The sequence below is a fragment of the Entelurus aequoreus genome, linkage group LG01 (genome assembly GCF_033978785.1).
Source record: "Entelurus aequoreus isolate RoL-2023_Sb linkage group LG01, RoL_Eaeq_v1.1, whole genome shotgun sequence".
Lineage (NCBI taxonomy): Eukaryota > Metazoa > Chordata > Actinopteri > Syngnathiformes > Syngnathidae > Entelurus > Entelurus aequoreus.
Genome location: NC_084731.1, coordinates 52,647,922 through 52,792,100, shown reverse-complemented (window position 1 = coordinate 52,792,100; position 144,179 = coordinate 52,647,922).

Here is a 144,179-nt window from a genome sequence, read left to right as displayed (position 1 = left end):
GAAAGTAATGATCTTAGAATCCTGAGATAATGCGAAAAAAGCAATACAAATGTATTTAAACATAACTCCTAAAAAACCCAGGCAAAATGGGTAATAATGCCTGGAGACATGTATCTTTGTTAGTTTTACTAGGAAATGTATATTTTGTAAAGTTTGCAAAGACACAAGCTAGTTGTTTTTATTCAATAAGACAGTATAACAGTCATACTAAATATGAAAGTTATATAAACATAACTCCAGAACCAAACGTGTGTCATGTCTAAAATTGCCTATAATAATGTATTTATGTGAGTTTGTAAGGTTTGCAAAAACAAAAAGTAGTTTTTTCCTCAATATGAAAGTAATGATCTTAGAATCCTGAGATAATGCGAAAAAAGCAATAAAAATGTATTTAAACATATTTCCTAAACACCCTATGCAAAATGGGTAATAATGCCTGGAGACATGTATCTTTGTTAGTTTTACTAGAAAAATGATCTTTTGTAAAGTTTGCAAAGACATAAGCTAGTTTTTTTTATTCAATATGACAGTATAACAGTCATACTAAATATAAAAGTTATATAAACATAACTCCAAAACCAAACATGTGTCATGTCTAAAAATGTCTGTAATAATGTATTTATGTGAGTTTGTAAGGTTTAAAAAAAAAAAAAAGTAGTTTTTTCCTCAATATGAAAGTAATGATCTTAGAATCCTGAGATAATGCGAAAAAAGCAATAAAAATGTATTTAAACATAATTCCTAAACAACCCATGCAAAATGGGTAATAATGCCTGGAGACATGTATCTTTGTTAGTTTTACTAGAAAAATGATCTTTTGTAAAGTTTGCAAAGACACAAGTTAGTTTTTTTTATTCAATATGACAGTATAACAGTCATACTAAATATAAAAGTTATATAAACATAACTCCAAAACCAAACATGTGTCATGTCTAAAAATGTCTGTAATAATGTATTTATGTGAGTTTGTAAGGTTTAAAAAAAAAAAAAGTAGTTTTTTCCTCAATATGAAAGTAATGATCTTAGAATCCTGAGATAATGCTAAAAAAGCAATAAAAATGTATTTAAACATAATTCCTAAACAACCCATGCAAAATGGGTAATAATGCCTGGAGACATGTATCTTTGTTAGTTTTACTAGAAAAATGATCTTTTGTAAAGTTTGCAAAGACATAAGCTAGTTTTTTTTATTCAATATGACAGTATAACAGTCATACTAAATATAAAAGTTATATAAACATAACTCCAAAACCAAACATGTGTCATGTCTAAAAATGTCTGTAATAATGTATTTATGTGAGTTTGTAAGGTTTGCAAAAACAAAAAGTAGTTTTTTCCTCAATATGAAAGTAAGGATTTTAGAATCCTGAGATAATGCTAAAAAAACAATAAAAATGTATTTAAACATATTTCCTAAACAACCCTTGCAAAATGGGTAATATTGCCTGGAGACATGTATCTTTGTTAGTTTTACTAGAAAAATGATCTTTTGTAAAGTTTGCAAAGACATAAGCTAGTTTTTTTTATTCAATATGACAGTATAACAGTCATACTAAATATAAAAGTTATATAAACATAACTCCAAAACCAAACATGTGTCATGTCTAAAAATGTCTGTAATAATGTATTTATGTGAGTTTGTAAGGTTTGCAAAAACAAAAAGTAGTTTTTTCCTCAATATGATCTTAGAATCCTGAGATAATGCGAAAAAAGCAATAAAAATGTATTTAAACATACTTCCTAAACACCCCATGCAAAATGGGTAATAATGCCTGGAGACATGTATCTTTGTTAGTTTTACTAGAAAAATGATCTTTTGTAAAGTTTGCAAAGACACAAGTTAGTTTTTTTTATTCAATATGACAGTATAACAGTCATACCAAATATAAAAGTTATATAAACATAACTCCAAAACCAAACATGTGTCATGTCTAAAAATGTCTGTAATAATGTATTTATGTGAGTTTGTAAGGTTTAAAAAAAAAAAAAGTAGTTTTTTCCTCAATATGAAAGTAATGATCTTAGAATCCTGAGATAATGCGAAAAAAGCAATAAAAATGTATTTAAACATAATTCCTAAACAACCCATGCAAAATGGGTAATAATGCCTGGAGACATGTATCTTTGTTAGTTTTACTAGAAAAATGATCTTTTGTAAAGTTTGCAAAGACATAAGCTAGTTTTTTTTATTCAATATGACAGTATAACAGTCATACTAAATATAAAAGTTATATAAACATAACTCCAAAACCAAACATGTGTCATGTCTAAAAATGTCTGTAATAATGTATTTATGTGAGTTTGTAAGGTTTGCAAAAACAAAAAGTAGTTTTTTCCTCAATATGAAAGTAAGGATTTTAGAATCCTGAGATAATGCGAAAAAAGCAATAAAAATGTATTTAAACATAATTCCTAAACAACCCATGCAAAATGGGTAATAATGCCTGGAGACATGTATCTTTGTTAGTTTTACTAGAAAAATGATCTTTTGTAAAGTTTGCAAAGACACAAGCTAGTTTTTTTTATTCAATATGACAGTATAACAGTCATACTAAATATAAAAGTTATATAAACATAACTCCAAAACCAAACATGTGTCATGTCTAAAAATGTCTGTAATAATGTATTTATGTGAGTTTGTAAGGTTTGCAAAAACAAAAAGTAGTTTTTTCCTCAATATGATCTTAGAATCCTGAGATAATGCGAAAAAAGCAATACAAATGTATTTAAACATATTTCCTAAACACCCCATGCAAAATGGGTAATAATGCCTGGAGACATGTATCTTTGTTAGTTTTACTAGAAAAATGATCTTTTGTAAAGTTTGCAAAGACACAAGTTAGTTTTTTTTATTCAATATGACAGTATAACAGTCATACTAAATATAAAAGTTATATAAACATAACTCCAAAACCAAACATGTGTCATGTCTAAAAATGTCTGTAATAATGTATTTATGTGAGTTTGTAAGGTTTAAAAAAAAAAAAAAGTAGTTTTTTCCTCAATATGAAAGTAATGATCTTAGAATCCTGAGATAATGCGAAAAAAGCAATAAAAATGTATTTAAACATAATTCCTAAACAACCCATGCAAAATGGGTAATAATGCCTGGAGACATGTATCTTTGTTAGTTTTACTAGAAAAATGATCTTTTGTAAAGTTTGCAAAGACATAAGCTAGTTTTTTTTATTCAATATGACAGTATAACAGTCATACTAAATATAAAAGTTATATAAACATAACTCCAAAACCAAACATGTGTCATGTCTAAAAATGTCTGTAATAATGTATTTATGTGAGTTTGTAAGGTTTGCAAAAACAAAAAGTAGTTTTTTCCTCAATATGAAAGTAAGGATTTTAGAATCCTGAGATAATGCTAAAAAAGCAATAAAAATGTATTTAAACATATTTCCTAAACAACCCTTGCAAAATGGGTAATATTGCCTGGAGACATGTATCTTTGTTAGTTTTACTAGAAAAATGATCTTTTGTAAAGTTTGCAAAGACATAAGCTAGTTTTTTTTATTCAATATGACAGTATAACAGTCATACTAAATATAAAAGTTATATAAACATAACTCCAAAACCAAACATGTGTCATGTCTAAAAATGTCTGTAATAATGTATTTATGTGAGTTTGTAAGGTTTGCAAAAACAAAAAGTAGTTTTTTCCTCAATATGATCTTAGAATCCTGAGATAATGCGAAAAAAGCAATAATAATGTATTTAAACATACTTCCTAAACACCCCATGCAAAATGGGTAATAATGCCTGGAGACATGTATCTTTGTTAGTTTTACTAGAAAAATGATCTTTTGTAAAGTTTGCAAAGACACAAGTTAGTTTTTTTTATTCAATATGACAGTATAACAGTCATACCAAATATAAAAGTTATATAAACATAACTCCAAAACCAAACATGTGTCATGTCTAAAAATGTCTGTAATAATGTATTTATGTGAGTTTGTAAGGTTTAAAAAAAAAAAAAAAGTAGTTTTTTCCTCAATATGAAAGTAATGATCTTAGAATCCTGAGATAATGCGAAAAAAGCAATAAAAATGTATTTAAACATAATTCCTAAACAACCCATGCAAAATGGGTAATAATGCCTGGAGACATGTATCTTTGTTAGTTTTACTAGAAAAATGATCTTTTGTAAAGTTTGCAAAGACATAAGCTAGTTTTTTTTATTCAATATGACAGTATAACAGTCATACTAAATATAAAAGTTATATAAACATAACTCCAAAACCAAACATGTGTCATGTCTAAAAATGTCTGTAATAATGTATTTATGTGAGTTTGTAAGGTTTGCAAAAACAAAAAGTAGTTTTTTCCTCAATATGAAAGTAAGGATTTTAGAATCCTGAGATAATGCGAAAAAAGCAATAAAAATGTATTTAAACATAATTCCTAAACAACCCATGCAAAATGGGTAATAATGCCTGGAGACATGTATCTTTGTTAGTTTTACTAGAAAAATGATCTTTTGTAAAGTTTGCAAAGACACAAGCTAGTTTTTTTTTATTCAATATGACAGTATAACAGTCATACTAAATATAAAAGTTATATAAACATAACTCCAAAACCAAACATGTGTCATGTCTAAAAATGTCTGTAATAATGTATTTATGTGAGTTTGTAAGGTTTGCAAAAACAAAAAGTAGTTTTTTCCTCAATATGATCTTAGAATCCTGAGATAATGCGAAAAAAGCAATACAAATGTATTTAAACATATTTCCTAAACACCCCATGCAAAATGGGTAATAATGCCTGGAGACATGTATCTTTGTTAGTTTTACTAGAAAAATGATCTTTTGTAAAGTTTGCAAAGACACAAGTTAGTTTTTTTTATTCAATATGACAGTATAACAGTCATACTAAATATAAAAGTTATATAAACATAACTCCAAAACCAAACATGTGTCATGTCTAAAAATGTCTGTAATAATGTATTTATGTGAGTTTGTAAGGTTTAAAAAAAAAAAAAAGTAGTTTTTTCCTCAATATGAAAGTAATGATCTTAGAATCCTGAGATAATGCGAAAAAAGCAATAAAAATGTATTTAAACATAATTCCTAAACAACCCATGCAAAATGGGTAATAATGCCTGGAGACATGTATCTTTGTTAGTTTTACTAGAAAAATGATCTTTTGTAAAGTTTGCAAAGACATAAGCTAGTTTTTTTTATTCAATATGACAGTATAACAGTCATACTAAATATAAAAGTTATATAAACATAACTCCAAAACCAAACATGTGTCATGTCTAAAAATGTCTGTAATAATGTATTTATGTGAGTTTGTAAGGTTTGCAAAAACAAAAAGTAGTTTTTTCCTCAATATGAAAGTAAGGATTTTAGAATCCTGAGATAATGCTAAAAAAGCAATAAAAATGTATTTAAACATATTTCCTAAACAACCCTTGCAAAATGGGTAATATTGCCTGGAGACATGTATCTTTGTTAGTTTTACTAGAAAAATGATCTTTTGTAAAGTTTGCAAAGACATAAGCTAGTTTTTTTTATTCAATATGACAGTATAACAGTCATACTAAATATAAAAGTTATATAAACATAACTCCAAAACCAAACATGTGTCATGTCTAAAAATGTCTGTAATAATGTATTTATGTGAGTTTGTAAGGTTTGCAAAAACAAAAAGTAGTTTTTTCCTCAATATGATCTTAGAATCCTGAGATAATGCGAAAAAAGCAATAATAATGTATTTAAACATACTTCCTAAACACCCCATGCAAAATGGGTAATAATGCCTGGAGACATGTATCTTTGTTAGTTTTACTAGAAAAATGATCTTTTGTAAAGTTTGCAAAGACACAAGTTAGTTTTTTTTATTCAATATGACAGTATAACAGTCATACCAAATATAAAAGTTATATAAACATAACTCCAAAACCAAACATGTGTCATGTCTAAAAATGTCTGTAATAATGTATTTATGTGAGTTTGTAAGGTTTAAAAAAAAAAAAAAAGTAGTTTTTTCCTCAATATGAAAGTAATGATCTTAGAATCCTGAGATAATGCGAAAAAAGCAATAAAAATGTATTTAAACATAATTCCTAAACAACCCATGCAAAATGGGTAATAATGCCTGGAGACATGTATCTTTGTTAGTTTTACTAGAAAAATGATCTTTTGTAAAGTTTGCAAAGACATAAGCTAGTTTTTTTTATTCAATATGACAGTATAACAGTCATACTAAATATAAAAGTTATATAAACATAACTCCAAAACCAAACATGTGTCATGTCTAAAAATGTCTGTAATAATGTATTTATGTGAGTTTGTAAGGTTTGCAAAAACAAAAAGTAGTTTTTTCCTCAATATGAAAGTAAGGATTTTAGAATCCTGAGATAATGCGAAAAAAGCAATAAAAATGTATTTAAACATAATTCCTAAACAACCCATGCAAAATGGGTAATAATGCCTGGAGACATGTATCTTTGTTAGTTTTACTAGAAAAATGATCTTTTGTAAAGTTTGCAAAGACACAAGCTAGTTTTTTTTATTCAATATGACAGTATAACAGTCATACTAAATATAAAAGTTATATAAACATAACTCCAAAACCAAACATGTGTCATGTCTAAAAATGTCTGTAATAATGTATTTATGTGAGTTTGTAAGGTTTGCAAAAACAAAAAGTAGTTTTTTCCTCAATATGATCTTAGAATCCTGAGATAATGCGAAAAAAGCAATACAAATGTATTTAAACATATTTCCTAAACACCCCATGCAAAATGGGTAATAATGCCTGGAGACATGTATCTTTGTTAGTTTTACTAGAAAAATGATCTTTTGTAAAGTTTGCAAAGACACAAGTTAGTTTTTTTTATTCAATATGACAGTATAACAGTCATACTAAATATAAAAGTTATATAAACATAACTCCAAAACCAAACATGTGTCATGTCTAAAAATGTCTGTAATAATGTATTTATGTGAGTTTGTAAGGTTTAAAAAAAAAAAAAAGTAGTTTTTTCCTCAATATGAAAGTAATGATCTTAGAATCCTGAGATAATGCGAAAAAAGCAATAAAAATGTATTTAAACATAATTCCTAAACAACCCATGCAAAATGGGTAATAATGCCTGGAGACATGTATCTTTGTTAGTTTTACTAGAAAAATGATCTTTTGTAAAGTTTGCAAAGACATAAGCTAGTTTTTTTTATTCAATATGACAGTATAACAGTCATACTAAATATAAAAGTTATATAAACATAACTCCAAAACCAAACATGTGTCATGTCTAAAAATGTCTGTAATAATGTATTTATGTGAGTTTGTAAGGTTTGCAAAAACAAAAAGTAGTTTTTTCCTCAATATGAAAGTAAGGATTTTAGAATCCTGAGATAATGCGAAAAAAGCAATAAAAATGTATTTAAACATATTTCCTAAACAACCCTTGCAAAATGGGTAATATTGCCTGGAGACATGTATCTTTGTTAGTTTTACTAGAAAAATGATCTTTTGTAAAGTTTGCAAAGACATAAGCTAGTTTTTTTTATTCAATATGACAGTATAACAGTCATACTAAATATAAAAGTTATATAAACATAACTCCAAAACCAAACATGTGTCATGTCTAAAAATGTCTGTAATAATGTATTTATGTGAGTTTGTAAGGTTTGCAAAAACAAAAAGTAGTTTTTTCCTCAATATGATCTTAGAATCCTGAGATAATGCGAAAAAAGCAATAATAATGTATTTAAACATACTTCCTAAACACCCCATGCAAAATGGGTAATAATGCCTGGAGACATGTATCTTTGTTAGTTTTACTAGAAAAATGATCTTTTGTAAAGTTTGCAAAGACACAAGTTAGTTTTTTTTATTCAATATGACAGTATAACAGTCATACCAAATATAAAAGTTATATAAACATAACTCCAAAACCAAACATGTGTCATGTCTAAAAATGTCTGTAATAATGTATTTATGTGAGTTTGTAAGGTTTAAAAAAAAAAAAAAGTAGTTTTTTCCTCAATATGAAAGTAATGATCTTAGAATCCTGAGATAATGCGAAAAAAGCAATAAAAATGTATTTAAACATAATTCCTAAACAACCCATGCAAAATGGGTAATAATGCCTGGAGACATGTATCTTTGTTAGTTTTACTAGAAAAATGATCTTTTGTAAAGTTTGCAAAGACATAAGCTAGTTTTTTTTATTCAATATGACAGTATAACAGTCATACTAAATATAAAAGTTATATAAACATAACTCCAAAACCAAACATGTGTCATGTCTAAAAATGTCTGTAATAATGTATTTATGTGAGTTTGTAAGGTTTGCAAAAACAAAAAGTAGTTTTTTCCTCAATATGAAAGTAAGGATTTTAGAATCCTGAGATAATGCGAAAAAAGCAATAAAAATGTATTTAAACATAATTCCTAAACAACCCATGCAAAATGGGTAATAATGCCTGGAGACATGTATCTTTGTTAGTTTTACTAGAAAAATGATCTTTTGTAAAGTTTGCAAAGACACAAACTAGTTTTTTTTATTCAATATGACAGTATAACAGTCATACTAAATATAAAAGTTATATAAACATAACTCCAAAACCAAACATGTGTCATGTCTAAAAATGTCTGTAATAATGTATTTATGTGAGTTTGTAAGGTTTGCAAAAACAAAAAGTAGTTTTTTCCTCAATATGATCTTAGAATCCTGAGATAATGCGAAAAAAGCAATACAAATGTATTTAAACATATTTCCTAAACACCCCATGCAAAATGGGTAATAATGCCTGGAGACATGTATCTTTGTTAGTTTTACTAGAAAAATGATCTTTTGTAAAGTTTGCAAAGACACAAGTTAGTTTTTTTTATTCAATATGACAGTATAACAGTCATACTAAATATAAAAGTTATATAAACATAACTCCAAAACCAAACATGTGTCATGTCTAAAAATGTCTGTAATAATGTATTTATGTGAGTTTGTAAGGTTTAAAAAAAAAAAAAGTAGTTTTTTCCTCAATATGAAAGTAATGATCTTAGAATCCTGAGATAATGCGAAAAAAGCAATAAAAATGTATTTAAACATAATTCCTAAACAACCCATGCAAAATGGGTAATAATGCCTGGAGACATGTATCTTTGTTAGTTTTACTAGAAAAATGATCTTTTGTAAAGTTTGCAAAGACATAAGCTAGTTTTTTTTATTCAATATGACAGTATAACAGTCATACTAAATATAAAAGTTATATAAACATAACTCCAAAACCAAACATGTGTCATGTCTAAAAATGTCTGTAATAATGTATTTATGTGAGTTTGTAAGGTTTGCAAAAACAAAAAGTAGTTTTTTCCTCAATATGAAAGTAAGGATTTTAGAATCCTGAGATAATGCGAAAAAAGCAATAAAAATGTATTTAAACATAATTCCTAAACAACCCATGCAAAATGGGTAATAATGCCTGGAGACATGTATCTTTGTTAGTTTTACTAGAAAAATGATCTTTTGTAAAGTTTGCAAAGACACAAGCTAGTTTTTTTTATTCAATATGACAGTATAACAGTCATACTAAATATAAAAGTTATATAAACATAACTCCAAAACCAAACATGTGTCATGTCTAAAAATGTATGTAATAATGTATTTATGTGAGTTTGTAAGGTTTGCAAAAACAAAAAGTAGTTTTTTCCTCAATATGATCTTAGAATCCTGAGATAATGCGAAAAAAGCAATAAAAATGTATTTAAACATATTTCCTAAACACCCCATGCAAAATGGGTAATAATGCCTGGAGACATGTATCTTTGTTAGTTTTACTAGAAAAATGATCTTTTGTAAAGTTTGCAAAGACACAAGTTAGTTTTTTTTATTCAATATGACAGTATAACAGTCATACTAAATATAAAAGTTATATAAACATAACTCCAAAACCAAACATGTGTCATGTCTAAAAATGTCTGTAATAATGTATTTATGTGAGTTTGTAAGGTTTAAAAAAAAAAAAAGTAGTTTTTTCCTCAATATGAAAGTAATGATCTTAGAATCCTGAGATAATGCGAAAAAAGCAATAAAAATGTATTTAAACATAATTCCTAAACAACCCATGCAAAATGGGTAATAATGCCTGGAGACATGTATCTTTGTTAGTTTTACTAGAAAAATGATCTTTTGTAAAGTTTGCAAAGACATAAGCTAGTTTTTTTTATTCAATATGACAGTATAACAGTCATACTAAATATAAAAGTTATATAAACATAACTCCAAAACCAAACATGTGTCATGTCTAAAAATGTCTGTAATAATGTATTTATGTGAGTTTGTAAGGTTTGCAAAAACAAAAATTAGTTTTTTCCTTAATCTGAAAGTAATGATCTTAGAATCCTGAGATAATGCGAAAAAAGCAATAAAAATGTATTTAAACATATTTCCTAAACACCCCATGCAAAATGGGTAATAATGCCTGGAGACATGTATCTTTGTTAGTTTTACTAGAAAAATGATATTTTGTAAAGTTTGCAAAGACACAAGCTATTTTTTTTTATTCAATATGACATTATAACAGTCATACTAAATATAAAAGTTATATAAACATAACTCCAAAACCAAACATGTGTCATGTCTAAAAATGTCTGTAATAATGTATCTATGTAAGTTTGTAAGGTTTGCAAAAACAAAAAGTAGTTTTTTCCTCAATATGAAAGTAATGATCTTAAAACCTGAGATAATGCGAAAAAAGCAATAAAAATGTATTTAAACATAATTCCTAAACAACCCATGCAAAATGGGTAATAATGCCTGGAGACATGTATCTTTGTTAGTTTTACTAGAAAAATGATCTTTTGTAAAGTTTGCAAAGACACAAGCTAGTTTTTTTTTATTCAATATGACAGTATAACAGTCATACTAAATATAAAAGTTATATAAACATAACTCCAAAACCAAACATGTGTCATGTCTAAAAATGTCTGTAATAATGTATTTATGTGAGTTTGTAAGGTTTGCAAAAACAAAAAGTAGTTTTTTCCTCAATATGAAAGTAATGATCTTAGAATCCTGAGATAATGCTAAAAAAGCAATAAAAATGTATTTAAACATATTTCCTAAACAACCCTTGCAAAATGGGTAATATTGCCTGGAGACATGTATCTTTGTTAGTTTTACTAGAAAAATGATCTTTTGTAAAGTTTGCAAAGACACAAGCTAGTTTTTTTTATTCAATATGACAGTATAACAGTCATACTAAATATAAAAGTTATATAAACATAACTCCAAAACCAAACATGTGTCATGTCTAAAAATGTCTGTAATAATGTATTTATGTGAGTTTGTAAGGTTTGCAAAAACAAAAAGTAGTTTTTTCCTCAATATGAAAGTAATGATCTTAGAATCCTGAGATAATGCGAAAAAAGCAATACAAATGTATTCAAACACAACTTTTAAACCAAACATGTAAATTGTCTAAAAATGCCTGTAATATTGAATCTATGTACGTTTTACTAGAATCAATTGTTTTTGTAAGGTTTGCAAATACAAAAATTAGGTTTTACACATAATGACATTATAACTTTAACACTCAATATGAAAGTTATTTAATTATAACTCCTAAATACACATGAAACATGTCTAATAGCGTGAAAAAAATTATCTTTGTGAGTGTTGCTAGAAACATTTTCTTTTGTAAGGTTTGCAAAGACACAAGTTAGTTTTTTTAACTCACTATGACAGTATAACGCCACACTCAATATGACAGTTACATAACTCCTAAACTACACCTGAAAAATGGCTAATAATGCCTGAAATAATGCATCTTTGGGAGTTTTACTGGAAACATATGCTTTTTTTAAGGCTTGCAAACACAAAAATTATTTTTTTACTCAATATGACAGTAATGTTCTAAAAATCCTGAGATAATGTGAAAAAAGCAATACAAATGTATTACAACATAATTCCTAAACCAAACATGCAAAATGTCTGAAAATGCCTGTAATATTGAATCCATGTGAGTTTTATTTGAATCAGTTGTATGGTTTGCTAATACAAAAATTGGGTTTTATGACAAACACAAGTTAGTTTTTTTTACTCAATATAACAGTTTAGCTGTCATATGAAAGTTATATAAACATAACTCCAAAACCAAAACCAAACATGCATTATGTCCAAAACTGCCTGTAATATTGTATATATGTGAGTTTTACCAGAATCAGGGTTGCAAATACAAAAATTGGGTTTTATGACAGTATACTGTCACACTCAATATGACAGTTATTTAAACATAACTCAAACAACACATGCAAAATAGCTAATAATGCCTGGAGCATGTATCTTAGTTAGTTTTACTAGAAAAATGGTATTTTGTAAGGTTTGCAAAGACACAAGTTAGTTGTTTTTTTTATTCAATATGACGGTATAACTGTCATACTAAATATGAAAGTTAGATAAACATTACTCTAAAACCAAACATGCATTGTGTCTAAAAATGCCTGTAATATTGTATCTGTGTGAGTTTAACTAGATTTAGTTGTTTTTGTAAGGTTTGCAAATACAAAATAAGGGTTTTACTCACTATGACAGTTTACTGTCACACTCAATCTGACAGTTATTTATTTAAACATAACTCCTAAACCACACATGCAAAATGGCTAATAATGCCTGGAGATATGTATCTTTGTGAGTTTTACTAGAAACATTATATTGTGTAAGGTTTAGTTAGTTTTTGTACTCAATCTGACAGTATAACTGTCATTCTAAATCGATCCATTTTCTTCCGCTTATCCGAGGTCGGGTTGCGGGGGCAGCAGCCTGAGCAGAAAATCCCAGATTTCCCTCTCCCCAGCCACTTCGTCCAGCTCTTCTCGGGGTATTCCGAGGCGTTCCCAGGCCAGCCGGGGACATAGCCTTTCCAATGTGTCCTAGGTCTTCCCCGTGGCCTCCTGCCACACCTCCCTAGAGGCGTTCGGGTGGCATCCTGAGCAGATGCCCGAACCACCTCATGCCTCCTCTCAATGTGGAGGAGCAGCGGCTTTACTTTGAGTTCCTCCCAGATGACAGAGCTTCTCACCCTGTCTCTAAGGGAGAGACCCACCACCCGGCAGAGGAAACGCATTTCGGCCGCTTGTCCTTTCGGTCATAACCCAAAGCTGGGAACGTAGATCGACGGTAAATTGAGAGCTTTTCCTTCTGGCTCAGCTCCTTCTTCACCACAACGGATCGATATAGCGTCCTCAATACTGAAGACGCCGCACCAATCCGCCTGTGGATCTCTCGATCCACTCTATCCTCACTCGTGAACAAGACTCCTAGGTACTTGAACTCCTCCACTTGGGGCAAGATCTCCTCCCCAACCTGGAGATGGCACTCGACCCTTTCCTGCGCGAGAACCATGGACTTGGACTTGGAGGTGCTGATTCTCATCCCAGTCGCTTCACACTCAAGGACCCTGCCGAGAGTATAGACCTGGTCTACCGTTCCACGACCAGGACGAAAACCACACTGTTCGTCCTGGATCCGAGTTTCCTCCTCTCCAGTACACATGAATAGACCTTACCGGGAAGGCTGAGGAGTGTGTTTCACGATAGTTGGAACACACCCTCCGGTTCCCCTTCTTAAAGAGAGGAACCACCACCCCGGTCTGCCAATCCAGAGGTACCGCCCCCAATGTTCACGCGATGTTGCAGAGTCTTGTCAACCAAGACAGCCCCACAGTATCCAGAGCCTTAAGGAACTCATCCACCACCGGGGCCTTGCCACAGAGGAGCTTTTTAACTACCTAGGCAACCTAAGCCCCAGAAATAGGAGAGTCCACCACAGATTCCCCAGGCACTGCTTGGCCTGTCGCTATGCCCGCTGCCTCTGGAGTCCCATGAGCCAAAAGGACCCGATAGGCTCTTTCTTCAGCTTGACGGCATCCCTCACTGCTGGTGGCCACCAGCGAGTTCTAGGATTACCGCCACGACAGGCACCAAACACCTTGCGGCCACAGCTCCAATCAGCAGCCTCGACAAGAGAGGCACGGAACATGGTCCACTCAGACTCAATGTCCAGCACCTCCCTCGTGACATGTTCAAAGTTCTTCCTTATGTTTGAACATTGTGTTTGTTATGGACAATCCGTGACGAGCACAAAAGTCCAATAACAAAGCACCACTTGGGTTCAGATCCGGGTGGCCATTTTTCCCAATCACGACTCTCCAGGTTTCACTGTCCTTGCCAACATGAGCATTGAAGTCCCCCAACAAGAACAAGGGAATCACCCGAGGGAGCACTCTCCAGTACTCCCTCAAGGGAATCCAAAAAGAGTGGGTACTCTGAGCTGCTGTTTGGTGCGTAAACACAAACAACAGTCAGGACCCGTCACCCAACCCGAAGGCGGAGGGAAGCTACCATCTCGTCTACTGGGTTAAGGTCCAACGTGCAGGCTTTGAGCAACAACAATTGCCACCCCAGCCTCTCATTGCTTGCAACGCCAGAGTGGAAGAGAGTCCAGCCCCTCTTGAGAGAACAGGTTCCAGAGCCCTTGCTGTGCGTCGAAGTGAGTCCAACTATATCTAGCCGGAACTTCTTCACCTGGCGCACCAGCTCAGGCTCTTTCCCTCCCAGCGAGGTGACGTTCCACGTCCCAAGAGCGAGCTTATGTAGCCGATAATCGGACCGCCAAGTGCCCTGCCTTCGGCTGCCGCCCAGTTCACACTGCATCCGACCTCTATGACCTCAATGGGCCCATGAGTGGTGAGCCCATTGGAGGGTTGACCCACGTTGCCTCTTCGAGCTGAGCCCGGCAGGGCCCCATGGAGACAGGCCCGGCCACCAGTCGCTCGCCATCGTGCCCCACCTCTGCGCCTGGCTCCACAGGGGAGCCACGGTGACCTGCGCCTGGGCGAGAAAAAATCTAGGTCCTCGATTTGTACTTTTCATAAAGGTCTTTGAATTGCTCTTTGTCTGATCCCTCACCTAGGACCTTTTCTCAGGGGATCCCGAGGCGTTCCCAGGCCTGCCGGGAGACATAAGTGAAGTGAAGTGAATTATATTTATATAGCGCTTTTCTCTAGTGACTCAAAGCGCTTTACATAGTGAAAACCCAATATCTAAGTTACATTTACACCAGTGTGGGTGGCACTGGGAGCAGGTGGGTAAAGTGTCTTGCCCAAGGACACAACGGCAGTGACTAGGATGGCGGAAGCGGGGATCGAACCTGCAACCCTCAGGTTGATGGCACGGCCGCTCTACCAACCGAGCTATACCGCCCCATAGTGGCGCCAACATAGTGTTCCCAATGTGTCCTGGGTCTTCCCCGTGGCCTCCAGGATGACAGAGCTTCACCTTCACCAGGGGTGTCAAACTCAAATACAGAGTGGGCCAAAGTTTAAAACTGAACAAAGCCGCGGGCCAAGGTTGAACAAATTAACCTTTTAATAGGGACCCAAACAAGTTTTGCATTGAATATTGAACAAGCAAGGCTTATATAACTTTATAGTGACATGCAAAATGGAGTTTCAAATAATAATAATAATAATTAAAAAATATCAATTGCATATCAAATATAATTTAATTAAAAATTGAATGCCTCTTTTCTATTTGCAGCCTTCTGAGGTAAATATCAACATTAACTTTTTCCACAGGCTAATAAATTTGAAAATAAAATAACAATGAATAAAACAACCATTCAGGACTTTAAACTGCTCAGTTTGCAACACACTGATCTAATTTGATGTGCCCAAGCCAGATACCTGGCATCTTTTTTTAGATGCTAGTTATTTAATGTCGGGGCTCAGGCTTTGAGCTGAGGCAACTTTCATTATCGGACAAGGTGTTCAACAGTCATATCTCGTACACCCGATTCTAACATCTTTCAGACCCAGTCACAAGATATGTGCAGCTTCAGCACGCATACACAAATGAATGCAGCGCATACTTCATCAACAGCGATGCAGGTTACACTGAGGGTGCCAGTATAAAAAACTTTAACACTGTTAGAAATATACGCCACACTGTGAACCCACACCAAACAAAAATAAAAAACACTTTTCGGGAGAACATCCGCACCGTAACACAACATAAACACAAAAGAACAAATACCCAGAATCTTTTGCAGCACTAACTCTTTCGGGACGCTACAAAATACACCCCCGCTACCACACACACACACACACACCTTGTAGCGTCTCGGAAGATTTAGTGCTACAAAGGGTTCTGGGTATTTGTTGTGTTGTGTTTATGTTGTGTTACGGTGCGGATGTTCTCCCGAAATGTGTTTGTCATTCTTGTTTGGTGTGGATTCACAGTGTGGCGTATATTTCTAAAAGTGTTAAAGTTTTTTATTTGGCTACCGTCAGTGTAACCTGTATCGCTGTTGATGAAGTATGCGTTGCATTCAACTGTGTGTGGGTGCAGAAGCTGCACTGACATGAAACTGGGCCGGCACTCGTTTGACTAGCTGAAAAAAAAAAAAAAAAAAATCGGGAGGAGTGCTGGAGTCACTCCCGGGAGGGTTGGCAAGTATTAAAAGTAGCGGTGAATGTGGTGTTACCGCGGCACTGCCGCAATGTATAATCGACGGTCCAGCTTTAGTGTTAATTTGATATTGCCTCAAGGGCCAAGTCAAATTACACGTTGGGCCAAATTTGGCCCACGGGCCAGAGTTTGACACCCATGACCTTCACTGTAAAAAATTACTGTAAAAATAAAAAATTAAATTACAGTTATATACTCCATCCATCCATCCACTTTCTACCGCTTATTCCCTTCGGGGTCGCTGGAGCCTATCTCAGCTACAATCGGGCGGAAGGCGGGGTACACCCTGGACTAGTCGCCACCTCATCGCAGGGCCAACACAGATAGACAGACAACATTCACACTCACATTCACACACTAGGGCCAATTTAGTGTTGCCAATCAACCTATCATGTTCTTCTTAAATGCAGTTAAGTACTGTAAATTTTGTTGCATTTTTCAAAAAATATCGACCAGCAGTAAGTTACTGTAAAACCTACAGTGTAATTCAGTATTTTTCAGACTTGTTTCTTGCGTCCGCCCACAATTCGTCCAACCGAGCTTCATTTCACCTGGCCGACCCTGCTAAATCCATCCTACTGCATCGTGTGTTTTTGATAACAAGGTAAGAGTCACTTGTACCTTGATGTGTCATTTTCTGTTTGAATTACTTTATATATATATTTATAAAGTCCGAAATGACATAGCGTCACAGTCAGCATCACAGACACTATCGTTGACCACGCGCATGTACCGCCGCATGCTAGCTAGCTAAGTTTTCTTCTTTTTTGTCATAGTCATCATAAAAGATGATAACTTGCAACATATGTGCTACGACTTGCAGCAATGTATTTGCGTATGTTAGACACATGCGAAGTCATAGTTGTATGCCTAATGCATCGTTTAAGTGTGCTTTCCCTAAATGCACAAGAGTTTTTTCCAACTTCTTAGCCTTCAAAACTCACAGCCGTCGTCATAAATATGGCAAGAGTAGGACTGATATGTATAGCGCAGAAGGTTTACCTTGTAATATTGTCTCATGTAGCGCGAAGTGCGCTGATATACGGGCCTTTCTCCTGCATTTGAAAAGTCATATTACCGAAGGTAGGACAGTTACGTGCCCCTTCAGTCAATGTGAAAAAAGATTTACAGTTAAGTCTACTTTCACATCGCACGTGTCAAGGAAGCACTACGGCTATACTGAACAAAGTTTGACTTGATCAACAGCAAATCCAAGCAGCTCTTGTGTTATTAACACTGATGATGACTATTGTGATATGCAACTTGAGAATTCAGGATATTCCTGTTATGAAGACATGGAGGTCTACTTGCATTAAAAAAATGTTCATAGCACTGAAAAAAGGTTGAGAACCACTGCCTTAGGACAGTGGTTCTCAACCTTTTTTCAGTGATGTACCCCTGTGAACATTTTTTAAATTCAAGTACCCCCTAATCAGAGCAAAGCATTTTTGGTTGAAAAAAAGAGATAAAGAAGTAAAATACAGCACTATGTCATCAGTTTCTGATTTATTGAATTGTATAACAGTGCAAAATATTGCTCATTTGTTGTGGTCTTTCTTGAACTATTTGGAAAAAAAGATATAAAAATAACTAAAAACTTGTTGAAAAATAACCAAGTGATTCAATTATAAATAAACATTTTTACACATAGAAGTAATCAACTTAAAGTGCCCTCTTTGGGGATTGCAATAGCGATCCATCTGGATTCATGAACTTCATTCTCAACATTTCTTCACAAAAAAAGAAATCTTTAACATCAATATTTATGGAACATGTCCACTACGCTTTAACCAAGCCTCCATTGTTTTCTACATGGATAGTTGATTGACAGTTGGTGCCGTGTGGCACCGCCAGGTAGGGTCAAACCATCATGGCATGGGGGAAACTCTGGCTTTATGGTAATGAATGGAATAGCCTACTTGATTAGTTGTTCAGTTTATGAACTTACATTCATATTTTGTCGAAGTATTATTCAATAAATATATTTATGAAGGATTTTTGAATTGTTGCTATTTTTAGAATATTTAAAAAAAATCTCACGTACCCCTTGGCATACCTTCAAGTACCCCCAGGAGTACGCGTACCCCCATTTGAGAACCACTGCCTTAGGAGACTAGATGTAAACAGAGTAAAGAGAGAGCGAGTGAGGTGGCCATTCCAAATACTTTTAAAATGCTACCCATATTGGATACTGTTTAGGAACATAAACTGCATTTCTTGACTGTACCAGTTGCTGGATGATCAGCATGGAAGGTGATGTCATCTGCAAAGGCGTCCAACCTAGCTTAATCTCAGGGCTTGCTGCCCTTCTTGCCACCTACTTTGTGTTCAACTTGGAATACCAAGAGGAAGGTCCTCGGACATTGGAATTTGTTCAAAGGTAAATCCTCTTGATACTGTTAAAATACTGTTAGGATATTTTATTTTATATTTCTCACCTCTGTTCAGGAATTTGACTTGTCATTTCCCCAATTTTGTGCCTTAAATCAATGACTCTTCTGTTCCTTTGTGGACCTTCTTATTAGGGACTGAAGCACCAGTTTGACTCTAGGATACAGAGAAGGTAGGTAATGTGCAGGTAAAGATATGTTGACTGCGTCAAAGAAGGAAGCACCTGTTTGACCCCAGGATGCAGAAAAAGTAGGTAATTTGCAGGTAAAGATATGTTGACTGGATGATGGCAGGAAGCACCAGCTTGACCCGAGAATGCAGAGCAAGTAGGTAATGTGCGGGTGAAGATATGTTGAATGGGTAAAGGCAGGAAGCACCAGTGTGACCCCACTATGCAGGGAAGGTAGGTAATGTGCGGGTGAAGGTATGTTGAATGGGTGAAAGAAGGAAGCGCAGGTGTGGTCGAGGCCATGCAGACAAGGTAGGTATGTGCAGGTGAAGATATGTTGTATGGTGAAAGAAAGAAGCACCAGTGTGACCCAAGGATGCAGGGAAGGTAGGTAATGTGCAGGTAAAGATATGTTGAATGGGTAAAGGCAAGAAGCACCAGTGTGACCCCAGGATGCAGAGAAGATAGGTAATGAGCAGGTAACGATATGTTAAATGGGTGAAAGCAGGAAACATCAGCGTAAATACACGGTCCCGTAGATGGAGAGAAAACATAAATAGAGAGAGGGATTGGGGAGGCTTTAGCATTGTCTTCCTCTCTGAATTTGTCTTAATGGGTTTTAGAGCATTCACTCATCTACAGCTGTGGTTATGGTATAGGCTCACATATATCCTAAAATTGATATTAATATTTGTGCAGTGCATATTCCTAAATAACAATGTGAGGGGGGTTCTGTATCGACTGTAAGTAATCTTCAATCACAACAGAATATCTATTATGCTTTCTCTCTTTTTTAGGCGATTCATTGGCGTTCACCCTGAGAGGGGAACAAAGGCTAGCCAGGGAAAGGTGGTGTCCAAGAAGACCGGGAAGCTGGTCCAGAAAAAGGCAGCAACTGTAAATCCTCACGTAGCCACCCTTATAAAACATCTCACAGACTTTGAGTGGGGCTTTATGTAGCCGACAACTAAACACTGGACTCGTGTTCAGTGTTTTGTCTCCAGTTAGAAATTAAGTGGACATGTTATAAATGTTAAAATGCTTTACTGAAAATAAGAATAATGCACTAAATGTACATTGAATGTATTTGATGCACTTTAAAATAATTGGTTAATAAAAACATAATCTTGCAAAGCCATTTCTCCAGTCATTTTTATGCCAGCAGATTGCAGGGGTTTTGATTTTGAAAAATTAAAAGTTCAACTCATTAACTTCTAGTGGCATTATACTGTAAAGCTCAGTCTATAGTGCTTACAATTATTTTACTGTAATTAACTGTTAATGGATATTACAGTAGATACACTAAAATAACAGTGTAATGCCGCTAAACAGATGACAGTATTATGCTGTGAAGCGTATATTTGATACAGCACAGTACTGTGATACTTTTTAGAGTAATAAACTGTAGTGATAAATCACAGTATGTGTGCTGTAGAAAAACAGTTTTATACTGGAACCATTAGCTGCCAGTAGGTTACTGTAATTAAACGGTGAAAATTCTTACAGTAAGGGAGAGACCCGCCACCCAGGGGAGAAAACTCATTTCGGCCGCTTGTACCCGTGATCTTGTCCTTCCGGTCATAACCCAAAGCTCATGACCATAGGTGAGGATGGGAAAGTAGATTGACCGGTAAATTGAGAGCTTTTCCTTCTGGCGCAGCTCCTTCTTACCACAACGAATCGATATAGCGTCCTCATTACTGAAGACGCCGCACCGATCAGCCTGTGCATCTCACGATCCACTCTTCCCTCACTCATGAACAAGACTCCAGGTACTTGAACTCATCCACTTGGGGCAAGATCTCCTGCCCAACCTCGAGATGGCACTCCACCCTTTCCCGGGCGAGAACCTTGGACTTGGAGGTGCTGATTCTCATCCCAGTCGCTTCACACTCGGCTGCGAACCAATCCAATGAGAGCTGAAGATCCTGGCCAGTTAAAGCCATAAGGACCACATCATCTGCAAAAAGGAGAGACCTAATCCTGCAGCCACCAAACCGGATCCCCTCAACGCCATGACTGCGCCTAGAAATTCTGTCCATAAAATGTATGAACACATTTGGTGACAAAGGGCAGCCAACACGAGGGTTGGACTCCGTTCCAACCCTCACTGGAAAGGGATCCGACTTACTGCTGGCAATGCGGACCAAGCTCTGACACTGATCATACAGGGAGCGACCCGCCACAATCAGACATGCCGATACCCCATACTCTCTGAGCACTCCCCACAGGACTTCCCGGGGTGGCCACGGTCGAATGTCTTCTCCAAGTCCACAAAGCACATGTAGACTGGTTGGACAAACTCCCATGCACACTGAAGGACCCTGCCGAGAGTATAGATCTGGTCTACCGTTCCACGACCAGGACGAAAACCACACTGTTCGTCCTGGATCCGAGGTTCCTCCTCTCCAGTACACATGAATAGACCTTACCGGGAAGGCTGAGGAGTGTCATCTACGATAGTTGGAACACACCCTCCGGTTCCCCTTCTTAAAGAGAGGAACCACCACCCCGGTCTGCCAATCCAGAGGTACCGCCCCTGATGTCCACGCGATGTTGCAGAGTCTTGTCAACTAAAACAGCCCCACAGCATCCAGAGCCTTAAGGAACTCCGGACGGAGCTCATCCACCCCCGGGGCCTTGCCACCGAGGAGCTTTTTAACTACCTTGGCAACCTCAGCCCCAGAAATAGGAGAGCCCACCACAGATTCCCCAAGCACTGCTTGGCCTGTCGGTATGCCCGCTGCCTCTGGAGTCCCATGAGCCAAAAGGACCAGATAAGCTCTTTCTTCAGCTTGACGGCATCCCGCACTGCTGGTGGCCACCAGCGGGTTCTAGGATTACCGCCACGACAGGCACCAAACACCTTGCGGCCACAGCTCCAATCAGCTGGCTTGACAAGAGAGGCACGGAACATGATCCATTCAGACTCAATGTCCAGCACCTCCTTTGTGACATGTTCAAAGTTCCTCCGGAGGTGGAAAAAGAAACTCTCTTTGACAGGAGACTCTGCTAGGCATTCCCAAAAGACTCTCCCACCATCGGAGCCAGCTCACCAGGTGGTGATCGGTAGAAAGCTCGCCCCTCTCTTCACCCGAGTGTCCAAAACATGAGGCCGCAAATCCCATGACACAACTACAAAGTCAATAATGGAACTGCGGCCGAGGGTGTCTTGGTGCCAAGAGCACATATGGACACCCTTATGTTTGAACATTGTGTTTGTTATGGACAATCCGTGACGAGCACAAAAGTCCAATAACAAAGCACCGCTTGGGTTCAGATCCGGCTGGCCATTTTTCCCAATCACGACTCTCCAGGTTTCAAAGTCGTTGCCAACATGAGCGTTGAAGACCCCCAGCAGAACAAGGGAATCACCCGAGGGAGCACTCTCAAGGAAATCCAAAAAGAGTGGGTACTCTGAGCTGCTGTTTGGTGCGTAAACACCAACAACAGTCAGGACCCGTTACCCAACCCGAAAGCGGAGGGAAGCTACCATCTCGTCTTCTGGGTTAAGTCCAACGTGCAGGCTTTCAGCCGGGGGGCAACAAGAATTGCCAACCCAGCCTCTCATTACTTGCAACGCCAGAGTGGAAGAGAGTCCAACCCCTCTTGAGAGAACAGGTTCCAGAGCCCTTGCTGTGCGTCGAAGTGAGTCCAGCTTTATCTAGCCGGGAACTTCTCCACCTCGCGAGGTGACGTTCCACGTCCCAAGAGCGAGCTTATGTAGCCGATAATCGGACCGCCAAGTGCCTTGCCTTCGGCTTCCGCCCAGCTAACACTGCACCCGACCTCTATGACCCAGCCCATGAGTGGTGAGCCTATTGCAGGGGGGACCAACGTTGCCTCTTCGAGCTGGGCCCCATGGGCACCAGTCGCTCGCCATCGTGCCCCACCTCTGGGCCTGGCTCCACAGGGGAGCCACGGTGACCCGCGTCCGGGCGAGAAAATATCTAGGTCCTCGATTTGTACTTTTCATAAAGGTCTTTGAGCTGCTCTTTGTCTGATTCCTCACCTAGGACCTGTTTGTCTTGGGGGACCCTACCAGGGGGCATAGAAGCCCCCGGACAACATAGCTCCTAGGATCAGTGGGACACGCAAACCACAAAGGTGGCGGCTCAGAAAGCAGGTTATATAAACATAACTCCAAAACCAAACATGCAAGATGTCTAAACATGCCTGTAATATTGTATCAATGTGAGTTTTACTAGAATCGGTTGTTTTTTTAAGGCTTGCAAACACAAAACGTTTTTTTTACTCAATATGACAGTAAGTTCTTAAAATGCTGAGATAATGTGAAAAAAACAATACAAATGTATTCCAACATGATTCCTAAACCAAACATGCAAAATGTCTAAAAATGCCTGTAATATTGAATCCATGTGAGTTTTACTAGAATCATTTGTTTTTGTAAGGTTTGCAAATACAAAAATTGAGTTTTATGACGGACACAAGTTAGTTTTTTTTACTCATTATAACAGTATAAATGTCATACTATATATTAAAGTTATATGAACATAACTCCAAAACCAAACGTGAATTATGTCCAAAATTGCCTGTAATATTGTATAGATGTGAGTTTTACTAGAATCAGGTTTGCAAATACAAAAATTGGGTTTTATGACAGTATACTGTCACACTCAATATGACAGTATAACTGTCATACTAAATCCATCCATTTTCTTCCGCTTATCCGAGGTCGGGTTGCGGGGGCAGTAGCCTAAGCAGAGAGCCCAGACTTCCCTCTCCCCAGCCACTTCGTCCAGCTCTTCTCGGGGGATCCCGAGGCGTTCCCAGGCCATAGTCTTTCCAATGTATCCTAGGTCTTCCCCATGGCCTCCTGCCGTTCGGACCTAGGGAGGCGTTCGGGTGGCATCCTGAGCAGATGCCCGAACCACCTCATCTGGCTCCTCTCAATGTGGAGGAGCAGAGGCTTTACACTGAGGTCCTCCCAGATGACAGAGCTTCTCACCCTATCTCTAAGGGAGAGACCCACCACCCGGCGGAGGAAACTCATTTCGGCCGCTTGTACCCGTGACCTTGTCCTTTCGGTCATAACCCAAAGCTCATGACCATAGGTGAGGATGGGAACGTTGATCGACCGGTAAATTGAAAGCTTTTCCTTCTGGCTCAGCTCCTTCTTCACCACAACGGATCGATATAGCGTCCTCATTACTGAAGACGCCGCACCGATCCGCCTGTAGATCTCACAATCCACTCTATCCTCACTCGTGAACAAGACTCCTAGGTACTTGAACTCCTTCACTTGGGGCAAGATCTCTTTCCCAACCTCGAGATGGCACTCCACCCTTTCCCGGGCGAGAACCATGGACTCGGACTTGGAGGTGCTGATTCTCATCCCAGTCGCTTCACTGCGAACCGATCCAATGAAAGCTGAAGATCTTGGCCAGTTGAAGCCATCAGGACCACATCATCTGCAAAAAGCAGAGACCTAATCCTGCAGCCACCAAACCAGGCGCAGTCATGGCGTTGAGGGGATCCTCAAAGCCATGACTGTGCCTAGATATTCTGTCCATTAAAGTTATGAACAGAATCGGTGACAAAGGGCAGCCTTGGCGGAGTCCAACCCTCACTGGAAAGGGGACCGACTTACTGCCGGCAATGCGGACCAAGCTCTGACACTGATCATACAGGGAGACACCCGCCACAATCAGACATGCCGATACTGCATACTCTCTGAGCACTCCCCACAGGATTTACCGGGGGCCAAGGTCGAATGTCTTCTCCAAGTCCACAAAACTTATGTAGACTGGTTGGGCAAACTCCCATGCACACTCAAGGACCCTGCCGAGAGTATAGAGCTGGTCTACCGTTCCACGACCAGGACGAAAACCACACTGTTCGTCCTGGATCCGAGGTTCCTCCTCTCCATTACACATGAATAGACCTTACCGGGAAGGCTGAGGAGTGTGATCTACGATAGTTGGAACACACCCTCCGGTTCCCCTTCTTAAAGAGAGGAACCACCACCCCGGTCTGCCAATCCAGAGGTACCGCCCCCGATGTAGACGCAATGTTGCAGAGTCTTGTCAACCAAGACTGCCCCACAGCATCCAGAGCCTTAAGGAACTCCGGACGGAGCTCATACCCCCGGGGCCTTGCCACCGAGGAGCTTTTTAACTACCTTGGCAACCTCAGCCCCAGAAATAGGAGAGCCCACCACAGACTTCCCAGGCACTGTTTCCTCATAGGAAGACGTGTTGGTGGGACTGAGGAGGTCTCGCTTGGCCTGTCGGTATGCCCACTGCCTCTGGAGTCCCATGAGCCAAAAGGACCCGGTGGCTCTTTCTTCAGCTTGACAGCATCCCTCACTGCTGGTGGATTACCGCCACGACAGGCACCAAACACCTTGCGGCCACAGCTTCAATCAGCTGGCTCAACAAGAGAGGAACGGAACATGGTCCACTCAGACTCAATGTCCAGCACCTCCCTCGTGACATGTTCAAAGTTCTTCCGGACACGTTCAAAGTTCTTCAGGAGACTCTGCTAGGTGTTCCCAGCAGACCCTTACAATGCGTTTGGGCCTGCCAGGTCTGACCGGCATCCTCCCCTACCATCGGAGCCAGCTCACCACCAGGTGGTGGTTGGTAGAAAGCTCTGCCCCTCTCTTCACCGAGTGTCCAAAACATGAGGCCGCAAATCCCATGACACAACTACAAAGTCAATCATGCGGCCGAGGGTGTCCTTGTGCCAAGTGCACATATGGACACCCTTATGTTTGAACATTGTGTTTGTTATGGACAATCCGTGACAAGCACAAAAGTCCAATAACAAAGCACCACTTGGGTTCAGATCCGGGTGGCCATTTTTCCCAATCACGACTCTCCAGGTTTCACTGTCGTTGCCAACATAGCGTTGAAGTCCACCAGCAGAACAAGGGAATCACCCGAGGGAGCACTCTCCAGTACTCCCTCAAGGGAATCCCAAAAGAGTTGGTACTCTGAGCTGCTGTTTGGTGTGTAAACACAAACAACAGTCAGGACCCGTCACCCAACCCGAAGGCTGAAGGAAGCTACCATCTCGTCTATTGGGTTTAAAGTCCAACGTGCAGGCTTTGAGCCGGGGGGCAACAAGAATTGCCACCCCAGCCTCTCATTAGTTGCAACGCCAGTGGGGAATCTCTTCCACTGTGGCGTTGCAAGTAATGAAAGTTCAGCTCAGTCCAGCCCCTCTGAGAGAACAGGTTCCAGAGCCCTTGCTGTGAGTCCAACTATATCTAGCCGGGAACGTCTCCACCTCAAGCACCAGCTCAGGCTCCTTCCCTCCCAGCGAGGTGACGTTCCATGTCCCAAGAGCGAGCTTATGTAGCCGATAATCGGACCACCAAGTGCCCTGCCTTCGGCTGCCGCCCAGCTCACACTGCACCCTCTATGACCCAGCCCATGAGTGGTGAGCCCTGGAGGGGGGATCCACGTTGCCTCTTCGAGCTGAGCACGGCTGGGCCCCATGGGGACAGGCCCGTCAATCGCCATCGTGCCACACCTCTGGGCCTGGCTCCACAGGGGAGCCACGGTGACCTGCGTCCGGGCGAGAAAAAATCTAGGTCCTCAATTGTACTTTTAATAAAGGTCTTTGAGCTGCTCTTTGTCTGATCCCTCACCTAGGACCTGTTTGTCTTGGGAGACCATAGAAGCCCCCGGACAACATAGTTCCTGGATCAGTGGGACACGCAAACCACAAAGGTGGCGGCTCAGAAAGCAGGTTATATAAATATAACTCCAAAACCAAACATGCAATATGTCTAAACATGCCTGTAATATTGTATCAATGTGAGTTTTCCTAGAATCGGTTGTTTTTGTAAGGTTTGCAAATACAAAAATTAGGTTTTACTCTCAATGACAAAATCACACTCAATATGACAGTTATTTAAACATAACTCATAAACCACACAAAAAAATGGCTAATAATGCCTGAAATAATGAATCATTGGGAGTTTTACTGAGTTTTACATTTTGCAAACACAAAAAGTAGTTTTTTACTTGACTGTAATGTTCTTAAAAACCTGAGATAATGGGAAAAAAGCAATACAAATGTATTTAAACCTAACTCCTAAACAACACATGCAAAATGGCTAATAATGCCTAGGGAGACATGTAACGTTGTTAGTTTAAAAAAATGATCTTTTGTAAAGATATCAAAGACACAAGCTAGTTTTTTTTTATTCAATATGACAGTATAACAGTCATACTAAATATGAAAGTTATATAAACATAACTCCAAAACCAAACATGTGTCATGTCTAAAAATGCCTGTAATAATGTATTTATGTGAGTTTGTAAGGTTTGCAAAAACAAAAAGTAGTTTTTTACTCAATATGAAAGTAATGTTCTTAGAATCCTGAGATAATGCGAAAAAAGCAATACAAATGTATTCAAACACAAATTTTAAACCAAACATGTAAAATGTCTAAAAATGCCTGTAATATTGAATCTATATAAGTTTTACTAGAATCAATTGTTTTCGTAAGGTTTGCAAATAGAAAAATTAGGTTTTACACATAATGACATTAAAACTGTAACACTCAATATGACAATTATTTATTTATAACTCCTAACCACACATGAAACATGTCTAATAATGCGTGAAAAAAATTATCTTTGTGAGTGTTACTAGAAACATTTTCTTTTGTAAGGTTTGCAAAGACACAAGTTAGTTTTTTTTACTCAATATGACAGTATAACTGCCACACTCAATATGACAGTTATTTAAACATAACTCTTAAACTACACATGAAAAATGACTAACAATGCCTGAAATAATGCATTCTTGTAAGTTTTACTCGAAACATATGCTTTTTTAAGGCTTGCAAACACAAAAAATATTTTTTTACTCAATATGACAGTAATGTTCTAAAATTCTGAGAAAAAACGAACAAATCAAAAAAAATGATTCCAACATAATTCCTAAACCACATATGCAAAATGTCTAAAAATGTCTGTAATATTGAATCCATGTGAGTTTTACTAGATTTAAATGATTTTGTAAGGTTTGCAAATACATAAATTAGGTTTTACTTACTATGTCATAACTGACAGTATATGACAGTTATTTAACCATAACTCAAACCACACATGAAAAATGGCTAATAATGCCTGAAATAATGCATCCTTGGCCGTTTTACTCGAAACACATGCTTTTTTAAATCTTGCAAACACAAAAAGTAGTTTTTTTACTCAATATGACTGTAATGTTCTTAAAATCCTGAGATAATGCGAAAAAAGCAATAAAAATGTATTTAAACATTACTCCTAAACAACATATGCAAAATGGCTAATAATGCCTGGAAACATGTATATTTGTTAGTTTTACTGGAAAAATTATCTTTTGTAAAGTTTGCAAAGACACAAGCCAGTTTTTTTTTATTCAATATGACAGTATAGCAGTCATATTAAATATGAAAGTTATATTAACATAACTCCAAAACCAAACATGTGTCATGTCTAAAAATGCCTGTAATAATGTATTAATGTGAGTTTGTAAGGTTTGCAAAAACAAAAAGTAGTTTTTTACTCAATATGAAAGTAATGATCTTAGAATCCTGAGATAATGCGAAAAAAGCAATAAAAATGTATTTAAACTTAACTCCTAAACAACCCAGGCAAAATGGGTAATAATGCCTGGAGACATGTATCTTTGTTAGTTTTACTAGAAAATGTATCTTTTGTAAAGTTTGCAAAGACACAAGTTAGTTGTTTTTATTCAATAAGACAGTATAACAGTCATACTAAATATGAAAGTTATATAAACATAACTCCAGAACCAAACGTGTGTCGTGTCTAAAATTGCCCATAATAATGTATTTATGTGAGTTTGTAAGGTTTGCAAAAACAAAAAGTAGTTTTTTCCTCAATATGAAAGTAAGGATTTTAGAATCCTGAGATAATGCGAAAAAAGCAATAAAAATGTATTTAAACATAATTCCTAAACAACCCATGCAAAATGGCTAATAATGCCTGGAGACATGTATCTTTGTTAGTTTTACTAGAAAAAATGATCTTTTGTAAAGATATCAAAGACACAAGCTATTTTTTTTTATTCAATATGACAGTATAACAGTCCTACTAAATATGAAAGTTATCAAAACATAACTCCAAAACCAAACATGTGTTATGTCTAAAAATGCCTGTAATAATGTATTTATGTGAGTTTGTAAGGTTTGCAAAAACAAAAAGTAGTTTTTTACTCAATATGAAAGTAATGATCTAAGAATCCTGAGATAATGCGAAAAAAGCAATAAAAATGTATTTCAACATAATTCCTAAACAACCCATGCAAAATGGGTAATAATGCCTGGAGACATGTATCTTTGTTAGTTTTACTAGAAAAATGATCTTTTGTAAAGTTTGCAAAGACACAAGCTAGTTTTTTTTAATTCAATATGACAGTATAACAGTCATATTAAATATAAAAGTTATATAAACATAACTCCAAAACCAAACATGTGTCATGTCTAAAAATGCCTGTAATAATGTATTTATGTGAGTTTGTAAGGTTTGCTAAAACAAAAAGTAGTTTTTTACTCAATATGAAAGTAATGATCTAAGAATCCTGAGATAATGCGAAAAACGCAATAAAAATGTATTTAAACATAATTCCTAAACAACCCATGCAAAATGGGTAATAATGCCTGGAGACATGTATCTTTGTTAGTTTTACTAGAAAAATGATCTTTTGTAAAGTTTGCAAAGACACAAGCTAGTTTTTTTTATTTAATATGACAGTATAACAGTCATACTAAATATAAAAGTTATATAAACATAACTCCAAAACCAAACATGTGTCATGTTTAAAAATGTCTGTAATAATGTATTTATGTGAGTTTGTAAGGTTTGCAAAAACAAAAAGTAGTGTTTTACTCAATATGAAAGTAATGATCTTAGAATCCTGAGATAATGCGAAAAAAGCAATACAAATGTATTCAAACACAACTTTTAAACCAAAAATGCCTGTAATATTGAATCTATGTAAGTTTTACTAGAATCAATTGTTTTTGTAAGGTTTGCAAATACAAAAATTAAGTTTTACACATAATGACATTATAACTTTAACAGTCAATATGAAAGTTATTTAATTATAACTCCTAAATACACATGAAACATGTCTAATAGCGTGAAAAAAATTATCTTTGTGAGTGTTGTTTAGAAACATTTTCTTTTGTAAGGTTTGCAAAGACACAAGTTAGGTTTTTTTTTAACTAAATATGACAGTATAACGCCACACTCAATATGACAGTTATTTAAACATAACTCCTAAACCACACCTGAACAATGGCTAATAATGCCTGAAATAATGCATCTTTGGGAGTTTTACTGGAAACATATGCTTTTTTTAAGGCTTGCAAACACAAAAATTATTTTTTTACTCAATATGACAGTAATGTTCTAAAAATCCTGAGATAATGTGAAAAAAGCAATACAAATGTATTACAACATAATTCCTAAACCAAACATGCAAAATGTCTGAAAATGCCTGTAATATTGAATCCATGTGAGTTTTATTTGAATCAGTTGTATGGTTTGCTAATACAAATATTGGGTTTTATGACAAACACAAGTTAGTTATTTTACTCAATATAACAGTTTAGCTGTCATACTATATATGAAAGTTATATAAACATAACTCCAAAACCAAACATGCATTATGTCCAAAACTGCCTGTAATATTGTATATATGTGAGTTTTACTAGAATCAGGGTTGCAAATACAAAAATTGGGTTTTATGACAGTATACTGTCACACTCAATATGACACTTATTTAAACATAACTCAAACAACACATGCAAAATGGCTAATAATGCCTGGAGCATGTATCTTAGTTAGTTTTACTAGAAAAATTGTATTTTGTAAGGTTTGCAAAGACACAAGTTAGTTGTTTTTTTTATTCAATATGACAGTATAACTGTCATACTAAATATGAAAGTTATATAAACATTACTCTAAAACCAAACATGCATTATGTCTAAAAATGTCTGTAATATTGTATCTGTGTGAGTTTTACTAGATTTAGTTGTTTTTGTAAGGTTTGCAAATACAAAATAAGGGTTTTACTCACTATGACAGTTTACTGTCACACTCAATCTGACAGTTATTTATTTAAACATAACTCCTAAACCACACATGCAAAATGGCTAATAATGCCTGGAGATATGTATCTTTGTGAGTTTTACTAGAAACATTATATTGTGTAAGGTTTAGTTAGTTTTTGTACTCAATCTGACAGTATAACTGTCATTCTAAATCCATCCATTTTCTTCCGGGGGCAGCAGCCTGAGCAGAAAATCCCAGACTTCCCTCTCCCCAGCCACTTCGTCCAGCTCTTCTCGGGGTATTCCGAGGCGTTCCCAGGCCAGCCGGGGACATAGTCTTTCCAATGTGTCCTAGGTCTTCCCCGTGGCCTCCTGCCACACCTCCCTAGAGGCGTTCGGGTGGCACCCTGAGCAGATGCCCGAACCACCTCATGGCTCCTCTCAATGTGGAGGAGCAACGGCTTTACTTTGAGTTCCTCCCGGATGACAGAGCTTCTCACCCTGTCTCTAAGGGAGAGACCCACCACCCGGCAGAGGAAACGCATTTCGGCCGCTTGTCCTTTCGGTCATAACCCAAAGCTGGTAACGTAGATCAACGGTAAATTGAGAGCTTTTCCTTCTGGCTCAGCTCCTTCTTCACCACAACGGATCGATATAGCGTCCTCAATACTGAAGACGCCGCACCAATCCGCCTGTGGATCTCTCGATCCACTCTATCCTCACTCGTGAACAAGACTCCTAGGTACTTGAACTCCTCCACTTGGGGCAAGATCTCCTCCCCAACCTGGAGATGGCACTCGACCCTTTCCTGCGTGGACTTGGACTTGGAGGTGCTGATTCTCATCCCAGTCGCTTCACACTCAAGGACCCTGCCGAGAGTATAGACCTGGTCTACCGTTCCACGACCAGGACGAAAACCACACTGTTCGTCCTGGATCCGAGTTTCCTCCTCTCCAGTACACATGAATAGACCTTACCGGGAAGGCTGAGGAGTGTGTTTCACGATAGTTGGAACACACCCTCCGGTTCCCCTTCTTAAAGAGAGGAACCACCACCCCGGTCTGCCAATCCAGAGGTACCGCCCCCAATGTTCACGCGATGTTGCAGAGTCTTGTCAGCCAAGACAGCCCCACAGTATCCAGAGCCTTAAGGAACTCATCCACCACCGGGGCCTTGCCACAGAGGAGCTTTTTAACTACCTAGGCAACCTAAGCCCCAGAAATAGGAGAGTCCACCACAGATTCCCCAGGCACTGCTTGGCCTGTCGGTATGCCCGCTGCCTCTGGAGTCCCATGAGCCAAAAGGACCCGATAGGCTCTTTCTTCAGCTTGACGGCATCCCTCACTGCTGGTGGCCACCAGCGAATTCTAGGATTACCGCCACGACAGGCACCAAACACCTTGCGGCCACAGCTCCAATCAGCAGACTCGACAAGAGAGGCACGGAACATGGTCCACTCAGACTCAATGTCCAGCACCTCCCTCGTGACATGTTCAAAGTTCTTCCTTATGTTTGAACATTGTGTTTGTTATGGACAATCCGTGACGAGCACAAAAGTCCAATAACAAAGCACCACTTGGGTTCAGATCCGGGTGGCCATTTTTCCCAATCACAACTCTCCAGGTTTCACTGTCCTTGCCAACATGAGCATTGAAGTCCCCCAACAGAACAAGGGAATCACCCGAGGGAGCACTCTCCAGTACTCCCTCAAGGGAATCCAAAAAGAGTGGGTACTCTGAGCTGCTGTTTGGTGCGTAAACACAAACAACAGTCAGGACCCGTCACCCAACCCGAAGGCGGAGGGAAGCTACCATCTCGTCTACTGGGTTAAAGTCCAACGTGCAGGCTTTGAGCAACAACAATTGCCACCCCAGCCTCTCATTGCTTGCAACGCCAGAGTGGAAGAGAGTCCAGCCCCTCTTGAGAGAACAGGTTCCAGAGCCCTTGCTGTGCGTCGAAGTGAGTCCAACTATATCTAGCCGGAACTTCTTCACCTGGCGCACCAGCTCAGGCTCTTTCCCTCCCAGCGAGGTGACGTTCCACGTCCCAAGAGCGAGCTTATGTAGCCGATAATCGGACCGCCAAGTGCCCTGCCTTGGGCTGCCGCCCAGTTCACACTGCATCCGACCTCTATGACCTCAATGGGCCCAAGAGTGGTGAGCCCATTGGAGGGTTGACCCACGTTGCCTCTTCGAGCTGAGCCCGGCAGGGCCCCATGGAGACAGGCCCGGCCACCAGTCGCTCGCCATCGTGCCCCACCTCTGCGCCTGGCTCCACAGGGGAGCCACGGTGACCTGCGCCTGGGCGAGAAAAAATCTAGGTCCTCGATTTGTACTTTTCATAAAGGTCTTTGAGCTGCTCTTTGTCTGATCCCTCACCTAGGACCTTTTCTCAGGGGATCCCGAGGCGTTCCCAGGCCAGCCGGGAGACATAGTGTTCCCAATGTGTCCTGGGTCTTCCCGTGGCCTCCAGGATGACAGAGCTTCACCTTCACCAGGGGTGTCAAACTCAAACACAGAGTGGGCCAAAGTTTAAAACTGAACAAAGGCCAAGCTTGAACAAATTAACCTTTTACTAGGGACCCAAACAAGTTTTGCATTGAATATTGAACAAGCAAGGCTTATATAACTTTATAGTGACATGCAAAATGGAGTTTCAAATAATAATAATAATAATTAAAAAATATCAATTGCATATCAAATACAATTTAAATAAAAATTGAATGCCTCTTTTCTATTTGCAGCCTTCTGAGGTAAATATCAACATTAACTTTTTCCACAGGCTAATACATTTGAAAATAAAATAAAAATGAATAAAACAACCATTCAGGACATTAAACTGCTCAGTTTGCAACACACTGATCTAATTTGATGTGCCCAAGCCAGATACCTGGCATCTTTTTTTAGATGCTAGTTCTTTAACGTCGGGGCTCAGGCTTTGAGCTGAGGCAACTTTCATTATCGAACGAAGGTGTTCAACAGTCATATCTCGTACACCCAATTCTAACATCATTCACACCCAGTCACAAGAAATGTGCAGCTTCAGCACGCATACACAAATGAATGCAACGCATACTTCATCAACAGCGATACAGGTTACACTGAGAGTGCCAGTATAAAAAACTTTAACACTGTTAGAAATATACGCCACACTGTGAACCCACACCAAACAAAAATAAAAAACACTTTTCAGGAGAACATCCGCACCGTAACATAACATAAACACAAAAGAACAAATACCCAGAATCTTTTGCAGCACTAACTCTTTCGGGACGCTACAAAATACACCCCCGCTACCACCAAACCCCCCCCCCACACACACCTTGTAGCGTCCCGGAAGATTTAGTGCTACAAAGGGTTCCGGGTATTTGTTCTGTTGTGTTTATGTTGTGTTACGGTGCGGATGTTCTCCCGAAATGTGTTTGTCATTCTTGTTTGGTGTGGATTCACAGTGTGGCGTATATTTCTAAAAGTGTTAAAGTTTTTTATTTGGCTACCGTCAGTGTAACCTGTATCGCTGTTGATGAAGTATGCGTTGCATTCAATCGTGTGTGGGTGCAGAAGCTGCACTGACATGAAACTGGGCCGGCACTCGTTTGACTAGCTGAAAAAAAGAAAAAAAAAATCGGGAGGAGTGCTGGATTCACTCCTGGGAGGGTTGGCAAGTATTAGAAGTTGCGGTGAATGCAGTGTTACAGCGGCACTGCCGCAATGTATAATCGACGGTCCAGCTTTAGTGTTAATTTGATATTGCCTCAAGGGCCAAGTCAAATTACACGTTGGGCCAAATTTGGCCCACGGGCCAGAGTTCGACACCCATGACCTTCACTGTAAAAAATTACTGTAAAAATATAAAATAAAATTACAGTTATATACTCCATCCATCCATCCATTTTATACCGCTTATTCCCTTCGGGGTCGCGGGGGGCGCTGGAGCCTATCTCAGCTACAATCAGGCGGAAGGCGGGGTACACCCTGGACAAGTCGCCACCTCATCGCAGGGCCAACACAGATAGACAGACAACATTCACACTCACATTCACACACTAGGGCCAATTTAGTGTTGCCAATCAACCTATCATGTTCTTCTTAAATGCAGTTAAGTACTGTAAATTTTGTTGCATTTTTCAAAAAATATCGACCAGCAGTAAGTTACTGTAAAACCTACAGTGTAATTCAGTATTTTTCAGACTTGTTTCTTGCGTCCGCCCACAATTCGTCCAACCGAGCTTCATTTCACCTGGCCGACCCTGCTAAATCCATCCTACTGCATCGTGTGTTTTTGATAACAAGGTAAGAGTCACTTGTACCTTGATGTGTCATTTTCTGTTTGAATTACTTTATATATATATTTATAAAGTCCGAAATGACATAGCGTCACAGTCAGCATCACAGACACTATCGTTGACCACGCGCATGTACCGCCGCATGCTAGCTAGCTAAGTTTTCTTCTTTTTTGTCATAATCATCATAAAAGATGATAACTTGCAACATATGTGCTACGACTTGCAGCAATGTATTTGCGTATGTTAGACACATGCGAAGTCATAGTTGTATGCCTAATGCATCGTTTTAGTGTGCTTTCCCTAAATGCACAAGAGTTTTTTCCAACTTCTCAGCCTTCAAAACTCACAGCCGTCGTCATAAATATGGCAAGAGTAGGACTGATATGTATAGCGCAGAAGGTTTACCTTGTAATATTGTCTCATGTAGCGCGAAGTGCGATGATATACGGGCCTTTCTCCTGCATTTGAAAAGTCATATTACCGAAGGTAGGACAGTTACGTGCCCCTTCAGTCAATGTGAAAAAAGATTTACAGTTAAGTCTACTTTCACATCGCACGTGTCAAGGAAGCACTACGGCTACACTGAACGAAGTTTGACTTGCTCAACAGCAAATCCAAGCAGCTCTTGTGTTATTAACACTGATGATGACTATTGTGATATGTAACTTGAGAATTCAGGATATTCCTGTTATGAAGACATAGAGGTCTACTTGCATTAAAAAAATGTTCACAGCACTGAAAAAAGGTTGAGAACCACTGCCTTAGGACAGTGGTTCTCAACCTTTTTTCAGTTATGTACCCCTGTGAACATTTTTTAAATTCAAGTACCCCCTAATCAGAGCAAAGCATTTTTGGTTGAAAAAAAGAGATAAAGAAGTAAAATACAGCACTATGTCATCAGTTTCTGATTTATTAAATTGTATAACAGTGCAAAATATTGCTCACTTGTTGTGGTCTTTCTTGAACTATTTGGAAAAAAAGATATAAAAATAACTAAAAACTTGTTGAAAAATAAACAATTGATTCAATTATATTTAAAGATTTTTACACATAGAAGTAATCAACTTAAAGTGCCCTCTTTGGGGATTGCAATAGCGATCCATCTGGATTCATGAACTTCATTCTCAACATTTCTTCACAAAAAAAGAAATCTTTAACATCAATATTTATGGAACATGTCCACCACGCTTTAACCAAGCCTCCATTGTTTTCTACATGGATAGTAGATTGACAGTTGGTGCCGTGTGGCACCGCCAGGTAGGGTCAAACCATCATGGCATGGGGGAAACTCTGGCTTTATGGTAATGAATGGAATAGCCTACTTGATTAGTTGTTCAGTTTATGAACTTACATTCATATTTTGTCGAAGTATTATTCAATAAATATATTTATAAAGGATTTTTGAATTGTTGCTATTTTTAGAATATTTTAAAAAAATCTCACGTACCCCTTGGCATACCTTCAAGTACCCCCAGGAGTACGCGTACCCCCATTTGAGAACCACTGCCTTAGGAGACTAGATGTAAACAGAGTAAAGAGAGAGCGAGTGAGGTGGCCATTCCAAATACTTTTAAAATGCTACCCATATTGGATACTGTTTAGGAACATAAACTGCATTTCTTGACTGTACCAGTTGCTGGTGACAAAGTCACAATAAAACGTTGGATGATCAGCATGGAAGGTGATGTCATCTGCAAAGGCGTCCAACCTAGCTTAATCTCAGGGCTTGCTGCCCTTCTTGCCACCTACTATGTGTTCAACTTGGAATACCAAGAGGAAGGTCCTCGGACATTGGAATTTGTTCAAAGGTAAATCCTCTTGATACTGTTAAAATACTGTTAGGATATTTTATTTTATATTTCTCACCTCTGTTCAGGAATTTGACTTGTCATTTCCCCAATTTTGTGCCTTAAATCAATGACTCTTCCGTTCCTTTCTTATTAGGGACCGAAGCACCAGTTTGACTCTAGGATACAGAGAAGGTAGGTAATGTGCAGGTAAAGATATGTTGACTGGGTCAAAGAAGGAAGCACCTGTTTGACCCCAGGATGCAGAAAAAGTAGGTAATTTGCAGGTAAAGATATGTTGACTGGATGATGGCAGGAAGCACCAGCTTGACCCGAGAATGCAGAGCAAGTAGGTAATGTGCGGGTGAAGATATGTTGAATGGGTAAAGGCAGGAAGCACCACTGTGACCCCACCATGCAGGGAAGGTAGGCTATGTTGAATGGGTGAAAGAAGGAAGCGCAGGTGTGGTCGAGGCCATGCAGACAAGGTAGGTATGTGCAGGTGAAGATATGTTGTATGGTGAAAGAAAGAAGCACCAGTGTGACCCAAGGATGCAGGGAAGGTAGGTAATGTGCAGGTAAAGATATGTTGAATGGGTGAAGGCAGGAAACACCAGCTAGACGCCAGGATACAGAGAAGGTAGGTATTGTGGAGGTAAAGATATGTTGAATGAGTAAAGGCAGGAAACACCAGCTTGACTCCAGGATACAGAGAAGGTAGGTAATGTGCAGTTAAAGATATGTTGAATGGGTAAAGGTAGAAAGCACCAGCGTGACCACACTATGCAGAGAAGGTAGGTAATGTGCAGGTAAAGATATGTTGAATGGGTAAAGGCAAGAAGCACCAGTGTGACCCCAGGATGCAGAGAAGATAGGTAATGAGCAGGTAACGATATGTTAAATGGGTGAAAGCAGGAAACATCAGCGTAAATACACGGTCCCGTAGATGGAGAGAAAACATAAATAGAGAGAGGGATTGGGGAGGCTTTAGCATTGTCTTCCTCTCTGAATTTGTCTTAATGGGTTTTAGAGCATTCACTCATCTACAGCTGTGGTTATGGTATAGGCTCACATATATCCTACAATTGATATTAATATTTGTGCAGTGCATATTCCTAAATAACAATGTGAGGGGGGTTCTGTATCGACTGCAAGTAATCTTCAATCACAACAGAATATCTAATATGCTTTCTCTCTTTTTTAGGCGATTCATTGGCGTTAACCCTGAGAGGGGAACAAAGGCTAGCCAGGGAAAGGTGGTGTCCAAGAAGACCGGGAAGCTGGTCCAGAAAAAGGCAGCAACTGTAAATCCTCACGTAGCCACCCTTATAAAACATCTCACAGACTTTGAGTGGGGCGTTATGTAGCCGACAACTAAACACTGGACTCGTGTTCAGTGTTTTGTCTCCAGTTAGAAATTAAGTGGACATGTTATAAATGTTAAAATGCTTTACTGAAAATAAGAAGAATGCACTAAATGTACATTGAATGTATTTGATGCACTTTAAAATAATTGGTTAATAAAAACATAATCTTGCAAGGCCATTTCTCCAGTCATTTTTATGCCAGCAGATTGCAGGGGTTTTGATTTTGAAAAATTAAAAGTTCAACTCATTAACTTCTAGTGGCATTATACTGTAAAGCTCAGTCTAAAGTGCTTACAATTATTTTACTGTAATTAACTGTTAATGGATATTACAGTAGATACACTAAAATAACAGTGTAATGCCGCTAAACAGATGACAGTATTATGCTGTGAAGCGTATATTTGATACAGCACAGTACTGTGATACTTTTTAAAGTAATAAACTGTAGTGATAAATCACAGTATGTGTGCTGTAGAAAAACAGTTTTATACTGGAACCATTAGCTGCCAGTAGGTTACTGTAATTAAACGGTGAAAATTCTTACAGTAAGGGAGAGACCCGCCACCCAGCGGAGAAAACTCATTTCGGCCACTTGTACCCGTGATCTTGTCCTTTCGGTCATAACCCAAAGCTCATGACCATAGGTGAGGATGGGAACGTAGATTGACCGGTAAATTGAGAGCTTTTCCTTCTGGCGCAGCTCCTTCTTACCACAACGAATCGATATAGCGTCCTCATTACTGAAGACGTCGCACCGATCAGCCTGTGCATCTCACGATCCACTCTTCCCTCACTCATGAACCAGGTACTTGAACTCATCCACTTGGGGCAAGATCTCCTGCCCAACCTCGAGATGGCACTCCACCCTTTCCCGGGCGAGAACCTTGGACTTGGAGGTGCTGATTCTCATCCCAGTCGCTTCACACTCGGCTGCGAACCAATCCAATGAGAGCTGAAGATCCTGGCCAGTTAAAGCCATAAGGACCACATCATCTGCAAAAAGGAGAGACCTAATCCTGCAGCCACCAAACCGGATCCCCTCAACGCCATGACTGCGCCTAGAAATTCTGTCCTTAAAATGTATGAACACATTTGGTGACAAAGGGCAGCCAACACGAGGGTTGGACTCCGGTCCAACCCTCACTGGAAAGGGATCCGACTTACTGCTGGCAATGCGGACCAAGCTCTGACACTGATCATACAGGGAGCGACCCGCCACAATCAGACATGCCGATACCCCATACTCTCTGAGCACTCCCCACAGGACTTCCCGGGGTGGCCACGGTCGAATGTCTTCTCCAAGTCCACAAAGCACATGTAGACTGGTTGGACAAACTCCCATGCACACTCAAGGACCCTGCCGAGAGTATAGAGCTGGTCTACCGTTCCACGACCAGGACGAAAACCACACTGTTCGTCCTGGATCCGAGGTTCCTCCTCTCCAGTACACATGAATAGACCTTACCGGGAAGGCTGAGGAGTGTGATCTACGATAGTTGGAACACACCCTCCGGTTCCCCTTCTTAAAGAGAGGAACCACCACCCCGGTCTGCCAATCCAGAGGTACCGCCCCTGATGTCCACGCGATGTTGCAGAGTCTTGTCAACTAAAACATCCCCACAGAATCCAGAGCCTTAAGGAGCTCATCCACCCCCGGGGCCTTGCCACCGAGGAGCTTTTTAACTACCTTGGCAACCTCAGCCCCAGAAATAGGAGAGCCCACCACAGATTCCCCAGGCACTGCTTGGCCTGTCGGTATGCCCGCTGCCTCTGGAGTCCCATGAGCCAAAAGGACCAGATAAGCTCTTTCTTCAGCTTGACGGCATCCCACCAGCGGGTTCTAGGATTACCGCCACGACAGGCACCAAACACCTTGCGGCCACAGCTCCAATCAGCTGGCTTGACAAGAGAGGCACGGAACATGATCCATTCAGACTCAATGTCCAGCACCTCCTTTGTGACATGTTCAAAGTTCCTCCGGAGGTAGAAAAAGAAACTCTCTCTGACAGGAGACTCTGCTAGGCATTCCCAAAAGACTCTCACAATGCGTTTGGGCCTGCCAGGTCTGTCCGGGATCCTACCCCACCATCGGAGCCAGCTCACCAGGTGGTGATCGGTAGAAAGCTCGCCCCTCTCTTCACCCGAGTGTCCAAAACATGAGGCCGCAAATCCCATGACACAACTACAAAGTCAATAATGGAACTGTGGCCGAGGGTGTCCTGGTGTCAAGTGCACATATGGACACCCTTATGTTTGAACATTGTGTTTGTTATGGACAATCCGTGACGAGCACAAAAGTCCAATAACAAAGCACCACTTCGGTTCAGATCCGGGTGGCCATTTTTCCCAATCACGACTCTCCAGGTTTCAAAGTCGTTGCCAACATGAGCGTTGAAGACCCCCAGCAGAACAAAGAAATCACCCGAGGGAGCACTCTCAAGGGAATCCAAAAAGAGTGGGTACTCTGAGCTGCTGTTTGGTGCGTAAACACCAACAACAGTCAGGACCCGTCACCCAACCCGAAAGCGGAGGGAAGCTACCATCTCGTCTTCTGGGTTAAGTCCAACGTGCAGGCTTTGAGCCGGGGGGCAACAAGAATTGCCAACCCAGCCTCTCATTACTTGCAACGCCAGAGTGGAAGAGAGTCCAACCCCTCTTGAGAGAACAGGTTCCAGAGCCCTTGCTGTGCGTCGAAGTGAGTCCAGCTTTATCTAGCCGGGAACTTCTCCACCTCGCGAGGTGACGTTCCACGTCCCAAGAGCGAGCTTATGTAGCCGATAATCGGACCGCCAAGTGCCCTGCCTTCGGCTTCCGCCCAGCTAACACTGCACCCGACCTCTATGACCCAGCCCATGAGTGGTGAGCCTATTGCAGGGGGGACCCACGTTGCCTCTTCGAGCTGGGCCCCATGGGCACCAGTCGCTCGCCATCGTGCCCCACCTCTGGGCCTGGCTCCACAGGGGAGCCACGGTGACCCGCGTCCGGGCGAGAAAATATCTAGGTCCTCGATTTGTACTTTTCATAAAGGTCTTTGAGCTGCTCTTTGTCTGATTCCTCACCTAGGACCTGTTTGTCTTGGGGGACCCTACCAGGGGGCATAGAAGCCCCCGGACAACATAGCTCCTAGGATCAGTGGGACACGCAAACCACAAAGGTGGCGGCTCAGAAAGCAGGTTATATAAACATAACTCCAAAACCAAACATGCAAGATGTCTAAACATGCCTGTAATATTGTATCAATGTGAGTTTTACTAGAATCGGTTGTTTTTTTAAGGCTTGCAAACACAAAAATTTTTTTTTACTCAATATGACAGTAAGTTCTTAAAATGCTGAGATAATGTGAAAAAAGCAATACAAATGTATTCCAACATGATTCCTAAACCAAACATGCAAAATGTCTAAAAATGCCTGTAATATTGAATCCATGTGAGTTTTACTAGAATCATTTGTTTTTGTAAGGTTTGCAAATACAAAAATTGAGTTTTATGACGGACACAAGTTAGTTTTTTTACTCATTATAACAGTATGGATGTCATACTATATATTAAAGTTATATAAACATAACTCCAAAACCAAACGTGCATTATGTCCAAAATTGCCTGTAATATTGTATAGATGTGAGTTTTACTAGAATCAGGTTTGCAAATACAAAAATTGGGTTTTATGACAGTATACTGTCACACTCAATATGACAGTATAACTGTCATACTAAATCCATCCATTTTCTTCCGCTTATCCGAGGTCGGGTTGCGGTGGCAGCAGCCTAAGCAGAGAGCCCAGACTTCCCTCTCCCCAGCCACTTCGTCCAGCTCTTCTCGGGGGATCCCCAGGCGTTCCCAGGCCATAGTCTTTCCAATGTATCCTAGGTCTTCCCCATGGCCTCCTGCCGTTCGGACCTAGGGAGGCGTTCGGGTGGCATCCTGAGCAGATGCCCGAACCACCTCATCTGGCTCCTCTCAATGTGGAGGAGCAGCGGCTTTACACTGAGTTCCTCCCAGATGACAGAGCTTCTTACCCTATCTCTAAGGGAGAGACCTACCACCCGGCGGAGGAAACTCATTTCGGCCGCTTGTACCCGTGACCTTGTCCTTTCGGTCATAACCCAAAGCTCATGACCATAGGTGAGGATGGGAACGTTGATCGACCGGTAAATTGAAAGCTTTTCCTTCTGGCTCAGCTCCTTCTTCACCACAACGGATCGATATAGCGTCCTCATTACTGAAGACGCAGCACCGATCCGCCTGTAGATCTCACAATCCACTCTATCCTCACTCGTGAATAAGACTCCTAGGTACTTGAACTCCTTCACTTGGGGCAAGATCTCTTTCCCAACCTCGAGATGGCACTCCACCCTTTCCCGGGCGAGAAACCATGGACTCGGACTTGGAGGTGCTGATTCTCATCCCAGTCGCTTCACTGCGAACCGATCCAATGAAAGCTGAAGATCTTGGCCAGTTGAAGCCATCAGGACCACATCATCTGCAAAAAGCAGAGACCTAATCCTGCAGCCACCAAACCAGGCGCAGTCATGGCGTTGAGGGGATCCTCAAAGCCATGACTGTGCCTAGATATTCTGTCCATTAAAGTTATGAACAGAATCGGTGACAAAGGGCAGTCTTGGCGGAGTCCAACCCTCACTGGAAAGGGGTCCGACTTACTGCCGGCAATGCGGACCAAGCTCTGACACTGATCATACAGGGAGACACCCGCCACAATCAGACATGCCGATACTGCATACTCTCTGAGCACTCCCCACAGGATTTACCGGGGGCCAAGGTCGAATGTCTTCTCCAAGTCCACAAAACTTATGTAGACTGGTTGGGCAAACTCCCATGCACACTCAAGGACCCTGCCGAGAGTATAGAGCTGGTCTACCGTTCCACGACCAGGACGAAAACCACACTGTTCGTCCTGGATCCGAGGTTCCTCCTCTCCATTACACATGAATAGACCTTACCGGGAAGGCTGAGGAGTGTGATCTACGATAGTTGGAACACACCCTCCGGTACCCCTTCTTAAAGAGAGGAACCACCACCCCGGTCTGCCAATCCAGAGGTACCGCCCCCGATGTAGACGCAATGTTGCAGAGTCTTGTCAACCAAGACTGCCCCACAGCATCCAGAGCCTTAAGGAACTCCGGACGGAGCTCATACCCCCGGGGCCTTGCCACCGAGGAGCTTTTTAACTACCTTGGCAACCTCAGCCCCAGAAATAGGAGAGCCCACCACAGACTTCCCAGGCACTGTTTCCTCATAGGAAGACGTGTTGGTGGGACTGAGGAGGTCTCGCTTGGCCTGTCGGTATGCCCACTGCCTCTGGAGTCCCATGAGCCAAAAGGACCCGGTGGCTATTTCTTCAGCTTGACACTGCTGGTGGATTACCGCCACGACAGGCACCAAACACCTTGCGGCCACAGCTTCAATCAGCTGGCTCAACAAGAGAGGAACGGAACATGGTCCACTCAGACTCAATGTCCAGCACCTCCCTCGTGACATGTTCAAAGTTCTTCCGGACATGTTCAAAGTTCTTCAGGAGACTCTGCTAGGTGTTCCCAGCAGACCCTTACAATGCGTTTGGGCCTGCCAGGTCTGACCGGCATCCTCCCCTACCATCGGAGCCAGCTCACCACCAGGTGGTGGTTGGTAGAAAGCTCTGCCCCTCTCTTCACCGAGTGTCCAAAACATGAGGCCGCAAATCCCATGACACAACTACAAAGTCAATCATGCGGCCGAGGGTGTCCTTGTGCCAAGTGCACATATGGACACCCTTATGTTTGAACATTGTGTTTGTTATGGACAATCCGTGACAAGCACAAAAGTCCAATAACAAAGCACCACTTGGGTTCAGATCCGGGTGGCCATTTTTCCCAATCACGACTCTCCAGGTTTCACTGTCGTTGCCAACATAGCGTTGAAGTCCACCAGCAGAACAAGGGAATCACCCGAGGGAGCACTCTCCAGTGCTCCCTCAAGGGAATCCAAAAAGAGTTGGTACTCTGAGCTGCTGTTTGGTGTGTAAACACAAACAACAGTCAGGACCCGTCACCCAACCCGAAGGCTGAAGGAAGCTACCATCTCGTCTATTGGGTTTAAAGTCCAACGTGCAGGCTTTGAGCCGGGGGGCAACAAGAATTGCCACCCCAGCCTCTCATTAGTTGCAACGCCAGTGGGGAATCTCTTCCACTGTGGCGTTGCAAGTAATGAAAGTTCAGCTCAGTCCAGCCCCTCTGAGAGAACAGGTTCCAGAGCCCTTGCTGTGAGTCCAACTATATCTAGCCGGGAACGTCTCCACCTCAAGCACCAGCTCAGGCTCCTTCCCTCCCAGCGAGGTGACGTTCCATGTCCCAAGAGCGAGCTTATGTAGCCGATAATCGGACCACCAAGTGCCCTGCCTTCGGCTGCCGCCCAGCTCACACTGCACCCTCTATGACCCAGCCCATGAGTGGTGAGCCCTGGAGGGGGGATCCACGTTGCCTCTTCGAGCTGAGCACGGCTGGGCCCCATGGGGACAGGCCCGTCAATCGCCATCGTGCCACACCTCTGGGCCTGGCTCCACAGGGGAGCCACGGTGACCTGCGTCCGGGCGAGAAAAAATCTAGGTCCTCAATTGTGGTCTTTGAGCTGCTCTTTGTCTGATCCCTCACCTAGGACCTGTTTGTCTTGGGAGACCATAGAAGCCCCCGGACAACATAGTTCCTGGATCAGTGGGACACGCAAACCACAAAGGTGGCGGCTCAGAAAGCAGGTTATATAAATATAACTCCAAAACCAAACATGCAATATGTCTAAACATGCCTGTAATATTGTATCAATGTGAGTTTTCCTAGAATCGGTTGTTTTTGTAAGGTTTGCAAATACAAAAATTAGGTTTTACTCTCAATGACAAAATCACACTCAATATGACAGTTATTTAAACATAACTCATAAACCACACAAAAAAATGGCTAATAATGCCTGAAATAATGAATCATTGGGAGTTTTACTGAGTTTTACATTTTGCAAACACAAAAAGTAGTTTTTTACTTGACTGTAATGTTCTTAGAAACCTGAGATAATGGGAAAAAAGCAATACAAATGTATTTAAACCTAACTCCTAAACAACACATGCAAAATGGCTAATAATGCCTAGGGAGACATGTAACGTTGTTAGTTTAAAAAAATGATCTTTTGTAAAGATATCAAAGACACAAGCTAGTTTTTTTTTATTCAATATGACAGTATAACAGTCATACTAAATATGAAAGTTATATAAACATAACTCCAAAACCAAACATGTGTCATGTCTAAAAATGCCTGTAATAATGTATTTATGTGAGTTTGTAAGGTTTGCAAAAACAAAAAGTAGTTTTTTACTCAATATGAAAGTAATGTTCTTAGAATCCTGAGATAATGCGAAAAAAGCAATACAAATGTATTCAAACACAAATTTTAAACCAAACATGTAAAATGTCTAAAAATGCCTGTAATATTGAATCTCTATAAGTTTTACTAGAATCAATTGTTTTTGTAAGGTTTGCAAATAGAAAAATTAGGTTTTACACATAATGACATTAAAACTGTAACACTCAATATGACAATTATTTATTTATAACTCCTAACCACACATGAAACATGTCTAATAATGCGTGAAAAAAATTATCTCTGTGAGTGTTACTAGAAACATTTTCTTTTGTAAGGTTTGCAAAGACAGGTTAGTTTTTTTTACTCAATATGACAGTATAACTGCCACACTCAATATGACAGTTATTTAAACATAACTCTTAAACTACACATGAAAAATGACTAACAATGCCTGAAATAATGCATTCTTGTAAGTTTTACTCGAAACATATGCTTTTTTAAGGCTTGCAAACACAAAAAATATGTTTTTACTCAATATGACAGTAATGTTCTAAAATTCTGAGAAAAAACGAACAAATCAAAAAAAATGATTCCAACATAATTCCTAAACCACATATGCAAAATGTCTTAAAATGTCTGTAATATTGAATCCATGTGAGTTTTACTAGATTTAAATGATTTTGTAAGGTTTGCAAATACATAAATTAGGTTTTACTTACTATGTCATAACTGACAGTATATGACAGTTATTTAACCATAACTCAAACCACACATGAAAAATGGCTAATAATGCCTGAAATAATGCATCCTTGGCCGTTTTACTCGAAACACATGCTTTTTTAAATCTTGCAAACACAAAAAGTAGTTTTTTTACTCAATATGACTGTAATGTTCTTAAAATCCTGAGATAATGCGAAAAAAGCAATAAAAATGTATTTAAACATTACTCCTAAACAACATATGCAAAATGGCTAATAATGCCTGGAAACATGTATATTTGTTAGTTTTACTGGAAAAATTATCTTTTGTAAAGTTTGCAAAGACACAAGCCAGTTTTTTTTATTCAATATGACAGTATAACAGTCATATTAAATATGAAAGTTATATTAACATAACTCCAAAACCAAACATGTGTCATGTCTAAAAATGCCTGTAATAATGTATTAATGTGAGTTTGTAAGGTTTGCAAAAACAAAAAGTAGTTTTTTACTCAATATGAAAGTAATGATCTTAGAATCCTGAGATAATGCGAAAAAAGCAATAAAAATGTATTTAAACTTAACTCCTAAACAACCCAGGCAAAATGGGTAATAATGCCTGGAGACATGTATCTTTGTTAGTTTTACTAGAAAATTTATCTTTTGTAAAGTTTGCAAAGACACAAGCTAGTTGTTTTTATTCAATAAGACAGTATAACAGTCATACTAAATATGAAAGTTATATAAACATAACTCCAGAACCAAACGTGTGTCATGTCTAAAATTGCCCATAATAATGTATTTATGTGAGTTTGTAAGGTTTGCAAAAACAAAAAGTAGTTTTTTCCTCAATATGAAAGTAAGGATTTTAGAATCCTGAGATAATGCGAAAAAAGCAATACAAATGTATTTAAACATAATTCCTAAACAACCCATGCAAAATGGCTAATAATGCCTGGAGACATGTATCTTTGTTAGTTTTACTAGAAAAAATGATAATTTGTAAAGATATCAAAGACACAAGCTAGTTTTTTTTATTCAATATGACAGTATAACAGTCCTACTAAATATGAAAGTTATCAAAACATAACTCCAAAACCAAACATATGTTATGTCTAAAAATGCCTGTAATAATGTATTAATGTGAGTTTGTAAGGTTTGCAAAAACAAAAAGTAGTTTTTTACTCAATATGAAAGTAATGATCTTAGAATCCTGAGATAATGCGAAAAAAGCAATAAAAATGTATTTAAACTTAACTCCTAAACAACCCAGGCAAAATGGGTAATAATGCCTGGAGACATGTATCTTTGTTAGTTTTACTAGAAAATTTATCTTTTGTAAAGTTTGCAAAGACACAAGCTAGTTGTTTTTATTCAATAAGACAGTATAACAGTCATACTAAATATGAAAGTTATATAAACATAACTCCAGAACCAAACGTGTGTCATGTCTAAAATTGCCCATAATAATGTATTTATGTGAGTTTGTAAGGTTTGCAAAAACAAAAAGTAGTTTTTTCCTCAATATGAAAGTAAGGATTTTAGAATCCTGAGATAATGCGAAAAAAGCAATACAAATGTATTTAAACATAATTCCTAAACAACCCATGCAAAATGGCTAATAATGCCTGGAGACATGTATCTTTGTTAGTTTTACTAGAAAAAATGATCTTTTGTAAAGATATCAAAGACACAAGCTAGTTTTTTTTATTCAATATGACAGTATAACAGTCCTACTAAATATGAAAGTTATCAAAACATAACTCCAAAACCAAACATATGTTATGTCTAAAAATGCCTGTAATAATGTATTTATGTGAGTTTGTAAGGTTTGCAAAAACAAAAAGTAGTTTTTTACTCAATATGAAAGTAATGATCTAAGAATCCTGAGACAATGCGAAAAAAGCAATAAAAATGTATTTCAACATAATTCCTAAACAACCCATGCAAAATGGGTAATAATGCCTGGAGACATGTATCTTTGTTAGTTTTACTAGAAAAATGATCTTTTGTAAAGTTTGCAAAGACACAAGCTAGTTTTTTTCAATTCAATATGACAGTATAACAGTCATATTAAATATAAAAGTTATATAAACATAACTCCAAAACCAAACATGTGTCATGTCTAAAAATGCCTGTAATAATGTATTTATGTGAGTTTGTAAGGTTTGCTAAAACAAAAAGTAGTTTTTTACTCAATATGAAAGTAATGATCTAAGAATCCTGAGATAATGCGAAAAACGCAATACAAATGTATTTAAACATAATTCCTAAACAACCCATGCAAAATGGGTAATAATGCCTGGAGACATGTATCTTTGTTAGTTTTACTAGGAAAATGATCTTTTGTAAAGTTTGCAAAGACACAAGCTAGTTTTTTTTTATTTAATATGACAGTATAACAGTCATACTAAATATAAAAGTTATATAAACATAACTCCAAAACCAAACATGTGTCATGTTTAAAAATGTCTGTAATAATGTATTTATGTGAATTTGTAAGGTTTGCAAAAACAAAAAGTAGTGTTTTACTCAATATGAAAGTAATGATCTTAGAATCCTGAGATAATGCGAAAAAAGCAATACAAATGTATTCAAACACAACTTTTAAACCAAAAATGCCTGTAATATTGAATCTATGTAAGTTTTACTAGAATCAATTGTTTTTGTAAGGTTTGCAAATACAAAAATTAAGTTTTACACATAATGACATTATAACTTTAACACTCAATATGAAAGTTATTTAATTATAACTCCTAAATACACATGAAACATGTCTAATAGCGTGAAAAAAATTATCTTTGTGAGTGTTGTTTAGAAACATTTTCTTTTGTAAGGTTTGCAAAGACACAAGTTAGTTTTTTTTTAACTAAATACGACAGTATAACGCCACACTCAATATGACAGTTATTTAAACATAACTCCTAAACCACACCTGAACAATGGCTAATAATGCCTGAAATAAGGCATCTTTGGGAGTTTTACTGGAAACATATGATTTTTTTAAGGCTTGCAAACACAAAAATTATTTTTTTACTCAATATGACAGTAATGTTCTAAAAATCCTGAGATAATGTGAAAAAAGCAATACAAATGTATTACAACATAATTCCTAAACCAAACATGCAAAATGTCTGAAAATGCCTGTAATATTGAATCCATGTGAGTTTTATTTGAATCAGTTGTATGGTTTGCTAATACAAAAATTGGGTTTTATGACAAACACAAGTTAGTTATTTTACTCAATATAACAGTTTAGCTGTCATACTATATATGAAAGTTATATAAACATAACTCCAAAACCAAACATGCATTATGTCCAAAACTGCCTGTAATATTGTATATATGTGAGTTTTACTAGAATCAGGGTTGCAAATACAAAAATTGGGTTTTATGACAGTATACTGTCACACTCAATATGACACTTATTTATACATAACTCAAACAACACATGCAAAATGGCTAATAATGCCTGGAGCATGTATCTTAGTTAGTTTTAGTAGAAAAATTGTATTTTGTAAGGTTTGCAAAGACACAAGTTAGTTGTTTTTTTTATTCAATATGACAGTATAACTGTCATACTAAATATGAAAGTTATATAAACATTACTCTAAAACCAAACATGCATTATGTCTAAAAATGTCTGTAATATTGTATCTGTGTGAGTTTTACTAGATTTAGTTGTTTTTGTAAGGTTTGCAAATACAAAATAAGGGTTTTACTCACTATGACAGTTTACTGTCACACTCAATCTGACAGTTATTTATTTAAACATAACTCCTAAACCACACATGCAAAATGGCTAATAATGCCTGGAGATATGTATCTTTGTGAGTTTTACTAGAAACATTATATTGTGTAAGGTTTAGTTAGTTTTTGTACTCAATCTGACAGTATAACTGTCATTCTAAATCCATCCATTTTCTTCCGGGGGCAGCAGCCTGAGCAGAAAATCCCAGACTTCCCTCTCCCCAGCCACTTCGTCCAGCTCTTCTCGGGGTATTCCGAGGCGTTCCCAGGCCAGCCGGGGACATAGTCTTTCCAATGTGTCCTAGGTCTTCCCCGTGGCCTCCTGCCACACCTCCCTAGAGGCGTTCGGGTGGCACCCTGAGCAGATGCCCGAACCACCTCATGGCTCCTCTCAATGTGGAGGAGCAACGGCTTTACTTTGAGTTCCTCCCGGATGACAGAGCTTCTCACCCTGTCTCTAAGGGAGAGACCCACCACCCGGCAGAGGAAACGCATTTCGGCCGCTTGTCCTTTCGGTCATAACCCAAAGCTGGTAACGTAGATCGACGGTAAATTGAGAGCTTTTCCTTCTGGCTCAGCTCCTTCTTCACCACAACGGATCGATATAGCGTCCTCAATACTGAAGACGCCGCACCAATCCGCCTGTGGATCTCTCGATCCACTCTATCCTCACTCGTGAACAAGACTCCTAGGCACTTGAACTCCTCCACTTGGGGCAAGATCTCCTCCCCAACCTGGAGATGGCACTCGACCCTTTCCTGCGTGGACTTGGACTTGGAGGTGCTGATTCTCATCCCAGTCGCTTCACACTCAAGGACCCTGCCGAGAGTATAGACCTGGTCTACCGTTCCACGACCAGGATGAAAACCACACTGTTCGTCCTGGATCCGAGTTTCCTCCTCTCCAGTACACATGAATAGACCTTACCGGGAAGGCTGAGGAGTGTGTTTCACGATAGTTGGAACACACCCTCCGGTTCCCCTTCTTAAAGAGAGGAACCACCACCCCGGTCTGCCAATCCAGAGGTACCGCCCCCAATGTTCACGCGATGTTGCAGAGTCTTGTCAGCCAAGACAGCCCCACAGTATCCAGAGCCTTAAGGAACTCATCCACCACCGGGGCCTTGCCACAGAGGAGCTTTTTAACTACCTAGGCAACCTAAGCCCCAGAAATAGGAGAGTCCACCACAGATCCCCAGGCACTGCTTGGCCTGTCGGTATGCCCGCTGCCTCTGGAGTCCCATGAGCCAAAAGGACCCGATAGGCTCTTTCTTCAGCTTGACGGCATCCCTCACTGCTGGTGGCCACCAGCGAATTCTAGGATTACCGCCACGACAGGCACCAAACACCTTGCGGCCACAGCTCCAATCAGCAGACTCGACAAGAGAGGCACAGAACATGGTCCACTCAGACTCAATGTCCAGCACCTCCCTCGTGACATGTTCAAAGTTCTTCCTTATGTTTGAACATTGTGTTTGTTATGGACAATCCGTGACGAGCACAAAAGTCCAATAACAAAGCACCACTTGGGTTCAGATCCGGGTGGCAATTTTTCCCAATCACAACTCTCCAGGTTTCACTGTCCTTGCCAACATGAGCATTGAAGTCCCCCAACAGAACAAGGGAATCACCCGAGGGAGCACTCTCCAGTACTCCCTCAAGGGAATCCAAAAAGAGTGGGTACTCTGAGCTGCTGTTTGGTGCGTAAACACAAACAACAGTCAGGACCCGTCACCCAACCCGAAGGCGGAGGGAAGCTACCATCTCGTCTACTGGGTTAAAGTCCAACGTGCAGGCTTTGAGCAACAACAATTGCCACCCCAGCCTCTCATTGCTTGCAACGCCAGAGTGGAAGAGAGTCCAGCCCCTCTTGAGAGAACAGGTTCCAGAGCCCTTGCTGTGCGTCGAAGTGAGTCCAACTATATCTAGCCGGAACTTCTTCACCTGGCGCACCAGCTCAGGCTCTTTCCCTCCCAGCGAGGTGACGTTCCACGTCCCAAGAGCGAGCTTATGTAGCCGATAATCGGACCGCCAAGTGCCCTGCCTTGGGCTGCCGCCCATTTCACACTGCATCCGACCTCTATGACCTCAATGGGCCCAAGAGTGGTGAGCCCATTGGAGGGTTGACCCACGTTGCCTCTTCGAGCTGAGCCCGGCAGGGCCCCATGGAGACAGGCCCGGCCACCAGTCGCTCGCCATCGTGCCCCACCTCTGCGCCTGGCTCCACAGGGGAGCCACGGTGACCTGCGCCTGGGCGAGAAAAAATCTAGGTCCTCGATTTGTACTTTTCATAAAGGTCTTTGAGCTGCTCTTTGTCTGATCCCTCACCTAGGACCTTTTCTCAGGGGATCCCGAGGCGTTCCCAGGCCAGCCGGGAGACATAGTGTTCCCAATGTGTCCTGGGTCTTCCCGTGGCCTCCAGGATGACAGAGCTTCACCTTCACCAGGGGTGTCAAACTCAAACACAGAGTGGGCCAAAGTTTAAAACTGAACAAAGGCCAAGGTTGAACAAATTAACCTTTTACTAGGGACCCAAACAAGTTTTGCATTGAATATTGAACAAGCAAGGCTTATATAACTTTATAGTGACATGCAAAATGGAGTTTCAAATAATAATAATAATAATTAAAAAATATCAATTGCATATCAAATACAATTTAAATAAAAATTGAATGCCTATTTTCTATTTGCAGCCTTCTGAGGTAAATATCAACATTAACTTTTTCCACAGGCTAATACATTTGAAAATAAAATAAAAATGAATAAAACAACCATTCAGGACATTAAACTGCTCAGTTTGCAACACACTGATCTAATTTGATGTGCCCAAGCCAGATACCTGGCATCTTTTTTTAGATGCTAGTTCTTTAACGTCGGGGCTCAGGCTTTGAGCTGAGGCAACTTTCATTATCGAACGAAGGTGTTCAACAGTCATATCTCGTACACCCAATTCTAACATCATTCACACCCAGTCACAAGAAATGTGCAGCTTCAGCACGCATACACAAATGAATGCAACGCATACTTCATCAACAGCGATACAGGTTACACTGAGAGTGCGAGTATAAAAAACTTTAACACTGTTAGAAATATACGCCACACTGTGAACCCACACCAAACAAAAATAAAAAACACTTTTCAGGAGAACATCCGCACCGTAACATAACATAAACACAAAAGAACAAATACCCAGAATCTTTTGCAGCACTAACTCTTTCGGGACGCTACAAAATACACCCCCGCTACCACCAAACCCCCCCCCCCACACACACCTTGTAGCGTCCCGGAAGATTTAGTGCTACAAAGGGTTCCGGGTATTTGTTCTGTTGTGTTTATGTTGTGTTACGGTGCGGATGTTCTCCCGAAATGTGTTTGTCATTCTTGTTTGGTGTGGATTCACAGTGTGGCGTATATTTCTAAAAGTGTTAAAGTTTTTTATTTGGCTACCGTCAGTGTAACCTGTATCGCTGTTGATGAAGTATGCGTTGCATTCAATTGTGTGTGGGTGCAGAAGCTGCACTGACATGAAACTGGGCCGGCACTCGTTTGACTAGCTGAAAAAAAGAAAAAAAAAATCGGGAGGAGTGCTGTATTCACTCCTGGGAGGGTTGGCAAGTATTAGAAGTTGCGGTGAATGCAGTGTTACAGCGGCACTGCCGCAATGTATAATCGACGGTCCAGCTTTAGTGTTAATTTGATATTGCCTCAAGGGCCAAGTCAAATTACACGTTGGGCCAAATTTGGCCCACGGGCCAGAGTTCGACACCCATGACCTTCACTGTAAAAAATTACTGTAAAAATAAAAAATAAAATTACAGTTATATACTCCATCCATCCATCCATTTTATACCGCTTATTCCCTTCGGGGTCGCGGGGGGCGCTGGAGCCTATCTCAGCTACAATCAGGCAGAAGGCGGGGTACACCCTGGACAAGTCGCCACCTCATCGCAGGGCCAACACAGATAGACAGACAACATTCACACTCACATTCACACACTAGGGCCAATTTAGTGTTGCCAATCAACCTATCATGTTCTTCTTAAATGCAGTTAAGTACTGTAAATTTTGTTGCATTTTTCAAAAAATATCGACCAGCAGTAAGTTACTGTAAAACCTACAGTGTAATTCAGAATTTTTCAGACTTGTTTCTTGGGTCCGCCCACAATTCGTCCAACCGAGCTTCATTTCACCTGGCCGACCCTGCTAAATCCATCCTACTGCATCGTGTGTTTTTGATAACAAGGTAAGAGTCGCTTGAGTACCCCCTAATCAGAGCAAAGCATTTTTGGTTGAAAAAAAGAGATAAAGAAGTAAAATACAGCACTATGTCATCAGTTTCTGATTTATTGAATTGTATAACAGTGCAAAATATTGCTCATTTGTTGTGGTCTTTCTTGAACTATTTGGAAAAAAAGATATAAAAATAACTAAAAACTTGTTGAAAAATAACCAAGTGATTCAATTATAAATAAACATTTTTACACATAGAAGTAATCAACTTAAAGTGCCCTCTTTGGGGATTGCAATAGCGATCCATCTGGATTCATGAACTTCATTCTCAACATTTCTTCACAAAAAAAGAAATCTTTAACATCAATATTTATGGAACATGTCCACTACGCTTTAACCAAGCCTCCATTGTTTTCTACATGGATAGTTGATTGACAGTTGGTGCCGTGTGGCACCGCCAGGTAGGGTCAAACCATCATGGCATGGGGGAAACTCTGGCTTTATGGTAATGAATGGAATAGCCCACTTGATTAGTTGTTCAGTTTATGAACTTACATTCATATTTTGTCGAAGTATTATTCAATAAATATATTTATGAAGGATTTTTGAATTGTTGCTATTTTTAGAATATTTAAAAAAAATCTCACGTACCCCTTGGCATACCTTCAAGTACCCCCAGGAGTACGCGTACCCCCATTTGAGAACCACTGCCTTAGGAGGCTAGATGTAAACAGAGTAAAGAGAGAGCGAGTGAGGTGGCCATTCCAAATACTTTTAAAATGCTACCCATATTGGATACTGTTTAGGAACATAAACTGCATTTCTTGACTGTACCAGTTGCTGGATGATCAGCATGGAAGGTGATGTCATCTGCAAAGGCGTCCAACCTAGCTTAATCTCAGGGCTTGCTGCCCTTCTTGCCACCTACTTTGTGTTCAACTTGGAATACCAAGAGGAAGGTCCTCGGACATTGGAATTTGTTCAAAGGTAAATCCTCTTGATACTGTTAAAATACTGTTAGGATATTTTATTTTATATTTCTCACCTCTGTTCAGGAATTTGACTTGTCATTTCCCCAATTTTGTGCCTTAAATCAATGACTCTTCTGTTCCTTTGTGGACCTTCTTATTAGGGACTGAAGCACCAGTTTGACTCTAGGATACAGAGAAGGTAGGTAATGTGCAGGTAAAGATATGTTGACTGCGTCAAAGAAGGAAGCACCTGTTTGACCCCAGGATGCAGAAAAAGTAGGTAATTTGCAGGTAAAGATATGTTGACTGGATGATGGCAGGAAGCACCAGCTTGACCCGAGAATGCAGAGCAAGTAGGTAATGTGCGGGTGAAGATATGTTGAATGGGTAAAGGCAGGAAGCACCAGTGTGACCCCACTATGCAGGGAAGGTAGGTAATGTGCGGGTGAAGGTATGTTGAATGGGTGAAAGAAGGAAGCGCAGGTGTGGTCGAGGCCATGCAGACAAGGTAGGTATGTGCAGGTGAAGATATGTTGTATGGTGAAAGAAAGAAGCACCAGTGTGACCCAAGGATGCAGGGAAGGTAGGTAATGTGCAGGTAAAGATATGTTGAATGGGTAAAGGCAAGAAGCACCAGTGTGACCCCAGGATGCAGAGAAGATAGGTAATGAGCAGGTAACGATATGTTAAATGGGTGAAAGCAGGAAACATCAGCGTAAATACACGGTCCCGTAGATGGAGAGAAAACATAAATAGAGAGAGGGATTGGGGAGGCTTTAGCATTGTCTTCCTCTCTGAATTTGTCTTAATGGGTTTTAGAGCATTCACTCATCTACAGCTGTGGTTATGGTATAGGCTCACATATATCCTAAAATTGATATTAATATTTGTGCAGTGCATATTCCTAAATAACAATGTGAGGGGGGTTCTGTATCGACTGCAAGTAATCTTCAATCACAACAGAATATCTATTATGCTTTCTCTCTTTTTTAGGCGATTCATTGGCGTTCACCCTGAGAGGGGAACAAAGGCTAGCCAGGGAAAGGTGGTGTCCAAGAAGACCGGGAAGCTGGTCCAGAAAAAGGCAGCAACTGTAAATCCTCACGTAGCCACCCTTATAAAACATCTCACAGACTTTGAGTGGGGCTTTATGTAGCCGACAACTAAACACTGGACTCGTGTTCAGTGTTTTGTCTCCAGTTAGAAATTAAGTGGACATGTTATAAATGTTAAAATGCTTTACTGAAAATAAGAATAATGCACTAAATGTACATTGAATGTATTTGATGCACTTTAAAATAATTGGTTAATAAAAACATAATCTTGCAAGGCCATTTCTCCAGTCATTTTTATGCCAGCAGATTGCAGGGGTTTTGATTTTGAAAAATTAAAAGTTCAACTCATTAACTTCTAGTGGCATTATACTGTAAAGCTCAGTCTATAGTGCTTACAATTATTTTACTGTAATTAACTGTTAATGGATATTACAGTAGATACACTAAAATAACAGTGTAATGCCGCTAAACAGATGACAGTATTATGCTGTGAAGCGTATATTTGATACAGCACAGTACTGTGATACTTTTTAGAGTAATAAACTGTAGTGATAAATCACAGTATGTGTGCTGTAGAAAAACAGTTTTATACTGGAACCATTAGCTGCCAGTAGGTTACTGTAATTAAACGGTGAAAATTCTTACAGTAAGGGAGAGACCCGCCACCCAGGGGAGAAAACTCATTTCGGCCGCTTGTACCCGTGATCTTGTCCTTCCGGTCATAACCCAAAGCTCATGACCATAGGTGAGGATGGGAAAGTAGATTGACCGGTAAATTGAGAGCTTTTCCTTCTGGCGCAGCTCCTTCTTACCAATCAATATGTCATACTAAATCCATCCATTTTCTTCCGCTTATCCGAGGTCGGGTTGCGGGGGCAGCAGCCTAAGCAGAGAGCCCAGACTTCCCTCTCCCCAGCCACTTCGTCCAGCTCTTCTCGGGGGATCCCGAGGCGTTCCCAGGCCATAGTCTTTCCAATGTATCCTAGGTCTTCCCCATGGCCTCCTGCCGTTCGGACCTAGGGAGGCGTTCGGGTGGCATCCTGAGCAGATGCCCGAACCACCTCATCTGGCTCCTCTCAATGTGGAGGAGCAGCGGCTTTACACTGAGGTCCTCCCAGATGACAGAGCTTCTCACCCTATCTCTAAGGGAGAGACCCACCACCCGGCGGAGGAAACTCATTTCGGCCGCTTGTAACCGTGACCTTGTCCTTTCGGTCATAACCCAAAGCTCATGACCATAGGTGAGGATGGGAACGTTGATCGACCGGTAAATTGAAAGCTTTTCCTTCTGGCTCAGCTCCTTCTTCACCACAACGGATCGATATAGCGTCCTCATTACTGAAGACGCCGCACCGATCCGCCTGTAGATCTCACAATCCACTCTATCCTCACTCGTGAACAAGACTCCTAGGTACTTGAACTCCTTCACTTGGGGCAAGATCTCTTTCCCAACCTCGAGATGGCACTCCACCCTTTCCCGGGCGAGAACCATGGACTCGGACTTGGAGGTGCTGATTCTCATCCCAGTCGCTTCACTGCGAACCGATCCAATGAAAGCTGAAGATCTTGGCCAGTTGAAGCCATCAGGACCACATCATCTGCAAAAAGCAGAGACCTAATCCTGCAGCCACCAAACCAGGCGCAGTCATGGCGTTGAGGGGATCCTCAAAGCCATGACTGTGCCTAGATATTCTGTCCATTAAAGTTATGAACAGAATCGGTGACAAAGGGCAGCCTTGGCGGAGTCCAACCCTCACTGGAAAGGGGTCCGACTTACTGCCGGCAATGCGGACCAAGCTCTGACACTGATCATACAGGGAGACACCCGCCACAATCAGACATGCCGATACTGCATACTCTCTGAGCACTCCCCACAGGATTTACCGGGGGCCAAGGTCGAATGTCTTCTCCAAGTCCACAAAACTTATGTAGACTGGTTGGGCAAACTCCCATGCACACTCAAGGACCCTGCCGAGAGTATAGAGCTGGTCTACCGTTCCACGACCAGGACGAAAACCACACTGTTCGTCCTGGATCCGAGGTTCCTCCTCTCCATTACACATGAATAGACCTTACCGGGAAGGCTGAGGAGTGTGATCTACGATAGTTGGAACACACCCTCCGGTTCCCCTTCTTAAAGAGAGGAACCACCACCCCGGTCTGCCAATCCAGAGGTACCGCCCCCGATGTAGACGCAATGTTGCAGAGTCTTGTCAACCAAGACTGCCCCACAGCATCCAGAGCCTTAAAGAACTCCGGACGGAGCTCATACCCCCGGGGCCTTGCCACCGAGGAGCTTTTTAACTACCTTGGCAACCTCAGCCCCAGGAATAGGAGAGCCCACCACAGACTTCCCAGGCACTGTTTCCTCATAGGAAGACGTGTTGGTGGGACTGAGGAGGTCTCGCTTGGCCTGTCGGTATGCCCACTGCCTCTGGAGTCCCATGAGCCAAAAGGACCCGGTGGCTCTTTCTTCAGCTTGACAGCATCCCTCACTGCTGGTGGATTACCGCCACGACAGGCACCAAACACCTTGCGGCCACAGCTTCAATCAGCTGGCTCAACAAGAGAGGAACGGAACATGGTCCACTCAGACTCAATGTCCAGCACCTCCCTCGTGACATGTTCAAAGTTCTTCCGGACATGTTCAAAGTTCTTCAGGAGACTCTGCTAGGTGTTCCCAGCAGACCCTTACAATGCGTTTGGGCCTGCCAGGTCTGACCGGCATCCTCCCCTACCATCGGAGCCAGCTCACCACCAGGTGGTGGTTGGTAGAAAGCTCTGCCCCTCTCTTCACCGAGTGTCCAAAACATGAGGCCGCAAATCCCATGACACAACTACAAAGTCAATCATGCGGCCGAGGGTGTCCTTGTGCCAAGTGCACATATGGACACCCTTATGTTTGAACATTGTGTTTGTTATGGACAATCCGTGACAAGCACAAAAGTCCAATAACAAAGCACCACTTGGGTTCAGATCCGGGTGGCCATTTTTCCCAATCACGACTCTCCAGGTTTCACTGTCGTTGCCAACATAGCGTTGAAGTCCACCAGCAGAACAAGGGAATCACCCGAGGGAGCACTCTCCAGTACTCCCTCAAGGGAATCCAAAAATAGCTGGTACTCTGAGCTGCTGTTTGGTGTGTAAACACAAACAACAGTCAGGACCCGTCACCCAACCCGAAGGCTGAAGGAAGCTACCATCTCGTCTATTGGGTTTAAAGTCCAACGTGCAGGCTTTGAGCCAGGGGGCAACAAGAATTGCCACCCCAGCCTCTCATTAGTTGCAACGCCAGTGTGGAATCTCTTCCACTCTGGCGTTGCAACTAATGAAAGTTCAGCTCAGTCCAGCCCCTCTGAGAGAACAGGTTCCAGAGCCCTTGCTGTGAGTCCAACTATATCTAGCCGGGAACGTCTCCACCTCAAGCACCAGCTCAGGCTCCTTCCCTCCCAGCGAGGTGACGTTCCATGTCCCAAGAGCGAGCTTATGTAGCCGATAATCGGACCACCAAGTGCCCTGCCTTCGGCTGCCGCCCAGCTCACACTGCACCCTCTATGACCCAGCCCATGAGTGGTGAGCCCTGGAGGGGGGATCCATGTTGCCTCTTCGAGCTGAGCACGGCTGGGCCCCATGGGGACAGGCCCGTCAATCGCCATCGTGCCACACCTCTGGGCCTGGCTCCACAGGGGAGCCACGGTGACCTGCGTCCGGGCGAGAAAAAAATCTAGGTCCTCAATTGTACTTTTAATAAAGGTCTTTGAGCTGCTCTTTGTCTGATCCCTCACCTAGGACCTGTTTGTCTTGGGAGACCATAGAAGCCCCCGGACAACATAGTTCCTGGATCAGTGGGACACGCAAACCACAAAGGTGGCGGCTCAGAAAGCAGGTTATATAAATATAACTCCAAAACCAAACATGCAATATGTCTAAACATGCCTGTAATATTGTATCAATGTGAGTTTTCCTAGAATCGGTTGTTTTTGTAAGGTTTGCAAATACAAAAAATAGGTTTTACTCACAATGACAAAATCACACTCAATATGACAGTTATTTAAACATAACTCATAAACCACACAAAAAAATGGCTAATAATGCCTGAAATAATGAATCATTGGGAGTTTTACTGAGTTTTACATTTTGCAAACACAAAAAGTAGTTTTTTACTTGACTGTAATGTTCTTACAACCCTGAGATAATGGGGAAAAAGCAATAAAAATGTATTTAAACCTAACTCCTAAACAACAAATGCAAAATGGCTAATAATGCATGTAACGTTGTTAGTTTAAAAAAATGATCTTTTGTAAAGATATCAAAGACACAAGCTAGTTTTTTTTATTCAATATGACAGTATAACAGTCATACTAAATATGAAAGTTATATAATCATAACTCCGAAACCAAACATGTGTAAGGTCTAAAAATGCCTGTAATAATGTATTAATGTGAGTTTGTAAGGTTTGCAAAAACAAAAAGTAGTTTTTTCCTCAATATGAAAGTAAGGATTTTAGAATCCTGAGATAATGCGAAAAAAGCAATAAAAATGTATTTAAACATAATTCCTAAACAACCCATGCAAAATGGGTAATAATGCCTGGAGACATGTATCTTTGTTAGTTTTACTAGAAAAATGATCTTTTGTAAAGTTTGCAAAGACACAAGCTAGTTTTTTTTATTCAATATGACAGTATAACAGTCATACTAAATATAAAAGTTATATAAACATAACTCCAAAACCAAACATGTGTCATGTCTAAAAATGTCTGTAATAATGTATTTATGTGAGTTTGTAAGGTTTGCAAAAACAAAAAGTAGTTTTTTACTCAATATGAAAGTAATGATCTTAGAATCCTGAGATAATGCGAAAAAAGCAATAAAAATGTATTTAAACATAACTCCTAAAAAACCCAGGCAAAATGGGTAATAATGCCTGGAGACATGTATCTTTGTTAGTTTTACTAGGAAATGTATATTTTGTAAAGTTTGCAAAGACACAAGCTAGTTGTTTTTATTCAATAAGACAGTATAACAGTCATACTAAATATGAAAGTTATATAAACATAACTCCAGAACCAAACGTGTGTCATGTCTAAAATTGCCTATAATAATGTATTTATGTGAGTTTGTAAGGTTTGCAAAAACAAAAAGTAGTTTTTTCCTCAATATGAAAGTAATGATCATAGAATCCTGAGATAATGCGAAAAAAGCAATAAAAATGTATTTAAACATATTTCCTAAACACCCTATGCAAAATGGGTAATAATGCCTGGAGACATGTATCTTTGTTAGTTTTACTAGAAAAATGATCTTTTGTAAAGTTTGCAAAGACACAAGCTAGTTTTTTTTATTCAATATGACAGTATAACAGTCATACTAAATATAAAAGTTATATAAACATAACTCCAAAACCAAACATGTGTCATGTCTAAAAATGTCTGTAATAATGTATTTATGTGAGTTTGTAAGGTTTGCAAAAACAAAAAGTAGTTTTTTCCTCAATATGAAAGTAATGATCTTAGAATCCTGAGATAATGCGAAAAAAGCAATAAAAATGTATTTAAACATAATTCCTAAACAACCCATGCAAAATGGGTAATAATGCCTGGAGACATGTATCTTTGTTAGTTTTACTAGAAAAATGATCTTTTGTAAAGTTTGCAAAGACATAAGCTAGTTTTTTTTATTCAATATGACAGTATAACAGTCATACTAAATATAAAAGTTATGTAAACATAACTCCAAAACCAAACATGTGTCATGTCTAAAAATGTCTGTAATAATGTATTTATGTGAGTTTGTAAGGTTTGCAAAAACAAAAAGTAGTTTTTCCCTCAATATGAAAGTAATGATCTTAGAATCCTGAGATAATGCGAAAAAAGCAATAAAAATGTATTTAAACATATTTCCTAAACACCCCATGCAAAATGGGTAATAATGCCTGGAGACATGTATCTTTGTTAGTTTTACTAGGAAATGTATATTTTGTAAAGTTTGCAAAGACACAAGCTAGTTGTTTTTATTCAATAAGACAGTATAACAGTCATATTAAATATAAAAGTTATATAAACATAACTCCAAAACCAAACATGTGTCATGTCTAAAAATGCCTGTAATAATGTATTTATGTGAGTTTGTAAGGTTTGCAAAAACAAAAAGTAGTTTTTTACTCAATATGAAAGTAAAGTTCTTAAAACCTGAGATAATGCGAAAAAAGCAATACAAATGTATTTAAACATAATTCCTAAACAACCCATGCAAAATGGGTAATAATGCCTGGAGACATGTATCTTTGTTAGTTTTACTAGAAAAATGATCTTTTGTAAAGTTTGCAAAGACACAAGCTAGTTTTTTTTTTTATTCAATATGACAGTATAACAGTCATACTAAATATAAAAGTTATATAAACATAACTCCAAAACCAAACATGTGTCATGTCTAAAAATGTCTGTAATAATGTATTTATGTGAGTTTGTAAGGTTTGCAAAAACAAAAAGTAGTTTTTTACTCAATATGAAAGTAATGATCTTAGAATCCTGGGATAATGCTAAAAAAGCAATAAAAATGTATTTAAACATATTTCCTAAACAACCCTTGCAAAATGGGTAATAATGCCTGGAGACATGTATCTTTGTTAGTTTTACTAGAAAAATGATCTTTTGTAAAGTTTGCAAAGACACAAGCTAGTTTTTTTTATTCAATATGACAGTATAACAGTCATACTAAATATAATAGTTATATAAACATAACTCCAAAACCAAACATGTGTCATGTCTAAAAATGTCTGTATTAATGTATTTATGTGAGTTTGTAAGGTTTGCCAAAACAAAAAGTAGTTTTTTACTCAATATGAAAGTAATGATCTTAGAATCCTGAGATAATGCTAAAAAAGCAATAAAAATGTATTTAAACATATTTCCTAAACAACCCTTGCAAAATGGGTAATATTGCCTGGAGACATGTATCTTTGTTAGTTTTACTAGAAAAATGATCTTTTGTAAAGTTTGCAAAGACACTAGCTATTTTTTTTTATTCAATATGACAGTATAACAGTCATACTAAATATAAAAGTTATATAAACATAACTCCAAAACCAAACATGTGTCATGTCTAAAAATGTCTGTAATAATGTATTTATGTGAGTTTGTAAGGTTTGCAAAAACAAAAAGTAGTTTTTTCCTCAATATGAAAGTAATGATCTTAGAATCCTGAGATAATGCGAAAAAAGCAATACAAATGTATTCAAACACAACTTTTAAACCAAACATGTAAATTGTCTAAAAATGCCTGTAATATTGAATATATGTACGTTTTACTAGAATCAATTGTTTTTGTAAGGTTTGCAAATACAAAAATTAGGTTTTACACATAATGACATTATAACTTTAACACTCAATATGAAAGTTATTTAATTATAACTCCTAAATACACATGAAACATGTCTAATAGCGTGAAAAAAATTATCTTTGTGAGTGTTGCTAGAAACATTTTCTTTTGTAAGGTTTGCAAAGACACAAGTTAGTTTTTTTAACTCACTATGACAGTATAACGCCACACTCAATATGACAGTTACATAACTCCTAAACTACACCTGAAAAATGGCTAATAATGCATCTTTGGGAGTTTTACTGGAAACATATGCTTTTTTTAAGGCTTGCAAACACAAAAATTATTTTTTTACTCAATATGACAGTAATGTTCTAAAAATCCTGAGATAATGTGAAAAAAGCAATACAAATGTATTACAACATAATTCCTAAACCAAACATGCAAAATGTCTGAAAATGCCTGTAATATTGAATCCATGTGAGTTTTATTTGAATCAGTTGTATGGTTTGCTAATACAAAAATTGGGTTTTATGACAAACACAAGTTAGTTTTTTTACTCAATATAACAGTTTAGCTGTCATACTATATATGAAAGTTATATAAACATAACTCCAAAACCAAAACCAAACATGCATTATGTCCAAAACTGCCTGTAATATTGTATATATGTGAGTTTTACCAGAATCAGGGTTGCAAATACAAAAATTGGGTTTTATGACAGTATACTGTCACACTCAATATGACAGTTATTTAAACATAACTCAAACAACACATGCAAAATAGCTAATAATGCCTGGAGCATGTATCTTAGTTAGTTTTACTAGAAAAATGGTATTTTGTAAGGTTTGCAAAGACACAAGTTAGTTGTTTTTTTTATTCAATATGACGGTATAACTGTCATACTAAATATGAAAGTTAGATAAACATTACTCTAAAACCAAACATGCATTGTGTCTAAAAATGCCTGTAATATTGTATCTGTGTGAGTTTAACTAGATTTAGTTGTTTTTGTAAAGTTTGCAAATACAAAATAAGGGTTTTACTCACTATGACAGTTTACTGTCACACTCAATCTGACAGTTATTTATTTAAACATAACTCCTAAACCACACATGCAAAATGGCTAATAATGCCTGGAGATATGTATCTTTGTGAGTTTTACTAGAAACATTATATTGTGTAAGGTTTAGTTAGTTTTTGTACTCAATCTGACAGTATAACTGTCATTCTAAATCGATCCATTTTCTTCCGCTTATCCGAGGTCGGGTTGCGGGGGCAGCAGCCTGAGCAGAAAATCCCAGATTTCCTTCTCCCCAGCCACTTCGTCCAGCTCTTCTCGGGGTATTCCGAGGCGTTCCCAGGCCAGCCGGGGACATAGCCTTTCCAATGTGTCCTAGGTCTTCCCCGTGGCCTCCTGCCACACCTCCCTAGAGGCGTTCGGGTGGCATCCTGAGCAGATGCCCGAACCACCTCATGCCTCCTCTCAATGTGGAGGAGCAGCGGCTTTACTTTGAGTTCCTCCCGGAGGACAGAGCTTCTCACCCTGTCTCTAAGGGAGAGACCCACCACCCGGCAGAGGAAACGCATTTCGGCCGCTTGTCCTTTCGGTCATAACCCAAAGCTGGGAACGTAGATCGACGGTAAATTGAGAGCTTTTCCTTCTGGCTCAGCTCCTTCTTCACCACAACGGATCGATATAGCGTCCTCAATACTGAAGACGCCGCACCAATCCGCCTGTGGATCTCTCGATCCACTCTATCCTCACTCGTGAACAAGACTCCTAGGTACTTGAACTCCTCCACTTGGGGCAAGATCTCCTCCCCAACCTGGAGATGGCACTCGACCCTTTCCTGCGCGAGAACCATGGACTTGGACTTGGAGGTGCTGATTCTCATCCCAGTCGCTTCACACTCAAGGACCCTGCCGAGAGTATAGACCTGGTCTACCGTTCCACGACCAGGACGAAAACCACACTGTTCGTCCTGGATCCGAGTTTCCTCCTCTCCAGTACACATGAATAGACCTTACCGGGAAGGCTGAGGAGTGTGTTTCACGATAGTTGGAACACACCCTCCGGTTCCCCTTCTTAAAGAGAGGAACCACCACCCCGGTCTGCCAATCCAGAGGTACCGCCCCCAATGTTCACGCGATGTTGCAGAGTCTTGTCAACCAAGACAGCCCCACAGTATCCAGAGCCTTAAGGAACTCATCCACCACCGGGGCCTTGCCACAGAGGAGCTTTTTAACTACCTAGGCAACCTAAGCCCCAGAAATAGGAGAGTCCACCACAGATTCCCCAGGCACTGCTTGGCCTGTCGCTATGCCCGCTGCCTCTGGAGTCCCATGAGCCAAAAGGACCCGATAGGCTCTTTCTTCAGCTTGACGGCATCCCTCACTGCTGGTGGCCACCAGCGAGTTCTAGGATTACCGCCACGACACGCACCAAACACCTTGCGGCCACAGCTCCAATCAGCAGACTCGACAAGAGAGGCACGGAACATGGTCCACTCAGACTCAATGTCCAGCACCTCCCTCGTGACATGTTCAAAGTTCTTCCTTATGTTTGAACATTGTGTTTGTTATGGACAATCCGTGACGAGCACAAAAGTCCAATAACAAAGCACCACTTGGGTTCAGATCCGGGTGGCCATTTTTCCCAATCACGACTCTCCAGGTTTCACTGTCCTTGCCAACATGAGCATTGAAGTCCCCCAACAGAACAAGGGAATCACCCGAGGGAGCACTCTCCAGTACTCCCTCAAGGGAATCCAAAAAGAGTGGGTACTCTGAGCTGCTGTTTGGTGCGTAAACACAAACAACAGTCAGGACCCGTCACCCAACCCGAAGGCGGAGGGAAGCTACCATCTCGTCTACTGGGTTAAAGTCCAACGTGCAGGCTTTGAGCAACAACAATTGCCACCCCAGCCTCTCATTGCTTGCAACGCCAGAGTGGAAGAGAGTCCAGCCCCTCTTGAGAGAACAGGTTCCAGAGCCCTTGCTGTGCGTCGAAGTGAGTCCAACTATATCTAGCCGGAACTTCTTCACCTGGCGCACCAGCTCAGGCTCTTTCCCTCCCAGCGAGGTGACGTTCCACGTCCCAAGAGCGAGCTTATGTAGCCGATAATCGGACCGCCAAGTGCCCTGCCTTCGGCTGCCGCCCAGTTCACACTGCATCCGACCTCTATGACCTCAATGGGCCCATGAGTGGTGAGCCCATTGGAGGGTTGACCCACGTTGCCTCTTCGAGCTGAGCCCGGCAGGGCCCCATGGAGACAGGCCCGGCCACCAGTCGCTCGCCATCGTGCCCCACCTCTGCGCCTGGCTCCACAGGGGAGCCACGGTGACCTGCGCCTGGGCGAGAAAAAATCTAGGTCCTCGATTTGTACTTTTCATAAAGGTCTTTGAGCTGCTCTTTGTCTGATCCCTCACCTAGGACCTTTTCTCAGGGGATCCCGAGGCGTTCCCAGGCCAGCCGGGAGACATAGTGTTCCCAATGTGTCCTGGGTCTTCCCCGTGGCCTCCAGGATGACAGAGCTTCACCTTCACCAGGGGTGTCAAACTCAAATACAGAGTGGGCCAAAGTTTAAAACTGAACAAAGCCGCGGGCCAAGGTTGAACAAATTAACCTTTTAATAGGGACCCAAACAAGTTTTGCATTGAATATTGAACAAGCAAGGCTTATATAACTTTATAGTGACATGCAAAATGGAGTTTCAAATAATAATAATAATAATTAAAAAATATCAATTGCATATCAAATATAATTTAATTAAAAATTGAATGCCTCTTTTCTATTTGCAGCCTTCTGAGGTAAATATCAACATTAACTTTTTCCACAGGCTAATAAATTTGAAAATAAAATAACAATGAATAAAACAACCATTCAGGACTTTAAACTGCTCAGTTTGCAACACACTGATCTAATTTGATGTGCCCAAGCCAGATACCTGGCATCTTTTTTTAGATGCTAGTTATTTAATGTCGGGGCTCAGGCTTTGAGCTGAGGCAACTTTCATTATCGGACAAGGTGTTCAACAGTCATATCTCGTACACCCGATTCTAACATCTTTCAGACCCAGTCACAAGATATGTGCAGCTTCAGCACGCATACACAAATGAATGCAGCGCATACTTCATCAACAGCGATACAGGTTACACTGAGGGTGCCAGTATAAAAAACTTTAACACTGTTAGAAATATACGCCACACTGTGAACCCACACCAAACAAAAATAAAAAACACTTTTCGGGAGAACATCCGCACCGTAACACAACATAAACACAAAAGAACAAATACCCAGAATCTTTTGCAGCACTAACTCTTTCGGGACGCTACAAAATACACCCCCGCTACCACACACACACACACACACCTTGTAGCGTCTCGGAAGATTTAGTGCTACAAAGGGTTCTGGGTATTTGTTGTGTTGTGTTTATGTTGTGTTACGGTGCGGATGTTCTCCCGAAATGTGTTTGTCATTCTTGTTTGGTGTGGATTCACAGTGTGGCGTATATTTCTAAAAGTGTTAAAGTTTTTTATTTGGCTACCGTCAGTGTAACCTGTATCGCTGTTGATGAAGTATGCGTTGCATTCAATTGTGTGTGGGTGCAGAAGCTGCACTGACATGAAACTGGGCCGGCACTCGTTTGACTAGCTGAAAAAAAAAAAAAAAAAAAAAATCGGGAGGAGTGCTGGAGTCACTCCCGGGAGGGTTGGCAAGTATTAAAAGTAGCGGTGAATGTGGTGTTACCGCGGCACTGCCGCAATGTATAATCGACGGTCCAGCTTTAGTGTTAATTTGATATTGCCTCAAGGGCCAAGTCAAATTACACGTTGGGCCAAATTTGGCCCACGGGCCAGAGTTTGACACCCATGACCTTCACTGTAAAAAATTACTGTAAAAATAAAAAATTAAATTACAGTTATATACTCCATCCATCCATCCATTTTCTACCGCTTATTCCCTTCGGGGTCGCTGGAGCCTATCTCAGCTACAATCGGGCGGAAGGCGGGGTACACCCTGGACTAGTCGCCACCTCATCGCAGGGCCAACACAGATAGACAGACAACATTCACACTCACATTCACACACTAGGGCCAATTTAGTGTTGCCAATCAACCTATCATGTTCTTCTTAAATGCAGTTAAGTACTGTAAATTTTGTTGCATTTTTCAAAAAATATCGACCAGCAGTAAGTTACTGTAAAACCTACAGTGTAATTCAGTATTTTTCAGACTTGTTTCTTGCGTCCGCCCACAATTCGTCCAACCGAGCTTCATTTCACCTGGCCGACCCTGCTAAATCCATCCTACTGCATCGTGTGTTTTTGATAACAAGGTAAGAGTCACTTGTACCTTGATGTGTCATTTTCTGTTTGAATTACTTTATATATATATTTATAAAGTCCGAAATGACATAGCGTCACAGTCAGCATCACAGACACTATCGTTGACCACGCGCATGTACCGCCGCATGCTAGCTAGCTAAGTTTTCTTCTTTTTTGTCATAGTCATCATAAAAGATGATAACTTGCAACATATGTGCTACGACTTGCAGCAATGTATTTGCGTATGTTAGACACATGCGAAGTCATAGTTGTATGCCTAATGCATCGTTTAAGTGTGCTTTCCCTAAATGCACAAGAGTTTTTTCCAACTTCTTAGCCTTCAAAACTCACAGCCGTCGTCATAAATATGGCAAGAGTAGGACTGATATGTATAGCGCAGAAGGTTTACCTTGTAATATTGTCTCATGTAGCGCGAAGTGCGCTGATATACGGGCCTTTCTCCTGCATTTGAAAAGTCATATTACCGAAGGTAGGACAGTTACGTGCCCCTTCAGTCAATGTGAAAAAAGATTTACAGTTAAGTCTACTTTCACATCGCACGTGTCAAGGAAGCACTACGGCTATACTGAACAAAGTTTGACTTGATCAACAGCAAATCCAAGCAGCTCTTGTGTTATTAACACTGATGATGACTATTGTGATATGCAACTTGAGAATTCAGGATATTCCTGTTATGAAGACATGGAGGTCTACTTGCATTAAAAAAATGTTCATAGCACTGAAAAAAGGTTGAGAACCACTGCCTTAGGACAGTGGTTCTCAACCTTTTTTCAGTGATGTACCCCTGTGAACATTTTTTAAATTCAAGTACCCCCTAATCAGAGCAAAGCATTTTTGGTTGAAAAAAAGAGATAAAGAAGTAAAATACAGCACTATGTCATCAGTTTCTGATTTATTGAATTGTATAACAGTGCAAAATATTGCTCATTTGTTGTGGTCTTTCTTGAACTATTTGGAAAAAAAGATATAAAAATAACTAAAAACTTGTTGAAAAATAACCAAGTGATTCAATTATAAATAAACATTTTTACACATAGAAGTAATCAACGTAAAGTGCCCTCTTTGGGGATTGCAATAGCGATCCATCTGGATTCATGAACTTCATTCTCAACATTTCTTCACAAAAAAAGAAATCTTTAACATCAATATTTATGGAACATGTCCACTACGCTTTAACCAAGCCTCCATTGTTTTCTACATGGATAGTTGATTGACAGTTGGTGCCGTGTGGCACCGCCAGGTAGGGTCAAACCATCATGGCATGGGGGAAACTCTGGCTTTATGGTAATGAATGGAATAGCCTACTTGATTAGTTGTTCAGTTTATGAACTTACATTCATATTTTGTCGAAGTATTATTCAATAAATATATTTATGAAGGATTTTTGAATTGTTGCTATTTTTAGAATATTTAAAAAAAATCTCACGTACCCCTTGGCATACCTTCAAGTACCCCCAGGAGTACGCGTACCCCCATTTGAGAACCACTGCCTTAGGAGACTAGATGTAAACAGAGTAAAGAGAGAGCGAGTGAGGTGGCCATTCCAAATACTTTTAAAATGCTACCCATATTGGATACTGTTTAGGAACATAAACTGCATTTCTTGACTGTACCAGTTGCTGGATGATCAGCATGGAAGGTGATGTCATCTGCAAAGGCGTGCAACCTAGCTTAATCTCAGGGCTTGCTGCCCTTCTTGCCACCTACTTTGTGTTCAACTTGGAATACCAAGAGGAAGGTCCTCGGACATTGGAATTTGTTCAAAGGTAAATCCTCTTGATACTGTTAAAATACTGTTAGGATATTTTATTTTATATTTCTCACCTCTGTTCAGGAATTTGACTTGTCATTTCCCCAATTTTGTGCCTTAAATCAATGACTCTTCTGTTCCTTTGTGGACCTTCTTATTAGGGACTGAAGCACCAGTTTGACTCTAGGATACAGAGAAGGTAGGTAATGTGCAGGTAAAGATATGTTGACTGCGTCAAAGAAGGAAGCACCTGTTTGACCCCAGGATGCAGAAAAAGTAGGTAATTTGCAGGTAAAGATATGTTGACTGGATGATGGCAGGAAGCACCAGCTTGACCCGAGAATGCAGAGCAAGTAGGTAATGTGCGGGTGAAGATATGTTGAATGGGTAAAGGCAGGAAGCACCAGTGTGACCCCACTATGCAGGGAAGGTAGGTAATGTGCGGGTGAAGGTATGTTGAATGGGTGAAAGAAGGAAGCGCAGGTGTGGTCGAGGCCATGCAGCAAGGTAGGTATGTGCAGGTGAAGATATGTTGTATGGTGAAAGAAAGAAGCACCAGTGTGACCCAAGGATGCAGGGAAGGTAGGTAATGTGCAGGTAAAGATATGTTGAATGGGTAAAGGCAAGAAGCACCAGTGTGACCCCAGGATGCAGAGAAGATAGGTAATGAGCAGGTAACGATATGTTAAATGGGTGAAAGCAGGAAACATCAGCGTAAATACACGGTCTCGTAGATGGAGAGAAAACATAAATAGAGAGAGGGATTGGGGAGGCTTTAGCATTGTCTTCCTCTCTGAATTTGTCTTAATGGGTTTTAGAGCATTCACTCATCTACAGCTGTGGTTATGGTATAGGCTCACATATATCCTAAAATTGATATTAATATTTGTGCAGTGCATATTCCTAAATAACAATGTGAGGGGGGTTCTGTATCGACTGCAAGTAATCTTCAATCACAACAGAATATCTATTATGCTTTCTCTCTTTTTTAGGCGATTCATTGGCGTTCACCCTGAGAGGGGAACAAAGGCTAGCCAGGGAAAGGTGGTGTCCAAGAAGACCGGGAAGCTGGTCCAGAAAAAGGCAGCAACTGTAAATCCTCACGTAGCCACCCTTATAAAACATCTCACAGACTTTGAGTGGGGCTTTATGTAGCCGACAACTAAACACTGGACTCGTGTTCAGTGTTTTGTCTCCAGTTAGAAATTAAGTGGACATGTTATAAATGTTAAAATGCTTTACTGAAAATAAGAATAATGCACTAAATGTACATTGAATGTATTTGATGCACTTTAAAATAATTGGTTAATAAAAACATAATCTTGCAAGGCCATTTCTCCAGTCATTTTTATGCCAGCAGATTGCAGGGGTTTTGATTTTGAAAAATTAAAAGTTCAACTCATTAACTTCTAGTGGCATTATACTGTAAAGCTCAGTCTATAGTGCTTACAATTATTTTACTGTAATTAACTGTTAATGGATATTACAGTAGATACACTAAAATAACAGTGTAATGCCGCTAAACAGATGACAGTATTATGCTGTGAAGCGTATATTTGATACAGCACAGTACTGTGATACTTTTTAGAGTAATAAACTGTAGTGATAAATCACAGTATGTGTGCTGTAGAAAAACAGTTTTATACTGGAACCATTAGCTGCCAGTAGGTTACTGTAATTAAACGGTGAAAATTCTTACAGTAAGGGAGAGACCCGCCACCCAGGGGAGAAAACTCATTTCGGCCGCTTGTACCCGTGATCTTGTCCTTCCGGTCATAACCCAAAGCTCATGACCATAGGTGAGGATGGGAAAGTAGATTGACCGGTAAATTGAGAGCTTTTCCTTCTGGCGCAGCTCCTTCTTACCACAACGAATCAATATAGCGTCCTCATTACTGAAGACGCCGCACCGATCAGCCTGTGCATCTCACGATCCACTCTTCCCTCACTCATGAACAAGACTCCAGGTACTTGAACTCATCCACTTGGGGCAAGATCTCCTGCCCAACCTCGAGATGGCACTCCACCCTTTCCCGGGCGAGAACCTTGGACTTGGAGGTGCTGATTCTCATCCCAGTCGCTTCACACTCGGCTGCGAACCAATCCAATGAGAGCTGAAGATCCTGGCCAGTTAAAGCCATAAGGACCACATCATCTGCAAAAAGGAGAGACCTAATCCTGCAGCCACCAAACCGGATCCCCTCAACGCCATGACTGCGCCTAGAAATTCTGTCCATAAAATGTATGAACACATTTGGTGACAAAGGGCAGCCAACACGAGGGTTGGACTCCGTTCCAACCCTCACTGGAAAGGGATCCGACTTACTGCTGGCAATGCGGACCAAGCTCTGACACTGATCATACAGGGAGCGACCCGCCACAATCAGACATGCCGATACCCCATACTCTCTGAGCACTCCCCACAGGACTTCCCGGGGTGGCCACGGTCGAATGTCTTCTCCAAGTCCACAAAGCACATGTAGACTGGTTGGACAAACTCCCATGCACACTGAAGGACCCTGCCGAGAGTATAGATCTGGTCTACCGTTCCACGACCAGGACGAAAACCACACTGTTCGTCCTGGATCCGAGGTTCCTCCTCTCCAGTACACATGAATAGACCTTACCGGGAAGGCTGAGGAGTGTCATCTACGATAGTTGGAACACACTCTCCGGTTCCCCTTCTTAAAGAGAGGAACCACCACCCCGGTCTGCCAATCCAGAGGTACCGCCCCTGATGTCCACGCGATGTTGCAGAGTCTTGTCAACTAAAACATCCCCACAGAATCCAGAGCCTGAAGGAGCTCATCCACCCCCGGGGCCTTGCCACCGAGGAGCTTTTTAACTACCTTGGCAACCTCAGCCCCAGAAATAGGAGAGCCCACCACAGATTCCCCAGGCACTGCTTGGCCTGTCGGTATGCCCGCTGCCTCTGGAGTCCCATGAGCCAAAAGGACCAGATAAGCTCTTTCTTCAGCTTGACGGCATCCCACCAGCGGGTTCTAGGATTACCGCCACGACAGGCACCAAACACCTTGCGGCCACAGCTCCAATCAGCTGGCTTGACAAGAGAGGCACGGAACATGATCCATTCAGACTCAATGTCCAGCACCTCCTTTGTGACATGTTCAAAGTTCCTCCGGAGGTAGAAAAAGAAACTCTCTCTGACAGTAGACTCTGCTAGGCATTCCCAAAAGACTCTCACAATGCGTTTGGGCCTGCCAGGTCTGTCCGGGATCCTACCCCACCATCGGAGCCAGCTCACCAGGTGGTGATCGGTAGAAAGCTCGCCCCTCTCTTCACCCGAGTGTCCAAAACATGAGGCCGCAAATCCCATGACACAACTACAAAGTCAATAATGGAACTGTGGCCGAGGGTGTCCTGGTGTCAAGTGCACATATGGACACCCTTATGTTTGAACATTGTGTTTGTTATGGACAATCCGTGACGAGCACAAAAGTCCAATAACAAAGCACCACTTGGGTTCAGATCCGGGTGGCCATTTTTCCCAATCACGACTCTCCAGGTTTCAAAGTCGTTGCCAACATGAGCGTTGAAGACCCCCAGCAGAACAAAGAAATCACCCGAGGGAGCACTCTCAAGGGAATCCAAAAAGAGTGGGTACTCTGAGCTGCTGTTTGGTGCGTAAACACCAACAACAGTCAGGACCCGTCACCCAACCCGAAAGCGGAGGGAGGCTACCATCTCGTCTTCTGGGTTAAGTCCAACGTGCAGGCTTTGAGCTGGGGGGCAACAAGAATTGCCAACCCAGCCTCTCATTACTTGCAACGCCAGAGTGGAAGAGAGTCCAACCCCTCTTGAGAGAACAGGTTCCAGAGCCCTTGCTGTGCGTCGAAGTGAGTCCAGCTTTATCTAGCCGGGAACTTCTCCACCTCGCGAGGTGACGTTCCACGTCCCAAGAGCGAGCTTATGTAGCCGATAATCGGACCGCCAAGTGCCCTGCCTTCGGCTTCCGCCCAGCTAACACTGCACCCGACCTCTATGACCCAGCCCATGAGTGGTGAGCCTATTGCAGGGGGGACCCACGTTGCCTCTTCGAGCTGGGCCCCATGGGCACCAGTCGGTCGCCATCGTGCCCCACCTCTGGGCCTGGCTCCACAGGGGAGCCACGGTGACCCGCGTCCGGGCGAGAAAATATCTAGGTCCTCGATTTGTACTTTTCATAAAGGTCTTTGAGCTGCTCTTTGTCTGATTCCTCACCTAGGACCTGTTTGTCTTGGGGGACCCTACCAGGGGGCATAGAAGCCCCCGGACAACATAGCTCCTAGGATCAGTGGGACACGCAAACCACAAAGGTGGCGGCTCAGAAAGCAGGTTATATAAACATAACTCCAAAACCAAACATGCAAGATGTCTAAACATGCCTGTAATATTGTATCAATGTGAGTTTTACTAGAATCGGTTGTTTTTTTAAGGCTTGCAAACACAAAAATTTTTTTTTACTCAATATGACAGTAAGTTCTTAAAATGCTGAGATAATGTGAAAAAAGCAATACAAATGTATTCCAACATGATTCCTAAACCAAACATGCAAAATGTCTAAAAATGCCTGTGATATTGAATCCATGTGAGTTTTACTAGAATCATTTGTTTTTGTAAGGTTTGCAAATACAAAAATTGAGTTTTATGACGGACACAAGTTAGTTTTTTTACTCATTATAACAGTATGGATGTCATACTATATATTAAAGTTATATAAACATGACTCCAAAACCAAACGTGCATTATGTCCAAAATTGCCTGTAATATTGTATAGATGTGAGTTTTACTAGAATCAGGTTTGCAAATACAAAAATTGGGTTTTATGACAGTATACTGTCACACTCAATATGACAGTATAACTGTCATACTAAATCCATCCATTTCCTTCCGCTTATCCGAGGTCGGGTTGCGGTGGCAGCAGCCTAAGCAGAGAGCCCAGACTTCCCTCTCCCCAGCCACTTCGTCCAGCTCTTCTCGGGGGATCCCCAGGCGTTCCCAGGCCATAGTCTTTCCAATGTATCCTAGGTCTTCCCCATGGCCTCCTGCCGTTCGGACCTAGGGAGGCGTTCGGGTGGCATCCTGAGCAGATGCCCGAACCACCTCATCTGGCTCCTCTCAATGTGGAGGAGCAGCGGCTTTACACTGAGTTCCTCCCAGATGACAGAGCTTCTTACCCTATCTCTAAGGGAGAGACCTACCACCCGGCGGAGGAAACTCATTCCGGCCGCTTGTACCCGTGACCTTGTCCTTTCGGTCATAACCCAAAGCTCATGACCATAGGTGAGGATGGGAACGTTGATCGACCGGTAAATTGAAAGCTTTTCCTTCTGGCTCAGCTCCTTCTTCACCACAACGGATCGATATAGCGTCCTCATTACTGAAGACGCAGCACCGATCCGCCTGTAGATCTCACAATCCACTCTATCCTCACTCGTGAATAAGACTCCTAGGTACTTGAACTCCTTCACTTGGGGCAAGATCTCTTTCCCAACCTCGAGATGGCACTCCACCCTTTCCCGGGCGAGAAACCATGGACTCGGACTTGGAGGTGCTGATTCTCATCCCAGTCGCTTCACTGCGAACCGATCCAATGAAAGCTGAAGATCTTGGCCAGTTGAAGCCATCAGGACCACATCATCTGCAAAAAGCAGAGACCTAATCCTGCAGCCACCAAACCAGGCGCAGTCATGGCGTTGAGGGGATCCTCAAAGCCATGACTGCGCCTAGATATTCTGTCCATTAAAGTTATGAACAGAATCGGTGACAAAGGGCAGCCTTGGCGGAGTCCAACCCTCACTGGAAAGGGGTCCGACATACTGCCGGCAATGCGGACCAAGCTCTGACACTGATCATACAGGGAGACACCCGCCACAATCAGACATGCCGATACTCCATACTCTCTGAGCACTCCCCACAGGATTTCCCGGGGGCCAAGGTCGAATGTCTTCTCCAAGTCCACAAAACTTATGTAGAGTGGTTGGGCAAACTCCCATGCACACTCAAGGACCCTGCCGAGAGTATAGAGCTGGTCTACCGTTCCACGACCAGGACGAAAACCACACTGTTCGTCCTGGATCCGAGGTTCCTCCTCTCCATTACACATGAATAGACCTTACCGGGAAGGCTGAGGAGTGTGATCTACGATAGTTGGAACACACTCTCCGGTACCCCTTCTTAAAGAGAGGAACCACCACCCCGGTCTGCCAATCCAGAGGTACCGCCCCCGATGTAGACGCAATGTTGCAGAGTCTTGTCAACCAAGACTGCCCCACAGCATCCAGAGCCTTAAGGAACTCCGGACGGAGGAGCTTTTTAACTACCTTGGCAACCTCAGCCCCAGAAATAGGAGAGCCCACCACAGACTTCCCAGGCACTGTTTCCTCATAGGAAGACGTGTTGGTGGGACTGAGGAGGTCTCGCTTGGCCTGTCGGTATGCCCACTGCCTCTGGAGTCCCATGAGCCAAAAGGACCCGGTGGCTCTTTCTTCAGCTTGACAGCATCCCTCACTGCTGGTGGATTACCGCCACGACAGGCACCAAACACCTTGCGGCCACAGCTTCAATCAGCTGGCTCAACAAGAGAGGAACGGAACATGGTCCACTCAGACTCAATGTCCAGCACCTCCCTCGTGACATGTTCAAAGTTCTTCCGGACATGTTCAAAGTTCTTCAGGAGACTCTGCTAGGTGTTCCCAGCAGACCCTTACAATGCGTTTGGGCCTGCCAGGTCTGACCGGCATCCTCCCCTACCATCGGAGCCAGCTCACCACCAGGTGGTGGTTGGTAGAAAGCTCTGCCCCTCTCTTCACCGAGTGTCCAAAACATGAGGCCGCAAATCCCATGACACAACTACAAAGTCAATCATGCGGCCGAGGGTGTCCTTGTGCCAAGTGCACATATGGACACCCTTATGTTTGAACATTGTGTTTGTTATGGACAATCCGTGACAAGCACAAAAGTCCAATAACAAAGCACCACTTGGGTTCAGATCCGGGTGGCCATTTTTCCCAATCACGACTCTCCAGGTTTCACTGTCGTTGCCAACATAGCGTTGAAGTCCACCAGCAGAACAAGGGAATCACCCGAGGGAGCACTCTCCAGTACTCCCTCAAGGGAATCCAAAAATAGCTGGTACTCTGAGCTGCTGTTTGGTGTGTAAACACAAACAACAGTCAGGACCCGTCACCCAACCCGAAGGCTGAAGGAAGCTACCATCTCGTCTATTGGGTTTAAAGTCCAACGTGCAGGCTTTGAGCCAGGGGGCAACAAGAATTGCCACCCCAGCCTCTCATTAGTTGCAACGCCAGTGTGGAATCTCTTCCACTCTGGCGTTGCAACTAATGAAAGTTCAGCTCAGTCCAGCCCCTCTGAGAGAACAGGTTCCAGAGCCCTTGCTGTGAGTCCAACTATATCTAGCCGGGAACGTCTCCACCTCAAGCACCAGCTCAGGCTCCTTCCCTCCCAGCGAGGTGACGTTCCATGTCCCAAGAGCGAGCTTATGTAGCCGATAATCGGACCACCAAGTGCCCTGCCTTCGGCTGCCGCCCAGCTCACACTGCACCCTCTATGACCCAGCCCATGAGTGGTGAGCCCTGGAGGGGGGATCCATGTTGCCTCTTCGAGCTGAGCACGGCTGGGCCCCATGGGGACAGGCCCGTCAATCGCCATCGTGCCACACCTCTGGGCCTGGCTCCACAGGGGAGCCACGGTGACCTGCGTCCGGGCGAGAAAAAAATCTAGGTCCTCAATTGTACTTTTAATAAAGGTCTTTGAGCTGCTCTTTGTCTGATCCCTCACCTAGGACCTGTTTGTCTTGGGAGACCATAGAAGCCCCCGGACAACATAGTTCCTGGATCAGTGGGACACGCAAACCACAAAGGTGGCGGCTCAGAAAGCAGGTTATATAAATATAACTCCAAAACCAAACATGCAATATGTCTAAACATGCCTGTAATATTGTATCAATGTGAGTTTTCCTAGAATCGGTTGTTTTTGTAAGGTTTGCAAATACAAAAAATAGGTTTTACTCACAATGACAAAATCACACTCAATATGACAGTTATTTAAACATAACTCATAAACCACACAAAAAAATGGCTAATAATGCCTGAAATAATGAATCATTGGGAGTTTTACTGAGTTTTACATTTTGCAAACACAAAAAGTAGTTTTTTACTTGACTGTAATGTTCTTACAACCCTGAGATAATGGGGAAAAAGCAATAAAAATGTATTTAAACCTAACTCCTAAACAACAAATGCAAAATGGCTAATAATGCATGTAACGTTGCTAGTTTAAAAAAATGATCTTTTGTAAAGATATCAAAGACACAAGCTAGTTTTTTTTATTCAATATGACAGTATAACAGTCATACTAAATATGAAAGTTATATAATCATAACTCCGAAACCAAACATGTGTCATGTCTAAAAATGCCTGTAATAATGTATTAATGTGAGTTTGTAAGGTTTGCAAAAACAAAAAGTAGTTTTTTCCTCAATATGAAAGTAAGGATTTTAGAATCCTGAGATAATGCGAAAAAAGCAATAAAAATGTATTTAAACATAATTCCTAAACAACCCATGCAAAATGGGTAATAATGCCTGGAGACATGTATCTTTGTTAGTTTTACTAGAAAAATGATCTTTTGTAAAGTTTGCAAAGACACAAGCTAGTTTTTTTTATTCAATATGACAGTATAACAGTCATACTAAATATAAAAGTTATATAAACATAACTCCAAAACCAAACATGTGTCATGTCTAAAAATGTCTGTAATAATGTATTTATGTGAGTTTGTAAGGTTTGCAAAAACAAAAAGTAGTTTTTTACTCAATATGAAAGTAATGATCTTAGAATCCTGAGATAATGCGAAAAAAGCAATAAAAATGTATTCAAACATAACTCCTAAAAAACCCGGGCAAAATGGGTAATAATGCCTGGAGACATGTATATTTGTTAGTTTTACTAGGAAATGTATATTTTGTAAAGTTTGCAAAGACACAAGCTAGTTGTTTTTATTCAATAAGACAGTATAACAGTCATATTAAATATAAAAGTTATATAAACATAACTCCAAAACCAAACATGTGTCATGTCTAAAAATGCCTGTAATAATGTATTTATGTGAGTTTGTAAGGTTTGCAAAAACAAAAAGTAGTTTTTTCCTCAATATGAAAGTAATGATCTTAGAATCCTGAGATAATGCGAAAAAAGCAATAAAAATGTATTTAAACATATTTCCTAAACACCCCATGCAAAATGGGTAATAATGCCTGGAGACATGTATCTTTGTTAGTTTTACTAGAAAAATGATCTTTTGTAAAGTTTGCAAAGACACAAGCTAGTTTTTTTTATTCAATATGACAGTATAACAGTCATACTAAATATAAAAGTTATATAAACATAACTCCAAAACCAAACATGTGTCGTGTCTAAAAATGTCTGTAATAATGTATTTATGTGAGTTTGTAAGGTTTGCAAAAACAAAAAGTAGTTTTTTCCTCAATATGAAAGTAATGATCTTAGAATCCTGAGATAATGCGAAAAAAGCAATAGAAATGTATTTAAACATATTTCCTAAACACCCCATGCAAAATGGGTAATAATGCCTGGAGACATGTATCTTTGTTAGTTTTACTAGGAAATGTATATTTTGTAAAGTTTGCAAAGACACAAGCTAGTTGTTTTTATTCAATAAGACAGTATAACAGTCATATTAAATATAAAAGTTATATAAACATAACTCCAAAACCAAACATGTGTCATGTCTAAAAATGCCTGTAATAATGTATTTATGTGAGTTTGTAAGGTTTGCAAAAACAAAAAGTAGTTTTTTACTCAATATGAAAGTAAAGTTCTTAAAACCTGAGATAATGCGAAAAAAGCAATAAAAATGTATTTAAACATAATTCCTAAACAACCCATGCAAAATGGGTAATAATGCCTGGAGACATGTATCTTTGTTAGTTTTACTAGAAAAATGATCTTTTGTAAAGTTTGCAAAGACACAAGCTAGTTTTTTTTTATTCAATATGACAGTATAACAGTCATACTAAATATAAAAGTTATATAAACATAACTCCAAAACCAAACATGTGTCATGTCTAAAAATGTCTGTAATAATGTATTTATGTGAGTTTGTAAGGTTTGCAAAAACAAAAAGTAGTTTTTTACTCAATATGAAAGTAATGATCTTAGAATCCTGAGATAATGCGAAAAAAGCAATAAAAATGTATTTAAACATATTTCCTAAACAACCCTTGCAAAATGGGTAATAATGCCTGGAGACATGTATCTTTGTTAGTTTTACTAGAAAAATGATCTTTTGTAAAGTTTGCAAAGACACAAGCTAGTTTTTTTTATTCAATATGACAGTATAACAGTCATACTAAATATAATAGTTATATAAACATAACTCCAAAACCAAACATGTGTCATGTCTAAAAATGTCTGTAATAATGTATTTATGTGAGTTTGTAAGGTTTGCAAAAACAAAAAGTAGTTTTTTACTCAATATGAAAGTAATGATCTTAGAATCCTGAGATAATGCTAAAAAAGCAATAAAAATGTATTTAAACATATTTCCTAAACAACCCTTGCAAAATGGGTAATATTGCCTGGAGACATGTATCTTTGTTAGTTTTACTAGAAAAATGATCTTTTGTAAAGTTTGCAAAGACACAAGCTAGTTTTTTTTATTCAATATGACAGTATAACAGTCATACTAAATATAAAAGTTATATAAACATAACTCCAAAACCAAACATGTGTCATGTCTAAAAATGTCTGTAATAATGTATTTATGTGAGTTTGTAAGGTTTGCAAAAACAAAAAGTAGTTTTTTCCTCAATATGAAAGTAATGATCTTAGAATCCTGAGATAATGCGAAAAAAGCAATACAAATGTATTCAAACACAACTTTTAAACCAAACATGTAAATTGTCTAAAAATGCCTGTAATATTGAATCTATGTACGTTTTACTAGAATCAATTGTTTTTGTAAGGTTTGCAAATACAAAAATTAGGTTTTACACATAATGACATTATAACTTTAACACTCAATATGAAAGTTATTTAATTATAACTCCTAAATACACATGAAACATGTCTAATAGCGTGAAAAAAATTATCTTTGTGAGTGTTGCTAGAAACATTTTCTTTTGTAAGGTTTGCAAAGACACAAGTTAGTTTTTTTAACTCACTATGACAGTATAACGCCACACTCAATATGACAGTTACATAACTCCTAAACTACACCTGAAAAATGGCTAATAATGCCTGAAATAATGCATCTTTGGGAGTTTTACTGGAAACATATGCTTTTTTTAAGGCTTGCAAACACAAAAATTATTTTTTTACTCAATATGACAGTAATGTTCTAAAAATCCTGAGATAATGTGAAAAAAGCAATACAAATGTATTACAACATAATTCCTAAACCAAACATGCAAAATGTCTGAAAATGCCTGTAATATTGAATCCATGTGAGTTTTATTTGAATCAGTTGTATGGTTTGCTAATACAAAAATTGGGTTTTATGACAAACACAAGTTAGTTTTTTTACTCAATATAACAGTTTAGCTGTCATACTATATATGAAAGTTATATAAACATAACTCCAAAACCAAAACCAAACATGCATTATGTCCAAAACTGCCTGTAATATTGTATATATGTGAGTTTTACCAGAATCAGGGTTGCAAATACAAAAATTGGGTTTTATGACAGTATACTGTCACACTCAATATGACAGTTATTTAAACATAACTCAAACAACACATGCAAAATAGCTAATAATGCCTGGAGCATGTATCTTAGTTAGTTTTACTAGAAAAATGGTAATTTGTAAGGTTTGCAAAGACACAAGTTAGTTGTTTTTTTTATTCAATATGACGGTATAACTGTCATACTAAATATGAAAGTTAGATAAACATTACTCTAAAACCAAACATGCATTGTGTCTAAAAATGCCTGTAATATTGTATCTGTGTGAGTTTAACTAGATTTAGTTGTTTTTGTAAGGTTTGCAAATACAAAATAAGGGTTTTACTCACTATGACAGTTTACTGTCACACTCAATCTGACAGTTATTTATTTAAACATAACTCCTAAACCACACATGCAAAATGGCTAATAATGCCTGGAGATATGTATCTTTGTGAGTTTTACTAGAAACATTATATTGTGTAAGGTTTAGTTAGTTTTTGTACTCAATCTGACAGTATAACTGTCATTCTAAATCGATCCATTTTCTTCCGCTTATCCGAGGTCGGGTTGCGGGGGCAGCAGCCTGAGCAGAAAATCCCAGATTTCCCTCTCCCCAGCCACTTCGTCCAGCTCTTCTCGGGGTATTCCGAGGTGTTCCCAGGCCAGCCGGGGACATAGCCTTTCCAATGTGTCCTAGGTCTTCCCCGTGGCCTCCTGCCACACCTCCCTAGAGGCGTTCGGGTGGCATCCTGAGCAGATGCCCGAACCACCTCATGCCTCCTCTCAATGTGGAGGAGCAGCGGCTTTACTTTGAGTTCCTCCCGGATGACAGAGCTTCTCACCCTGTCTCTAAGGGAGAGACCCACCACCCGGCAGAGGAAACGCATTTCGGCCGCTTGTCGTTTCGGTCATAACCCAAAACTGGGAACGTAGATCGACGGTAAATTGAGAGCTTTTCCTTCTGGCTCAGCTCCTTCTTCACCACAACGGATCGATATAGCGTCCTCAATACTGAAGACGCCGCACCAATCCGCCTGTGGATCTCTCGATCCACTCTATCCTCACTCGTGAACAAGACTCCTAGGTACTTGAACTCCTCCACTTGGGGCAAGATCTCCTCCCCAACCTGGAGATGGCACTCGACCCTTTCCTGCGCGAGAACCATGGACTTGGACTTGGAGGTGCTGATTCTCATCCCAGTCGCTTCACACTCAAGGACCCTGCCGAGAGTATAGACCTGGTCTACCGTTCCACGACCAGGACGAAAACCACACTGTTCGTCCTGGATCCGAGTTTCCTCCTCTCCAGTACACATGAATAGACCTTACCGGGAAGGCTGAGGAGTGTGTTTCACGATAGTTGGAACACACCCTCCGGTTCCCCTTCTTAAAGAGAGGAACCACCACCCCGGTCTGCCAATCCAGAGGTACCGCCCCCAATGTTCACGCGATGTTGCAGAGTCTTGTCAACCAAGACAGCCCCACAGTATCCAGAGCCTTAAGGAACTCATCCACCACCGGGGCCTTGCCACAGAGGAGCTTTTTAACTACCTAGGCAACCTAAGCCCCAGAAATAGGAGAGTCCACCACAGATTCCCCAGGCACTGCTTGGCCTGTCGCTATGCCCGCTGCCTCTGGAGTCCCATGAGCCAAAAGGACCCGATAGGCTCTTTCTTCAGCTTGACGGCATCCCTCACTGCTGGTGGCCACCAGCGAGTTCTAGGATTACCGCCACGACAGGCACCAAACACCTTGCGGCCACAGCTCCAATCAGCAGCCTCGACAAGAGAGGCACGGAACATGGTCCACTCAGACTCAATGTCCAGCACCTCCCTCGTGACATGTTCAAAGTTCTTCCTTATGTTTGAACATTGTGTTTGTTATGGACAATCCGTGACGAGCACAAAAGTCCAATAACAAAGCACCACTTGGGTTCAGATCCGGGTGGCCATTTTTCCCAATCACGACTCTCCAGGTTTCACTGTCCTTGCCAACATGAGCATTGAAGTCCCCCAACAGAACAAGGGAATCACCCGAGGGAGCACTCTCCAGTACTCCCTCAAGAGAATCCAAAAAGAGTGGGTACTCTGAGCTGCTGTTTGGTGCGTAAACACAAACAACAGTCAGGACCCGTCACCCAACCCGAAGGCGGAGGGAAGCTACCATCTCGTCTACTGGGTTAAAGTCCAACGTGCAGGCTTTGAGCAACAACAATTGCCACCCCAGCCTCTCATTGCTTGCAACGCCAGAGTGGAAGAGAGTCCAGCCCCTCTTGAGAGAACAGGTTCCAGAGCCCTTGCTGTGCGTCGAAGTGAGTCCAACTATATCTAGCCGGAACTTCTTCACCTGGCGCACCAGCTCAGGCTCTTTCCCTCCCAGCGAGGTGACGTTCCACGTCCCAAGAGCGAGCTTATGTAGCCGATAATCGGACCGCCAAGTGCCCTGCCTTCGGCTGCCGCCCAGTTCACACTGCATCCGACCTCTATGACCTCAATGGGCCCATGAGTGGTGAGCCCATTGGAGGGTTGACCCACGTTGCCTCTTCGAGCTGAGCCCGGCAGGGCCCCATGGAGACAGGCCCGGCCACCAGTCGCTCGCCATCGTGCCCCACCTCTGCGCCTGGCTCCACAGGGGAGCCACGGTGACCTGCGCCTGGGCGAGAAAAAATCTAGGTCCTCGATTTGTACTTTTCATAAAGGTCTTTGAGCTGCTCTTTGTCTGATCCCTCACCTAGGACCTTTTCTCAGGGGATCCCGAGGCGTTCCCAGGCCAGCCGGGAGACATAGTGTTCCCAATGTGTCCTGGGTCTTCCCCGTGGCCTCCAGGATGACAGAGCTTCACCTTCACCAGGGGTGTCAAACTCAAATACAGAGTGGGCCAAAGTTTAAAACTGAACAAAGCCGCGGGCCAAGGTTGAACAAATTAACCTTTTATTAGGGACCCAAACAAGTTTTGCATTGAATATTGAACAAGCAAGGCTTATATAACTTTATAGTGACATGCAAAATGGAGTTTCAAATAATAATAATAATAATTAAAAAATATCAATTGCATATCAAATATAATTTAATTAAAAATTGAATGCCTCTTTTCTATTTGCAGCCTTCTGAGGTAAATATCAACATTAACTTTTTCCACAGGCTAATAAATTTGAAAATAAAATAACAATTAATAAAACAACCATTCAGGACTTTAAACTGCTCAGTTTGCAACACACTGATCTAATTTGATGTGCCCAAGCCAGATACCTGGCATCTTTTTTTAGATGCTAGTTATTTAATGTCGGGGCTCAGGCTTTGAGCTGAGGCAACTTTCATTATCGGACAAGGTGTTCAACAGTCATATCTCGTACACCCGATTCTAACATCTTTTAGACCCAGTCACAAGATATGTGCAGCTTCAGCACGCATACACAAATGAATGCAGCGCATACTTCATCAACAGCGATACAGGTTACACTGAGGGTGCCAGTATAAAAAACTTTAACACTGTTAGAAATATACGCCACACTGTGAACCCACACCAAACAAAAATAAAAAACACTTTTCGGGAGAACATCCGCACCGTAACACAACATAAACACAAAAGAACAAATACCCAGAATCTTTTGCAGCACTAACTCTTTCGGGACGCTACAAAATACACCCCCGCTACCACACACACACACACACACACACACCTTGTAGCGTCTCGGAAGATTTAGTGCTACAAAGGGTTCTGGGTATTTGTTGTGTTGTGTTTATGTTGTGTTACGGTGCGGATGTTCTCCCGAAATGTGTTTGTCATTCTTGTTTGGTGTGGATTCACAGTGTGGCGTATATTTCTAAAAGTGTTAAAGTTTTTTATTTGGCTACCGTCAGTGTAACCTGTATCGCTGTTGATGAAGTATGCGTTGCATTCAATTGTGTGTGGGTGCAGAAGCTGCACTGACATGAAACTGGGCCGGCACTCGTTTGACTAGCTGAAAAAAAAAAAAAAAAAAAAAATCGGGAGGAGTGCTGGAGTCACTCCCGGGAGGGTTGGCAAGTATTAAAAGTAGCGGTGAATGTGGTGTTACCGCGGCACTGCCGCAATGTATAATCGACGGTCCAGCTTTAGTGTTAATTTGATATTGCCTCAAGGGCCAAGTCAAATTACACGTTGGGCCAAATTTGGCCCACGGGCCAGAGTTTGACACCCATGACCTTCACTGTAAAAAACTACTGTAAAAATAAAAAATTAAATTACAGTTATATACTCCATCCATCCATCCACTTTCTACCGCTTATTCCCTTCGGGGTCGCTGGAGCCTATCTCAGCTACAATCGGGCGGAAGGCGGGGTACACCCTGGACTAGTCGCCACCTCATCGCAGGGCCAACACAGATAGACAGACAACATTCACACTCACATTCACACACTAGGGCCAATTTAGTGTTGCCAATCAACCTATCATGTTCTTCTTAAATGCAGTTAAGTACTGTAAATTTTGTTGCATTTTTCAAAAAATATCGACCAGCAGTAAGTTACTGTAAAACCTACAGTGTAATTCAGTATTTTTCAGACTTGTTTCTTGCGTCCGCCCACAATTCGTCCAACCGAGCTTCATTTCACCTGGCCGACCCTGCTAAATCCATCCTACTGCATCGTGTGTTTTTGATAACAAGGTAAGAGTCACTTGTACCTTGATGTGTCATTTTCTGTTTGAATTACTTTATATATATATTTATAAAGTCCGAAATGACATAGCGTCACAGTCAGCATCACAGACACTATCGTTGACCACGCGCATGTACCGCCGCATGCTAGCTAGCTAAGTTTTCTTCTTTTTTGTCATAGTCATCATAAAAGATGATAACTTGCAACATATGTGCTACGACTTGCAGCAATGTATTTGCGTATGTTAGACACATGCGAAGTCGTAGTTGTATGCCTAATGCATCGTTTAAGTGTGCTTTCCCTAAATGCACAAGAGTTTTTTCCAACTTCTTAGCCTTCAAAACTCACAGCCGTCGTCATAAATATGGCAAGAGTAGGACTGATATGTATAGCGCAGAAGGTTTACCTTGTAATATTGTCTCATGTAGCGCGAAGTGCGCTGATATACGGGCCTTTCTCCTGCATTTGAAAAGTCATATTACCGAAGGTAGGACAGTTACGTGCCCCTTCAGTCAATGTGAAAAAAGATTTACAGTTAAGTCTACTTTCACATCGCACGTGTCAAGGAAGCACTACGGCTATACTGAACAAAGTTTGACTTGATCAACAGCAAATCCAAGCAGCTCTTGTGTTATTAACACTGATGATGACTATTGTGATATGCAACTTGAGAATTCAGGATATTCCTGTTATGAAGACATGGAGGTCTACTTGCATTAAAAAAATGTTCATAGCACTGAAAAAAGGTTGAGAACCACTGCCTTAGGACAGTGGTTCTCAACCTTTTTTCAGTGATGTACCCCTGTGAACATTTTTTAAATTCAAGTACCCCCTAATCAGAGCAAAGCATTTTTGGTTGAAAAAAAGAGATAAAGAAGTAAAATACAGCACTATGTCATCAGTTTCTGATTTATTGAATTGTATAACAGTGCAAAATATTGCTCATTTGTTGTGGTCTTTCTTGAACTATTTGGAAAAAAAGATATAAAAATAACTAAAAACTTGTTGAAAAATAACCAAGTGATTCAATTATAAATAAACATTTTTACACATAGAAGTAATCAACTTAAAGTGCCCTCTTTGGGGATTGCAATAGCGATCCATCTGGATTCATGAACTTCATTCTCAACATTTCTTCACAAAAAAAGAAATCTTTAACATCAATATTTATGGAACATGTCCACTACGCTTTAACCAAGCCTCCATTGTTTTCTACATGGATAGTTGATTGACAGTTGGTGCCGTGTGGCACCGCCAGGTAGGGTCAAACCATCATGGCATGGGGGAAACTCTGGCTTTATGGTAATGAATGGAATAGCCTACTTGATTAGTTGTTCAGTTTATGAACTTACATTCATATTTTGTCGAAGTATTATTCAATAAATATATTTATGAAGGATTTTTGAATTGTTGCTATTTTTAGAATATTTAAAAAAAATCTCACGTACCCCTTGGCATACCTTCAAGTACCCCCAGGAGTACGCGTACCCCCATTTGAGAACCACTGCCTTAGGAGACTAGATGTAAACAGAGTAAAGAGAGAGCGAGTGAGGTGGCCATTCCAAATACTTTTAAAATGCTACCCATATTGGATACTGTTTAGGAACATAAACTGCATTTCTTGACTGTACCAGTTGCTGGATGATCAGCATGGAAGGTGATGTCATCTGCAAAGGCGTCCAACCTAGCTTAATCTCAGGGCTTGCTGCCCTTCTTGCCACCTACTTTGTGTTCAACTTGGAATACCAAGAGGAAGGTCCTCGGACATTGGAATTTGTTCAAAGGTAAATCCTCTTGATACTGTTAAAATACTGTTAGGATATTTTATTTTATATTTCTCACCTCTGTTCAGGAATTTGACTTGTCATTTCCCCAATTTTGTGCCTTAAATCAATGACTCTTCTGTTCCTTTGTGGACCTTCTTATTAGGGACTGAAGCACCAGTTTGACTCTAGGATACAGAGAAGGTAGGTAATGTGCAGGTAAAGATATGTTGACTGCGTCAAAGAAGGAAGCACCTGTTTGACCCCAGGATGCAGAAAAAGTAGGTAATTTGCAGGTAAAGATATGTTGACTGGATGATGGCAGGAAGCACCAGCTTGACCCGAGAATGCAGAGCAAGTAGGTAATGTGCGGGTGAAGATATGTTGAATGGGTAAAGGCAGGAAGCACCAGTGTGACCCCACTATGCAGGGAAGGTAGGTAATGTGCGGGTGAAGGTATGTTGAATGGGTGAAAGAAGGAAGCGCAGGTGTGGTCGAGGCCATGCAGACAAGGTAGGTATGTGCAGGTGAAGATATGTTGTATGGTGAAAGAAAAAAGCACCAGTGTGACCCAAGGATGCAGGGAAGGTAGGTAATGTGCAGGTAAAGATATGTTGAATGGGTAAAGGCAAGAAGCACCAGTGTGACCCCAGGATGCAGAGAAGATAGGTAATGAGCAGGTAACGATATGTTAAATGGGTGAAAGCAGGAAACATCAGCGTAAATACACGGTCCCGTAGATGGAGAGAAAACATAAATAGAGAGAGGGATTGGGGAGGCTTTAGCATTGTCTTCCTCTCTGAATTTGTCTTAATGGGTTTTAGAGCATTCACTCATCTACAGCTGTGGTTATGGTATAGGCTCACATATATCCTAAAATTGATATTAATATTTGTGCAGTGCATATTCCTAAATAACAATGTGAGGGGGGTTCTGTATCGACTGCAAGTAATCTTCAATCACAACAGAATATCTATTATGCTTTCTCTCTTTTTTAGGCGATTCATTGGCGTTCACCCTGAGAGGGGAACAAAGGCTAGCCAGGGAAAGGTGGTGTCCAAGAAGACCGGGAAGCTGGTCCAGAAAAAGGCAGCAACTGTAAATCCTCACGTAGCCACCCTTATAAAACATCTCACAGACTTTGAGTGGGGCTTTATGTAGCCGACAACTAAACACTGGACTCGTGTTCAGTGTTTTGTCTCCAGTTAGAAATTAAGTGGACATGTTATAAATGTTAAAATGCTTTACTGAAAATAAGAAGAATGCACTAAATGTACATTGAATGTATTTGATGCACTTTAAAATAATTGGTTAATAAAAACATAATCTTGCAAGGCCATTTCTCCAGTCATTTTTATGCCAGCAGATTGCAGGGGTTTTGATTTTGAAAAATTAAAAGTTCAACTCATTAACTTCTAGTGGCATTATACTGTAAAGCTCAGTCTATAGTGCTTACAATTATTTTACTGTAATTAACTGTTAATGGATATTACAGTAGATACACTAAAATAACAGTGTAATGCCGCTAAACAGATGACAGTATTATGCTGTGAAGCGTATATTTGATACAGCACAGTACTGTGATACTTTTTAGAGTAATAAACTGTAGTGATAAATCACAGTATGTGTGCTGTAGAAAAACAGTTTTATACTGGAACCATTAGCTGCCAGTAGGTTACTGTAATTAAACGGTGAAAATTCTTACAGTAAGGGAGAGACCCGCCACCCAGGGGAGAAAACTCATTTCGGCCGCTTGTACCCGTGATCTTGTCCTTCCGGTCATAACCCAAAGCTCATGACCGTAGGTGAGGATGGGAAAGTAGATTGACCGGTAAATTGAGAGCTTTTCCTTCTGGCGCAGCTCCTTCTTACCACAACGAATCGATATAGCGTCCTCATTACTGAAGACGCCGCACCGATCAGCCTGTGCATCTCACGATCCACTCTTCCCTCACTCATGAACAAGACTCCAGGTACTTGAACTCATCCACTTGGGGCAAGATCTCCTGCCCAACCTCGAGATGGCACTCCACCCTTTCCCGGGCGAGAACCTTGGACTTGGAGGTGCTGATTCTCATCCCAGTCGCTTCACACTCGGCTGCGAACCAATCCAATGAGAGCTGAAGATCCTGGCCAGTTAAAGCCATAAGGACCACATCATCTGCAAAAAGGAGAGACCTAATCCTGCAGCCACCAAACCGGATCCCCTCAACGCCATGACTGCGCCTAGAAATTCTGTCCATAAAATGTATGAACACATTTGGTGACAAAGGGCAGCCAACACGAGGGTTGGACTCCGTTCCAACCCTCACTGGAAAGGGATCCGACTTACTGCTGGCAATGCGGACCAAGCTCTGACACTGATTATACAGGGAGCGACCCGCCGCAATCAGACATGCCGATACCCCATACTCTCTGAGCACTCCCCACAGGACTTCCCGGGGTGGCCACGGTCGAATGTCTTCTCCAAGTCCACAAAGCACATGTAGACTGGTTGGACAAACTCCCATGCACACTGAAGGACCCTGCCGAGAGTATAGATCTGGTCTACCGTTCCACGACCAGGACGAAAACCACACTGTTCGTCCTGGATCCGAGGTTCCTCCTCTCCAGTACACATGAATAGACCTTACCGGGAAGGCTGAGGAGTGTCATCTACGATAGTTGGAACACACCCTCCGGTTCCCCTTCTTAAAGAGAGGAACCACCACCCCGGTCTGCCAATCCAGAGGTACCGCCCCTGATGTCCACGCGATGTTGCAGAGTCTTGTCAACTAAAACATCCCCACAGAATCCAGAGCCTTAAAGAGCTCATCCACCCCCGGGGCCTTGCCACCGAGGAGCTTTTTAACTACCTTGGCAACCTCAGCCCCAGAAATAGGAGAGCCCACCACAGATTCCCCAGGCACTGCTTGGCCTGTCGGTATGCCCGCTGCCTCTGGAGTCCCATGAGCCAAAAGGACCAGATAAGCTCTTTCTTCAGCTTGACGGCATCCCACCAGCGGGTTCTAGGATTACCGCCACGACAGGCACAAAACACCTTGCGGCCACAGCTCCAATCAGCTGGCTTGACAAGAGAGGCACGGAACATGATCCATTCAGACTCAATGTCCAGCACCTCCTTTGTGACATGTTCAAAGTTCCTCCGGAGGTAGAAAAAGAAACTCTCTCTGACAGGAGACTCTGCTAGGCATTCCCAAAAGACTCTCACAATGCGTTTGGGCCTGCCTGGTCTGTCCGGGATCCTACCCCACCATCGGAGCCAGCTCACCAGGTGGTGATCGGTAGAAAGCTCGCCCCTCTCTTCACCCGAGTGTCCAAAACATGAGGCCGCAAATCCCATGACACAACTACAAAGTCAATAATGGAACTGTGGCCGAGGGTGTCCTGGTGTCAAGTGCACATATGGACACCCTTATGTTTGAACATTGTGTTTGTTATGGACAATCCGTGACGAGCACAAAAGTCCAATAACAAAGCACCACTTGGGTTCAGATCCGGGTGGCCATTTTTCCCAATCACGACTCTCCAGGTTTCAAAGTCGTTGCCAACATGAGCGTTGAAGACCCCCAGCAGAACAAAGAAATCACCCGAGGGAGCACTCTCAAGGGAATCCAAAAAGAGTGGGTACTCTGAGCTGCTGTTTGGTGCGTAAACACCAACAACAGTCAGGACCCGTCACCCAACCCGAAAGCGGAGGGAAGCTACCATCTCGTCTTCTGGGTTAAGTCCAACGTGCAGGCTTTGAGCTGGGGGGGCAACAAGAATTGCCAACCCAGCCTCTCATTACTTGCAACGCCAGAGTGGAAGAGAGTCCAACCCCTCTTGAGAGAACAGGTTCCAGAGCCCTTGCTGTGCGTCGAAGTGAGTCCAGCTTTATCTAGCCGGGAACTTCTCCACCTCGCGAGGTGACGTTCCACGTCCCAAGAGCGAGCTTATGTAGCCGATAATCGGACCGCCAAGTGCCCTGCCTTCGGCTCCGCCCAGCTAACACTGCACCCGACCTCTATGACCCAGCCCATGAGTGGTGAGCCTATTGCAGGGGGGACCCACGTTGCCTCTTCGAGCTGGGCCCCATGGGCACCAGTCGCTCGCCATCGTGCCCCACCTCTGGGCCTGGCTCCACAGGGGAGCCACGGTGACCCGCGTCCGGGCGAGAAAATATCTAGGTCCTCGATTTGTACTTTTCATAAAGGTCTTTGAGCTGCTCTTTGTCTGATTCCTCACCTAGGACCTGTTTGTCTTGGGGGACCCTACCAGGGGGCATAGAAGCCCCCGGACAACATAGCTCCTAGGATCAGTGGGACACGCAAACCACAAAGGTGGCGGCTCAGAAAGCAGGTTATATAAACATAACTCCAAAACCAAACATGCAAGATGTCTAAACATGCCTGTAATATTGTATCAATGTGAGTTTTACTAGAATCGGTTGTTTTTTTAAGGCTTGCAAACACAAAATTTTTTTTTTTACTCAATATGACAGTAAGTTCTTAAAATGCTGAGATAATGTGAAAAAAGCAATACAAATGTATTCCAACATGATTCCTAAACCAAACATGCAAAGTGTCTAAAAATGCCTGTAATATTGAATCCATGTGAGTTTTACTAGAATCATTTGTTTTTGTAAGGTTTGCAAATACAAAAATTTAGTTTTATGACGGACACAAGTTAGTTTTTTTACTCATTATAACAGTATGGATGTCATACTATATATTAAAGTTATATAAACATAACTCCAAAACCAAACGTGCATTATGTCCAAAATTGCCTGTAATATTGTATAGATGTGAGTTTTACTAGAATCAGGTTTCCAAATACAAAAATTGGGTTTTATGACAGTATACTGTCACACTCAATATGACAGTATAACTGTCATACTAAATCCATCCATTTTCTTCCGCTTATCCGAGGTCGGGTTGCGGTGGCAGCAGCCTAAGCAGAGAGCCCAGACTTCCCTCTCCCCAGCCACTTCGTCCAGCTCTTCTCGGGGGATCCCCAGGCGTTCCCAGGCCATAGTCTTTCCAATGTATCCTAGGTCTTCCCCATGGCCTCCTGCCGTTCGGACCTAGGGAGGCGTTCGGGTGGCATCCTGAGCAGATGCCCGAACCACCTCATCTGGCTCCTCTCAATGTGGAGGAGCAGCGGCTTTACACTGAGTTCCTCCCAGATGACAGAGCTTCTTACCCTATCTCTAAGGGAGAGACCTACCACCCGGCGGAGGAAACTCATTTCGGCCGCTTGTACCCGTGACCTTGTCCTTTCGGTCATAACCCAAAGCTCATGACCATAGGTGAGGATGGGAACGTTGATCGACCGGTAAATTGAAAGCTTTTCCTTCTGGCTCAGCTCCTTCTTCACCACAACGGATCGATATAGCGTCCTCATTACTGAAGACGCAGCACCGATCCGCCTGTAGATCTCACAATCCACTCTATCCTCACTCGTGAATAAGACTCCTAGGTACTTGAACTCCTTCACTTGGGGCAAGATCTCTTTCCCAACCTCGAGATGGCACTCCACCCTTTCCCGGGCGAGAAACCATGGACTCGGACTTGGAGGTGCTGATTCTCATCCCAGTCGCTTCACTGCGAACCGATCCAATGAAAGCTGAAGATCTTGGCCAGTTGAAGCCATCAGGACCACATCATCTGCAAAAAGCAGAGACCTAATCCTGCAGCCACCAAACCAGGCGCAGTCATGGCGTTGAGGGGATCCTCAAAGCCATGACTGCGCCTAGATATTCTGTCCATTAAAGTTATGAACAGAATCGGTGACAAAGGGCAGCCTTGGCGGAGTCCAACCCTCACTGGAAAGGGGTCCGACATACTGCCGGCAATGCGGACCAAGCTCTGACACTGATCATACAGGGAGACACCCGCCACAATCAGACATGCCGATACTCCATACTCTCTGAGCACTCCCCACAGGATTTCCCGGGGGCCAAGGTCGAATGTCTTCTCCAAGTCCACAAAACTTATGTAGAGTGGTTGGGCAAACTCCCATGCACACTCAAGGACCCTGCCGAGAGTATAGAGCTGGTCTACCGTTCCACGACCAGGACGAAAACCACACTGTTCGTCCTGGATCCGAGGTTCCTCCTCTCCATTACACATGAATAGACCTTACCGGGAAGGCTGAGGAGTGTGATCTCCGATAGTTGGAACACACCCTCCGGTTCCCCTTCTTAAAGAGAGGAACCACCACCCCGGTCTGCCAATCCAGAGGTACCGCCCCCGATGTAGACGCAATGTTGCAGAGTCTTGTCAACCAAGACTGCCCCACAGCATCCAGAGCCTTAAGGAACTCCGGACGGAGGAGCTTTTTAACTACCTTGGCAACCTCAGCCCCAGAAATAGGAGAGCCCACCACAGACTTCCCAGGCACTGTTTCCTCATAGGAAGACGTGTTGGTGGGACTGAGGAGGTCTCGCTTGGCCTGTCGGTATGCCCACTGCCTCTGGAGTCCCATGAGCCAAAAGGACCCGGTGGCTCTTTCTTCAGCTTGACAGCATCCCTCACTGCTGGTGGATTACCGCCACGACAGGCACCAAACACCTTGCGGCCACAGCTTCAATCAGCTGGCTCAACAAGAGAGGAACGGAACATGGTCCACTCAGACTCAATGTCCAGCACCTCCCTCGTGACATGTTCAAAGTTCTTCCGGACATGTTCAAAGTTCTTCAGGAGACTCTGCTAGGTGTTCCCAGCAGACCCTTACAATGCGTTTGGGCCTGCCAGGTCTGACCGGCATCCTCCCCTACCATCGGAGCCAGCTCACCACCAGGTGGTGGTTGGTATAAAGCTCTGCCCCTCTCTTCACCGAGTGTCCAAAACATGAGGCCGCAAATCCCATGACACAACTACAAAGTCAATCATGCGGCCGAGGGTGTCCTTGTGCCAAGTGCACATATGGACACCCTTATGTTTGAACATTGTGTTTGTTATGGACAATCCGTGACAAGCACAAAAGTCCAATAACAAAGCACCACTTGGGTTCAGATCCGGGTGGCCATTTTTCCCAATCACGACTCTCCAGGTTTCACTGTCGTTGCCAACATAGCGTTGAAGTCCACCAGCAGAACAAGGGAATCACCCGAGGGAGCACTCTCCAGTACTCCCTCAAGGGAATCCAAAAATAGCTGGTACTCTGAGCTGCTGTTTGGTGTGTAAACACAAACAACAGTCAGGACCCGTCACCCAACCCGAAGGCTGAAGGAAGCTACCATCTCGTCTATTGGGTTTAAAGTCCAACGTGCAGGCTTTGAGCCAGGGGGCAACAAGAATTGCCACCCCAGCCTCTCATTAGTTGCAACGCCAGTGTGGAATCTCTTCCACTCTGGCGTTGCAACTAATGAAAGTTCAGCTCAGTCCAGCCCCTCTGAGAGAACAGGTTCCAGAGCCCTTGCTGTGAGTCCAACTATATCTAGCCGGGAACGTCTCCACCTCAAGCACCAGCTCAGGCTCCTTCCCTCCCAGCGAGGTGACGTTCCATGTCCCAAGAGCGAGCTTATGTAGCCGATAATCGGACCACCAAGTGCCCTGCCTTCGGCTGCCGCCCAGCTCACACTGCACCCTCTATGACCCAGCCCATGAGTGGTGAGCCCTGGAGGGGGGATCCATGTTGCCTCTTCGAGCTGAGCACGGCTGGGCCCCATGGGGACAGGCCCGTCAATCGCCATCGTGCCACACCTCTGGGCCTGGCTCCACAGGGGAGCCACGGTGACCTGCGTCCGGGCGAGAAAAAAATCTAGGTCCTCAATTGTACTTTTAATAAAGGTCTTTGAGCTGCTCTTTGTCTGATCCCTCACCTAGGACCTGTTTGTCTTGGGAGACCATAGAAGCCCCCGGACAACATAGTTCCTGGATCAGTGGGACACGCAAACCACAAAGGTGGCGGCTCAGAAAGCAGGTTATATAAATATAACTCCAAAACCAAACATGCAATATGTCTAAACATGCCTGTAATATTGTATCAATGTGAGTTTTCCTAGAATCGGTTGTTTTTGTAAGGTTTGCAAATACAAAAAATAGGTTTTACTCACAATGACAAAATCACACTCAATATGACAGTTATTTAAACATAACTCATAAACCACACAAAAAAATGGCTAATAATGCCTGAAATAATGAATCATTGGGAGTTTTACTGAGTTTTACATTTTGCAAACACAAAAAGTAGTTTTTTACTTGACTGTAATGTTCTTACAACCCTGAGATAATGGGGAAAAAGCAATAAAAATGTATTTAAACCTAACTCCTAAACAACAAATGCAAAATGGCTAATAATGCATGTAACGTTGTTAGTTTAAAAAAATGATCTTTTGTAAAGATATCAAAGACACAAGCTAGTTTTTTTTATTCAATATGACAGTATAACAGTCATACTAAATATGAAAGTTATATAATCATAACTCCGAAACCAAACATGTGTCATGTCTAAAAATGCCTGTAATAATGTATTAATGTGAGTTTGTAAGGTTTGCAAAAACAAAAAGTAGTTTTTTCCTCAATATGAAAGTAAAGATTTTAGAATCCTGAGATAATGCGAAAAAAGCAATAAAAATGTATTTAAACATAATTCCTAAACAACCCATGCAAAATGGGTAATAATGCCTGGAGACATGTATCTTTGTTAGTTTTACTAGAAAAATGATCTTTTGTAAAGTTTGCAAAGACACAAGCTAGTTTTTTTTGTTCAATATGACAGTATAACAGTCATACTAAATATAAAAGTTATATAAACATAACTCCAAAACCAAACATGTGTCATGTCTAAAAATGTCTGTAATAATGTATTTATGTGAGTTTGTAAGGTTTGCAAAAACAAAAAGTAGTTTTTTACTCAATATGAAAGTAATGATCTTAGAATCCTGCGATAATGCGAAAAAAGCAATAAAAATGTATTTAAACATAACTCCTAAAAAACCCAGGCAAAATGGGTAATAATGCCTGGAGACATGTATATTTGTTAGTTTTACTAGGAAATGTATATTTTGTAAAGTTTGCAAAGACACAAGCTAGTTGTTTTTATTCAATAAGACAGTATAACAGTCATACTAAATATGAAAGTTATATAAACATAACTCCAGAACCAAACGTGTGTCATGTCTAAAATTGCCTATAATAATGTATTTATGTGAGTTTGTAAGGTTTGCAAAAACAAAAAGTAGTTTTTTCCTCAATATGAAAGTAACGATCTTAGAATCCTGAGATAATAACAAAAAAGCAATAAAAATGTATTTAAACATATTTCCTAAACACCCTATGCAAAATGGGTAATAATGCCTGGAGACATGTATCTTTGTTAGTTTTACTAGAAAAATGATCTTTTGTAAAGTTTGCAAAGACATAAGCTAGTTTTTTTTATTCAATATGACAGTATAACAGTCATACTAAATATAAAAGTTATATAAACATAACTCCAAAACCAAACATGTGTCATGTCTAAAAATGTCTGTAATAATGTATTTATGTGAGTTTGTAAGGTTTGCAAAAACAAAAAGTAGTTTTTTCCTCAATATGAAAGTAATGATCTTAGAATCCTGAGATAATGCGAAAAAAGCAATAAAAATGTATTTAAACATATTTCCTAAACACCCCATGCAAAATGGGTAATAATGCCTGGAGACATGTATCTTTGTTAGTTTTACTAGAAAAATGATCTTTTGTAAAGTTTGCAAAGACACAAGCTAGTTTTTTTTATTCAATATGACAGTATAACAGTCATACTAAATATAAAAGTTATATAAACATAACTCCAAAACCAAACATGTGTCGTGTCTAAAAATGTCTGTAATAATGTATTTATGTGAGTTTGTAAGGTTTGCAAAAACAAAAAGTAGTTTTTTCCTCAATATGAAAGTAATGATCTTAGAATCCTGAGATAATGCGAAAAAAGCAATAGAAATGTATTTAAACATATTTCCTAAACACCCCATGCAAAATGGGTAATAATGCCTGGAGACATGTATCTTTGTTAGTTTTACTAGGAAATGTATATTTTGTAAAGTTTGCAAAGACACAAGCTAGTTGTTTTTATTCAATAAGACAGTATAACAGTCATATTAAATATAAAAGTTATATAAACATAACTCCAAAACCAAACATGTGTCATGTCTAAAAATGCCTGTAATAATGTATTTATGTGAGTTTGTAAGGTTTGCAAAAACAAAAAGTAGTTTTTTACTCAATATGAAAGTAAAGTTCTTAAAACCTGAGATAATGCGAAAAAAGCAATAAAAATGTATTTAAACATAATTCCTAAACAACCCATGCAAAATGGGTAATAATGCCTGGAGACATGTATCTTTGTTAGTTTTACTAGAAAAATGATCTTTTGTAAAGTTTGCAAAGACACAAGCTAGTTTTTTTTTATTCAATATGACAGTATAACAGTCATACTAAATATAAAAGTTATATAAACATAACTCCAAAACCAAACATGTGTCATGTCTAAAAATGTCTGTAATAATGTATTTATGTGAGTTTGTAAGGTTTGCAAAAACAAAAAGTAGTTTTTTACTCAATATGAAAGTAATGATCTTAGAATCCTGAGATAATGCGAAAAAAGCAATAAAAATGTATTTAAACATATTTCCTAAACAACCCTTGCAAAATGGGTAATAATGCCTGGAGACATGTATCTTTGTTAGTTTTACTAGAAAAATGATCTTTTGTAAAGTTTGCAAAGACACAAGCTAGTTTTTTTTATTCAATATGACAGTATAACAGTCATACTAAATATAATAGTTATATAAACATAACTCCAAAACCAAACATGTGTCATGTCTAAAAATGTCTGTAATAATGTATTTATGTGAGTTTGTAAGGTTTGCAAAAACAAAAAGTAGTTTTTTACTCAATATGAAAGTAATGATCTTAGAATCCTGAGATAATGCTAAAAAAGCAATAAAAATGTATTTAAACATATTTCCTAAACAACCCTTGCAAAATGGGTAATATTGCCTGGAGACATGTATCTTTGTTAGTTTTACTAGAAAAATGATCTTTTGTAAAGTTTGCAAAGACACAAGCTAGTTTTTTTTATTCAATATGACAGTATAACAGTCATACTAAATATAAAAGTTATATAAACATAACTCCAAAACCAAACATGTGTCATGTCTAAAAATGTCTGTAATAATGTATTTATGTGAGTTTGTAAGGTTTGCAAAAACAAAAAGTAGTTTTTTCCTCAATATGAAAGTAATGATCTTAGAATCCTGAGATAATGCGAAAAAAGCAATACAAATGTATTCAAACACAACTTTTAAACCAAACATGTAAATTGTCTAAAAATGCCTGTAATATTGAATCTATGTACGTTTTACTAGAATCAATTGTTTTTGTAAGGTTTGCAAATACAAAAATTAGGTTTTACACATAATGACATTATAACTTTAACACTCAATATGAAAGTTATTTAATTATAACTCCTAAATACACATGAAACATGTCTAATAGCGTGAAAAAAATTATCTTTGTGAGTGTTGCTAGAAACATTTTCTTTTGTAAGGTTTGCAAAGACACAAGTTAGTTTTTTTAACTCACTATGACAGTATAACGCCACACTCAATATGACAGTTACATAACTCCTAAACTACACCTGAAAAATGGCTAATAATGCCTGAAATAATGCATCTTTGGGAGTTTTACTGGAAACATATGCTTTTTTTAAGGCTTGCAAACACAAAAATTATTTTTTTACTCAATATGACAGTAATGTTCTAAAAATCCTGAGATAATGTGAAAAAAGCAATACAAATGTATTACAACATAATTCCTAAACCAAACATGCAAAATGTCTGAAAATGCCTGTAATATTGAATCCATGTGAGTTTTATTTGAATCAGTTGTATGGTTTGCTAATACAAAAATTGGGTTTTATGACAAACACAAGTTAGTTTTTTTACTCAATATAACAGTTTAGCTGTCATACTATATATGAAAGTTATATAAACATAACTCCAAAACCAAAACCAAACATGCATTATGTCCAAAACTGCCTGTAATATTGTATATATGTGAGTTTTACCAGAATCAGGGTTGCAAATACAAAAATTGGGTTTTATGACAGTATACTGTCACACTCAATATGACAGTTATTTAAACATAACTCAAACAACACATGCAAAATAGCTAATAATGCCCGGAGCATGTATCTTAGTTAGTTTTACTAGAAAAATGGTATTTTGTAAGGTTTGCAAAGACACAAGTTAGTTGTTTTTTTTATTCAATATGACGGTATAACTGTCATACTAAATATGAAAGTTAGATAAACATTACTCTAAAACCAAACATGCATTGTGTCAAAAAATGCCTGTAATATTGTATCTGTGTGAGTTTAACTAGATTTAGTTGTTTTTGTAAGGTTTGCAAATACAAAATAAGGGTTTTACTCACTATGACAGTTTACTGTCACACTCAATCTGACAGTTATTTATTTAAACATAACTCCTAAACCACACATGCAAAATGGCTAATAATGCCTGGAGATATGTATCTTTGTGAGTTTTACTAGAAACATTATATTGTGTAAGGTTTAGTTAGTTTTTGTACTCAATCTGACAGTATAACTGTCATTCTAAATCGATCCATTTTCTTCCGCTTATCCGAGGTCGGGTTGCGGGGGCAGCAGCCTGAGCAGAAAATCCCAGATTTCCCTCTCCCCAGCCACTTCGTCCAGCTCTTCTCGGGGTATTCCGAGGTGTTCCCAGGCCAGCCGGGGACATAGCCTTTCCAATGTGTCCTAGGTCTTCCCCGTGGCCTCCTGCCACACCTCCCTAGAGGCGTTCGGGTGGCATCCTGAGCAGATGCCCGAACCACCTCATGCCTCCTCTCAATGTGGAGGAGCAGCGGCTTTACTTTGAGTTCCTCCCGGATGACAGAGCTTCTCACCCTGTCTCTAAGGGAGAGACCCACCACCCGGCAGAGGAAACGCATTTCGGCCGCTTGTCGTTTCGGTCATAACCCAAAACTGGGAACGTAGATCGACGGTAAATTGAGAGCTTTTCCTTCTGGCTCAGCTCCTTCTTCACCACAACGGATCGATATAGCGTCCTCAATACTGAAGACGCCGCACCAATCCGCCTGTGGATCTCTCGATCCACTCTATCCTCACTCGTGAACAAGACTCCTAGGTACTTGAACTCCTCCACTTGGGGCAAGATCTCCTCCCCAACCTGGAGATGGCACTCGACCCTTTCCTGCGCGAGAACCATGGACTTGGACTTGGAGGTGCTGATTCTCATCCCAGTCGCTTCACACTCAAGGACCCTGCCGAGAGTATAGACCTGGTCTACCGTTCCACGACCAGGACGAAAACCACACTGTTCGTCCTGGATCCGAGTTTCCTCCTCTCCAGTACACATGAATAGACCTTACCGGGAAGGCTGAGGAGTGTGTTTCACGATAGTTGGAACACACCCTCCGGTTCCCCTTCTTAAAGAGAGGAACCACCACCCCGGTCTGCCAATCCAGAGGTACCGCCCCCAATGTTCACGCGATGTTGCAGAGTCTTGTCAACCAAGACAGCCCCACAGTATCCAGAGCCTTAAGGAACTCATCCACCACCGGGGCCTTGCCACAGAGGAGCTTTTTAACTACCTAGGCAACCTAAGCCCCAGAAATAGGAGAGTCCACCACAGATTCCCCAGGCACTGCTTGGCCTGTCGCTATGCCCGCTGCCTCTGGAGTCCCATGAGCCAAAAGGACCCGATAGGCTCTTTCTTCAGCTTGACGGCATCCCTCACTGCTGGTGGCCACCAGCGAGTTCTAGGATTACCGCCACGACAGGCACCAAACACCTTGCGGCCACAGCTCCAATCAGCAGCCTCGACAAGAGAGGCACGGAACATGGTCCACTCAGACTCAATGTCCAGCACCTCCCTCGTGACATGTTCAAAGTTCTTCCTTATGTTTGAACATTGTGTTTGTTATGGACAATCCGTGACGAGCACAAAAGTCCAATAACAAAGCACCACTTGGGTTCAGATCCGGGTGGCCATTTTTCCCAATCACGACTCTCCAGGTTTCACTGTCCTTGCCAACATGAGCATTGAAGTCCCCCAACAGAACAAGGGAATCACCCGAGGGAGCACTCTCCAGTACTCCCTCAAGAGAATCCAAAAAGAGTGGGTACTCTGAGCTGCTGTTTGGTGCGTAAACACAAACAACAGTCAGGACCCGTCACCCAACCCGAAGGCGGAGGGAAGCTACCATCTCGTCTACTGGGTTAAAGTCCAACGTGCAGGCTTTGAGCAACAACAATTGCCACCCCAGCCTCTCATTGCTTGCAACGCCAGAGTGGAAGAGAGTCCAGCCCCTCTTGAGAGAACAGGTTCCAGAGCCCTTGCTGTGCGTCGAAGTGAGTCCAACTATATCTAGCCGGAACTTCTTCACCTGGCGCACCAGCTCAGGCTCTTTCCCTCCCAGCGAGGTGACGTTCCACGTCCCAAGAGCGAGCTTATGTAGCCGATAATCGGACCGCCAAGTGCCCTGCCTTCGGCTGCCGCCCAGTTCACACTGCATCCGACCTCTATGACCTCAATGGGCCCATGAGTGGTGAGCCCATTGGAGGGTTGACCCACGTTGCCTCTTCGAGCTGAGCCCGGCAGGGCCCCATGGAGACAGGCCCGGCCACCAGTCGCTCGCCATCGTGCCCCACCTCTGCGCCTGGCTCCACAGGGGAGCCACGGTGACCTGCGCCTGGGCGAGAAAAAATCTAGGTCCTCGATTTGTACTTTTCATAAAGGTCTTTGAGCTGCTCTTTGTCTGATCCCTCACCTAGGACCTTTTCTCAGGGGATCCCGAGGCGTTCCCAGGCCAGCCGGGAGACATAGTGTTCCCAATGTGTCCTGGGTCTTCCCCGTGGCCTCCAGGATGACAGAGCTTCACCTTCACCAGGGGTGTCAAACTCAAATACAGAGTGGGCCAAAGTTTAAAACTGAACAAAGCCGCGGGCCAAGGTTGAACAAATTAACCTTTTATTAGGGACCCAAACAAGTTTTGCATTGAATATTGAACAAGCAAGGCTTATATAACTTTATAGTGACATGCAAAATGGAGTTTCAAATAATAATAATAATAATTAAAAAATATCAATTGCATATCAAATATAATTTAATTAAAAATTGAATGCCTCTTTTCTATTTGCAGCCTTCTGAGGTAAATATCAACATTAACTTTTTCCACAGGCTAATAAATTTGAAAATAAAATAACAATGAATAAAACAACCATTCAGGACTTTAAACTGCTCAGTTTGCAACACACTGATCTAATTTGATGTGCCCAAGCCAGATACCTGGCATCTTTTTTTAGATGCTAGTTATTTAATGTCGGGGCTCAGGCTTTGAGCTGAGGCAACTTTCATTATCGGACAAGGTGTTCAACAGTCATATCTCGTACACCCGATTCTAACATCTTTTAGACCCAGTCACAAGATATGTGCAGCTTCAGCACGCATACACAAATGAATGCAGCGCATACTTCATCAACAGCGATACAGGTTACACTGAGGGTGCCAGTATAAAAAACTTTAACACTGTTAGAAATATACGCCACACTGTGAACCCACACCAAACAAAAATAAAAAACACTTTTCGGGAGAACATCCGCACCGTAACACAACATAAACACAAAAGAACAAATACCCAGAATCTTTTGCAGCACTAACTCTTTCGGGACGCTACAAAATACACCCCCGCTACCACACACACACACACACACACACACCTTGTAGCGTCTCGGAAGATTTAGTGCTACAAAGGGTTCTGGGTATTTGTTGTGTTGTGTTTATGTTGTGTTACGGTGCGGATGTTCTCCCGAAATGTGTTTGTCATTCTTGTTTGGTGTGGATTCACAGTGTGGCGTATATTTCTAAAAGTGTTAAAGTTTTTTATTTGGCTACCGTCAGTGTAACCTGTATCGCTGTTGATGAAGTATGCGTTGCATTCAATTGTGTGTGGGTGCAGAAGCTGCACTGACATGAAACTGGGCCGGCACTCGTTTGACTAGCTGAAAAAAAAAAAAAAAAAAAAAATCGGGAGGAGTGCTGGAGTCACTCCCGGGAGGGTTGGCAAGTATTAAAAGTAGCGGTGAATGTGGTGTTACCGCGGCACTGCCGCAATGTATAATCGACGGTCCAGCTTTAGTGTTAATTTGATATTGCCTCAAGGGCCAAGTCAAATTACACGTTGGGCCAAATTTGGCCCACGGGCCAGAGTTTGACACCCATGACCTTCACTGTAAAAAACTACTGTAAAAATAAAAAATTAAATTACAGTTATATACTCCATCCATCCATCCACTTTCTACCGCTTATTCCCTTCGGGGTCGCTGGAGCCTATCTCAGCTACAATCGGGCGGAAGGCGGGGTACACCCTGGACTAGTCGCCACCTCATCGCAGGGCCAACACAGATAGACAGACAACATTCACACTCACATTCACACACTAGGGCCAATTTAGTGTTGCCAATCAACCTATCATGTTCTTCTTAAATGCAGTTAAGTACTGTAAATTTTGTTGCATTTTTCAAAAAATATCGACCAGCAGTAAGTTACTGTAAAACCTACAGTGTAATTCAGTATTTTTCAGACTTGTTTCTTGCGTCCGCCCACAATTCGTCCAACCGAGCTTCATTTCACCTGGCCGACCCTGCTAAATCCATCCTACTGCATCGTGTGTTTTTGATAACAAGGTAAGAGTCACTTGTACCTTGATGTGTCATTTTCTGTTTGAATTACTTTATATATATATTTATAAAGTCCGAAATGACATAGCGTCACAGTCAGCATCACAGACACTATCGTTGACCACGCGCATGTACCGCCGCATGCTAGCTAGCTAAGTTTTCTTCTTTTTTGTCATAGTCATCATAAAAGATGATAACTTGCAACATATGTGCTACGACTTGCAGCAATGTATTTGCGTATGTTAGACACATGCGAAGTCGTAGTTGTATGCCTAATGCATCGTTTAAGTGTGCTTTCCCTAAATGCACAAGAGTTTTTTCCAACTTCTTAGCCTTCAAAACTCACAGCCGTCGTCATAAATATGGCAAGAGTAGGACTGATATGTATAGCGCAGAAGGTTTACCTTGTAATATTGTCTCATGTAGCGCGAAGTGCGCTGATATACGGGCCTTTCTCCTGCATTTGAAAAGTCATATTACCGAAGGTAGGACAGTTACGTGCCCCTTCAGTCAATGTGAAAAAAGATTTACAGTTAAGTCTACTTTCACATCGCACGTGTCAAGGAAGCACTACGGCTATACTGAACAAAGTTTGACTTGATCAACAGCAAATCCAAGCAGCTCTTGTGTTATTAACACTGATGATGACTATTGTGATATGCAACTTGAGAATTCAGGATATTCCTGTTATGAAGACATGGAGGTCTACTTGCATTAAAAAAATGTTCATAGCACTGAAAAAAGGTTGAGAACCACTGCCTTAGGACAGTGGTTCTCAACCTTTTTTCAGTGATGTACCCCTGTGAACATTTTTTAAATTCAAGTACCCCCTAATCAGAGCAAAGCATTTTTGGTTGAAAAAAAGAGATAAAGAAGTAAAATACAGCACTATGTCATCAGTTTCTGATTTATTGAATTGTATAACAGTGCAAAATATTGCTCATTTGTTGTGGTCTTTCTTGAACTATTTGGAAAAAAAGATATAAAAATAACTAAAAACTTGTTGAAAAATAACCAAGTGATTCAATTATAAATAAACATTTTTACACATAGAAGTAATCAACTTAAAGTGCCCTCTTTGGGGATTGCAATAGCGATCCATCTGGATTCATGAACTTCATTCTCAACATTTCTTCACAAAAAAAGAAATCTTTAACATCAATATTTATGGAACATGTCCACTACGCTTTAACCAAGCCTCCATTGTTTTCTACATGGATAGTTGATTGACAGTTGGTGCCGTGTGGCACCGCCAGGTAGGGTCAAACCATCATGGCATGGGGGAAACTCTGGCTTTATGGTAATGAATGGAATAGCCTACTTGATTAGTTGTTCAGTTTATGAACTTACATTCATATTTTGTCGAAGTATTATTCAATAAATATATTTATGAAGGATTTTTGAATTGTTGCTATTTTTAGAATATTTAAAAAAAATCTCACGTACCCCTTGGCATACCTTCAAGTACCCCCAGGAGTACGCGTACCCCCATTTGAGAACCACTGCCTTAGGAGACTAGATGTAAACAGAGTAAAGAGAGAGCGAGTGAGGTGGCCATTCCAAATACTTTTAAAATGCTACCCATATTGGATACTGTTTAGGAACATAAACTGCATTTCTTGACTGTACCAGTTGCTGGATGATCAGCATGGAAGGTGATGTCATCTGCAAAGGCGTCCAACCTAGCTTAATCTCAGGGCTTGCTGCCCTTCTTGCCACCTACTTTGTGTTCAACTTGGAATACCAAGAGGAAGGTCCTCGGACATTGGAATTTGTTCAAAGGTAAATCCTCTTGATACTGTTAAAATACTGTTAGGATATTTTATTTTATATTTCTCACCTCTGTTCAGGAATTTGACTTGTCATTTCCCCAATTTTGTGCCTTAAATCAATGACTCTTCTGTTCCTTTGTGGACCTTCTTATTAGGGACTGAAGCACCAGTTTGACTCTAGGATACAGAGAAGGTAGGTAATGTGCAGGTAAAGATATGTTGACTGCGTCAAAGAAGGAAGCACCTGTTTGACCCCAGGATGCAGAAAAAGTAGGTAATTTGCAGGTAAAGATTTGTTGACTGGATGATGGCAGGAAGCACCAGCTTGACCCGAGAATGCAGAGCAAGTAGGTAATGTGCGGGTGAAGATATGTTGAATGGGTAAAGGCAGGAAGCACCAGTGTGACCCCACTATGCAGGGAAGGTAGGTAATGTGCGGGTGAAGGTATGTTGAATGGGTGAAAGAAGGAAGCGCAGGTGTGGTCGAGGCCATGCAGACAAGGTAGGTATGTGCAGGTGAAGATATGTTGTATGGTGAAAGAAAAAAGCACCAGTGTGACCCAAGGATGCAGGGAAGGTAGGTAATGTGCAGGTAAAGATATGTTGAATGGGTAAAGGCAAGAAGCACCAGTGTGACCCCAGGATGCAGAGAAGATAGGTAATGAGCAGGTAACGATATGTTAAATGGGTGAAAGCAGGAAACATCAGCGTAAATACACGGTCCCGTAGATGGAGAGAAAACATAAATAGAGAGAGGGATTGGGGAGGCTTTAGCATTGTCTTCCTCTCTGAATTTGTCTTAATGGGTTTTAGAGCATTCACTCATCTACAGCTGTGGTTATGGTATAGGCTCACATATATCCTAAAATTGATATTAATATTTGTGCAGTGCATATTCCTAAATAACAATGTGAGGGGGGTTCTGTATCGACTGCAAGTAATCTTCAATCACAACAGAATATCTATTATGCTTTCTCTCTTTTTTAGGCGATTCATTGGCGTTCACCCTGAGAGGGGAACAAAGGCTAGCCAGGGAAAGGTGGTGTCCAAGAAGACCGGGAAGCTGGTCCAGAAAAAGGCAGCAACTGTAAATCCTCACGTAGCCACCCTTATAAAACATCTCACAGACTTTGAGTGGGGCTTTATGTAGCCGACAACTAAACACTGGACTCGTGTTCAGTGTTTTGTCTCCAGTTAGAAATTAAGTGGACATGTTATAAATGTTAAAATGCTTTACTGAAAATAAGAAGAATGCACTAAATGTACATTGAATGTATTTGATGCACTTTAAAATAATTGGTTAATAAAAACATAATCTTGCAAGGCCATTTCTCCAGTCATTTTTATGCCAGCAGATTGCAGGGGTTTTGATTTTGAAAAATTAAAAGTTCAACTCATTAACTTCTAGTGGCATTATACTGTAAAGCTCAGTCTATAGTGCTTACAATTATTTTACTGTAATTAACTGTTAATGGATATTACAGTAGATACACTAAAATAACAGTGTAATGCCGCTAAACAGATGACAGTATTATGCTGTGAAGCGTATATTTGATACAGCACAGTACTGTGATACTTTTTAGAGTAATAAACTGTAGTGATAAATCACAGTATGTGTGCTGTAGAAAAACAGTTTTATACTGGAACCATTAGCTGCCAGTAGGTTACTGTAATTAAACGGTGAAAATTCTTACAGTAAGGGAGAGACCCGCCACCCAGGGGAGAAAACTCATTTCGGCCGCTTGTACCCGTGATCTTGTCCTTCCGGTCATAACCCAAAGCTCATGACCGTAGGTGAGGATGGGAAAGTAGATTGACCGGTAAATTGAGAGCTTTTCCTTCTGGCGCAGCTCCTTCTTACCACAACGAATCGATATAGCGTCCTCATTACTGAAGACGCCGCACCGATCAGCCTGTGCATCTCACGATCCACTCTTCCCTCACTCATGAACAAGACTCCAGGTACTTGAACTCATCCACTTGGGGCAAGATCTCCTGCCCAACCTCGAGATGGCACTCCACCCTTTCCCGGGCGAGAACCTTGGACTTGGAGGTGCTGATTCTCATCCCAGTCGCTTCACACTCGGCTGCGAACCAATCCAATGAGAGCTGAAGATCCTGGCCAGTTAAAGCCATAAGGACCACATCATCTGCAAAAAGGAGAGACCTAATCCTGCAGCCACCAAACCGGATCCCCTCAACGCCATGACTGCGCCTAGAAATTCTGTCCATAAAATGTATGAACACATTTGGTGACAAAGGGCAGCCAACACGAGGGTTGGACTCCGTTCCAACCCTCACTGGAAAGGGATCCGACTTACTGCTGGCAATGCGGACCAAGCTCTGACACTGATTATACAGGGAGCGACCCGCCGCAATCAGACATGCCGATACCCCATACTCTCTGAGCACTCCCCACAGGACTTCCCGGGGTGGCCACGGTCGAATGTCTTCTCCAAGTCCACAAAGCACATGTAGACTGGTTGGACAAACTCCCATGCACACTGAAGGACCCTGCCGAGAGTATAGATCTGGTCTACCGTTCCACGACCAGGACGAAAACCACACTGTTCGTCCTGGATCCGAGGTTCCTCCTCTCCAGTACACATGAATAGACCTTACCGGGAAGGCTGAGGAGTGTCATCTACGATAGTTGGAACACACCCTCCGGTTCCCCTTCTTAAAGAGAGGAACCACCACCCCGGTCTGCCAATCCAGAGGTACCGCCCCTGATGTCCACGCGATGTTGCAGAGTCTTGTCAACTAAAACATCCCCACAGAATCCAGAGCCTTAAAGAGCTCATCCACCCCCGGGGCCTTGCCACCGAGGAGCTTTTTAACTACCTTGGCAACCTCAGCCCCAGAAATAGGAGAGCCCACCACAGATTCCCCAGGCACTGCTTGGCCTGTCGGTATGCCCGCTGCCTCTGGAGTCCCATGAGCCAAAAGGACCAGATAAGCTCTTTCTTCAGCTTGACGGCATCCCACCAGCGGGTTCTAGGATTACCGCCACGACAGGCACCAAACACCTTGCGGCCACAGCTCCAATCAGCTGGCTTGACAAGAGAGGCACGGAACATGATCCATTCAGACTCAATGTCCAGCACCTCCTTTGTGACATGTTCAAAGTTCCTCCGGAGGTAGAAAAAGAAACTCTCTCTGACAGGAGACTCTGCTAGGCATTCCCAAAAGACTCTCACAATGCGTTTGGGCCTGCCTGGTCTGTCCGGGATCCTACCCCACCATCGGAGCCAGCTCACCAGGTGGTGATCGGTAGAAAGCTCGCCCCTCTCTTCACCCGAGTGTCCAAAACATGAGGCCGCAAATCCCATGACACAACTACAAAGTCAATAATGGAACTGTGGCCGAGGGTGTCCTGGTGTCAAGTGCACATATGGACACCCTTATGTTTGAACATTGTGTTTGTTATGGACAATCCGTGACGAGCACAAAAGTCCAATAACAAAGCACCACTTGGGTTCAGATCCGGGTGGCCATTTTTCCCAATCACGACTCTCCAGGTTTCAAAGTCGTTGCCAACATGAGCGTTGAAGACCCCCAGCAGAACAAAGAAATCACCCGAGGGAGCACTCTCAAGGGAATCCAAAAAGAGTGGGTACTCTGAGCTGCTGTTTGGTGCGTAAACACCAACAACAGTCAGGACCCGTCACCCAACCCGAAAGCGGAGGGAAGCTACCATCTCGTCTTCTGGGTTAAGTCCAACGTGCAGGCTTTGAGCTGGGGGGGCAACAAGAATTGCCAACCCAGCCTCTCATTACTTGCAACGCCAGAGTGGAAGAGAGTCCAACCCCTCTTGAGAGAACAGGTTCCAGAGCCCTTGCTGTGCGTCGAAGTGAGTCCAGCTTTATCTAGCCGGGAACTTCTCCACCTCGCGAGGTGACGTTCCACGTCCCAAGAGCGAGCTTATGTAGCCGATAATCGGACCGCCAAGTGCCCTGCCTTCGGCTCCGCCCAGCTAACACTGCACCCGACCTCTATGACCCAGCCCATGAGTGGTGAGCCTATTGCAGGGGGGACCCACGTTGCCTCTTCGAGCTGGGCCCCATGGGCACCAGTCGCTCGCCATCGTGCCCCACCTCTGGGCCTGGCTCCACAGGGGAGCCACGGTGACCCGCGTCCGGGCGAGAAAATATCTAGGTCCTCGATTTGTACTTTTCATAAAGGTCTTTGAGCTGCTCTTTGTCTGATTCCTCACCTAGGACCTGTTTGTCTTGGGGGACCCTACCAGGGGGCATAGAAGCCCCCGGACAACATAGCTCCTAGGATCAGTGGGACACGCAAACCACAAAGGTGGCGGCTCAGAAAGCAGGTTATATAAACATAACTCCAAAACCAAACATGCAAGATGTCTAAACATGCCTGTAATATTGTATCAATGTGAGTTTTACTAGAATCGGTTGTTTTTTTAAGGCTTGCAAACACAAAATTTTTTTTTTTACTCAATATGACAGTAAGTTCTTAAAATGCTGAGATAATGTGAAAAAAGCAATACAAATGTATTCCAACATGATTCCTAAACCAAACATGCAAAGTGTCTAAAAATGCCTGTAATATTGAATCCATGTGAGTTTTACTAGAATCATTTGTTTTTGTAAGGTTTGCAAATACAAAAATTTAGTTTTATGACGGACACAAGTTAGTTTTTTTACTCATTATAACAGTATGGATGTCATACTATATATTAAAGTTATATAAACATAACTCCAAAACCAAACGTGCATTATGTCCAAAATTGCCTGTAATATTGTATAGATGTGAGTTTTACTAGAATCAGGTTTCCAAATACAAAAATTGGGTTTTATGACAGTATACTGTCACACTCAATATGACAGTATAACTGTCATACTAAATCCATCCATTTTCTTCCGCTTATCCGAGGTCGGGTTGCGGTGGCAGCAGCCTAAGCAGAGAGCCCAGACTTCCCTCTCCCCAGCCACTTCGTCCAGCTCTTCTCGGGGGATCCCCAGGCGTTCCCAGGCCATAGTCTTTCCAATGTATCCTAGGTCTTCCCCATGGCCTCCTGCCGTTCGGACCTAGGGAGGCGTTCGGGTGGCATCCTGAGCAGATGCCCGAACCACCTCATCTGGCTCCTCTCAATGTGGAGGAGCAGCGGCTTTACACTGAGTTCCTCCCAGATGACAGAGCTTCTTACCCTATCTCTAAGGGAGAGACCTACCACCCGGCGGAGGAAACTCATTTCGGCCGCTTGTACCCGTGACCTTGTCCTTTCGGTCATAACCCAAAGCTCATGACCATAGGTGAGGATGGGAACGTTGATCGACCGGTAAATTGAAAGCTTTTCCTTCTGGCTCAGCTCCTTCTTCACCACAACGGATCGATATAGCGTCCTCATTACTGAAGACGCAGCACCGATCCGCCTGTAGATCTCACAATCCACTCTATCCTCACTCGTGAATAAGACTCCTAGGTACTTGAACTCCTTCACTTGGGGCAAGATCTCTTTCCCAACCTCGAGATGGCACTCCACCCTTTCCCGGGCGAGAAACCATGGACTCGGACTTGGAGGTGCTGATTCTCATCCCAGTCGCTTCACTGCGAACCGATCCAATGAAAGCTGAAGATCTTGGCCAGTTGAAGCCATCAGGACCACATCATCTGCAAAAAGCAGAGACCTAATCCTGCAGCCACCAAACCAGGCGCAGTCATGGCGTTGAGGGGATCCTCAAAGCCATGACTGCGCCTAGATATTCTGTCCATTAAAGTTATGAACAGAATCGGTGACAAAGGGCAGCCTTGGCGGAGTCCAACCCTCACTGGAAAGGGGTCCGACATACTGCCGGCAATGCGGACCAAGCTCTGACACTGATCATACAGGGAGACACCCGCCACAATCAGACATGCCGATACTCCATACTCTCTGAGCACTCCCCACAGGATTTCCCGGGGGCCAAGGTCGAATGTCTTCTCCAAGTCCACAAAACTTATGTAGAGTGGTTGGGCAAACTCCCATGCACACTCAAGGACCCTGCCGAGAGTATAGAGCTGGTCTACCGTTCCACGACCAGGACGAAAACCACACTGTTCGTCCTGGATCCGAGGTTCCTCCTCTCCATTACACATGAATAGACCTTACCGGGAAGGCTGAGGAGTGTGATCTCCGATAGTTGGAACACACCCTCCGGTTCCCCTTCTTAAAGAGAGGAACCACCACCCCGGTCTGCCAATCCAGAGGTACCGCCCCCGATGTAGACGCAATGTTGCAGAGTCTTGTCAACCAAGACTGCCCCACAGCATCCAGAGCCTTAAGGAACTCCGGACGGAGGAGCTTTTTAACTACCTTGGCAACCTCAGCCCCAGAAATAGGAGAGCCCACCACAGACTTCCCAGGCACTGTTTCCTCATAGGAAGACGTGTTGGTGGGACTGAGGAGGTCTCGCTTGGCCTGTCGGTATGCCCACTGCCTCTGGAGTCCCATGAGCCAAAAGGACCCGGTGGCTCTTTCTTCAGCTTGACAGCATCCCTCACTGCTGGTGGATTACCGCCACGACAGGCACCAAACACCTTGCGGCCACAGCTTCAATCAGCTGGCTCAACAAGAGAGGAACGGAACATGGTCCACTCAGACTCAATGTCCAGCACCTCCCTCGTGACATGTTCAAAGTTCTTCCGGACATGTTCAAAGTTCTTCAGGAGACTCTGCTAGGTGTTCCCAGCAGACCCTTACAATGCGTTTGGGCCTGCCAGGTCTGACCGGCATCCTCCCCTACCATCGGAGCCAGCTCACCACCAGGTGGTGGTTGGTATAAAGCTCTGCCCCTCTCTTCACCGAGTGTCCAAAACATGAGGCCGCAAATCCCATGACACAACTACAAAGTCAATCATGCGGCCGAGGGTGTCCTTGTGCCAAGTGCACATATGGACACCCTTATGTTTGAACATTGTGTTTGTTATGGACAATCCGTGACAAGCACAAAAGTCCAATAACAAAGCACCACTTGGGTTCAGATCCGGGTGGCCATTTTTCCCAATCACGACTCTCCAGGTTTCACTGTCGTTGCCAACATAGCGTTGAAGTCCACCAGCAGAACAAGGGAATCACCCGAGGGAGCACTCTCCAGTACTCCCTCAAGGGAATCCAAAAATAGCTGGTACTCTGAGCTGCTGTTTGGTGTGTAAACACAAACAACAGTCAGGACCCGTCACCCAACCCGAAGGCTGAAGGAAGCTACCATCTCGTCTATTGGGTTTAAAGTCCAACGTGCAGGCTTTGAGCCAGGGGGCAACAAGAATTGCCACCCCAGCCTCTCATTAGTTGCAACGCCAGTGTGGAATCTCTTCCACTCTGGCGTTGCAACTAATGAAAGTTCAGCTCAGTCCAGCCCCTCTGAGAGAACAGGTTCCAGAGCCCTTGCTGTGAGTCCAACTATATCTAGCCGGGAACGTCTCCACCTCAAGCACCAGCTCAGGCTCCTTCCCTCCCAGCGAGGTGACGTTCCATGTCCCAAGAGCGAGCTTATGTAGCCGATAATCGGACCACCAAGTGCCCTGCCTTCGGCTGCCGCCCAGCTCACACTGCACCCTCTATGACCCAGCCCATGAGTGGTGAGCCCTGGAGGGGGGATCCATGTTGCCTCTTCGAGCTGAGCACGGCTGGGCCCCATGGGGACAGGCCCGTCAATCGCCATCGTGCCACACCTCTGGGCCTGGCTCCACAGGGGAGCCACGGTGACCTGCGTCCGGGCGAGAAAAAAATCTAGGTCCTCAATTGTACTTTTAATAAAGGTCTTTGAGCTGCTCTTTGTCTGATCCCTCACCTAGGACCTGTTTGTCTTGGGAGACCATAGAAGCCCCCGGACAACATAGTTCCTGGATCAGTGGGACACGCAAACCACAAAGGTGGCGGCTCAGAAAGCAGGTTATATAAATATAACTCCAAAACCAAACATGCAATATGTCTAAACATGCCTGTAATATTGTATCAATGTGAGTTTTCCTAGAATCGGTTGTTTTTGTAAGGTTTGCAAATACAAAAAATAGGTTTTACTCACAATGACAAAATCACACTCAATATGACAGTTATTTAAACATAACTCATAAACCACACAAAAAAATGGCTAATAATGCCTGAAATAATGAATCATTGGGAGTTTTACTGAGTTTTACATTTTGCAAACACAAAAAGTAGTTTTTTACTTGACTGTAATGTTCTTACAACCCTGAGATAATGGGGAAAAAGCAATAAAAATGTATTTAAACCTAACTCCTAAACAACAAATGCAAAATGGCTAATAATGCATGTAACGTTGTTAGTTTAAAAAAATGATCTTTTGTAAAGATATCAAAGACACAAGCTAGTTTTTTTTATTCAATATGACAGTATAACAGTCATACTAAATATGAAAGTTATATAATCATAACTCCGAAACCAAACATGTGTCATGTCTAAAAATGCCTGTAATAATGTATTAATGTGAGTTTGTAAGGTTTGCAAAAACAAAAAGTAGTTTTTTCCTCAATATGAAAGTAAAGATTTTAGAATCCTGAGATAATGCGAAAAAAGCAATAAAAATGTATTTAAACATAATTCCTAAACAACCCATGCAAAATGGGTAATAATGCCTGGAGACATGTATCTTTGTTAGTTTTACTAGAAAAATGATCTTTTGTAAAGTTTGCAAAGACACAAGCTAGTTTTTTTTGTTCAATATGACAGTATAACAGTCATACTAAATATAAAAGTTATATAAACATAACTCCAAAACCAAACATGTGTCATGTCTAAAAATGTCTGTAATAATGTATTTATGTGAGTTTGTAAGGTTTGCAAAAACAAAAAGTAGTTTTTTACTCAATATGAAAGTAATGATCTTAGAATCCTGCGATAATGCGAAAAAAGCAATAAAAATGTATTTAAACATAACTCCTAAAAAACCCAGGCAAAATGGGTAATAATGCCTGGAGACATGTATATTTGTTAGTTTTACTAGGAAATGTATATTTTGTAAAGTTTGCAAAGACACAAGCTAGTTGTTTTTATTCAATAAGACAGTATAACAGTCATACTAAATATGAAAGTTATATAAACATAACTCCAGAACCAAACGTGTGTCATGTCTAAAATTGCCTATAATAATGTATTTATGTGAGTTTGTAAGGTTTGCAAAAACAAAAAGTAGTTTTTTCCTCAATATGAAAGTAACGATCTTAGAATCCTGAGATAATAACAAAAAAGCAATAAAAATGTATTTAAACATATTTCCTAAACACCCTATGCAAAATGGGTAATAATGCCTGGAGACATGTATCTTTGTTAGTTTTACTAGAAAAATGATCTTTTGTAAAGTTTGCAAAGACATAAGCTAGTTTTTTTTATTCAATATGACAGTATAACAGTCATACTAAATATAAAAGTTATATAAACATAACTCCAAAACCAAACATGTGTCATGTCTAAAAATGTCTGTAATAATGTATTTATGTGAGTTTGTAAGGTTTGCAAAAACAAAAAGTAGTTTTTTCCTCAATATGAAAGTAATGATCTTAGAATCCTGAGATAATGCGAAAAAAGCAATAAAAATGTATTTAAACATAATTCCTAAACAACCCATGCAAAATGGGTAATAATGCCTGGAGACATGTATCTTTGTTAGTTTTACTAGAAAAATGATCTTTTGTAAAGTTTGCAAAGACATAAGCTAGTTTTTTTTATTCAATATGACAGTATAACAGTCATACTAAATATAAAAGTTATATAAACATAACTCCAAAACCAAACATGTGTCATGTCTAAAAATGTCTGTAATAATGTATTTATGTGAGTTTGTAAGGTTTGCAAAAACAAAAAGTAGTTTTTTCCTCAATATGAAAGTAATGATCTTAGAATCCTGAGATAATGCGAAAAAAGCAATAAAAATGTATTTAAACATATTTCCTAAACACCCCATGCAAAATGGGTAATAATGCCTGGAGACATGTATCTTTGTTAGTTTTACTAGAAAAATGATCTTTTGTAAAGTTTGCAAAGACACAAGCTAGTTTTTTTTATTCAATATGACAGTATAACAGTCATACTAAATAAAAAAGTTATATAAACATAACTCCAAAACCAAACATGTGTCGTGTCTAAAAATGTCTGTAATAATGTATTTATGTGAGTTTGTAAGGTTTGCAAAAACAAAAAGTAGTTTTTTCCTCAATATGAAAGTAATGATCTTAGAATCCTGAGATAATGCGAAAAAAGCAATAGAAATGTATTTAAACATATTTCCTAAACACCCCATGCAAAATGGGTAATAATGCCTGGAGACATGTATCTTTGTTAGTTTTACTAGGAAATGTACATTTTGTAAAGTTTGCAAAGACACAAGCTAGTTTTTTTTTATTCAATATGACAGTATAACAGTCATACTAAATATAAAAGTTATATAAACATAACTCCAAAACCAAACATGTGTCATGTCTAAAAATGTCTGTAATAATGTATTTATGTGAGTTTGTAAGGTTTGCAAAAACAAAAAGTAGTTTTTTACTCAATATGAAAGTAATGATCTTAGTATCCTGAAATAATGCTAAAAAAGCAATAAAAATGTATTTAAACATATTTCCTAAACAACCCTTGCAAAATGGGTAATAATGCCTGGAGACATGTATCTTTGTTAGTTTTACTAGAAAAATGATCTTTTGTAAAGTTTGCAAAGACACAAGCTAGTTTTTTTTTATTCAATATGACAGTATAACAGTCATACTAAATATAATAGTTATATAAACATAACTCCAAAACCAAACATGTGTCATGTCTAAAAAATGTCTGTAATAATGTATTTATGTGAGTTTGTAAGGTTTGCAAAAACAAAAAGTAGTTTTTTACTCAATATGAAAGTAATGATCTTAGAATCCTGAGATAATGCTAAAAAAGCAATAAAAATGTATTTAAACATATTTCCTAAACAACCCTTGCAAAATGGGTAATATTGCCTGGAGACATGTATCTTTGTTAGTTTTACTAGAAAAATGATCTTTTGTAAAGTTTGCAAAGACACAAGCTAGTTTTTTTTATTCAATATGACAGTATAACAGTCATACTAAATATAAAAGTTATATAAACATAACTCCAAAACCAAACATGTGTCATGTCTAAAAATGTCTGTAATAATGTATTTATGTGAGTTTGTAAGGTTTGCAAAAACAAAAAGTAGTTTTTTCCTCAATATGAAAGTAATGATCTTAGAATCCTGAGATAATGCGAAAAAAGCAATACAAATGTATTCAAACACAACTTTTAAACCAAACATGTAAATTGTCTAAAAATGCCTGTAATATTGAATCTATGTACGTTTTACTAGAATCAATTGTTTTTGTAAGGTTTGCAAATACAAAAATTAGGTTTTACACATAATGACATTATAACTTTAACACTCAATATGAAAGTTATTTAATTATAACTCCTAAATACACATGAAACATGTCTAATAGCGTGAAAAAAATTATCTTTGTGAGTGTTGCTAGAAACATTTTCTTTTGTAAGGTTTGCAAAGACACAAGTTAGTTTTTTTAACTCACTATGACAGTATAACGCCACACTCAATATGACAGTTACATAACTCCTAAACAACACCTGAAAAATGGCTAATAATGCCTGAAATAATGCATCTTTGGGAGTTTTACTGGAAACATATGCTTTTTTTAAGGCTTGCAAACACAAAAATTATTTTTTTACTCAATATGACAGTAATCTTCTAAAAATCCTGAGATAATGTGAAAAAAGCAATACAAATGTATTACAACATAATTCCTAAACCAAACATGCAAAATGTCTGAAAATGCCTGTAATATTGAATCCATGTGAGTTTTATTTGAATCAGTTGTATGGTTTGCTAATACAAAAATTGGGTTTTATGACAAACACAAGTTAGTTTTTTTACTCAATATAACAGTTTAGCTGTCATACTATATATGAAAGTTATATAAACATAACTCCAAAACCAAAACCAAACATGCATTATGTCCAAAACTGCCTGTAATATTGTATATATGTGAGTTTTACCAGAATCAGGGTTGCAAATACAAAAATTGGGTTTTATGACAGTATACTGTCACACTCAATATGACAGTTATTTAAACATAACTCAAACAACACATGCAAAATAGCTAATAGTGCCTGGAGCATGTATCTTAGTTAGTTTTACTAGAAAAATGGTATTTTGTAAGGTTTGCAAAGACACAAGTTAGTTGTTTTTTTTATTCAATATGACGGTATAACTGTCATACTAAATATGAAAGTTAGATAAACATTACTCTAAAACCAAACATGCATTGTGTCTAAAAATGCCTGTAATATTGTATCTGTGTGAGTTTAACTAGATTTAGTTGTTTTTGTAAGGTTTGCAAATACAAAATAAGGGTTTTACTCACTATGACAGTTTACTGTCACACTCAATCTGACAGTTATTTATTTAAACATAACTCCTAAACCACACATGCAAAATGGCTAATAATGCCTGGAGATATGTATCTTTGTGAGTTTTACTAGAAACATTATATTGTGTAAGGTTTAGTTAGTTTTTGTACTCAATCTGACAGTATAACTGTCATTCTAAATCGATCCATTTTCTTCCGCTTATCCGAGGTCGGGTTGCGGGGGCAGCAGCCTGAGCAGAAAATCCCAGATTTCCCTCTCCCCAGCCACTTCGTCCAGCTCTTCTCGGGGTATTCCGAGGTGTTCCCAGGCCAGCCGGGGACATAGCCTTTCCAATGTGTCCTAGGTCTTCCCCGTGGCCTCCTGCCACACCTCCCTAGAGGCGTTCGGGTGGCATCCTGAGCAGATGCCCGAACCACCTCATGCCTCCTCTCAATGTGGAGGAGCAGCGGCTTTACTTTGAGTTCCTCCCGGATGACAGAGCTTCTCACCCTGTCTCTAAGGGAGAGACCCACCACCCGGCAGAGGAAACGCATTTCGGCCGCTTGTCCTTTCGGTCATAACCCAAAGCTGGGAACGTAGATCGACGGTAAATTGAGAGCTTTTCCTTCTGGCTCAGCTCCTTCTTCACCACAACGGATCGATATAGCGTCCTCAATACTGAAGACGCCGCACCAATCCGCCTGTGGATCTCTCGATCCACTCTATCCTCACTCGTGAACAAGACTCCTAGGTACTTGAACTCCTCCACTTGGGGCAAGATCTCCTCCCCAACCTGGAGATGGCACTCGACCCTTTCCTGCGCGAGAACCATGGACTTGGACTTGGAGGTGCTGATTCTCATCCCAGTCGCTTCACACTCAAGGACCCTGCCGAGAGTATAGACCTGGTCTACCGTTCCACGACCAGGACGAAAACCACACTGTTCGTCCTGGATCCGAGTTTCCTCCTCTCCAGTACACATGAATAGACCTTACCGGGAAGGCTGAGGAGTGTGTTTCACGATAGTTGGAACACACCCTCCGGTTCCCCTTCTTAAAGAGAGGAACCACCACCCCGGTCTGCCAATCCAGAGGTACCGCCCCCAATGTTCACGCGATGTTGCAGAGTCTTGTCAACCAAGACAGCCCCACAGTATCCAGAGCCTTAAGGAACTCATCCACCACCGGGGCCTTGCCACAGAGGAGCTTTTTAACTACCTAGGCAACCTAAGCCCCAGAAATAGGAGAGTCCACCACAGATTCCCCAGGCACTGCTTGGCCTGTCGCTATGCCCGCTGCCTCTGGAGTCCCATGAGCCAAAAGGACCCGATAGGCTCTTTCTTCAGCTTGACGGCATCCCTCACTGCTGGTGGCCACCAGCGAGTTCTAGGATTACCGCCACGACAGGCACCAAACACCTTGCGGCCACAGCTCCAATCAGCAGCCTCGACAAGAGAGGCACGGAACATGGTCCACTCAGACTCAATGTCCAGCACCTCCCTCGTGACATGTTCAAAGTTCTTCCTTATGTTTGAACATTGTGTTTGTTATGGACAATCCGTGACGAGCACAAAAGTCCAATAACAAAGCACCACTTGGGTTCAGATCCGGGTGGCCATTTTTCCCAATCACGACTCTCCAGGTTTCACTGTCCTTGCCAACATGAGCATTGAAGTCCCCCAACAGAACAAGGGAATCACCCGAGGGAGCACTCTCCAGTACTCCCTCAAGAGAATCCAAAAAGAGTGGGTACTCTGAGCTGCTGTTTGGTGCGTAAACACAAACAACAGTCAGGACCCGTCACCCAACCCGAAGGCGGAGGGAAGCTACCATCTCGTCTACTGGGTTAAAGTCCAACGTGCAGGCTTTGAGCAACAACAATTGCCACCCCAGCCTCTCATTGCTTGCAACGCCAGAGTGGAAGAGAGTCCAGCCCCTCTTGAGAGAACAGGTTCCAGAGCCCTTGCTGTGCGTCGAAGTGAGTCCAACTATATCTAGCCGGAACTTCTTCACCTGGCGCACCAGCTCAGGCTCTTTCCCTCCCAGCGAGGTGACGTTCCACGTCCCAAGAGCGAGCTTATGTAGCCGATAATCGGACCGCCAAGTGCCCTGCCTTCGGCTGCCGCCCAGTTCACACTGCATCCGACCTCTATGACCTCAATGGGCCCATGAGTGGTGAGCCCATTGGAGGGTTGACCCACGTTGCCTCTTCGAGCTGAGCCCGGCAGGGCCCCATGGAGACAGGCCCGGCCACCAGTCGCTCGCCATCGTGCCCCACCTCTGCGCCTGGCTCCACAGGGGAGCCACGGTGACCTGCGCCTGGGCGAGAAAAAATCTAGGTCCTCGATTTGTACTTTTCATAAAGGTCTTTGAGCTGCTCTTTGTCTGATCCCTCACCTAGGACCTTTTCTCAGGGGATCCCGAGGCGTTCCCAGGCCAGCCGGGAGACATAGTGTTCCCAATGTGTCCTGGGTCTTCCCCGTGGCCTCCAGGATGACAGAGCTTCACCTTCACCAGGGGTGTCAAACTCAAATACAGAGTGGGCCAAAGTTTAAAACTGAACAAAGCCGCGGGCCAAGGTTGAACAAATTAACCTTTTATTAGGGACCCAAACAAGTTTTGCATTGAATATTGAACAAGCAAGGCTTATATAACTTTATAGTGACATGCAAAATGGAGTTTCAAATAATAATAATAATAATTAAAAAATATCAATTGCATATCAAATATAATTTAATTAAAAATTGAATGCCTCTTTTCTATTTGCAGCCTTCTGAGGTAAATATCAACATTAACTTTTTCCACAGGCTAATAAATTTGAAAATAAAATAACAATGAATAAAACAACCATTCAGGACTTTAAACTGCTCAGTTTGCAACACACTGATCTAATTTGATGTGCCCAAGCCAGATACCTGGCATCTTTTTTTAGATGCTAGTTATTTAATGTCGGGGCTCAGGCTTTGAGCTGAGGCAACTTTCATTATCGGACAAGGTGTTCAACAGTCATATCTCGTACACCCGATTCTAACATCTTTTAGACCCAGTCACAAGATATGTGCAGCTTCAGCACGCATACACAAATGAATGCAGCGCATACTTCATCAACAGCGATACAGGTTACACTGAGGGTGCCAGTATAAAAAACTTTAACACTGTTAGAAATATACGCCACACTGTGAACCCACACCAAACAAAAATAAAAAACACTTTTCGGGAGAACATCCGCACCGTAACACAACATAAACACAAAAGAACAAATACCCAGAATCTTTTGCAGCACTAACTCTTTCGGGACGCTACAAAATACACCCCCGCTACCACACACACACACACACACACACACCTTGTAGCGTCTCGGAAGATTTAGTGCTACAAAGGGTTCTGGGTATTTGTTGTGTTGTGTTTATGTTGTGTTACGGTGCGGATGTTCTCCCGAAATGTGTTTGTCATTCTTGTTTGGTGTGGATTCACAGTGTGGCGTATATTTCTAAAAGTGTTAAAGTTTTTTATTTGGCTACCGTCAGTGTAACCTGTATCGCTGTTGATGAAGTATGCGTTGCATTCAATTGTGTGTGGGTGCAGAAGCTGCACTGACATGAAACTGGGCCGGCACTCGTTTGACTAGCTGAAAAAAAAAAAAAAAAAAAAAATCGGGAGGAGTGCTGGAGTCACTCCCGGGAGGGTTGGCAAGTATTAAAAGTAGCGGTGAATGTGGTGTTACCGCGGCACTGCCGCAATGTATAATCGACGGTCCAGCTTTAGTGTTAATTTGATATTGCCTCAAGGGCCAAGTCAAATTACACGTTGGGCCAAATTTGGCCCACGGGCCAGAGTTTGACACCCATGACCTTCACTGTAAAAAACTACTGTAAAAATAAAAAATTAAATTACAGTTATATACTCCATCCATCCATCCACTTTCTACCGCTTATTCCCTTCGGGGTCGCTGGAGCCTATCTCAGCTACAATCGGGCGGAAGGCGGGGTACACCCTGGACTAGTCGCCACCTCATCGCAGGGCCAACACAGATAGACAGACAACATTCACACTCACATTCACACACTAGGGCCAATTTAGTGTTGCCAATCAACCTATCATGTTCTTCTTAAATGCAGTTAAGTACTGTAAATTTTGTTGCATTTTTCAAAAAATATCGACCAGCAGTAAGTTACTGTAAAACCTACAGTGTAATTCAGTATTTTTCAGACTTGTTTCTTGCGTCCGCCCACAATTCGTCCAACCGAGCTTCATTTCACCTGGCCGACCCTGCTAAATCCATCCTACTGCATCGTGTGTTTTTGATAACAAGGTAAGAGTCACTTGTACCTTGATGTGTCATTTTCTGTTTGAATTACTTTATATATATATTTCTAAAGTCCGAAATGACATAGCGTCACAGTCAGCATCACAGACACTATCGTTGACCACGCGCATGTACCGCCGCATGCTAGCTAGCTAAGTTTTCTTCTTTTTTGTCATAGTCATCATAAAAGATGATAACTTGCAACATATGTGCTACGACTTGCAGCAATGTATTTGCGTATGTTAGACACATGCGAAGTCATAGTTGTATGCCTAATGCATCGTTTAAGTGTGCTTTCCCTAAATGCACAAGAGTTTTTTCCAACTTCTTAGCCTTCAAAACTCACAGCCGTCGTCATAAATATGGCAAGAGTAGGACTGATATGTATAGCGCAGAAGGTTTACCTTGTAATATTGTCTCATGTAGCGCGAAGTGCGCTGATATACGGGCCTTTCTCCTGCATTTGAAAAGTCATATTACCGAAGGTAGGACAGTTACGTGCCCCTTCAGTCAATGTGAAAAAAGATTTACAGTTAAGTCTACTTTCACATCGCACGTGTCAAGGAAGCACTACGGCTATACTGAACAAAGTTTGACTTGATCAACAGCAAATCCAAGCAGCTCTTGTGTTATTAACACTGATGATGACTATTGTGATATGCAACTTGAGAATTCAGGATATTCCTGTTATGAAGACATGGAGGTCTACTTGCATTAAAAAAATGTTCATAGCACTGAAAAAAGGTTGAGAACCACTGCCTTAGGACAGTGGTTCTCAACCTTTTTTCAGTGATGTACCCCTGTGAACATTTTTTAAATTCAAGTACCCCCTAATCAGAGCAAAGCATTTTTGGTTGAAAAAAAGAGATAAAGAAGTAAAATACAGCACTATGTCATCAGTTTCTGATTTATTGAATTGTATAACAGTGCAAAATATTGCTCATTTGTTGTGGTCTTTCTTGAACTATTTGGAAAAAAAGATATAAAAATAACTAAAAACTTGTTGAAAAATAACCAAGTGATTCAATTATAAATAAACATTTTTACACATAGAAGTAATCAACTTAAAGTGCCCTCTTTGGGGATTGCAATAGCGATCCATCTGGATTCATGAACTTCATTCTCAACATTTCTTCACAAAAAAAGAAATCTTTAACATCAATATTTATGGAACATGTCCACTACGCTTTAACCAAGCCTCCATTGTTTTCTACATGGATAGTTGATTGACAGTTGGTGCCGTGTGGGACCGCCAGGTAGGGTCAAACCATCATGGCATGGGGGAAACTCTGGCTTTATGGTAATGAATGGAATAGCCTACTTGATTAGTTGTTCAGTTTATGAACTTACATTCATATTTTGTCGAAGTATTATTCAATAAATATATTTATGAAGGATTTTTGAATTGTTGCTATTTTTAGAATATTTAAAAAAAATCTCACGTACCCCTTGGCATACCTTCAAGTACCCCCAGGAGTACGCGTACCCCCATTTGAGAACCACTGCCTTAGGAGACTAGATGTAAACAGAGTAAAGAGAGAGCGAGTGAGGTGGCCATTCCAAATACTTTTAAAATGCTACCCATATTGGATACTGTTTAGGAACATAAACTGCATTTCTTGACTGTACCAGTTGCTGGATGATCAGCATGGAAGGTGATGTCATCTGCAAAGGCGTCCAACCTAGCTTAATCTCAGGGCTTGCTGCCCTTCTTGCCACCTACTTTGTGTTCAACTTGGAATACCAAGAGGAAGGTCCTCGGACATTGGAATTTGTTCAAAGGTAAATCCTCTTGATACTGTTAAAATACTGTTAGGATATTTTATTTTATATTTCTCACCTCTGTTCAGGAATTTGACTTGTCATTTCCCCAATTTTGTGCCTTAAATCAATGACTCTTCTGTTCCTTTGTGGACCTTCTTATTAGGGACTGAAGCACCAGTTTGACTCTAGGATACAGAGAAGGTAGGTAATGTGCAGGTAAAGATATGTTGACTGCGTCAAAGAAGGAAGCACCTGTTTGACCCCAGGATGCAGAAAAAGTAGGTAATTTGCAGGTAAAGATATGTTGACTGGATGATGGCAGGAAGCACCAGCTTGACCCGAGAATGCAGAGCAAGTAGGTAATGTGCGGGTGAAGATATGTTGAATGGGTAAAGGCAGGAAGCACCAGTGTGACCCCACTATGCAGGGAAGGTAGGTAATGTGCGGGTGAAGGTATGTTGAATGGGTGAAAGAAGGAAGCGCAGGTGTGGTCGAGGCCATGCAGACAAGGTAGGTATGTGCAGGTGAAGATATGTTGTATGGTGAAAGAAAGAAGCACCAGTGTGACCCAAGGATGCAGGGAAGGTAGGTAATGTGCAGGTAAAGATATGTTGAATGGGTAAAGGCAAGAAGCACCAGTGTGACCCCAGGATGCAGAGAAGATAGGTAATGAGCAGGTAACGATATGTTAAATGGGTGAAAGCAGGAAACATCAGCGTAAATACACGGTCCCGTAGATGGAGAGAAAACATAAATAGAGAGAGGGATTGGGGAGGCTTTAGCATTGTCTTCCTCTCTGAATTTGTCTTAATGGGTTTTAGAGCATTCACTCATCTACAGCTGTGGTTATGGTATAGGCTCACATATATCCTAAAATTGATATTAATATTTGTGCAGTGCATATTCCTAAATAACAATGTGAGGGGGGTTCTGTATCGACTGCAAGTAATCTTCAATCACAACAGAATATCTATTATGCTTTCTCTCTTTTTTAGGCGATTCATTGGCGTTCACCCTGAGAGGGGAACAAAGGCTAGCCAGGGAAAGGTGGTGTCCAAGAAGACCGGGAAGCTGGTCCAGAAAAAGGCAGCAACTGTAAATCCTCACGTAGCCACCCTTATAAAACATCTCACAGACTTTGAGTGGGGCTTTATGTAGCCGACAACTAAACACTGGACTCGTGTTCAGTGTTTTGTCTCCAGTTAGAAATTAAGTGGACATGTTATAAATGTTAAAATGCTTTACTGAAAATAAGAATAATGCACTAAATGTACATTGAATGTATTTGATGCACTTTAAAATAATTGGTTAATAAAAACATAATCTTGCAAGGCCATTTCTCCAGTCATTTTTATGCCAGCAGATTGCAGGGGTTCTGATTTTGAAAAATTAAAAGTTCAACTCATTAACTTCTAGTGGCATTATACTGTAAAGCTCAGTCTATAGTGCTTACAATTATTTTACTGTAATTAACTGTTAATGGATATTACAGTAGATACACTAAAATAACAGTGTAATGCCGCTAAACAGATGACAGTATTATGCTGTGAAGCGTATATTTGATACAGCACAGTACTGTGATACTTTTTAGAGTAATAAACTGTAGTGATAAATCACAGTATGTGTGCTGTAGAAAAACAGTTTTATACTGGAACCATTAGCTGCCAGTAGGTTACTGTAATTAAACGGTGAAAATTCTTACAGTAAGGGAGAGACCCGCCACCCAGGGGAGAAAACTCATTTCGGCCGCTTGTACCCGTGATCTTGTCCTTCCGGTCATAACCCAAAGCTCATGACCGTAGGTGAGGATGGGAAAGTAGATTGACCGGTAAATTGAGAGCTTTTCCTTCTGGCGCAGCTCCTTCTTACCACAACGAATCGATATAGCGTCCTCATTACTGAAGACGCCGCACCGATCAGCCTGTGCATCTCACGATCCACTCTTCCCTCACTCATGAACAAGACTCCAGGTACTTGAACTCATCCACTTGGGGCAAGATCTCCTGCCCAACCTCGAGATGGCACTCCACCCTTTCCCGGGCGAGAACCTTGGACTTGGAGGTGCTGATTCTCATCCCAGTCGCTTCACACTCGGCTGCGAACCAATCCAATGAGAGCTGAAGATCCTGGCCAGTTAAAGCCATAAGGACCACATCATCTGCAAAAAGGAGAGACCTAATCCTGCAGCCACCAAACCGGATCCCCTCAACGCCATGACTGCGCCTAGAAATTCTGTCCATAAAATGTATGAACACATTTGGTGACAAAGGGCAGCCAACACGAGGGTTGGACTCCGTTCCAACCCTCACTGGAAAGGGATCCGACTTACTGCTGGCAATGCGGACCAAGCTCTGACACTGATTATACAGGGAGCGACCCGCCGCAATCAGACATGCCGATACCCCATACTCTCTGAGCACTCCCCACAGGACTTCCCGGGGTGGCCACGGTCGAATGTCTTCTCCAAGTCCACAAAGCACATGTAGACTGGTTGGACAAACTCCCATGCACACTGAAGGACCCTGCCGAGAGTATAGATCTGGTCTACCGTTCCACGACCAGGACGAAAACCACACTGTTCGTCCTGGATCCGAGGTTCCTCCTCTCCAGTACACATGAATAGACCTTACCGGGAAGGCTGAGGAGTGTCATCTACGATAGTTGGAACACACCCTCCGGTTCCCCTTCTTAAAGAGAGGAACCACCACCCCGGTCTGCCAATCCAGAGGTACCGCCCCTGATGTCCACGCGATGTTGCAGAGTCTTGTCAACTAAAACATCCCCACAGAATCCAGAGCCTTAAAGAGCTCATCCACCCCCGGGGCCTTGCCACCGAGGAGCTTTTTAACTACCTTGGCAACCTCAGCCCCAGAAATAGGAGAGCCCACCACAGATTCCCCAGGCACTGCTTGGCCTGTCGGTATGCCCGCTGCCTCTGGAGTCCCATGAGCCAAAAGGACCAGATAAGCTCTTTCTTCAGCTTGACGGCATCCCACCAGCGGGTTCTAGGATTACCGCCACGACAGGCACCAAACACCTTGCGGCCACAGCTCCAATCAGCTGGCTTGACAAGAGAGGCACGGAACATGATCCATTCAGACTCAATGTCCAGCACCTCCTTTGTGACATGTTCAAAGTTCCTCCGGAGGTAGAAAAAGAAACTCTCTCTGACAGGAGACTCTGCTAGGCATTCCCAAAAGACTCTCACAATGCGTTTGGGCCTGCCTGGTCTGTCCGGGATCCTACCCCACCATCGGAGCCAGCTCACCAGGTGGTGATCGGTAGAAAGCTCGCCCCTCTCTTCACCCGAGTGTCCAAAACATGAGGCCGCAAATCCCATGACACAACTACAAAGTCAATAATGGAACTGTGGCCGAGGGTGTCCTGGTGTCAAGTGCACATATGGACACCCTTATGTTTGAACATTGTGTTTGTTATGGACAATCCGTGACGAGCACAAAAGTCCAATAACAAAGCACCACTTGGGTTCAGATCCGGGTGGCCATTTTTCCCAATCACGACTCTCCAGGTTTCAAAGTCGTTGCCAACATGAGCGTTGAAGACCCCCAGCAGAACAAAGAAATCACCCGAGGGAGCACTCTCAAGGGAATCCAAAAAGAGTGGGTACTCTGAGCTGCTGTTTGGTGCGTAAACACCAACAACAGTCAGGACCCGTCACCCAACCCGAAAGCGGAGGGAAGCTACCATCTCGTCTTCTGGGTTAAGTCCAACGTGCAGGCTTTGAGCTGGGGGGGCAACAAGAATTGCCAACCCAGCCTCTCATTACTTGCAACGCCAGAGTGGAAGAGAGTCCAACCCCTCTTGAGAGAACAGGTTCCAGAGCCCTTGCTGTGCGTCGAAGTGAGTCCAGCTTTATCTAGCCGGGAACTTCTCCACCTCGCGAGGTGACGTTCCACGTCCCAAGAGCGAGCTTATGTAGCCGATAATCGGACCGCCAAGTGCCCTGCCTTCGGCTCCGCCCAGCTAACACTGCACCCGACCTCTATGACCCAGCCCATGAGTGGTGAGCCTATTGCAGGGGGGACCCACGTTGCCTCTTCGAGCTGGGCCCCATGGGCACCAGTCGCTCGCCATCGTGCCCCACCTCTGGGCCTGGCTCCACAGGGGAGCCACGGTGACCCGCGTCCGGGCGAGAAAATATCTAGGTCCTCGATTTGTACTTTTCATAAAGGTCTTTGAGCTGCTCTTTGTCTGATTCCTCACCTAGGACCTGTTTGTCTTGGGGGACCCTACCAGGGGGCATAGAAGCCCCCGGACAACATAGCTCCTAGGATCAGTGGGACACGCAAACCACAAAGGTGGCGGCTCAGAAAGCAGGTTATATAAACATAACTCCAAAACCAAACATGCAAGATGTCTAAACATGCCTGTAATATTGTATCAATGTGAGTTTTACTAGAATCGGTTGTTTTTTTAAGGCTTGCAAACACAAAATTTTTTTTTTTACTCAATATGACAGTAAGTTCTTAAAATGCTGAGATAATGTGAAAAAAGCAATACAAATGTATTCCAACATGATTCCTAAACCAAACATGCAAAGTGTCTAAAAATGCCTGTAATATTGAATCCATGTGAGTTTTACTAGAATCATTTGTTTTTGTAAGGTTTGCAAATACAAAAATTTAGTTTTATGACGGACACAAGTTAGTTTTTTTACTCATTATAACAGTATGGATGTCATACTATATATTAAAGTTATATAAACATAACTCCAAAACCAAACGTGCATTATGTCCAAAATTGCCTGTAATATTGTATAGATGTGAGTTTTACTAGAATCAGGTTTCCAAATACAAAAATTGGGTTTTATGACAGTATACTGTCACACTCAATATGACAGTATAACTGTCATACTAAATCCATCCATTTTCTTCCGCTTATCCGAGGTCGGGTTGCGGTGGCAGCAGCCTAAGCAGAGAGCCCAGACTTCCCTCTCCCCAGCCACTTCGTCCAGCTCTTCTCGGGGGATCCCCAGGCGTTCCCAGGCCATAGTCTTTCCAATGTATCCTAGGTCTTCCCCATGGCCTCCTGCCGTTCGGACCTAGGGAGGCGTTCGGGTGGCATCCTGAGCAGATGCCCGAACCACCTCATCTGGCTCCTCTCAATGTGGAGGAGCAGCGGCTTTACACTGAGTTCCTCCCAGATGACAGAGCTTCTTACCCTATCTCTAAGGGAGAGACCTACCACCCGGCGGAGGAAACTCATTTCGGCCGCTTGTACCCGTGACCTTGTCCTTTCGGTCATAACCCAAAGCTCATGACCATAGGTGAGGATGGGAACGTTGATCGACCGGTAAATTGAAAGCTTTTCCTTCTGGCTCAGCTCCTTCTTCACCACAACGGATCGATATAGCGTCCTCATTACTGAAGACGCAGCACCGATCCGCCTGTAGATCTCACAATCCACTCTATCCTCACTCGTGAATAAGACTCCTAGGTACTTGAACTCCTTCACTTGGGGCAAGATCTCTTTCCCAACCTCGAGATGGCACTCCACCCTTTCCCGGGCGAGAAACCATGGACTCGGACTTGGAGGTGCTGATTCTCATCCCAGTCGCTTCACTGCGAACCGATCCAATGAAAGCTGAAGATCTTGGCCAGTTGAAGCCATCAGGACCACATCATCTGCAAAAAGCAGAGACCTAATCCTGCAGCCACCAAACCAGGCGCAGTCATGGCGTTGAGGGGATCCTCAAAGCCATGACTGCGCCTAGATATTCTGTCCATTAAAGTTATGAACAGAATCGGTGACAAAGGGCAGCCTTGGCGGAGTCCAACCCTCACTGGAAAGGGGTCCGACATACTGCCGGCAATGCGGACCAAGCTCTGACACTGATCATACAGGGAGACACCCGCCACAATCAGACATGCCGATACTCCATACTCTCTGAGCACTCCCCACAGGATTTCCCGGGGGCCAAGGTCGAATGTCTTCTCCAAGTCCACAAAACTTATGTAGAGTGGTTGGGCAAACTCCCATGCACACTCAAGGACCCTGCCGAGAGTATAGAGCTGGTCTACCGTTCCACGACCAGGACGAAAACCACACTGTTCGTCCTGGATCCGAGGTTCCTCCTCTCCATTACACATGAATAGACCTTACCGGGAAGGCTGAGGAGTGTGATCTCCGATAGTTGGAACACACCCTCCGGTTCCCCTTCTTAAAGAGAGGAACCACCACCCCGGTCTGCCAATCCAGAGGTACCGCCCCCGATGTAGACGCAATGTTGCAGAGTCTTGTCAACCAAGACTGCCCCACAGCATCCAGAGCCTTAAGGAACTCCGGACGGAGGAGCTTTTTAACTACCTTGGCAACCTCAGCCCCAGAAATAGGAGAGCCCACCACAGACTTCCCAGGCACTGTTTCCTCATAGGAAGACGTGTTGGTGGGACTGAGGAGGTCTCGCTTGGCCTGTCGGTATGCCCACTGCCTCTGGAGTCCCATGAGCCAAAAGGACCCGGTGGCTCTTTCTTCAGCTTGACAGCATCCCTCACTGCTGGTGGATTACCGCCACGACAGGCACCAAACACCTTGCGGCCACAGCTTCAATCAGCTGGCTCAACAAGAGAGGAACGGAACATGGTCCACTCAGACTCAATGTCCAGCACCTCCCTCGTGACATGTTCAAAGTTCTTCCGGACATGTTCAAAGTTCTTCAGGAGACTCTGCTAGGTGTTCCCAGCAGACCCTTACAATGCGTTTGGGCCTGCCAGGTCTGACCGGCATCCTCCCCTACCATCGGAGCCAGCTCACCACCAGGTGGTGGTTGGTATAAAGCTCTGCCCCTCTCTTCACCGAGTGTCCAAAACATGAGGCCGCAAATCCCATGACACAACTACAAAGTCAATCATGCGGCCGAGGGTGTCCTTGTGCCAAGTGCACATATGGACACCCTTATGTTTGAACATTGTGTTTGTTATGGACAATCCGTGACAAGCACAAAAGTCCAATAACAAAGCACCACTTGGGTTCAGATCCGGGTGGCCATTTTTCCCAATCACGACTCTCCAGGTTTCACTGTCGTTGCCAACATAGCGTTGAAGTCCACCAGCAGAACAAGGGAATCACCCGAGGGAGCACTCTCCAGTACTCCCTCAAGGGAATCCAAAAATAGCTGGTACTCTGAGCTGCTGTTTGGTGTGTAAACACAAACAACAGTCAGGACCCGTCACCCAACCCGAAGGCTGAAGGAAGCTACCATCTCGTCTATTGGGTTTAAAGTCCAACGTGCAGGCTTTGAGCCAGGGGGCAACAAGAATTGCCACCCCAGCCTCTCATTAGTTGCAACGCCAGTGTGGAATCTCTTCCACTCTGGCGTTGCAACTAATGAAAGTTCAGCTCAGTCCAGCCCCTCTGAGAGAACAGGTTCCAGAGCCCTTGCTGTGAGTCCAACTATATCTAGCCGGGAACGTCTCCACCTCAAGCACCAGCTCAGGCTCCTTCCCTCCCAGCGAGGTGACGTTCCATGTCCCAAGAGCGAGCTTATGTAGCCGATAATCGGACCACCAAGTGCCCTGCCTTCGGCTGCCGCCCAGCTCACACTGCACCCTCTATGACCCAGCCCATGAGTGGTGAGCCCTGGAGGGGGGATCCATGTTGCCTCTTCGAGCTGAGCACGGCTGGGCCCCATGGGGACAGGCCCGTCAATCGCCATCGTGCCACACCTCTGGGCCTGGCTCCACAGGGGAGCCACGGTGACCTGCGTCCGGGCGAGAAAAAAATCTAGGTCCTCAATTGTACTTTTAATAAAGGTCTTTGAGCTGCTCTTTGTCTGATCCCTCACCTAGGACCTGTTTGTCTTGGGAGACCATAGAAGCCCCCGGACAACATAGTTCCTGGATCAGTGGGACACGCAAACCACAAAGGTGGCGGCTCAGAAAGCAGGTTATATAAATATAACTCCAAAACCAAACATGCAATATGTCTAAACATGCCTGTAATATTGTATCAATGTGAGTTTTCCTAGAATCGGTTGTTTTTGTAAGGTTTGCAAATACAAAAAATAGGTTTTACTCACAATGACAAAATCACACTCAATATGACAGTTATTTAAACATAACTCATAAACCACACAAAAAAATGGCTAATAATGCCTGAAATAATGAATCATTGGGAGTTTTACTGAGTTTTACATTTTGCAAACACAAAAAGTAGTTTTTTACTTGACTGTAATGTTCTTACAACCCTGAGATAATGGGGAAAAAGCAATAAAAATGTATTTAAACCTAACTCCTAAACAACAAATGCAAAATGGCTAATAATGCATGTAACGTTGTTAGTTTAAAAAAATGATCTTTTGTAAAGATATCAAAGACACAAGCTAGTTTTTTTTATTCAATATGACAGTATAACAGTCATACTAAATATGAAAGTTATATAATCATAACTCCGAAACCAAACATGTGTCATGTCTAAAAATGCCTGTAATAATGTATTAATGTGAGTTTGTAAGGTTTGCAAAAACAAAAAGTAGTTTTTTCCTCAATATGAAAGTAAAGATCTTAGAATCCTGAGATAATGCGAAAAAAGCAATAAAAATGTATTTAAACATAATTCCTAAACAACCCATGCAAAATGGGTAATAATGCCTGGAGACATGTATCTTTGTTAGTTTTACTAGAAAAATGATCTTTTGTAAAGTTTGCAAAGACACAAGCTAGTTTTTTTTGTTCAATATGACAGTATAACAGTCATACTAAATATAAAAGTTATATAAACATAACTCCAAAACCAAACATGTGTCATGTCTAAAAATGTCTGTAATAATGTATTTATGTGAGTTTGTAAGGTTTGCAAAAACAAAAAGTAGTTTTTTACTCAATATGAAAGTAATGATCTTAGAATCCTGCGATAATGCGAAAAAAGCAATAAAAATGTATTTAAACATAACTCCTAAAAAAACCCAGGCAAAATGGGTAATAATGCCTGGAGACATGTATATTTGTTAGTTTTACTAGGAAATGTATATTTTGTAAAGTTTGCAAAGACACAAGCTAGTTGTTTTTATTCAATAAGACAGTATAACAGTCATACTAAATATGAAAGTTATATAAACATAACTCCAGAACCAAACGTGTGTCATGTCTAAAATTGCCTATAATAATGTATTTATGTGAGTTTGTAAGGTTTGCAAAAACAAAAAGTAGTTTTTTCCTCAATATGAAAGTAACGATCTTAGAATCCTGAGATAATAACAAAAAAGCAATAAAAATGTATTTAAACATATTTCCTAAACACCCTATGCAAAATGGGTAATAATGCCTGGAGACATGTATCTTTGTTAGTTTTACTAGAAAAATGATCTTTTGTAAAGTTTGCAAAGACATAAGCTAGTTTTTTTTATTCAATATGACAGTATAACAGTCATACTAAATATAAAAGTTATATAAACATAACTCCAAAACCAAACATGTGTCATGTCTAAAAATGTCTGTAATAATGTATTTATGTGAGTTTGTAAGGTTTGCAAAAACAAAAAGTAGTTTTTTCCTCAATATGAAAGTAATGATCTTAGAATCCTGAGATAATGCGAAAAAAGCAATAAAAATGTATTTAAACATAATTCCTAAACAACCCATGCAAAATGGGTAATAATGCCTGGAGACATGTATCTTTGTTAGTTTTACTAGAAAAATGATCTTTTGTAAAGTTTGCAAAGACATAAGCTAGTTTTTTTTATTCAATATGACAGTATAACAGTCATACTAAATATAAAAGTTATATAAACATAACTCCAAAACCAAACATGTGTCATGTCTAAAAATGTCTGTAATAATGTATTTATGTGAGTTTGTAAGGTTTGCAAAAACAAAAAGTAGTTTTTTCCTCAATATGAAAGTAATGATCTTAGAATCCTGAGATAATGCGAAAAAAGCAATAAAAATGTATTTAAACATATTTCCTAAACACCCCATGCAAAATGGGTAATAATGCCTGGAGACATGTATCTTTGTTAGTTTTACTAGAAAAATGATCTTTTGTAAAGTTTGCAAAGACACAAGCTAGTTTTTTTTATTCAATATGACAGTATAACAGTCATACTAAATAAAAAAGTTATATAAACATAACTCCAAAACCAAACATGTGTCGTGTCTAAAAATGTCTGTAATAATGTATTTATGTGAGTTTGTAAGGTTTGCAAAAACAAAAAGTAGTTTTTTCCTCAATATGAAAGTAATGATCTTAGAATCCTGAGATAATGCGAAAAAAGCAATAGAAATGTATTTAAACATATTTCCTAAACACCCCATGCAAAATGGGTAATAATGCCTGGAGACATGTATCTTTGTTAGTTTTACTAGGAAATGTATATTTTGTAAAGTTTGCAAAGACACAAGCTAGTTTTTTTTTATTCAATATGACAGTATAACAGTCATACTAAATATAAAAGTTATATAAACATAACTCCAAAACCAAACATGTGTCATGTCTAAAAATGTCTGTAATAATGTATTTATGTGAGTTTGTAAGGTTTGCAAAAACAAAAAGTAGTTTTTTACTCAATATGAAAGTAATGATCTTAGTATCCTGAAATAATGCTAAAAAAGCAATAAAAATGTATTCAAACATATTTCCTAAACAACCCTTGCAAAATGGGTAATAATGCCTGGAGACATGTATCTTTGTTAGTTTTACTAGAAAAATGATCTTTTGTAAAGTTTGCAAAGACACAAGCTAGTTTTTTTTATTCAATATGACAGTATAACAGTCATACTAAATATAATAGTTATATAAACATAACTCCAAAACCAAACATGTGTCATGTCTAAAAAATGTCTGTAATAATGTATTTATGTGAGTTTGTAAGGTTTGCAAAAACAAAAAGTAGTTTTTTACTCAATATGAAAGTAATGATCTTAGAATCCTGAGATAATGCTAAAAAAGCAATAAAAATGTATTTAAACATATTTCCTAAACAACCCTTGCAAAATGGGTAATATTGCCTGGAGACATGTATCTTTGTTAGTTTTACTAGAAAAATGATCTTTTGTAAAGTTTGCAAAGACACAAGCTAGTTTTTTTTATTCAATATGACAGTATAACAGTCATACTAAATATAAAAGTTATATAAACATAACTCCAAAACCAAACATGTGTCATGTCTAAAAATGTCTGTAATAATGTATTTATGTGAGTTTGTAAGGTTTGCAAAAACAAAAAGTAGTTTTTTCCTCAATATGAAAGTAATGATCTTAGAATCCTGAGATAATGCGAAAAAAGCAATACAAATGTATTCAAACACAACTTTTAAACCAAACATGTAAATTGTCTAAAAATGCCTGTAATATTGAATCTATGTACGTTTTACTAGAATCAATTGTTTTTGTAAGGTTTGCAAATACAAAAATTAGGTTTTACACATAATGACATTATAACTTTAACACTCAATATGAAAGTTATTTAATTATAACTCCTAAATACACATGAAACATGTCTAATAGCGTGAAAAAAATTATCTTTGTGAGTGTTGCTAGAAACATTTTCTTTTGTAAGGTTTGCAAAGACACAAGTTAGTTTTTTTAACTCACTATGACAGTATAACGCCACACTCAATATGACAGTTACATAACTCCTAAACAACACCTGAAAAATGGCTAATAATGCCTGAAATAACGCATCTTTGGGAGTTTTACTGGAAACATATGCTTTTTTTAAGGCTTGCAAACACAAAAATTATTTTTTTACTCAATATGACAGTAATCTTCTAAAAATCCTGAGATAATGTGAAAAAAGCAATACAAATGTATTACAACATAATTCCTAAACCAAACATGCAAAATGTCTGAAAATGCCTGTAATATTGAATCCATGTGAGTTTTATTTGAATCAGTTGTATGGTTTGCTAATACAAAAATTGGGTTTTATGACAAACACAAGTTAGTTTTTTTACTCAATATAACAGTTTAGCTGTCATACTATATATGAAAGTTATATAAACATAACTCCAAAACCAAAACCAAACATGCATTATGTCCAAAACTGCCTGTAATATTGTATATATGTGAGTTTTACCAGAATCAGGGTTGCAAATACAAAAATTGGGTTTTATGACAGTATACTGTCACACTCAATATGACAGTTATTTAAACATAACTCAAACAACACATGCAAAATAGCTAATAATGCCTGGAGCATGTATCTTAGTTAGTTTTACTAGAAAAATGGTATTTTGTAAGGTTTGCAAAGACACAAGTTAGTTGTTTTTTTTATTCAATATGACGGTATAACTGTCATACTAAATATGAAAGTTAGATAAACATTACTCTAAAACCAAACATGCATTGTGTCTAAAAATGCCTGTAATATTGTATCTGTGTGAGTTTAACTAGATTTAGTTGTTTTTGTAAGGTTTGCAAATACAAAATAAGGGTTTTACTCACTATGACAGTTTACTGTCACACTCAATCTGACAGTTATTTATTTAAACATAACTCCTAAACCACACATGCAAAATGGCTAATAATGCCTGGAGATATGTATCTTTGTGAGTTTTACTAGAAACATTATATTGTGTAAGGTTTAGTTAGTTTTTGTACTCAATCTGACAGTATAACTGTCATTCTAAATCGATCCATTTTCTTCCGCTTATCCGAGGTCGGGTTGCGGGGGCAGCAGCCTGAGCAGAAAATCCCAGATTTCCCTCTCCCCAGCCACTTCGTCCAGCTCTTCTCGGGGTATTCCGAGGCGTTCCCAGGCCAGCCGGGGACATAGCCTTTCCAATGTGTCCTAGGTCTTCCCCGTGGCCTCCTGCCACACCTCCCTAGAGGCGTTCGGGTGGCATCCTGAGCAGATGCCCGAACCACCTCATGCCTCCTCTCAATGTGGAGGAGCAGCGGCTTTACTTTGAGTTCCTCCCGGATGACAGAGCTTCTCACCCTGTCTCTAAGGGAGAGACCCACCACCCGGCAGAGGAAACGCATTTCGGCCGCTTGTCCTTTCGGTCATAACCCAAAGCTGGTAACGTAGATCGACGGTAAATTGAGAGCTTTTCCTTCTGGCTCAGCTCCTTCACCACAACGGATCGATATAGCGTCCTCAATACTGAAGACGCCGCACCAATCCGCCTGTGGATCTCTCGATCCACTCTATCCTCACTCATGAACAAGACTCCTAGGTACTTGAACTCCTCCACTTGGGGCAAGATCTCCTCCCCAACCTGGAGATGGCACTCGACCCTTTCCTGCGCGAGAACCATGGACTTGGACTTGGAGGTGCTGATTCTCATCCCAGTCGCTTCACACTCAAGGACCCTGCCGAGAGTATAGACCTGGTCTACCGTTCCACGACCAGGACGAAAACCACACTGTTCGTCCTGGATCCGAGTTTCCTCCTCTCCAGTACACATGAATAGACCTTACCGGGAAGGCTGAGGAGTGTGTTTCACGATAGTTGGAACACACCCTCCGGTTCCCCTTCTTAAAGAGAGGAACCACCACCCCGGTCTGCCAATCCAGAGGTACCGCCCCCAATGTTCACGCGATGTTGCAGAGTCTTGTCAACCAAGACAGCCCCACAGTATCCAGAGCCTTAAGGAACTCATCCACCACCGGGGCCTTGCCACAGAGGAGCTTTTTAACTACCTAGGCAACCTAAGCCCCAGAAATAGGAGAGTCCACCACATATTCCCCAGGCACTGCTTGGCCTGTCGCTATGCCCGCTGCCTCTGGAGTCCCATGAGCCAAAAGGACCCGATAGGCTCTTTCTTCAGCTTGACGGCATCCCTCACTGCTGGTGGCCACCAGCGAGTTCTAGGATTACCGCCACGACAGGCACCAAACACCTTGCGGCCACAGCTCCAATCAGCAGCCTCGACAAGAGAGGCACGGAACATGGTCCACTCAGACTCAATGTCCAGCACCTCCCTCGTGACATGTTCAAAGTTCTTCCTTATGTTTGAACATTGTGTTTGTTATGGACAATCCGTGACGAGCACAAAAGTCCAATAACAAAGCACCACTTGGGTTCAGATCCGGGTGGCCATTTTTCCCAATCACGACTCTCCAGGTTTCACTGTCCTTGCCAACATGAGCATTGAAGTCCCCCAACAGAACAAGGGAATCACCCGAGGGAGCACTCTCCAGTACTCCCTCAAGGGAATCCAAAAAGAGTGGGTACTCTGAGCTGCTGTTTGGTGCGTAAACACAAACAACAGTCAGGACCCGTCACCCAACCCGAAGGCGGAGGGAAGCTACCATCTCGTCTACTGGGTTAAAGTCCAACGTGCAGGCTTTGAGCAACAACAATTGCCACCCCAGCCTCTCATTGCTTGCAACGCCAGAGTGGAAGAGAGTCCAGCCCCTCTTGAGAGAACAGGTTCCAGAGCCCTTGCTGTGCGTCGAAGTGAGTCCAACTATATCTAGCCGGAACTTCTTCACCTGGCGCACCAGCTCAGGCTCTTTCCCTCCCAGCGAGGTGACGTTCCACGTCCCAAGAGCGAGCTTATGTAGCCGATAATCGGACCGCCAAGTGCCCTGCCTTCGGCTGCCGCCCAGTTCACACTGCATCCGACCTCTATGACCTCAATGGGCCCATGAGTGGTGAGCCCATTGGAGGGTTGACCCACGTTGCCTCTTCGAGCTGAGCCCGGCAGGGCCCCATGGAGACAGGCCCGGCCACCAGTCGCTCGCCATCGTGCCCCACCTCTGCGCCTGGCTCCACAGGGGAGCCACGGTGACCTGCGCCTGGGCGAGAAAAAATCTAGGTCCTCGATTTGTACTTTTCATAAAGGTCTTTGAGCTGCTCTTTGTCTGATCCCTCACCTAGGACCTTTTCTCAGGGGATCCCGAGGCGTTCCCAGGCCAGCCGGGAGACATAGTGTTCCCAATGTGTCCTGGGTCTTCCCCGTGGCCTCCAGGATGACAGAGCTTCACCTTCACCAGGGGTGTCAAACTCAAATACAGAGTGGGCCAAAGTTTAAAACTGAACAAAGCCGCGGGCCAAGGTTGAACAAATTAACCTTTTAATAGGGACCCAAACAAGTTTTGCATTGAATATTGAACAAGCAAGGCTTATATAACTTTATAGTGACATGCAAAATGGAGTTTCAAATAATAATAATAATAATTAAAAAATATCAATTGCATATCAAATATAATTTAATTAAAAATTGAATGCCTCTTTTCTATTTGCAGCCTTCTGAGGTAAATATCAACATTAACTTTTTCCACAGGCTAATAAATTTGAAAATAAAATAACAATGAATAAAACAACCATTCAGGACTTTAAACTGCTCAGTTTGCAACACACTGATCTAATTTGATGTGCCCAAGCCAGATACCTGGCATCTTTTTTTCGATGCTAGTTATTTAATGTCGGGGCTCAGGCTTTGAGCTGAGGCAACTTTCATTATCGGACAAGGTGTTCAACAGTCATATCTCGTACACCCGATTCTAACATCTTTCAGACCCAGTCACAAGATATGTGCAGCTTCAGCACGCATACACAAATGAATGCAGCGCATACTTCATCAACAGCGATACAGGTTACACTGAGGGTGCCAGTATAAAAAACTTTAACACTGTTAGAAATATACGCCACACTGTGAACCCACACCAAACAAAAATAAAAAACACTTTTCGGGAGAACATCCGCACCGTAACACAACATAAACACAAAAGAACAAATACCCAGAATCTTTTGCAGCACTAACTCTTTCGGGACGCTACAAAATACACCCCCGCTACCACACACACACACACACACCTTGTAGCGTCTCGGAAGATTTAGTGCTACAAAGGGTTCTGGGTATTTGTTGTGTTGTGTTTATGTTGTGTTACGGTGCGGATGTTCTCCCGAAATGTGTTTGTCATTCTTGTTTGGTGTGGATTCACAGTGTGGCGTATATTTCTAAAAGTGTTAAAGTTTTTTATTTGGCTACCGTCAGTGTAACCTGTATCGCTGTTGATGAAGTATGCGTTGCATTCAATTGTGTGTGGGTGCAGAAGCTGCACTGACATGAAACTGGGCCGGCACTCGTTTGACTAGCTGAAAAAAAAAAAAAAAAAAAAAAATCGGGAGGAGTGCTGGAGTCACTCCCGGGAGGGTTGGCAAGTATTAAAAGTAGCGGTGAATGTGGTGTTACCGCGGCACTGCCGCAATGTATAATCGACGGTCCAGCTTTAGTGTTAATTTGATATTGCCTCTAGGGCCAAGTCAAATTACACGTTGGGCCAAATTTGGCCCACGGGCCAGAGTTTGACACCCATGACCTTCACTGTAAAAAATTATTGTAAAAATAAAAAATTAAATTACAGTTATATACTCCATCCATCCATCCACTTTCTACCGCTTATTCCCTTCGGGGTCGCTGGAGCCTATCTCAGCTACAATCGGGCGGAAGGCGGGGTACACCCTGGACTAGTCGCCACCTCATCGCAGGGCCAACACAGATAGACAGACAACATTCACACTCACATTCACACACTAGGGCCAATTTAGTGTTGCCAATCAACCTATCATGTTCTTCTTAAATGCAGTTAAGTACTGTAAATTTTGTTGCATTTTTCAAAAAATATCGACCAGCAGTAAGTTACTGTAAAACCTACAGTGTAATTCAGTATTTTTCAGACTTGTTTCTTGCGTCCGCCCACAATTCGTCCAACCGAGCTTCATTTCACCTGGCCGACCCTGCTAAATCCATCCTACTGCATCGTGTGTTTTTGATAACAAGGTAAGAGTCACTTGTACTTTGATGTGTCATTTTCTGTTTGAATTACTTTATATATATATTTATAAAGTCCGAAATGACATAGCGTCACAGTCAGCATCACAGACACTATCGTTGACCACGCGCATGTACCGCCGCATGCTAACTAGCTAAGTTTTCTTCTTTTTTGTCATAGTCATCATAAAAGATGATAACTTGCAACATATGTGCTACGACTTGCAGCAATGTATTTGCGTATGTTAGACACATGCGAAGTCATAGTTGTATGCCTAATGCATCGTTTAAGTGTGCTTTCCCTAACTGCACAAGAGTTTTTTCCAACTTCTTAGCCTTCAAAACTCACAGCCGTCGTCATAAATATGGCAAGAGTAGGACTGATATGTATAGCGCAGAAGGTTTACCTTGTAATATTGTCTCATGTAGCGCGAAGTGCGCTGATATACGGGCCTTTCTCCTGCATTTGAAAAGTCATATTACCGAAGGTAGGACAGTTACGTGCCCCTTCAGTCAATGTGAAAAAAGATTTACAGTTAAGTCTACTTTCACATCGCACGTGTCAAGGAAGCACTACGGCTATACTGAACAAAGTTTGACTTGATCAACAGCAAATCCAAGCAGCTCTTGTGTTATTAACACTGATGATGACTATTGTGATATGCAACTTGAGAATTCAGGATATTCCTGTTATGAAGACATGGAGGTCTACTTGCATTAAAAAAATGTTCATAGCACTGAAAAAAGGTTGAGAACCACTGCCTTAGGACAGTGGTTCTCAACCTTTTTTCAGTGATGTACCCCTGTGAACATTTTTTAAATTCAAGTACCCCCTAATCAGAGCAAAGCATTTTTGGTTGAAAAAAAGAGATAAAGAAGTAAAATACAGCACTATGTCATCAGTTTCTGATTTATTGAATTGTATAACAGTGCAAAATATTGCTCATTTGTTGTGGTCTTTCTTGAACTATTTGGAAAAAAAGATATAAAAATAACTAAAAACTTGTTGAAAAATAACCAAGTGATTCAATTATAAATAAACATTTTTACACATAGAAGTAATCAACTTAAAGTGCCCTCTTTGGGGATTGCAATAGCGATCCATCTGGATTCATGAACTTCATTCTCAACATTTCTTCACAAAAAAAGAAATCTTTAACATCAATATTTATGGAACATGTCCACTACGCTTTAACCAAGCCTCCATTGTTTTCTACATGGATAGTTGATTGACAGTTGGTGCCGTGTGGCACCGCCAGGTAGGGTCAAACCATCATGGCATGGGGGAAACTCTGGCTTTATGGTAATGAATGGAATAGCCTACTTGATTAGTTGTTCAGTTTATGAACTTACATTCATATTTTGTCGAAGTATTATTCAATAAATATATTTATGAAGGATTTTTGAATTGTTGCTATTTTTAGAATATTTAAAAAAAATCTCACGTACCCCTTGGCATACCTTCAAGTACCCCCAGGAG